Here is a 144179-nt window from a genome sequence, read left to right on the forward strand (position 1 = left end):
GCTCTTCTCTGACCTCGCCCTCTACTTCGGTCTCACGCACTCCGTCAAGTAATCACACGATCACCACGTCGACCTTACCTACGATCATGCCCTCGCCGCCGGGCCCTTCGCTGGTCCCTTCAACCTCTCCCCCTTCGCCTGCCTCGCTCTGTCGAGGTTTCTCACCCCCTCCCCCCCTGAACATGCCCTCGCTCGAGGTGTTTGTGCCTGTTCCCCCGGACATAATCCACGACATCTCTATAATACTATGTGATAATACACTGTTCGTTGTGTGTTTCCTTCATCCGATGCTCATGACACAGCATCCGCCATTCCCTGCCACCTAGTGAAATGTGTTCCCCTCTCGCCCGACATCGACTTGGACATGCTTCATGTGTTTGCCACTCCTACTGGAAAAATCTTCGTTGTCACTCCATTCCTCCCATAAACCACCAGCCTACCTGTTGCTGCTCGACCAGCACACCCAGTACGATGCCCGGCATGTTTCAACGACTTCCAGGTTTGGTGACCGGACCTTCCGGCACGACACCTACCCACTCAGCTACCCAACGACGCTGTTGAGCTGACCCTGGTCCGGCTCCCGTGGACCACTCCCCTGCGACACCATAGCCACCCCCCCCCCCCTCCCCCGGCCTCTCAAGAGTACTCCGTTCTGGAGGGGTGGCTCTATGTGGCGCCAATGAGGTCGACACCAGTATCGATCTAAGTATTGTCTTTGAACTAAGCTAAACATTATCTTTGTGCAGTTCCGCCATTCTGTTCTGTGTAAGCCTTGTTTGTGTAAAGAGGTGAATAAATGAACTACTGTAAAATGGGTGTGTTATTTGGTGCAAGGTTCGCAGGAGAGCTTCTGTAAAGTTTGATACTGGCAGAAGTGAAGCTGTGAGGCCGGGCGTGAGTCATGCTTCGGTAGCTGAGATGGTAGAGCACTTGCCCACGAAAGGCAAAGGTCCCGAGTTCGAGTCTCAGTCGGGCACACAGTTTTAATCTGCCAGGAAGTTTCACATGAGATCACCTTAATCAAACCTTAATCTTAAATATAATTTGTCTCAAATGATTCTCTCCCCATTCATATTTGTTTCTTTGCCTAATAGCGTATCCTTCGCTAAAATTTCAGTTTCACTATTTTAAAATGAAAATTGCTGCTCACTTACAAAAGACTGATTTGTATTCTTGAATTCCTTTAATAGTATGTTCACAAAATATTTACATATTGTGGCCTACTGCAAACACATACACAACATTGAAGAGGGTTCTACATACACAATTTCAGAATTTTATTTCTCAGCTTAGCAATACAACAGGAGAAATTTTTTTACTCATGGATAAAATCCCACTCTGCCAGTCACTTCAAGTACTAAACAGATCAAAAATTACATATGTTGGAAGTGTGAATAAAAAACGCACCTTCAGTCACAACTTTTTGTGTTTTATTAAGTGCACAATTCATTTTGGACCCTGTGGGTCCATCATCAGGTGTAATTTGACTTAATACATGCTTTATTTTTTTCTTTTGAATGAGGTGAAATGCATACTCCTGTCATGAAAATGTTTGATGTTAGTTTACGAATTTCATTAGTAAAACATGGAAAATATTTTCTAATTCATGCCTCCAGTGCATTGAATACAGTCATGTTTGAAGCTGCGAAATAAGGATATAATTTTTTTTTATATGTGTATGTGGTTAGGGTGATCTGGATTCTGTAGCTGAAAAGGTTCCACTGTTGTAGGACCAAAGCCTTATACATGGGAAAATCAATCTAATGAGGATTCTCGACTCAAATTAAAGCAAATAAGAATGAAGAAAATGGAAGGAAACACTGCACACCAGGAAGAGTCAAGATACTAATGCCACAGCCCCCAGAAACCAATGATGCTGGAAAAAAACCAGTATGGAACACCTGTTGAAAATTCCTCTGTATCAATAGAAACACCAGCAAAAAAACGTACTGATCAAAGTACCATACAGAACACCCATATTTTAGTATCACTTTGTTAGTCATCAGTTTGAACATCACATTTTACATGTTTATATTTTCAAAATATTGCTGTATGTTTTTCAGCACAAGTACATGTTCACTAAAGAAACCATCAAAGTTGGGGGGAGGGGGAGGAATTTTCCTGATTAGTACATCAACAACCAAGGTAGTGACATACAGAAATTAAAACAGTCTTAACTTAAATCAGGGCCAAATTTGTTAAAATTCTGTTCATAGTGGAATATGAATGCAATTCTAAAGTGGGATTCTAAAACTTTTTGCATTGTATTGAACTCTGCACTTCATTATCAGACCAGAAACTGAGCAACAATTTTCACCACATGTGGTATCAGTAAGTTCGATTGACAGTTTCTCAATATGATCTGCAATGATGACATGTGCTTAGTGATGTAGTAGACAAATTAGTCTTTTCCAGTTAATGACAAGCCTACCTTGACTGAAACTACATAATAAAACAATACCACTCAACAGCAAAGCATAATGATCCTCAATCTAGTAATGAAAAAAAGAGGGATCTGGTGCAGGGAGGGGGAGGGATTGCAGGGTAGAGGTGGGGTACGGTAAAGTGCTGGTTGTGGGAGCATACAGGGACATCGTGCGGACAGGGTAGTAAAGCCAGATGCAGTTGTGAGGTTAGATGGTGGATGAGGGAGGAGGGAGAAGGGAGAAGCGAGCAGAAAAAGGACAGAAGTAAAAAGACTGTGGGTGCACTGTTTAAGTACAAGGCTGTGTAGTGCTGGAATGGGAACAGGAAGGGAATAGGTGGGTGGAGGACAATGACTACAGAAGGCTGAGGCCAACGGTTATGAGAACATTGGATGATGTCGGCAGGATGGATCTAGATGGCACGGGCTGCAAAGCAGTCATTGAAATGAGGAATGTTGTATTGGGCAGCATGCTCAGCAACTGACTGACTCAGCTGTTTCTCGGCCACAGTTTACTGGTGGCCATTATGACAGTCAGCTTGTTTGTCATGCCCATATAGGTGATAGCACAGTGTTTGTAGCTTAGCTTTTAGATTACATGCCTCCTTTCAGAGGCAGACCTGCCTATGATGGGATGGGTGATGATTGAGACTGGATTGAAGTAGTGATGGTGGAAGAATGTATGGGACAGTTCTTGCATACAGGTCTATTACAGGGACATGAGACATAAGGCAAGGTTTTGGGAACAGGGAAGGAGTAGGAATGGATGAGGGTATTGTTTAGGTTCGGTGGGCAGTGGACTATGACTGTGGGATGAGTCGGAAGGATGTTGGGTAGGACATTCCTCATTACAGGGCACAATGAGAAGTAGTTGAAACCTTGGTTTATTTATTTATTTATTGTCCCGTGGGACCAAATTAAGGAGAAGTCTCCATGGTCATGGAACGACTCAATACATGAAATTATAACACAATATTAGAAACAGATAAAATGAAATATAAAAAAAACATATTCAGGTGACAAGTCGTAAGTTTAAATAAAGAAAATCAACAATGTAACACTGGAATTTGCTTAATTTTTTAGTTCTTCCAGGAGCTCCTCGACAGAAGAGAAGGAGTGGGCCATGAGGAAACTCTTCACTTTAGACTTAAAAGAGTTTGGGCTACTGCTAAGAATTTTGAGTTCTTATGGTAGCTTATTGAAAATGGATGCAGCAGAATACTGCACTCCTTTCTGCACAAGAGTCAAGGAAGTGCATTCCACATGCAGATTGGATTTCTGCATAGTATTAACTGAGTGAAAGCTGCTAACTCTTGGGAATAGGCCAATATTGCTAACAACAAATGACATTAAAGAAAATATATACTGTGAGGGCAATGTCAGAATTCCCAGACTATTGAACAGGGGTTGACAAGAGGTTCTCGAACTTACACCACATATAGCTCGAACAGCCCATTTTTGAGCCAAAAATACCCTTTTTGAATCAGAATAATTACCCCAAAAAATAATGCCATACAACATAAGCGTATGAAAATATGCCAAGTAGACTGCTTTTCGTGTTGAAGTGTCACTTATTTCAGATACTGCTCTAATGGTAAATAAAGCAGCATTTAGTTTCTGAACAAGATCCTGGACATGGGCTTTCCACAGCAGCTTACTATCTATCCGAACGCCTAGGAACTTGAACTGTTCCGTCTTGCTTATAATATGCCCATTCTGTCTGATAAAAATATCGGTTCTTGTTGAATTGTGAGTTAGAATCTGTAAAAACTGAGTCTTACTGTGATTTAGCATCAAATTATTTTCCACAAGCCACGAACTTATTTCATGAACTACATTATTTGATACTGTTTCAATATTACACACAAGATCCTTCACTATCAAACTGGTGTCATCAGCAAACAGAAATATTTTTGAATCACCTGTAGTACTAGAAGGCATATCATTTATATAAATAAGAAACAGCAGTGGCCCTAGCACCGACCCTTGGGGAACGCCCCACTTAACAGTGCCCCATTGGGACTGAACATCACTACCACTCTCAATATTTCAGAGAATTATCTTCTGCTTTCTGTTTTTAAAGTAAGAGGTGAACCAGTTGTAAGCTACTCCCTTTACTCCATAATGGTCCAACTTCTGCAGCAATATTTTGTGGTCAACACAGTCAAAAGCCTTTGTTAAATCAAAGAAAACACCTAACGTTCACAACCTGTTATTTAATCCATCCAAAACCTCACAGAGAAAAGAGAATATAGCATTTTCAGTTGTTAAACCATTTCTAAAACCAAACTGAACATTTGACAGCAAATTATGTGAATTTAAATGCTCCAGTAACCTTGTATATACAACCTTCTCGATAACTTTAGCAAACACCAATGGCATAGAAATAGGTCTAAAATTGTCAACATTTCAATGTCTCCCTTTTTATAAAGTGGCTTCACTACCGAGTACTTTAAACGGTCAGGAAACCGACCACTCCTACAGGAAAAGTTACAGATGTGGCTAAGTACTGGGCTAACATACATAGAACAATACTTCAGTATTCTGCTAGATACCCCGTCATATCCATGAGAGTTATTGGTCTTTAGTGATTTAGTTATTAACTCAATCTCCCTCTTGTCAGTATCATGGAGGAGCATTTCATGTAACAGTCTCGAAACACTTTTTTCTAAGAGCGCTATATGATTCCCTGTTGGGACTAGGTTTCTATTTAGTTCACCTGCTATATTCAGAAAGTGATTATTAAATACTCTACATATATGCGACTTATCAGTAACATGGACATTCCCACTACGCACTGATTCTATATCCTCGACCTGTCTCTGCAGACCAGCCACTTCCTTTACGACTGACCATATGGTTTTAATTTTATCCTGAGACTTAGCTATTCTATCTGCATACCACATACTTTTTGCCTTCCTAATAACATTTTTAAGCACCTTACAATACTGTTTGCAATGGGCTGCCGCATTTAGATTTTGACTGTTTCTAACGTTTTGATATAATTGCCACTTTGTTCTACAAGATATTCTTATCCCTCTAGTCAGCCACCCAGGCTGCCTGTTTGTGCTAGTACCCTGTTTTGAACGTTCTAACGGAAACCAACTTTCAAAGAGCACGAGAAAAGTCTTGAGAAAAGCATTATATTTATCGTCTACTGTATCAGCGCTATAAACATCTTGCCACTCTTGTTCCTTGATAAGGTTTACAAAGGTCTCTATAGCAACTGGATCAGCTTTCCTAAACAGCTGATTACTATATTTAACACGTGTTGCAGCACAAAAATCTTTTAGAGTTAAAATTTGTGCATCATGATCTGAAACGCCATTCACCTTTTTGCTAACAGAATGCCCTTCTAGTAATGAGGAATGAATAAAAATGTTGTCTATGATTGTTCTACTGTTCCCTTGCACTCTCGTTGGAAAGAATACGGTTTGCATAAGATTATATGAATTAAGGTGGTCTACCAGCATCCTCTTCCTTGCACAATCACTTATACAATTAATATTGAAGTCACCACATATAACTAACTTTTTGTATTTCCTATAAAGTGAACCAAGAACCTCCTCTAGCCTTAGCAAAAATGTTGTGTAATGTGAGTCTGGGGATCTATAAATAACAACAGTTAGAAGTTTAGCTCCATTAAATTTAACCACACCTGCACAACATTCAAACACCTTTTCAGTGCAGTACTTTGAAACATCAATTGACTCAAATGGGATGCCGTTTTTCACATACATGGCTACTCCCCCACACCGCAAAGAGCTCCTCGAAAAGCAGCCAGCCAACCTGTATCCTGGTAAAGGAAGCCTCTGAATTATCTCCTTACTTAAGAAGTGTTCAGATATACCAATAATTTCAGAGTCAACATCTATAAGCAGTTCACTAACTTTATCTCTAATACCTTGTATATTTTGATGAAATATACTAATTCCCTCATTACGCAGATACATAAGCTTGGTCAAAAGTGGTTCCTTTGTTAGAGAGACTTCCCTTAAGCAGGACTACCTATCAGCTGACTTCAATCTAAAAAAGGTGCAGCTCTAACACCCACTACTGCAGGAATTTTCCCATGAGTGATCCCACCAACCCCACCTATGCTGTCAGCTATAAGCTTTGCCAACCTCCCCTTCCAATACCTGTTGAGGTGCAGGCCATGTATAGTGAAACGCGTCCTGCTGATAGACTCCACCGACACCACTGAAATGTGACCCATGCTTTCTGTCATCAGCGCACCCCCAAGTCTCATGTTATTACGCCTGACAGCTGTACTAAGATGAAGCCGATCGCGACGCTGAAACAGTTCCACGAAATGCACATTTGTGTTGCCAGTCTGAGTGTCTATCTTTTCCAGGTCACCATCTATGTCATACTCCCCATCCCTATCAATACTATTACCAGCCCCACCCACAATCACTACCTGATCTCCTTTAGTAAAATCCCTACATAACCCCCCTATGTTAACAGTCACCAATGCTGGTGACCTGGTGAGGAACTTGATTCAGTTGCTCCAGTCCTGGATGGTAGCGAGTTATGAGGAGAATGCTCCTTTGAGACCACACAGTGTGGGCAGGTGGCGGGAGACTGGAGAGATGAGGCACGGGAGATCTGTCCCTGTACAAGGTTGGGAGGGTAATTTTGGTCTTTGAATGCCTCAGTAAGAACCATGACTGCCTACCACAAGTGGCTAGGCTGTATGGAAGAGTGCTTTTGGCATGTAACGGATGGCAGCTATCGAAGTGGAGATATTGCTGGTGGTTGGTGGGTTTGACATGGACAAAGGTACTGATTTAGTCATCTTTGAGATGGAAGTCAGCATCGAAGAAGGTAGGTGAAGTGAATGGGGGAGAAGGTTGTGACAAATAAGCTCTTTACTTCCTCCCATTTTGCCATCTGCCTCCTCAAATTCATTTTACTTTCATTTTTGCTTAATTACCATTAACATGCATGAGTATAATCTGCATTTCCATAAAAAGAGAGAGATTCACCCTCAGTCTTAAGGAATATAGCACCAAGTCTAATTTTGTGCTTTGTTTTGTGTATATAATTAATTTCCTAATTTATTTTGACCATTCCTAGTTAATAAATTTTGTTATACAGTGGAATTCTTTCGTGACTTACAATATATTGTTGACTTATGAACAAATATAAATGATGACTAATTATAAACATTTGGAAGAAGAACTACCAGGATTCTTAAAGAATTTATTTGGCTGTATTCAAAAACATATTAGCAAAGCCAACCCTTAATTAATTCAAAAAATTATTTTTTTTTTTTTTTTTTTTTGGGTTTAAGGGCGCTCAACTGCTGAGGTCATTAGCGCCCAGTCACTGTTGTTAGAGCACATGGAATCTGGTAAAAATTAGGGGATGGAGGGGACACCAGAAGGACCTGACAAGGATGCAGATAAAATAAGTAAAAAGATTAAATGTCTTTGGACAAGCCAGTTAAAGTTATAAAACGCAGAATACTAGCAGCTCCTCGAGCGTCATCAGCTAAAACATCCGGTAAAGTAGATGGCAGGGACAGGACAACACGAAATTGACTAAAACGGGGACACGACAATAAAACATGGCGCACTGTTAATGCCTGACCACAAGGGCACTGCGGGGCTGGGTCACCGGAGAGCAGGTAGCGGTGGCTAAACCGGCAATGCCCAATCCGCAACCTGGTCAGAAGGACCTCCTCGCGCCGAGATGGTTGGGAGGATGTTGTCCAAGCAGTTGGGAGCGGTTTTACTGCCCGGAGCTTGTTTCCTTGGAGGGATGACCAAGTATCCCACCACAACGACACAAGCCTCTTACATACATCCCCACGAACGTCAGATGACGGGACACAATGGGAGGCTGGCCGAGGCAGGAGGACTGCAGCCTTGGCTGCAGCATCCGCAGCCTCATTCCCAGGCACTCCTACATGTCTGGGAACCCACAGAAAGCTGACAGAACCACCATTATCAGCGAAAGAATGGAGGGACTGCTGTATCCGTTGAATCAAGGGATGGACCGGATAGGGAGCTCCAAGGCTCTGAAGAGCACTGAGTGAGTCAGAGCAGAGTACATATGATGAATGGCGGTGGTGGCGGGCATACTGAACGGCCTGATGGAGAGCAAAAAGCTCGGCCGTAAAGCTGGAACATTGGTCGAGGAGCCGGTATTTAAAGGTGGCGGCCCCGACGACAAAGGCACAGCCGACACCATCATCAGTTTTGGAGCCATCGGTGTAAATAAAGGCGTGACCGGCAAGTCGAGCACGAAGTTCGACAAACCGTGAGCAACACACTGCAGCCGGAGTACCCTCCTTCGGGAGTGAGCTGAGGTCGAGATAAATATGAACCAGAGCCTGGAGCCAAGGTGGTGTCGGGCTCTCACCCTCTCTGAAGGTGGTAGGGAGGGCAAAATCCAATTGTCGAAGCAGGCGACGGAAGCGGACTCCGGGGGGCAGCAGGGCAGACACATACAACCTGTACTGACGGTCGAGAGAATCGGCGAAGAAGGACTTGTAAGAGGGGTGGTCGGGCATAGACGACAGCCGGCAGGCATACCGACACAGCAGTACGTCGCGCCAGTAGGTCAATGGTAACTCGGCAGCTTCAGCATAAAGACTCTCGACAGGACTAGTGTAGAAGGCTCCGGTCGCAAGACGTATCCCCCGATGGTGGATGGAGTTCAGCCGGCGTAAGAGGGACGGCTGAGCGGACGAGTAGACGGAGCTCCCATAATCCAGCTTCGATCGGACTATGGACTGATACAAGTGAAGCAGGACAGTGCGATCTGCTCCCCAAGATGAACCGCTAAGAACTCTGAGGACATTAAGGGAACGTGATTCAAAAATAATTACCAGGTTTGTCAGATGCATTGTTTTACAACTATATCTGTTAATTTCATTATTTAAACAAATAATTCGGCTTAACCTTTGTAGTAGAAGTAACTGTTTAAAAGGAGGAAATTTTTGATGTATTCAGTTAATTGAATGAATTATGCTTTAATTGTTATTTCTGTAATGTAAACATTGAACAATATGTAGTTTCAGTGTCATATTATTGTAAGGATATATAAAGGATGGAATTTTGGTCCTGAGAGAGTCAGTCCAGTGCCTATTTCCAGAGGGGAATTACTGTATGTACTGTTTCAAGTAGCAACAATGCATCAAGTTAACAGTGGTACTGGTGTAACACAAATAGGTCACGTGGTAGATCAAGTAATGAGGATGTCTGTTCAATTTATTTTAGAAGTAGTGTCACACATACTTTATGATTCTGCAAGAACTACGAACTGTGTGGTTAGGTTTTTACTGCTCATAGATATCCAAGAGCAAACTATTGTAGCAGTATGTTGATGTTTGCCTGCAACCTATTAATGAGGCTTATCAATATTTACCAATAGTGAACTCGCCATATAACTGTGTAGAGGGTTGTGAACAGTGAAATTAAAGAACTGTGAAATGCAACTGAGCAACTGTCAGCTACATCATTTACAGTAGTCAGTATTGAACTTCCACTCCACATCCGGTATAATAATGCAGTACATCAACACCGAGGACTATCACTGAAGAATTAAAACAGGCGAATGTCACGAGATGTTGAGGTTCTGGAGGAATGCAGACAGGGTGTAATCACCCTCAGTCCAGATCATAAAGATGTAATTAGTGAATCTCTACCAGGTGAGGGGTTTGGGATTCTGGGTGGTTAGGAAGGATACTTCTACATGGTCCATGAATAGATTGGCATAGGACAGTGCCATGCAGGTGCCCTGTACCATACCACATATTTGTTTGTAGGTGATGTCTTTGAATGTAAAATAATTGTGGATAAGGATGTAGTTGATCAACAAGGAAGGAGGTTGTAGGTTTGCAATCTGACAGGCATTGGGAAAGGTAGTGTTCAATAGCAACAAGGCCATGGGTGTTAGGGATGTTGGTGTAAACCGAAGTGGCATCAATAGTAATGGGCAGGGCAATACATGGTAAAGGAACAGGAACTGATCGGGTCAGTGGAGGAAATGGTTGGTATCTTTTTTGTAGGAGAGTGGGTTGTGGGTAACAGGCTGAAAGTGTTGGTCTACAAGAGAAGAGATTCTTTCAGTGGGGGCACAGTAAACTGCCACAATTGCATGTCCTGGGTGGTTGGGTTCATGGGCTTCAGGAAGCATGCAGAAGGCAGGAGAGCAGGGAGTGGTAGGGGTCACATGAGGTACAGACTCAGGGTAGTGGTTCTGGAGTGAGACTAAGGATTTGCAGAGTGACAAGAGATCCTATTGGATTTCCAGAATGGGGTCACTTTGGCTGGGTTTGTAGGTGGACGAGTATGATAGCTGGCAGAGTCCTTTCGCCACGTTATCTTTGTGGTTCAAAACCACAGTGGTGTAGCCCTTGTCGAGTTAGGATTTTAAGATCGGGATCAGTTTTTAGGTGGTGGATTGCAATTCTTTCTGCAGATGTAATGTTATCATGCATGTTGACAGATGTGGGGAGAGCTAGTGAGGTAAGGTTCAAGGTTAATAAATTCTGGAAAGTTAACAGGGACTGATTTGGGGCAGTGGGAATGGATTACGGTTGGATGGATGAGTGAAATGAGTCATATAGAGTTCAACATTGGTTTTGGGTAGAGGCTGATTGGTAGGGTTGGTGGCAGAAAAGTGTTTTTACTGCAGTGACCCACACCAGCTCTACACAGCCTTCTATTCTGTGAATACACCCACAGTTCTTTTACATCTCTCCTTTCCTGCTCCTTCCACAGCCCACTGTGTAACCCCCCATCTGCACCTAGCTGCCCTGCACTCTCCCCACCACGTCTCTGTATGCTTCCGCCAGCAGCACTTTGCCGTCCCCCACCCCTACCCCACTAACCCTCCCCCTCCCCACCCCAGTCGCCTCCTTACCGCCACCACTTAAACGCTTCTCCCATCTTGCACAGTTGTTCACAGTCTGGCCTCAGTGGCCAGAGATATTGGTCGTGTGTGTGTGTGTGTGTGTGTGTGTGTGTGTGTGTGTGTGTGTGTGTGTGGAGGGCCGGAGGTGGAGTGGGGGGGGGGGGGGGGCGAGTCTACTTAAAGAAGGCCTTCTGGCTGCAAGCTTAGTTCTTTAGCAGTCTTTTTGTTCACCTATCTGCAACTCAGCATCTCCCCTGTATGGCAAGTAACAATCTACCCTTTTCATAATGTTGTCATTATTGCATCATGGATTTTGTATTGTTTGGTTTTGCCTATTGACTTTTCTTCCATCTCATAAACCAGTGCTGTTTTTGTTTATTACTATTTTCTAATACATTACTTTGTTCAGTATCCGCACACTTCTTTTTCTTCTTTCCTGTAGTTTTCAAATTGCTCTGACTTACAAGCTACACTGTATCAGCCATCTCATCCGCGCACAGCACATGGCTACATGATCACACTCATTGTTGATGCAGCATTTTATGTCACACATTACTCCTACCGATTACATTAATCTTAGGCCTTCAAGTTTGATCAGTCTTCCTGCAACACTCTTATACACAGGGTGTTATTCAAAAGTTTCAAGACTTAACTCAGAACTAGAAATTTATTGGACTTTTAAGTACAGCAGACTAAAATTCTTTAATATATGATCCTTCAGCAACAACACAGTGCTGCCAGTGCACCTTCCACTGTTCGTAGCCCTTCTGGTATGCCTCGGGCATCATGCTGTCAAGGGCTCTCGTCAAAGCCTGTTGGATGGTGCCAATGGAGATGAATCGCTTCCCTTTTACGCCTGTCTCGAGTCGTCGGAAGAAGAAAAAGTCACTTGGAGCCAAGTTGGGGCCATAGGGTGGCTGCGGCAGTGTTGTCACGTTGAACTAGACCAAAACTTCAGCGGCATCTCGCAACATGTGAGAGGGCGCGTTGTCGTGGTGGAGAATCCAATCACCCTTCATCGCTGGGCGGATGCAGCGAACTCGATCCCTCAAGCAGCAGAGCACTCCAGTGTAAAAGTCACCTGTGACAGTCTGTCCATGAGCAAAAAACTCCTTGTGAATCACTCCTTTACCGGTTAAAAAAACGATCAGTGTGCACTTCACACACAACTTGGCTCATGCGAGCTTTCTTGGGCTTCAGCGAGGAAGCAGTGTGCCATTCTGAGCTCAGGATCGTACTTGTAGACCCAGGTCTCATCAGCAGTAACCAATTTCTCCAGAAGGTTTGAATCAACACTGAACTGTTGGATCATTTCCTGGCAAACAGTCATGCGCCGTTTCTTCTGATCCACTGACAAAACTTTTGGCACCAGTTTGGCACACACTTTTCGCATCATCAAATTCTCCATCACAATCCTCCACACCATACTCTGATGGAGTCCCAGTTTATCTGCAATTAATCTAGTACTAAGACGATGGTCACTGTTTAAAAGTTCCTGCACTCTCTCCACATTTTGATCCGTTCGGCTTGATTATGGCCTCCCAGAGCGGTCGTCGTCTTCAACATTCCTGCAGCCATCTTTGAAACATTTGTGCCACATGAAAACCATTGCAAAGGACATGGCTTCTTCCTTAAAGACCTCTTGAATCATACCAAGAGTCTCCGTGGCAGTTTTGTTCAGTCGCACGCAAAACTTAATTGCATAATGCTGTTCCAAGTGCTACTCTATTTTCGCCTCTCCCACTTTTCAACCAAGGTCAATGGACACACACTCATGCTGCAAGCAATGCGCACTTTCCAGGGTTCCAGAGGCAACTGCTGCAGCGTCAGTTCGTTCCCTGAGATCCCCCCACTTGGCAGAACCGGCCAGCACGCACTCCCCTACTCAGAAATGAATCAGTCTTGAAACTTCTGAATTGCACCTTGTATTTTTGTGTGTTATTTTCTGTGCTACATGCACTTATACCTCATCCTACCAACCCCGCCCCCACCTCCACTCTTATTCCAGTTTGCACAAACTAAAGTCACCTAATCTAGTCATATCTGCTGATTTATTTTTATCTACAATCTCAATGTGTTTTCTCATCAATTTCAGTTTGTTTCTGCCTTTCATTTCTACTCCCTCAGGTTTCATCTTGTTTCCCCATACTTCATCTTTTCTGGCCTTTTTATTATTTTTCCCCACATATTTTGGTGTATTTCAGCAAATTTTTTTGCACATATTTTTACATAATTTATGGATTTTACACGTGTTTATCCTTCACTGTGGACGCTTGCTCCTTCCATCTGCACCAATACTGGAAAATTTCTTAACCTCAAACTAGAACCCAGTCCCACATAGTTGCCTGGCGTACGGAATCCACCCCAAATGGTCTTACAATTAAATTACCTTGTCTCCAGCTGCAACCCCTCCTTCCAAAATGACCTCCATCTGTTTGCATTCTGCCAGCCCTTAACCCTCACCAACCTAGTCCTGCAAAACCATGTAAATCAGGACCAGACCTCCTTGCAGTACTTTCTCTCCATCCATAAAATTCTCCTACTGTCCAGTTCCAAATTCCTGTATCCAGTATCTCTCACTGAAACTCTTACCCTCCAGGAAGTAGAGCAGTATGCTCAATGTCACCTCAAAAAACTCTCCAATCTGTTCCTCTCCCACTCTTGCTTTGACAACCACTATCCACCACCTCTACAACAGCCTCCAAACCTCCACCACATCCCCTCATAACTGACAAACCCTGCCTAACATACTTAGCAAATTTACCACACCCTCAAACTCACTCCCACCACCGTACAGATTCCAGAACCTAAACAGACGTGAAATACTATCATAAACCTTTCCTCCAAAAGTCTTAGTCCCACAGAAATATCAGTCCTTTCCAAATGCCTTACCTTTTGTCCTGCTCCCAAATTCAATCATACTGGACTTGTTCAAGATCTTCTCTCCTTCTCCCAGTTCCTACAGAGGAAACACATTTTCACCACCAACCTTACCAATGAGATTCAACCCAAAACCAATGTGGAACCCTGCCTGACACAGTTAACCCCTCCATCCAACCATGATATTCCCCCACTGCTACCAAATCAGTCCTCGTTAACTTTCCAGTTTCTTAACCTTGAACCTTGCCTCACCATCATTCCCCATATCCCTCAACACATAAGCCAACATTGTGTCTGTAGAAAGAATCGCAATCTACCGTCTAAAAATTGATCCTGACCTTATAATCCTACATGCTGACAAAGGCTATGGTTTTGTACCACAAAGATTACTTGGTGCTCTCAGATTCGTCCACCTACAAACTCACCCACAGTGACACCTTTCCAGAAATCCAACAGGATCTCCTGTCTCTCTCTGAAAAGTCTTAGGCCCACCCCAGAACCATTCCCCAAAATCTCTCTCTCTCTCTCTCTCTCATGACCCCTATCACTCTCCGCACTTCCACCTTCTGTGTGCTTCTTGTAGTCCATAAATCCAAAAACCCAGGATACCTCATTGTGGCTAGTTAGTGTGCCTCCTCTGAAAGAATCTCTGCTTTTGTAGATGCACATCTTCAGCCTGTTACCCACAACCCGCTCTCCTGTACGAAAGATACCAACCATTTCCTCCACTGACTCTCCCAGTTCCTGGTCCTTGAACATGTGTTGCCCTGCTCATCAGTATTGATGCCACCTCCCTTTACACTAGCATCCCTAATGCCCATGGCCTTGTTGCTACTGAACTCTACCAATGCCGTAAGGATTCCAGACCACAACCTCTTTCCTAGTCACCATGACCTCATCCACAATAATTACTTCACCTTTAGAGGCATCTCCTACATACTAATCTATGGTAGGACATAGGGCACCATCCTGTACCAGCCCATTCATGGGCCATCTGGAGAAATCCTTTCTAACCACCAAAAATCCCAAATCCTCATATGCTTCAGATTCACTGATTACATATTCCTGATGTGAATCGAGGGTGAGGACAACTCATCCATGTTCCTCCAGAACCTCAACACCTTCTCCCCCATTTTCTTCATCTTGTCTTGCTCAACCCAACAAGGCATCTTCCTCAATGTTGACCTCTACCTCAAAAATGGCTAGATCAGTACCTCTGTCAATATCAAACCTACCAACCACCAACAGTACCTCCACTTAAAACGGCTGCCATCCGTTTCATACCAAGAAGTCTCTTCCACAAAGTCTTGCCACCCACAGTCATCACATCTGTAGTGACAAACAGTCCCTCTTGACATATACCAGGGGTCTCAATGAGACCCTTGAGCCGATTTTTCAGTCCACCACGGTGATTTGAACTCCCCCCCCTCCCGTCAACTCTTAGCGCACTGTACTGGGGCTTGGCCTGCTTGAGGAGACGGCAGTTCTGGTTAGTGGACAGGCACAGGGACTATGCTGGTACATGGGGGTAATGTGTGCATTGTGGACTTTGATTACAGAATCACATGGAGACCTGTTGCTGTGACTCTGACCTTTCACCAGCACTATATACTTCTGATAGCTTATTGTGGAATTGTGTCGACTCAGTAGCGAATGTTCCACTATTAGGAGTTGCGATCAGCCAATGTAAGTTTGATAGTTCATTGCAGAATTTGTGTCTGCTGTATAAAGAGTGTTCCATTATTATATGTTCACCAAAGTTTTGTGGTTGCTGGCAGCTCATTATTACGAGTTGGGATCAGCCTATACGATTTGTAGTTTTGGTCTGTGGCATCCAGCAGTGCTGAGCTTAGTGGAAGCACTGGCCACTGGTATTCAGGTGATGTTGATTGTTGCCTGATCCATGTAAGACGTGAGGTTGTTGGAGCAGCCTTTCAACCATGGCTAGTTTGCTGGCTCAAGGCATTAGTGTTCCTGGCATTTGGTGTCCATCAGCACATTGCTGGGCCTAGATGCAAGGCTCAGAGTTTATGTGGAGTTGGAATTTGAAAAGACTACATGTAAGGGAGCAAAATTAAACTATATTTGAATCAGCACGACCTATACTGTATTAAAAACCCAGTGCTCCACTCTCCAATTTCCTTGGTACTAAGTGGCGGCACACCTTCAAAGACCAAAATTACCCTCCCAATCTTGCACAGAAACAGTTCTCCCATGCCTTCTCTCTCTGTCATCCACGACCTCCTAAAGTTCCACCATCTGTCTGTCGACCTGCCAGCACTTTCATTTGGTAAGTCACATCATCTTTGTTTTTAATACACACACGTGTGTGTGTTTTCTACAATTTCAGAAGAAGGCCTTTTGCTGGAAAGCTTCCTTGTTTAGCGTTCTTTTTGTTGTGCCAGTCTTCAGCTCAAAATCTCCACATGTGGTGAGTAGCAATCTGTCCTTTTCATAATATTCATACTCAATCTAGTTATTATAAATCACATATAGTAAATGACATTCAAACTCTCCAAAACATGGAAGCAACATTGAATTTCAAGTAACACAAAATTTACAAAAATTCATACATCAATAACTGTTTATCTGTTCCAAAATTTATACCTCACTAGAAAACTCAGGTGATGGAGAACCCAGTAAAACTCCCACTTTTCATCAAGCTTACTAGATTGAGGATCTTTTGACATATGTAATCAATACATACTGCACCATATATAACTTATACAAAATACAACTTATCCATTTTGTTGAAATGTTCAAAACTCCACTTGTAATTTTATACTGTCAAATGAATTACCTAACACAAGAAACACCATAGGTTTATGGAATATATTATAAAATCATAATGTCCACAAGATCACTCAAAGTGTCTTATGCTATTCAATTTACATTTACTATTTAGAAAGAAATTGTAAAATCATATTTCCATATTTAAACATTGATATTACAACTGTTTTATGTAAAAGGAACCTCAACATATGTACTAATTTTTATGCTAATACTGAGTTTTAGTCAACACGTATATCTGAGATTAATACTGTAATTGGTCCTTTGAATCAGACAGGTTCCGGAGACCTCAAGCATTTTTCAAGCAGAAGACACTTACAATATGGTTATATTAGGAAGCAAATGTTTGTATACTTGGCTCTTAAAAGTTATTATTGTGCAACACAGATAAAAGTGATGCGATGTATAAGCTGGGTAGTTACCTCGCTGCCAGCTAATAAACTTCATTATATACCCGCAAAAAGGCAATTTTACTTTATGAAACTATGACACAGAAAATTACTATAAGGAAACTTCACGGGAGTAGAGGAAAAAAAAATTGAAACGGCAAAAGATATGTATAAACATTACCTACATACATATAGCCATCTTGCAACATCGGGATTTTATCATGCATAACTTGTGCCTTACAAGAGCACACACGATCTTCAGATAATAACACTGAGTGCAGCTTACAATGTGCACAGCTGAGGAGAGAAATAGTAGGAGAAGAGCTTGAACAGAGAGAGGGTCGGATGAGGAAATGGACTGAGCAAGGTGGGAGGAGGAGATGTGCAGAGAGAGGGGAGAGGAAGGAAGATTAGGGTTTCATGTACTGTTGACATGGAAGTCCTTAGAGAATGAGCACAAGCTAGGAATGTTTCAAGCAAATCAGCCATGCTCTATCAAAGGAACCATCCCAGCATTTGCCTGAAGCTGCTTAGAGAAATCACAGAAATCAGTTGGATGCAGGTTTGAGCCTTTGTCACCATGAATGCGAGTTCGGTGTGCTAACCACTGTGCAACCTCATTTGGTGGGGGAGAAGAAAATGAGCAGAGAGAGAGGGGAGGAAGACTGGAATAAATAAATACCCAGGCAACACCGGGTATCCAGCTAGTACAAAGCTATACAGGGCTATTACAAATGACTGAAGCGATTTCATAAATTCACTGTAGCTCCATTCATTGACATATGGTCACGACACACTACAGATACGTAGAAAAACTCGTAAAGTTTTGTTCGGCTGAAGCCGCACTTCAGGTTTCTGCCGCCAGAGCGCTCGAGAGTGCAGTGAGACAAAATGGCGACAGGAGCCGAGAAAGCGTATGTCGTGCTTGAAATGCACTCACATCAGTCAGTCATAACAGTGCAACGACACTTCAGGATGAAGTTCAACAAAGATCCACAACTGCTAACTCCATTCGGCGATGGTATGCGCAGTTTAAAGCTTCTGGATGCCTCTGTAAGGGGAAATCAATGGGTCGGCCTGCAGTGAGCGAAGAAACGGTTGAACGCGTGCGGGCAAGTTTCACGCGTAGCCCGCGGAAAATTGGCTCATGCCACAACTGGAGACCGACAGCGCCGACTTCATCTTTCAACAGGATGGTGCTCCACCGCACTTCCATCATGATGTTCAGCATTTCTTAAACAGGAGATTGGAAAACTGATGGATCGGTCGTGGTGGAGATCATGATCAGCAATTCATGTCATGGCCTCCACACTCTCCCGACTTAACCCCATGCAATTTCTTTCTGTGGGGTTATGTGAAAGATTCAGTGTTTAAACCTCCTCTACCAAGAAACGTGCCAGAACTGCGAGCTCGCATCAACGGTGCTTTCAAACTCATTGATGGGGACATGCTGCGCCGAGTGTGGGAGGAACTTGATTATAGGCTTGATGTCTGCCGAATCACTACAGGGGCACATATCAAACATTTGTGAATGCCTAAAAAAACTTTTTGAGTTTTTGTATGTGTGTGCAAAGCATTTTCAAAATATCTCAAATAATAAAGATATTGCAGAGCTGTGAAATCACTTCAATCATTTGTAATAACCCTGTAAAAAGGGGAAAAAGTAAATTTTAGAAATAAGGTGAGGTGAGGTAAACAACCGCAAAATGACAGTAGGCTAAGCCGAGACAGTGTGCTAGTTATACAAAAAGACATTGTGGAACATGTTTTTAAATAAAGTGTTGGGAGGAACTTGGGTGCAAATTGTTTTCGCCCATCAGTCCAGCTGATCCCCACGAGTCAAGGAAAAATTAATTTTGTACTATTGGATGAGCAGGCTATAATAATAGTATGGAGAATATTTTTTCTTGAGTACATTTTGTGTGTCCAAGTTTAATACAGTAATGTGAACAATCTCAATTTCTAGTACAGTTCTGGACTATGTTTCTTTACCTACAGATGAAAAACAGTTCCATTTATCATGGTAAGCGCAAAGACAAAATTCACATTTGTGCATGCCAACAACTCTTGTGCAACCAATGAAATTCATCTGTCAGAAAATTGGAGTGTTCACTGCCACATCCAATACACAAATAGTCACCCAATATTCCTCAGAAATAACAAATTACAAACAACTTTTTACCCATTCTACACCAGTTCATCAGAGAACTAAATGTTGATAAATTAAGAATGCTTGGAATCAGAAAGAAATTTTAACCATGCCCACAGCAAGCAGCCCATGGAAATAATGCATGAGGTAGGGCATTTCCTGGTGGAGGTGGTCGAAGGGAGGAGTATGCATTACAAAGCATTGTGGCTCCCTCAGTCTCAAGATTTAGCCCAGACGAATTCCCATACGCTCAGAAATTCCCACACACTAAAAGTTTTCAAAAAAACTTATCAAAATCTCGCAAGGAACATTCCACATGGAAACCAAATGAGAGTTTTTTGAGAATCAGAAGATAGATGAAGCTTCTCGGAAAACATCTTACACGAATACAATGATGAATCAATGTTTTGCCTTCCTGCACCTGACTATAACAGGTATTTACAGTATACTCCCAAATATCTGGGGTAATTTAGGGAAAAAGATGCATGAATAATTGAAAAATATTAATACCCGAGATATTTTCAAATATTTATTCGGGATGATGTCTACTGGGTGGGTACTAGTGTCAGTGTCGGCACCCGACGTCTGCGCGCACTCAGGCATGATTCGGCCTAGTCGTTTTCTGCTCCAAGTCTGGCTTAGCATCTATCACTGCCCCTAGTAGCCAGAAACATGAGCTGTTGGTCCCAATTTGCATAATGAGTATTATTCTTCTTTTAAGGTGCACAAATACTCTGCAAACTGAATAATCTGGACAAGAATAATCTGGGAGAACACTGTAGTTCCTTTAAGCCCATGTTGTATAATGTCAACATGAACTACAACACACTATTTACAGTGGAAAATATGCAGTTAAGGGAACAGTGTCATTTGTAAAAGCCATAAACTGCAATTACAAGGCAAGAATGTAGATAATGAAAGAAATTTCTAACCTAAAAAAGAAATTAAATCAAACATTATTAACAATATAGCATTTTATTTTTCTGTAACTTAAGTTTCACAGTCTGTTATATCACAAATCAAGACTGAAGTAACCAGTCATGGGTTACAGAACACACAAGGAACTGATAAAACACATTGTCCATATATACATAACAGTACTAGTGTAATAATTTACCGAAGATCATTCTTCAAGCCACAATGTGGGCATACATTTCACGGATTAAAAACACACACGCAGACACACATTGCAGTTTACCTGTAGTCACATACACACACGTAACACAATAAGTCGAGTAATATGACACACATTCAACACGGACACCCATTCTCAATGTTCAATAAAAAAAAGTTTCCCATGCTGACAAAGGAAATAAGCTTTCCTTCACCAATGTTATGACTATTGGCAGAACATCTACGACGTCTGTTTTGTATATGCCTTATAGGCCACTCAGTTATGACAGTACAGATGTGCGGCAGCCATATGCAGTTACACAATATTTAAAACTAAAATATTGAAGCACATGTCAAATAAAACTGTTCATTTGTTACAGACAAATGATATGTCGTATATGTTTCTCCATTCAACTGTTTCACAGAAGTAGCACAGTCATTAATGAATTGACTGTTAATGTATAATAAATCACGATTCCACACTCTGATAAACACTCATGTATATATAGTTTCATATTAAAATTGCTCAAGCCGGACTTCGAACACTTTTTTAGATAATGCACTGATGAATTTCCTTTATTCCTAGCGACTAATACCATGTTAAGTTATGGAATAATGTGAAGAAACCAAATTTATAAGACATGGTAATGGTGATGGACTCGAGTATTTAAAATAGTCTAATCACTTCCAACAATTAACGACTGTAAATAATCTTTAATCAAAAACACGTAGAGAAGCAGCAACGTTTCAGTCTCACTTTGCAGAGCAGGCATAACACTGCGGGAAACTAAACTCATTTGTTAATTCAACTAGGAGTACAGCAGACAACTTATTAAATTCATTTTACAAATACAATTTTATAATTAAAGAAAGTAATATAGTCTTGTTAAAAATTTCCTGTGTTTCTAATTAATACAATACCTCTGGCAGCAATACCTACTGTCAACATTACTTGGACTCAGAATTTTTAATAATGTCGTGACACTTTTTCACATTGCAACATTTATTATAATAAAACAAAACAAAAAACAAATGTTTAACAGAAGTCACAGGATTATGGTAACTATTTTATTGCATTATTCACAGTTTCATGACTAACAGAATTACATAAACATGTATTGCCTGCACAATTCTGGGTACACAGTATCTTAAAGCTATGCCTCCTCTGCATATTTTATTTCCAGTAACATAAATTACACATATTACATTAGTATTTAAGTAGGGCATAACGAAAAAATGGCAACATGCAACAATATTTTACTTTGCAAAACAACATACCAAGTGTGGAAAATGCATTTATAAAAATGAATCACTTAACTGCAGTCTGCACACTGTCAAAAATTATTTTGATTTCATTTTGGCAATGAACACAGTACAACAAATGACTGCAGTGCAAAAACCAAAAGTTGGCACACAATTATTACAAGCACTTGTCTGCACTAAAGTGCACAAGTGCGCACACACATGAGCGCGCGTGCAAAAACACACACACACACACACACACACACAAAGGGAAATTTTACAAATATTTCCACACATAGTGTCAGTCACATTTACAACTGAACATGTTGTAACAGATGAAAGCTGACATTCATATATTCGTGAACCAAGGCACATTACTTTAGCCATAACACATAGCAATATGACCATTTCAAAACATTGTTTGGTGTCAAAAAATACACCAGTAGTTCTGTGTATCAAACACTGCAAAAATAAAATAATTTCTGAAGTGAGGAAAAAGTAGGATTTTTGAAACTGAAAATTAAATATATTTTTCATAGTTCAGTAATTAATTTGCTGGAAAACCACTCAAAGTACAGAAAATAAGTGAAAAGTTGGATTAATTTAAAACTGATATTGCACACACACACATGCAGCAGCTGCTGGTTGAAATAATACACCACATTTCAAGCAGTGTGTTGTGAATTTGTTTTTCTCCAACTGTGTGTGTAGGACCAGCCTCGCATCATTCAGTTGAAGTGGAACTTGAACTGAAATGGACTGCCGTGGAAATGGTGCTGAAATGGATTAAATCCATGTTGATTTGGAGCCTCTGGGTCTAATGGATCTTCGCCCATATCAAATTTGCTACGCTTATCTGAAATGAGAAGCAGAAAGGAAAACTAAACAAATTATATCAGTGGCAATAAATGTCTTTATAAACACGTCATACCAGTAGCCACAAATGTTTCACAGAAATGCAAACACAAACAAAATAAATTGATTCTGCTACTAAAACGAAATAGTGTCCCTCATTAATAGCCTATGCAAGTCAGCGGAGGAATTTAATTTTGTGGCAATCATCCATTGGATAGCTGAATGGCTTAGTGTGCTCACATGCTAGTTGGCACCAAGCTGTTCACTTACGACAGTTTACAGTATTACTAAATCAGTTCACTTTGCTTTACTATGAAGTAAACAGTGTTGCATCACTCTCCATATGAGTCAAAGAAGAAAAGCGTTCAGTAATCTGTTTTTTTATGGTCCAGGATAGTAGCAACCAAAAGTCATGGACGACTTTCAGCATTATGAGGAGACAATGTTTTACAGTGCTGGAAATGTAGCACGGTAGAATAACTTTACTTGCTGTGATACCACTCCTGGCATGAATATATTTTTTTTTTCCTTTTTGCACTCTTTATTCTATGTGTAATATATGTACCATTCGTCTATGAAATCTCTTAATTTCTATTCAAGGAGTATTTTTCAAATATTTCATAATTAGGTAGTGATGACAACTGTGTAAGTAGTTCGTGTAGAAACATTTTCTTTACTGAAATATTAACAATTTAAGACTCACTGAAACAATGTCACCCCTGTTACTCAATCTGTACTCAAGAGTATTCACCTGGCAGTATGGAAAACGAAAAAAAGTTAATGGAATCTTCGTCAACAACATTTGCTATGCTGATGACGCAGTATGGATGCTGATAATTTAGATGATCTTCAACAATGTGTCAACATAGCAGGAGATTAAAGCAGTAATCTGGGTCTCATTATCAACACCAGAGAGAGACATTTTATGATTGCCACACAACAATCGGCCCCTTTACAAATGCAGAACTACAACTCAATGGCAGCTTAATAAAAACAGTAGAGCTCTATTTATAAGATTCTATACCTGGTCTGTACTTTAACATGGTTCTGAAGAATGGACGCTAAATATGGCGTCAGCACGCAATATTGAGGCCTCTCAAATGGGAATATACAGCAGAATGCTTAGAGTACTGTGACAGCAAGAATAACACTGAAGTACTGCGAAGAATACACTAACAGCAAGAAATTTTACCAATGTTTAACAATAAGAAAAACTGCATGTCTTAAGCTCAAATGCATATTTCTACACTTGATAGCAGAAGGGGACATCAAGCATAAAAGAAGTAAAGGGCAAAGAATATAACAAAGCAATGGACAGAATTAAAAAGTGCGACCAATTGCTACATACTGCAGTTCACAGAATGAAGATGCATTGTGTGGTTGCCAACATCCATTAATGGATAGCTAGAGGAAGAAGATATGATTGAGGACGATATGATGAGGAAGAAGATGGGATTGATGTACTTAAAAACAAAGATGATGTGACTTACCAAATGAAAGTGCTGGCAGGTCGACAGACACACAAACGAACACAAACATACACACAAAATTCAAGCTTTCGCAACAAACTGTTGCCTCATCAGGAAAGAGGGAAGGAGAGGGAAAGACGAAAGGATGTGGGTTTTAAGGGAGAGGGTAAGGAGTCATTCCAGTCCCGGGAGCGGAAAGACTTACCTTAGGGGGAAAAAAGGACGGGTATACACTCGCACACACACACATATCCATCCACACATATACAGACACCCGTCCTTTTTTCCCCCTAAGGTAAGTCTTTCCGCTCCCGGGACTGGAATGACTCCTTACCCTCTCCCTTAAAACCCACATCCTTTCGTCTTTCCCTCTCCTTCCCTCTTTCCTGATGAGGCAACAGTTTGTTGCGAAAGCTTGAATTTTGTGTGTATGTTTGTGTTCGTTTGTGTGTCTGTCGACCTGCCAGCACTTTCATTTGGTAAGTCACATCATCTTTGTTTTTAAGTATATTTTTCCTTCGTGGAATGTTTCCTTCTATTATAACCATATATATATATATATATATATATATATATATATATATATATATATATATATATATAACCCTCATCACATTTTTTGATAACATTTTAGCTACCTTTATTCAAAACTGTCAGCTAATAGGCTGTTCCACAGTCTTAAAATGCAATCGTTTCAAAATTTGTGTTACTGTCTTCTCGTATTTTTTCCAAAAAAGTATAATTTCGCCAGTTCAACACATTAGTTTATGAAAGATTGTAATTAAAATTTTGAGTTTTTAGAAAAATCTTAGTAGGCTTTGTAAATCACAGTTATGCCCAAGCTTTCACCTTATAATATACAACCATTATTTCTGCCAATTTAAGGACCTTCATGTAATTGTTAACCAGAATAACAAATTTGTCTGATGTGAATCTATATGCTATAAATTTTCTGTCTTGCGCTAACATCTAAAGTATAACAACTTCATACTGAAGCATTTCGTAGTACCTGTCCTATATGTGTCTTTAAATAGGTGTAGCAAACAAAGTCATAGTCAGCCTGTGTCCAGTAGTTAGCATGTAAAGTTATGTCACTCAGATGCTCAAGTGATCTGTTAGGATTACTTAAGATTGGCAGCTACAAAGGAAGTAGGGGAAAGGCATGGCACGCATTCAGCTAAACCAATGAGACATGTAGCTGCAGCAACTACCTGTGATAACCTCCCCATCACCCACACCATTACAACACTTCCCACTCCCACTACACTGCAACGTTTGCTGTTCTGTGCATTCTGTTTTGCTTGCTGAGATCTTGTTCATTTTCATATTTCTGCTACTACTATTGTTTGTTGTGTGATACTGAACAATGTTAGAAACACATATGTCGAGTATTATTCAGTGGTAGCGTTTGATGTCATTCCCTTGACCAGGGAATATGAGGTCAGAAGAGGGAAACTTTTTCAACTTCTTTGTGTAGCTCCTGCTTATAAGATGAGACGGGAAAGCAGATTGCTGCCTGTTTCAGAAATACTGTTATCAATTTTAAAACCATCATCATCAATTCTGGAACCAGATTGTTCTTGATCAATCAAACTGCCCCGAATTTTATGAGAATCTTTTGTAACCAGATAAGTACAGAAACCCACTGCAGCAATGAATGTGCAGGAACTGATCTTTCCTGTAATATGTTGTTTCAAGCCACATAGCACTTTGTGAAAGCAGGAACATCCATTTAGCACCTCTCCAAAGTACTAAAAGAGTTAACAACTGACTTCAAGCTGTCATTGCTTGAAAATAATGCATCATTTAGTAACAACTGGGAAAGCCACATTCAGAGATTCTTCCAGTACTGACTGTCTGACTGTTACGGAAATCACAACACACATGTAATTCCTATGGATAGCAAAGGGAATGTGTTAATCACACAAAAGAAATCCCTCCCACTCTTTGCATTAAAACTGTTAAAATACTGAGTTAGTGTATTTTTTTATCACTATTCTTGTTTTGCACGCCATTAAGAAAAGGTTCCTTGATCCAATCAGGAGGTGAAAAAATTTATTTATGTTACAAATAAGTAAAAAGTTTTATCAGAAAACACAACAACATGTTAATCATAAACCTAGTGCTCTGTTTCTCACAATAAAATTAAACCAGCAACTATAATGTGTTTCGCACGGGAGTACATCACCATGTCCCGTCTTTAACTAAAATTGTCTCATGTTACAGATCTTTAACAGAGCACCGATGGAGCAAATGAAAATATGATGTATTCTTAAGATTTTGTTCACATAATGTGTTCACCTAAATTCAAATTGACAAGTTTCCTGCTCACCGAAAATTCAATAACATCATCAAGAAATGCATTTTTGTACGCTTTTTATATGGCGTCTTAAAAATTTGAGACCACAAATGAAACTATAATAAGAACATAGTGCAAATCTTCCAGAAAACACGAGTTCCATCTTTATATATCAAATAGTTTGCAAGTTTGAGTGAGTTCAAGGAAATGTAAGATTCCACATGTGTCCGCAAGTATTCTTGCAAAACGTAAATCCTAAAGTAATTCTGAACTTACTATAGTAGTGCTATATTAACTGTCAATTGTTGCCACTTGTATGAGAGTTTGCTGACCTGTTAAATGAAACACAAACACTAATTGCAGTTGATCACAACTGTATGAGACAATGTTAACAAACAAACATAGGTGTTTAATTCTAACCCCACAGTCATGTGCACGCAACTTAAAACCACCTCAAAATCTTTATCAACTGACTATTGAACTTTGAAAAGAAAACATCTGCCAAAGAAGAAACCTATCAAGCACCACAACTGGCAGGTCAATAAGCTTACATACTGAAATGTTTACTGGTGGAGTGAACAGTTCAAATGTGGTCAAACTAGTGTGACAAAGAAGAACAGAATGTAAAACCACATCCACTGCTGATACTAACATTGAGCTTGTTTGTGTCCACTTCTGCTTATTGACAAAATGGCAAACAATATGCACAGCAGTCTTGGTTGAGTTATGTAGAATGGACTCAACTTTCATAAAGATTGTGCAAGATACAGCCCAAAACAAATCGGTGAAGAGCACAAAAGCAACTGACAGAGAATCTGTCAGTGCTTGTTGGACTTTCATCTAATGAAAGCAGCAGTTTCCTGAAATGTATCTCTGGAGATGAAAAATGGATCCATCACTTTGACCCAGAGACCAAATACCAGAGCACTCAAAGAAAACAACCCTAATCTCTAGACAGAAATAAATTCATGTGTCCACCACCTACATGACAACTGATGGTCATAATTTCTTAAAACTCAATGGGGCTAAGCCTGAAACGTGGTCCAGTTACACACTATGCAGCCTGCAATTTGAACCAAACTCCAATGTCAACTGTTGGAAGTTAGTTTTTTTATGCCTGAAAGTATGCAACCCCATGCTGCCACAATCTGCTTTTTGAGGTGTTGGAACATCCTGGATACAGTTTTCATTCTTGCTGAATTACCTTTTATTTGTCCAGCTTTTTCATGCCTGAAAGTATGCAACCCCATGCTGCAACAATCTGCTTTTTGAGGTGTTGGAACAACCTGGATACAGTTTTCATTCTTGTTGAATACCTTTTATTTGGCCGATTCACAACTGCATAAAGGGGGCCATCAATTCACCTCTGACAGAAAGTTGAAGAAGAGTGGATATATGTCTGCTGCTCAATCAAAAACCTTTTTTTTATTCTATCAGGTTATTAGAGGGTTTGTGTAATGAAAGAACAAGTGCACTGAAAACCAGATGACTGCCAAAACTGGTGACATTGTAAATTTTGCACTGTTATTCTACTAAATAACAAAAATTGAATGTAGATATTTATTTCTACTCTGGTATTTACACATCTAATGTAAGAAATAATTAACTGCATCCTACACAGCTCCCCCCTCCTCTTTGTCCATCTCCTTCTCCTTACCTGTCTCTTTGTCCATCATCTCTTCTCTCTCTTTTCTGTCCATCTTCTCCTCCTGCCCCCCCCCCCTCTCCCTCACTGTCTGTTCACCACCTCCTTTCCACTCTCTATGTTCATTCCCTTCCAATCCTCTGTTCCATCTCCCCCCCCCCCCCCCCAAATCCCTCCTTGAACCTTATTTCTTGTTATTGCAAATTCACATTTTGTAGTAGTATTGTAATCATAAGCTGATATACCAGAAATACAACTTTCCTGTTTTCTGTGAAAGGAAGGAAGAAAACAAAAGAGCACATTGTTGTGTTTACAATTTTTATGTTTGTGAGGAAGAATTTGTCTTGTGATTCAAATGCTCCACTTCATAGTTGAAACTGGCTGCGACAAAGGAAACAGAATGTCACATTTTTACAGCAGAGCATTTTCCTTCTCACAGTCTATATTAACAGAAAACTAGTACATTGTTTTTCAAATAATTTACAGTCTATACTCATCTGAATGTTTAATGGACAGGCATTTAAAATTTGAAGTAAATTGCTCAAGAACTTTGAGATTTTTGATAGCTACTTTTCCCCTTTATGTATTACATGTTTATTGATATATTAAATACATTTAAAAATATGTATAAAAGAACACATGCATATTTGCCTGCAACACTGTGTCAGAATTTCAACACTATCGATGAAAAACTTCCAGAGATTTACAATTTTGTACACAAGAACATTTACTTTTTTTATACAGACTTCCTCTGCCTCTTTGAAACTTTTTGTACTGCTTATCTAGTTTAGCTAGTAAACACAAGGATATCCAAGACAACTGCCTTTAAAACAAGCATTCAGTTATCACATGCTAAAAATGCTATTTCTGTGTCACATGGTTTTACTGAACCAGGTAAAACCCTTGTCAGTCCTCTAATCACACGTTTTGAGGCCACACAATTGAGCACATTAGAAACCTTTTCCTATTACAATGCTATCTTTAACATGGGCTCCACAGTCCTCTAAAATGCAAAAGGTGCAAACTACTGGATAGCTGCTTTGCTAAAGGCAAATACTGCAGTCATATTAAGTAAAAAATTATGTTTCTTTATTCTTGAAAATGCACCATTATTTCATTTATAAGATGTACACTATGTTGTACAAGCAATGAAAAAAATGAAGATCTTGAGTATAAAAAATTTTAATTACCTGGATCTGTCAATACTTCTTTAGCAGCTGCAATGTCAATGAATTTCTTTTCTGCTATTTTCTTCTCATCCCCTTGGAAATTATCTGGATGCCACTTCTGTGCCATTTTTCTGTAATGAAATACAACAAAGCTACAGATTCTGCAAAGGATTCACGATACAGAACCCAAAGACTAATAACAATAAATACCGGTAAGCCTTTATAATTTCTTGCTTGCTTGCTGTTCTCTTCACACCAAGGATTTTATAGTAATCTCTTTTTTCCGCTTGCTTCTGGAGTTTTCTTGCTCTCTGTAGGCCCTCCTTAGCACGTTGCAAGTTTTCATCCATTTCAAGAGCATCCTGGTAATCGTGAATAGCTGAAAAAGTTAATAAACTATTAAATTCAAAGGTTAATTCAATTAATCGATCTCTCTCTCTCTCTCTCTCTCTCTCTCTCTCTCTCTCTCTCTCTCTCTCTCTCTCACACACACACACACACACACACACACACACACACACACACACACACAAAAAAAAGAACATTAGCTCAAAGTCAATGAAAATCCTAAAGTGTCCTAAACATAAGAACCCACAACAAAATCAGCTTTGTTAGGTGAGTGGTTATTCTGAAAGAAACTAAGAAAATGGTTATAATTTATTTACGTATAAGCACCAGCAGCTTCATGTTACAGTCTACAGATGTAACAATATATCACAGAAAATGTGCTTTAATTTTAATTCTAGAATCTAAAATAACCCTGCAAGGGAAGCCTTTTAGCAGCAATTATGGCTGAACTGACACTGGTGTTTTTAATTCTTGTTCCATATGATTATATGTAGTATACTGATGCTATTATTCACAAGAAAAAGTTGCTCCGTACTTCAACTGATAAAATAGTTACTGTTCTTCTAAGCACACAATGAGATGCCAATTGCAGGGAAAACATACATATATGAACTTAATAATACACATTTCTGCATTTGAATGTCATCAATAACATGTGATAAGTTATTTTGCCAACATTACTTCAATAAGCCATTCCATTCCAAAAATACAGTTTTCTGTAAGTATCAGATGAAGCAAGTATGGGCGGCACAGCAACAAAGGAGTAATGAGCTAACTAGAGCCAGCACCACTCCCCTTTACCCTCCCACTCCAATTCGCAATCTACTCTATTCCTTCATCTTGTCACAGCACTTTTAACAAGTTACAAATTAATAAATGCTGACAATGGGCTATTAAGCAACTGATAGAACATAGGGGCTTAAAAAACAAAAAGACAGTAATAACCTTCATGGACTTCACAAAGGCATATGACTCCATTGACGGACAGACTCTTGTTAGGATCCTGAAGAACAGAGGACTTGATGGAACCACATAAGAACTCGTAAAAGAAATTCTGACGGACACAAAAGCAAGGGTGAAATTCAGAGGAGCACGGTCAGAAGAATTTGAGATCAAGACTGGTGTTAAACAGCGAGATGGATGGTCACCATTGTTCAATATAGCACTGGACGAAGTGATCAGGCAGTGGAGAGCAATAAACAAGGAAATTGGAATACCAAAGACCCATGTGGGGGACAAAGAGGACAACAGGGCTCAAGTGGACTGCCTAGCCTTTGCAGATGAGATAGCAATAGTAAGTGAGACAGAAGAAGATGCAAAGACAACTCGACAACTTAAGTAAGGTGGCCAGAAAGGTAGGACTGAGGATCGCCTATAACAAGACAAAGACATTAAATACCACTGCAGATTGGGAAACACCGGAAGGCACTGTGCAAATGGTGGACAAATTTAAATACCTGGGAGAATTTATAACAGGAAGGAACAGGAGCAAGGAGGGAATAACAGAGTATAAAGAAGATGCGGTCAGCCTTCTGCATGACGAGAGAGATATACAATAAAAATAATATATCCACAGAGGCAAAGACAAGCCACTACAAGACAACGGTGAGGAATGCAGTATTATATGCTGCGGAGATGATGACACTAGGAAGAAATGGGGCAGAACAACTAGAGAAAGAAGAGAGAAAAGAAGAGAGAAAAATACTGAGAAAAATACTAGGTCCCAGAAGAGGTGGAGAGAGGTGGATGCGAAGACCTAGGGAAGAATTGTACCCGAAAATGAGAACAATATCTGGGGAAATCAGACTCAAAAGGGCAAGGTTTGCTGGACATGTAGTTAGGATGAGTATGGACAGAATGACGAAGAGAGTGTGGGAAACAACAGGGAGGACTGGTTGGAATTGGGGATCAAAGTCGAAGGAAAGGAAAATTGGAGGAATGGGCTATTAAATGTGTTCAGGTGCAATACAACAATACAATATAACCATACCTTTGAACATCTCCTGATACCAAAACAAAGCTTCTGTGAATGGAAGAATGACTTTATAAATTGTTCCAAGTATGTAACTGGTGAACAATACCAAAACTAATTACAAGCAGCTTAAAAATTATTGAAAACCTAAAGGCATATTAAGTATTCGAGAACTGCAGTTGTATGATCAATTATTGCAACACATTTGTCCGATACGATTTTTATTATGTATGTAGATTTTTGGAACACACAGATACTACCTCAAATGTTTAATCCAACTCACCATCATCATACATTTCGCTGTTGATGTAGGCTTCAGCACGGTCACAAAGTACATATGGGTCTTTCTGAAGTTCTAGAGCCTCTCTACAACTCTGAATACTCAGGGACAATTGATCTGATTTCAAGTAACAATGGCACAATTTCTGTTTTGCAAGAAAAGAAATCATCTGAATGGTGGGCTCCTCTTTCAGCACCTGTAAGCCGAAAGTCATCAGCCATTGGAATTTATATATATTAAATGCAATTCACAAATTTGGTTATCAATGTACCACTAAAACTGGTAACAGAAGCACATTTTAAGTGTTTACCTTTTTAGCTTGTTCAACACATTTTGTATAATCTTTGTTATTTGCTGCTGTTTCCATATCCTGAAGAAATTTGTCCACTTTCTTTACTTTTTTGTAGAATGGGAAGCACTCTTTATGTTCAGGGTCTAACCTGAGACATTCTCTGATCTCTCTACAAAGGAAAACATTTATAAAATATTTCAATATTCTTTTCATTATAATAATTGAAATAAAAATGGACAGTATGATTTTCTATCTGCATTGTTCATACAAGTGTGACTGTCAAAGCTGAAATATGATTGAAACTGATCTACATATGTACTGCAAGTGTTGAAAATAGTCCTTACACACAAATATCAAATTTTGAATTACATTACATCAATCTCAAAACATACAGAACAGTAATAACAGGTGTCACTAGCCTTTTCTTTCTTTTCACTGTTTAAATTAAAACTTACAAATATCTGCTTCATGAACAAAACTGCAGATTGAAAACACCATCTGTGTTAAAAGTTGACCTAAATAATTTCAAAAGATTAACCACTACTTAACAATTACTAAATAATGTGACAAGCAAATTGAAAAAATGAAACACGCAAATGAAAAAACGGCAACTGCAACATAGTCAGAGCACATAATATTATCAGAATCATTTGCAGTTCATAAAGAATTTTCCAACTCAGTGTCTCTTACACATAGAAACAGAAAACATGCCCCATGACAAAGCCCCTGAAACAATGTGTATATGGAGAGATTGGAGAGAATTTGGCAGCTGATACAACTTTGACAACACACCACAGCAAGAACTTTACACAGAACTGGTCTAATGTGGCAGGTGTCATTTGGTGCATGAATGTTTACCTGTATGTTTGGAAGAATTAACGCCTCAAGTAATATCATGCAGCTTCAAAATGTTCATCTGTTCAAGCATGCAACAGAACCAATACACATCTTTACAGATAGACACATGCATACAGCTTGGCCATTGAGGCTTAATAACTAAAAACAAATGATATCACATGCAAGAAATGAATGGATGAATCTCCTCTGATTCAAATTCTATTGAGCACTCATAGTATGTACTTTGACAGCATACTGAAAGATATCTACTGTCTCCATAGACACTTCCATGTGCTTAGGATGGAAATGGTGGAAACAGCAATGATACAACACAAGAACTGGCCAAACTGCAGAACAAAAGTAGTGAAAACATTGCAATTACGGAAGAGGGACCAATCACGTACATTGACCCACTTGGCAGCACCAGTATACATCAATCTGAGTGCAATGTTTTTTTGCAGTGTTTCCACCAGTAGTATCAGAACAACATGATGAATGGGTGTATAAAAATCTGTATGTGACTTCCTATTCAGCTGCAACAAATGGGCTGCACACAGGTCTAGAAGAGTTTGAGTGTGTACAACAGTCTCCAGTTGAAACTGCCAAGTTTTTGGGACAGGTTTCCTAAAAGAGAGAACATGATCACACAGCAAACAGCTGACTCAGGCCTGGGTGCTAATAATCATCATTACATGTGTGACAATATCACAACACACAAGGTTTACACACTTTCTACTCAGCTTCTACTGAATCATGCAAGAAACAGCTGCACCCAATACATCTCTCATTTGTAAATCTTGCTACATTGAGTTACACAGCTTAACTTACAGACATGGGAAAAACAACTGCACAAAGAAATTTCTCTCACTCATAACTCACCCTAATCACAAGAAAATGTTTCACTTAGATGAAGTAAATAGCTCACATGAAATGTCACTTCAAGCTTTTCCTGTAACAGACAATTTGGAAGTTCTCTCTCTGCAACTTTCATACATTACCAAATAAAATTGTATGCTTCTTCACATTCACATTCAAATATCTGTCACCCTTTATACACAGATCTCAGTCATACTTACTTCAAAGATTCCTGGGCTTGTCCAAGCTGGTACAGAAGACGAGACAATTTGAGGAAACCAACTATGTTGTCAGACTCCAATTTCGTTGTTGATCTGATGTCTGAAATAGCAGACATTGTGTCACCAAGTGCAACATGGCAGTCGGCTCGCAACTCTCGCAAATGGGATGCCCATGGGCAAACCTGAAACACAAAAGACTATTTAATGATTTTGTTTGACAACAGAAGCTTGAAAGTCAACAGCAATGTACATACCAAAGTGGTATCATGAAAATATAACCTGAAAATATTGTTATAATACAATATTTTATGACATATTAAAAAATACCTCTCCCTCAAAATAATACACTTATACTGCATTAATTTTTCACAAAAGAGTATCGAACAATTTAAATAAGCACACAGAATGAATCCTACTCAGAGTGAGATGTTAATAGAACAATCTTACTACTTAAATCACAAATAAAGAAGAAGAGAAGCTTAGGTTTTAATATATCAACAACAAGGCCATTAGAGATGGAATACAAACTTGAACTGGGAATGGATGAGGGATGAAATCAGCCATGTCCTTTTCAGAGGACCCACTTTGGCATTCATCTTAATTGATTTAGGTAAACTACAAAGAACCTAAATTTAGATGAGTGTATGGAGGCTCCTCCCAAATGTTAGTCTAGAGTACTAAGTCTTACTCAATGATACAACAAAAACCTAATAATACAACTGAATATCAGCAGTGTTTCCAAACAATATATATACTGACCAAATCCCAAAGTGGTATTTACCACCTATTTTCATCTGCATGGAAAGTATTAAATGTTTCTCACTTTCCCTATCACACTTAAGACATCAATGTATAGAATCCCATTTCTAATTAAACACTGTACAACAGAAGTAGTATTATCGAAGGATATAAGACATTTCAGCAAAGCAGACTGTTTTATGTAGAGACAATTCCATTCTTTTGTTACATTACTGCTCAATGTTTTCACGTGCAGGTATGTGTAGAGCGGGTGGGAGGGGAAGGCACGCAATGAGAACAGTTTCTCACTAGTGTATCCAATTTTGTCCCAATACTAAATTTGCTGAAATAAAACCATCTTTTTTAACATATACTGATTTAATTTTCAATTTAGTTCGTAAAACACAACCAGGAATGAAAAGGAGGTAGTTGTAAAATACAGCGTATTGAGACCCGCAGGCTGGGGCACAGTAGCTTATATACTGAGGCACATAAGCTGCTTTTAGCACTGCTGGGTATGTAACATAATCAGGAGCGTAAACAGAAGATTAAATGAAAATATGTATTCTAATGTAATGTCTTCTCAAGCTTCTCTTTTATCAGATGGCACTTCATGTGCAAAGGGAAGGCACCTAAAAATAATCAGATAGGCTGTAAGGAGGAGGAATATGCAAAGTTGAGTGTTTGGTAACGAACAGCAAGTAATTGAGTGGTAAGAAGGATTGAATAAAGAGTAGCCTTAGACAGAAACAGGAGTAGGCAACAGATATTTGTTTGGGTCATTACTTGAAGAAAGCCTACAACAGTAATGAAATTTAGAAAAAAAAAAAAAGTAATAATCCTTCTGTTAAGAAAAATTAATAAGGTGCAGCACTTATTCATGTAAGACCATAGGAGCTGTATAACCAGCACAATGCTTGTCAAGTCTAGTGCAGAGTTGCCAAGTGATAGAAATGGCTATCCTTGCTGTAAGGATTTGACACAAAATAATTATTACTATCATGGGTGAAGCAGCAGACAAAGTTGACAGTGGCAGCCCTAATGGCTTTGAAACAATACAGTGATTTCAATTTGTGAAACCATTTTAGTAACAGGTTCAGCCTCGAGCTCATAAAACTCTGAAGTCACTCATTGTAAGGTTGGCACAGGCTATCATGGCAGCTGATACAGCACTCTTAAGTTCTGGTTCCAATAAATACTATAGATAAATAGTGTTACATCAAAACTAAAAACAATTGAATACAACAGGAAAAATGGAACATTGAGTTTTAATGTCCCATCATTCACCTTGAGGTGATTTCAGAGAACCAAAATAGGCCGAAATAAGGATGAGCAGATGCTGAAACATCTCCTCCCAATTACAATTCAGTGTCTTAACTACTGCAACACGGTAGGCTTAGGAAGAAAAGATGGATTTAAATATTAAGTGAGAACATTTGAAATAGTCTCCAACAAATCATTCACCCATCTTTGTTGTGATGAAAACTAGGACCATTTATTTTAGAGTATGAATTTACAATTGTGTCTGCTTCAGAAATATCTCCATCACGATGAAACCACCTTCTTCTCTTTTCTCCATCATTAATGTAGGCCAGAGCTGGCCAAAAGCTGCACAGTGTGCAGATGTGCGGAAGTGCTGCACCGCGACATCTATTATTAGACATGTGTCTTAAATGAACGGCGGCGGCTCCACTTCCCTGTGGTACAAGCAAGAGCGCAACATATCCAGTCTCGTTTATCCCTGGTGACCGTAACCTTAACAGAGAAGTACTGAGAAATGGCAAGTACTGTGAAAAAGCAAAGGACGGGAGATCTAAGTTCTCAGTCGTTTAAAAATGACTGGGAACAGCAATTCCTTTTTGTAGCCGTTGTGAAACCTCACAGTGTTTGCCGTGCCGCTGAATAATAGGCGTCCAGCGTAAGTTTTCAATTGAAAGATATTACAATACATATCACAAAGACAAGTGTAGTGTACTCAACAGTGAAGAACGGCAAGCAAAATTAAATGTCCTTCAGAAAATGGATGAGACACGTCAACTCGATTTTACTGTACATCAAAGTAACTGATACTTCTTGAACTCTTAGTTTCTTGTGTTACATTTATGTCTGTTTTACTGTACGCTGTACAATGTACTGTTTTCAATTTTCCAGAATGACAACCACACAGTAAATCTTCACTGGGAGCAAGTTTTAAAATCGCATTAAGAATTGCACAATCTGGGAAACCCTTTTCCGAAGGGGAGTTTGTGAAAGGATGTCTGATTGATGCGGCAGAACTTTTGTGTCCCACGAACGTTAGCAGGTTTCAAGAAATCAGTCTATCCAAACAAACAGTGACAAGACGTATCAGTGCTATGGCCGGCGATCTGCACAGGCAGCTAATAAATAAGGCTAAATACTTTGTTGCTTTCTCTGTTGCGCTCGATGAAGCAACAGATCTTACAGTTACAGCTCAGGTTATGATATACATAAGAGGTGTCAATAATGCACTTTGTGTAACAGAGGAGCGACATCAGTGCATAGAAACATTCACTACATGAACACTGACGGCTGTGGCGTGCACGCTGTCACCCGGAAGTTGCACATGTGCAAGAGCACCGCACGCATGCAGAATTTCTGGCCAGCCCTGATGCAGGTGTATGTTCTTCCAAGATTCGCAGGAAGTGTTTCGGGTACATCCAGCAAAAGTTAAAAGACTACTTGCTATTAATGAGGAAGGGAGTTAAAAAGGACAAGGATGACCAAAAGAGGCAAGAAGGAATGGAACAGAGGGAGCACTGCAAGTGGGCGTAGTCAGGCAGAGGCAGTAACAGTAATTGCAAGCAGGAAAAAGAGATAGAGAATTGTTGTATGAAGACCAGATTAGACAATGATAAAGAACCTGAGTGGCTGCACAACCAATGTATTAAACTGTGCTCCCAGAGTTTTCATCATTTGATGAAGCCCACAAGATTGGAGACTCCTGCAGTCATCATCTCCAACGCCATTATTAAGTGTTTCAGGTAACTGACTGCCCGTTACCTGAAACACTCAAAAGTCAGAAAGCTTTTCCATTTCTTACTAAGATCAAGATGATCAATGTAAATCAAAACTAGTTGTAACAAAAAATTATTCAACAGGCAACAGGCAGAAAAAATACCTACATTTGTGTTTTCAACATATATGTAGAGAGTGTGGAAATATAAACCTACAACAATATTTTTTGTTCTTTACACTCCTGGTAATATCTGCTCTTCTCTTGTGAAACTACAGTCTTTCCACTACCATTCACCTATAAATGGTGGTGACACTATACCTCAAGCCAATCAACTCCATTTCCATTATTACATTTATTCCAATTATTAACGAAAGCAGAGGATATTTTATTTATTGAGAGGATGAATTATGATATGCATATATTCCAAATACTACTAACACACTCCCCTGCAGTCTTTAAACGATGAAACTCCCACATATGAAACAGCTTCAAACATTTGAACAAGTATAGTCTGTGTAACCTGCACTCTGCTTTAACCAATAGCAGCTTTTTCACACATCTCAATGTCTGTGATGTCATATCTCCTGAATTATCTGTATTACTAAGACATAATTTTGCAAGTAAATTGAGTAGTATATGTGGATATCTGCAAAATGTGTTGGGTACAGAGTTAGAAGTAATAAATAAAAATGTCATGCCTTACTGCATGAACAGCAAAAATGTAGTAAGTGATAACATTTCCTTTCACCTTTTTGTGGAAGATGTTAGCAAGAAAAAGTTTCATAAAGGTTTGTAATTATTTGTAAAGTTTGTTGCAGGTCAATAAGCGCTCTCATTCTCAAATACTGGATGAACGTAGTCTGGGTACTTGCAGGCAGTTAGTTATGCCGCCTTAAAACATATACACAGTTTCTAACTGTAATACCTGTACTACTCTGGTAAACCTTTAACTCTTGAGCAGGTTGTTGTTGTTGTTGTTGTTGTTTTGTTGTTGTTGTTGTCTTCAGTCCAAAGACTGGCTTGATGCAGCTCTCCATGCTACTCTATCCTGTGCAAGCCTCTTCATCTCTGAGTAACTGCTGCAACCTACATCCCTCTGATTCTGCCTACTGTATTCATCTCTTGGTCTCCCTCTATGATTTTTACCCCTCCCCCAAACACACACTTCCCTCCAGTTCTATATTGGCAATCCCTTGATGCCTCAGAATGTGTCCTACCAACAGATTCCTTTTGCTAGTCAAGTTGTGCCACAAATTCCTTCTCTTCCCAATTCTATTCAGTACCTCCCTCCTCATTAGTTACATGGTCTACCCATCTAATCTTCAGCATTCTTCTGTTGCACCACATTTCAAAAGCTGCTTTTCTCTTCTTGTCTAAACTCTTGATTGTCTATGTTTCACTTCCATACATGGCTACACTCCATACAAATACTTTCAAGAAAGGACTTACTGACACTTCAATTTCTACTGTATGTCAACAAATTTCTCTTCTTCCGAAACACTTTTCTTGGCATTGCCAACCTACATTTTATATCCTCCGTACTTCAACCATCATCAGCTATTTTGCTTCCCAAATAGCAAAAACTCATTTACTACTTTAAGTGTCATTTCCTAATCTGATTCCTTGAGCATAATCTGATTTAATTCAACTATATCCCATTATCCTCATTTTGTTTTTGTTGATGTTCATCTTATATCCTCCATTCAAGATATTGTCCATTCCGTTCAACTGCTCTTCCAAGTCCTTTGCTGTCTCTAGCAGAATTGCAATGTCATCAGCAAACAACAGAGCTTTTATTTCTTCTCCCTGGACTTTAATTCCTACTCCAAATTTTTCTTTGGTTTCCTTCATAGCTTGCTCAATACACAGACTGAATAACATCGGGGATAGGCTATAACCCTGTCTCACTCCCTTCTCAACCACTGCTTCCCTTTCGTGCCCCTTGACTCTTATAACTGCCATCTGGTATCTGTACAAATTGCAAATACCCTTTCACTCTGTATTTTACCACTGCCACCTTTAGAATTTACATTATAAATGTTTAAATTCAGCCAATAATTATATGAAATATTTAAAATCAAATTTTTGTTGCCTCTGGTGTCATTAGATAGGCAACCTGCAACTGGGATATGCGAACACGAACCAAGTTAGCGATTTTGTAATATAGATATAGCAGCTATCAGTAACTATATTGAGCCAATTAATGACGGCCTTTTACCTCTGGAGGCCATCATTAGTATTGTTGCATGTGTTGTTGGACAAACCACTTGCCAGTGTCTTTTGCCATTAAATATTGCCTCAACATAATACACTGCTGAACACAGCAATGTATGTTAAAACCACATACTTCCCTATACAACTGCCAAACATTGTACATGTGTATCTACCAGCCGGTTGCTTGAGAACTGAAGTCACCATATGAGCGTAACAAATACTTTGCTTCTGTTGCTTCATCATCTTTAGCATACACACTGTTCACATCATCACAGGAAAAATCTATGTAATAAATTATCTTTCCCTGTCCACTCATTCCATGAAGAAGTGAACACGTGAAATGAATTCGCAGTAGTGAACATTGACAATCTTCAGCTGTATAATGAAATAACAACATCGAAAATTTGTGCTGGACACAGGCTTCACTCTGGATTTCCTGCTTGTCATGAGTGATCACCTTAGCAACTGCAGCTATCCCAGCATGCTTCATGACCAGACCAAAACTTCCATTTGTCATCATTCATGTGTCTAGAACCTGCACTTGTTCCTTCATTATGTATATTCCAATGCACGGGACAGAGGTCACCAGGGTACAGAGTCAATGCAATAAAATGTAATGGCAACTCACAACCTAGACAACAATGTCTTAAATTCAAATCAATTTGTGCACTGTAAATCCTTCCAGTAACCCAGCGATTACAATTTCCTTACTAGCACATTGGTTTATTATTTCAAAATAGGCACGTTGGTTTATCTGAAATCGCCAATACTCATATCTAAAGATTAATACAGTTTATATCTAAAAAGAAAGATTATGAGACTTACCAAACAAAAGCGCTGGCAGGTCGATAGACACACAAACAAACAAACACAAACATACACACAAAATTCTAGCTTTCGCAACCAACGGTTGCCTCATCAGGAAAGAGGGAAGGAGAGGGAAAGAGAAAAGGATTTGGGTTTTAAGGGAGAGGGTAAGGAGTCATTCCAATCCCGGAAGCGGAAAGACTTACCTTAGGGGGAAAAAAGGACAGGTATACACTCGCGCGCACACACACACATATCCATCCGCATATACACAGACACAAGCAGACATTTGTCAAATGTCAGACATTTGACAAATGTCTGCTTGTGTCTGTGTATATGCGGATGGATGTGTGTGTGTGTGCGAGTGTATACCTGTCCTTTTTTCCCCCTAAGGTAAGTCTTTCCGCTTCCGGGATTGGAATGACTCCTTACCCTCTCCCTTAAAACCCAAATCCTTTTCTCTTTCCCTCTCCTTCCCTCTTTCCTGACGAGGCAACCGTTGGTTGCGAAAGCTAGAATTTTGTGTGTATGTTTGTGTGTCTATCGACCTGCCAGCGCTTTTGTTTGGTAAGTCTCATAATCTTTCTTTTTAGATATATTTTTCCCACGTGGAATGTTTCCCTCTATTATATTCATATGATTAATACAGTTTCCTATTTTAAATAGTTACACAACCTAGCTTCTGACAGTCTGCTGCAGCAGCTCACTTTAAGCCACTTACGACTATTTTCAATCAGCACATTTTCCACTTCTACATTGCAATTACAGGCAATCTAACAATTTTCCTGACAGAAATCATAGCTCTTGTATTACAATGTATGTGAAGTCTTGCAAGCCAGTTCCATGGGATGCACCTTCAGCTGAGAATCTGCCCACTTCTTTCTTTACACAGTATACTACACTTAATTATATTATATCAATGCAGAATAACTGTGTGCCAAACGTTTTTAGAATTATGCTACAGCTTCACCTTAAGTATTTAGAAATCTGCCACAACTTCACCTTTTTTCTATAATTAAATTTTACTGAAAATAAGAAAATTGTAAAAAATTAATATGTACAATTTCACCAAGTCAGGCAAAAGGAATGTCCATTTAATGGCTATTGAGACATGAACAACTACAACAGTCAATGTGTGCACTGTAGCTGCTGTAGTTGCTCACATCAGGACATATGCATACTTAAATTCACTGGGCGTTTGCCTAGATTCAGATTCACCGTGTCACTTTCTGAGGTTGGTTCTTCTTCACAATAAATCCACACATTAACAACAATACTATTCAATAGCTGCTTCTGCCTTGAAGTCAAATATTCTCCCACAACAACATTAGTGGGAAACGAATATGTTCTCAGAAACAATCTCGACAACAACCATCAAAAATCCTCTGGACCAATTTATTCTTTTTCACCATCACCATCACCATCACCACCACCACCACCACCACCACCACCACAATCACAATCACCATCACAATCACCACCACTATTATTATTATTATTATTATTATTATTATTATTACATCATCCAGATGTGATCTGAGCATTATTCCTACAGCTAAGATTGTCCAAGACTTTTTTCACTCATTTTCTGAACAGACTTCCACTCACAAGGGGAAGGCCTCAGACACGGCCAACCGATTCGGTTCAAATTTGGCGGCTCACTTGTGTACAACCTGAAACGAAGGACTCCCAAGATATTTTGGGTCAACAATTTTGAGAAAATCACCCCTAAAGGTTATGACGAGCAATCGACTCAAAATTGGAGGGAGCGATAGATAATTGTAAATAGAGCATTTTTCCATCATCAGGTATGGGGTCCGCAAATGCAAACTTTTCCAGAAATCAAGGAAAGAAACTTACAACTGCTGCTTCTGTTCCCACATGGCAAACGCTTAGCGCCGATAGCGCACCGGCCAAGGTAAATGGCTGAGAATCGGAAAACCCAGGTTCAAATCTCGAAGAAACCTAACAGATGTTATTCTTTTCGTTTGTATTTTTCCATATTTTCCATATTCAGGGTTAATAAGGTAAGTAAATCAATAAGGAATGATGATAATAATAAGGTAGGTAAACTAATTTCCCAAACGCCACGAGTTAGTAAAGCATTAAACTTTCAAGCCTTGTCACATGAAAAGAACTCCGAGTAAGAGTGCTGCGAATTCCTCACGGGGGTTCACAGATAGCCAACCGTGAGACACTTGTTTACAGCATCAAAATTAATTCCCGACAAAGACATATTTTTAAATGTAAACAAAGTTTGTTTTCCGCAGACTCCTCGGAAGGAACAGTGTAGCTGTCGAAAGATAGCATTCATTAGATGTTCTTGGTGCCATGCGTATATTTGTTTTGAATGTTTACATGGCAAGTACCATCCATCTAGTTGTTAGAAGAAAAGTGAGGATGCATAACAGTGACTGGAAGAGCCATTGTAAAGTGACCTGGAGTAACATTTTAGTTGTTTATTATCCCAAGAGGTTTGAGAAATTTATTTGCCTGCCTACTTATTATCATTACTTATTGATTTCCTTACCTTATTAACCCTCCTATCCCTATTAATTGAGATATGGAAACATACAAACGAAAAGAAGAACATTCACTAGGTTTCTTCGAGATTCGAACCTGGGTTCTCTAATTCTCAGTCAGTTACCTTGGCTGTTGTGCTATCAGTGCTGTTGGCAAAAAGCGTTTAGCATGTGGGTACAGAAGGGGCAGTTGTAAAAGTTTGTTACCTCGATTTCTGGAGAAGTATGCATTTGCGGACCCCATACCTGATGATGAAAAAAATGCTCTATTTACAATTATCTATCGATCCCTCCAATTTTGAGTCGATTGCTCGTCATAACCTTTAGGGGTGATTTTCTCAAAAATGCAGGGGTTTTTACCCGAAATATCTTAGATTCCTTTGTTTTAGGTTGTACACAAGCGACCTGCCAAATTTGAGCCGAATCAGTTGGATGTGTCTGAGGCCTTCCCCTTGTCAGTCTAACACTTCATTATTTCACTGAGCAGTTATCTTCCAGATTTTAATAAGCTGCTCATAAAATGTTTCCCTACCTAGTAACTTGTATCAATATGATCAATATCACTGCTGTCTAGACTTCATATATAATGCTCATAAAAATATTTTGCAAGACAGTTGCAAAAGCATGTATGATCATTATGTACAACATTATGGTGTATTTAAATTATTTATATGCTCATCCACATTTTTTAAAAAATCCTTTACTTCTACAATCATCACATAACTTTAGAAAAATTGTCAAACAATTCTAGAACTGAACAGCACTAAAGTGTATCTTCATTCATTCTCAACAAATCTCTGGGCATTTTCAAACTAGCAACAGCAACTGTTGAGGTATAGATATAAACTCATATTAAAAAAAGATCCTCCCTCCATCAACACTTATTAGTTTGATGTCCCCCATCCCCCTCCCTCTTTTTCTCTCGCCCATTTCCTTAAATGCGGTTCTCTCCAATCTGACTATGTCTTTAATCTGTTCTCTTATTACCATCTCCACTTGCTGTTTTACTTCCTGTAACATTTCAATTTCTAATAATCCATTACAATTAATTAATTTATTTATTTATTGTTACCACATGCTCTCTTGTAATTTTATGTGTATTGGTCTTAAATTACATCATCACTCAGCTTCTGACTTACCTCTATTACTTTAGTGATGATGTCAATCGCAGCACTACATTCACCCATTTCAACATGTCTCTCTGCTAACTGTATGTCATACATTGCAGGTTCCACTCTACTCTGTCCAAGAAGGGCTTCTTCATTAAATGGATTCTCCTGGAGCTGAAACAAACTGTCATTTAACAACAAGCATGATTTTTCATCTCCAACAAAAGAAGTTACGAAATATACGATCATTGCCTTTCATCACCTTAACACTTTAAAAAAAATGTTTTAAACATTACCTCTTTATAAAAAATAATATATCTTATTTGATGTTATCAATATTTGAAAAACGTCTTTTTGGAATGCGCACTTAGAAAAATAAATAGAAAATGTGGCTGTGGAATGTCATTAAGTCATCTAACAAATGCCCTTTAATTAAAAATTGTTATATAATCAATAAGAATAATGAGTACAATGAAAGCAGAAACTCTGATGTCATATCTGAAACAGCAGCAGGTGAATAATGGACCTTAAATGCCAAGAACCTAAATGGAAAGAAATACGATTAAGATGCAGCAAATAATGGTCACCAATGTAATCACATCGTATTCCTTAATCAAGAGGTGAAAGTAATCTGCAGAGAAGCAATACAATACAAACATTACAATTACGGAAATTCAAACTGAAATCCAAATGCTGAAGGTTAGAGTGTGCTCAAGCAGCTAAAGATGAATACAAAGCCTGCACGTATACCCAATTTGTCATTCATACGCACCAAAAATGGCACAATAACAATTAACGGTCACTGACAAGCAGCTAACACCATGGAATGTGATGTTCTATAAAATAACCATTTTATAGATGATTATTTGACAAACAAAAATTCTCTCTCTCTTCCACCCACCCATTCCCCACAATTCTCATCATATCTACAGTGATTGAAATTATTCATGCAGAATGGCGCATCACAAGTTGACAACTGGCTCTGCAGCTGCTCACAACAGACCACAAGATTCAAAGAAAAACCATTTCATACGACCTGTTGGAGAATTCTGAGGCCACTGGAGAGATCATTCTGTCATGGATGAAACCTGGGTGTATCACTTTGAGCCAGAAATAAAAAGTCAGCCACTAGAGTAGCACCACTCCCAATAACAAAAAAAGGAAAAATTTCAAGCCAGCTCCCTCTGCTGGCAAGTCATGATGATATCTTTTGGGATAATGATGAAGTAAATCTCATTCGTGTGTTGTCAAAAGGATCGACCAATACATAAGCATATGTGAAGACTCTGAACAAACTTGAAACCATTTCTGATGTGTCTGGTCTGAAAAAGAATCTAAAAGAAATCTTGGTTCAACACAACTATGCATGCCAACACACAAGTATCAGGGGCCAAGAACATGTTGCCAATTTTGGTTGGCCATCACTGCCTCATCCACCCTTATAGTCCACTCCTGGCATCCTCCAGCTTTCATCTGTTTGGGCCATTTAATGATTCTCAATGTGGGGCACATTTTGAAGATGATTATAGCATAATTAAATGCAGTCAAAACATGGCAATGACCACAGGACGAGAGCTATCACCAACAAAATATGCACTGTTACACAACACTGATGTGAGGTTATAGAAACTGATGGAGACTATATAGGAAAGTAGTACTTGTAAAAGAAGGGTTGACTGATAGTGTCATCAAATTCTAACTCTTAAGAAAATTGAGGTGCATTATTTAGTGAACAGGCACTGTAATTTGTTGCTGCTCATGCTGTAAACATAAATGTGTATGTTGCTAGGGCCTCCCGCCAGGTAGACCAGTCAGCTGGTGCAAGTCTTTTTAGTTGACACAACTTCAGTGACTTCCGCGTCAATGCGAAACTGTGTACATCAGATATTATGTTAATTGGAAAACTTAATTATGAAGTCTGTCCATTGTGTTTTCAATATCATTTCTACTATGCCACCACATATTTCAAAGCACAACATCATGAGGGTGTCATTTAGTTATGGAAGGGCATTCGTTGCAATGTGGCGTTTAGACTTTGCGACAAACATCCTTTAGCAACCAAATAAGACCACAAGGGGTGAGTGTGTGTGTGTGTGTGTGTGTGTGTGTGTGTGTGTGTGTGTGTGAGTGTGTGTGTGTGTGAGCGCGCGCTTTTGAATGCACATTTGTGAAACAAACACAATATTGAAAAGATAGTGATGAATTTTATTCAGGTTTCCATTTATTTTATTATCTCAGTTTTGCTGCCCTGAAATAATGCTAGTATCTGTTTTATTACAAGAGATTATCAATACAAAATGGTAATGACGATATGACACAAACTTCTCTTGTTATAAAGCACAAAGTGGTCTGCTTGTCTAATAACCCAATCCCTCAACTGTCTAACAGTATCAACAAATGGTATGTCTGAATGTCCTGGTAGATCAAAACTATGCGCCAGACTGGGACTTGAACACAGGATATTTGCCTTTTGCAGACAAGTGCCCACAGCTAAGCCATTTCTCCACAACATCCTTTCTGTGAGGAGTGCTTGTCCAACAGGAGGTGCACAACTTCTGTGATTTTTTAAAGGTAGGGGAAGTAGTACTGGCAGAAATAAAGTTGAGAGGTAATAGTCATAAGTCATGCTTAAACAGCTGTCTGCAGAGCACTTGCCAGCAAAAGGTGAAGATCCCAGGTTCAAGTCCAGGTCTGGTACACAGTTATAATCTGGCAGGAAGTTCTCCCTTAATTTTGAAACAAACTCGCTATATCCAGTTCTGTACACCGAATAGAGTCATACTGATAATTGAAGTAGCGAATGAACAGGGCTCAATTTACAGGGTAGATTTCTCCAAATTTTTGGGTGTTCACATTGACGACAACTTGAACTGGAAGAAGCATATTACTGAGCTTCTCAAACAATTAAGCTCTTCGTATAATCACTAAAGTGCGCGTCATTTATGTTGGCGGCCGAGTTTAGGTTCGTTCTGCGCATCTGACGTCACAAAACACAGTCAGCCAATGAACAGAGAACAACGTTGTCACACCTCGACTGCAGTGCAGAGCATGGACGAGTGTATTCAGTTTTAGAAACGTTCAGTCATAAATAAAGTAATAGAACAAAAGCAATGTCTTGATAGCAGACATTCTTTTATAGAAAGTTTGGAAAAAGCATTCTTTATACCAATTGCTTCATATTCTATTAATTAATTAAACCAAACAAGCAAAAAGACTCCTAATTCAGGCAATAGCAAGGAAAGGTGTTTGTATCACTCTCACGAACCGCTTTTTCGCAATAAAGAACAGTGGTAATTGTTTATTTCCTATTGTACTTCGACAAAGCGTGAGTAATTTGTAGTCATACCAACAGTGTTTGTCAGTATTTTGCGTGAGGTGTTATAGTCCTCATAGCATTTTGTAGTCAGACGAGGTGCGTTAGCGTATTGGTTAAGGTGTTGGGCTGCTACGCGAAAGGTTATGAGTTCAAACCTTGTGCGGTGCTTAATATTTTCATTATTTAAAAACAATATCGAAGTGCCTTACTTCACGAATTATATTCGTTTGAATCTAATTTTTTGAAATTTCTAGTGCTTTGTCTCTTTATTAACCCTTTCGCTGCTGCAGACACGTGCTCCCCGCATTCCGCGCTGTGCACGATTTTGTCATCACTGCACTGCTCGCCTGTGCAGACACATGGTGTTCCCACTGGTTTGACACACTTATCATTCGATTTCATAAAAACTATTTGGCCCAAAAATTTGATTTTTACACGTCTTCTTGACTGATACCTTCCCCCCATAAATGACTTAATTTTGTTTCGATGTTCAACGCAGTTATTATGCAGCATTAAATTTAGTAAACCATGGCATGAAATTTTGAAGAGTTTGCAGAGGTAGAAGTCCATAGCGTATACTTTCCGTATGGTCGATTTTAGTTGCCACAATGTTGAGAATGAAATGTGGACAAGACACCTAAATTTCATATAAAATTTACTGTATAACAATATCTCATTTAATTTAAGTACCACATAGGTGTCATATGTAATATTGAGAAATATTCCGTCTTTCGCGACTGTAATAAAGGTATTATTTACACCGGACACGTTTGGCTTTATTTTAAAGCACTTCAATCGAGGAAAGGTATGGCACATACACAATGGTACTCATGTTCTCTTTCTCATTTTTGTTCCACCGTCGCAGTTTTACCAATGGTACTGAAATATATTCCTCTTCTGCAACTGTAATAAGGGACTTATTTAGACCAGACGCATTTCTCTCTTTTGACGCATCTTCAGTGGACAGTATTTTGTCTCCTCCATTGCCAAGTCACCTTTCGTAGTTTTGTGCTGCGGTAACACAATATTCAACATTTGTGTTGGCAGATCAGTGTTTTAGCAGATAAATGATGTTTGTGTGTGCCACACAGAAAAATTATATTTGACATAGCTCAGAGCACTTCTCTGATAGACGGTATATTCAAGTCCTAATGTTTTTGTAATTCCACAGTTTTGTTTAATGTATTTTGTCTACTTCCTTTTGATTGATTGAAGTGCTTTAAAATAGAGCCAAACGTGCTCAGTGTAAATAAAACTTTTGTTACAGTCGTGAAAGACGGAATATTTTTCAATATTACATACGACACCTATGTGGTACTTAAATGAGCTATTGTTATACAGTAAATTTTATATGCAATTTAGGTATCTTGTCCACATTTCATTCTCAACATTGTGGCAACTAAAATCGACCATACGGAAAGTATACTCTATGGACTTTTACCTCTGCAAACTCTTCAAAATTTCGTGCAATGGTTTACTATATTTAATGCTGCATAATAACTGCGTTGAACATCGAAACAAAATTAAGTCATTTATGGCGGGGGAGGTATCAGTCAAGAAGATGTGTAAAAATCTAATTTTTGGGCCAAATAGTTTTTGTGGAATCGATTGATAAGTGTGTCAAAGCAGTCGGAACACGATGTGTCTGCACAGGCAAGCAGTGCAGTGACAAAATCGCGCACAGCGCGGAATGCAGGGAGCACGTCTTTGTAGCAGCGAAAGGGTTAATGCGGCCGTGGTGGCTTTACTTCATGAACTGCGCGCTCCCCCCTACACGTAAGCTTGCGAACTATGCTATACTATGGCGCTGCTTCTATTGGCGCGTGCGTCGTGTGCAACTGGCAACGCAGCAATCTCCCGCGTCTGGGCGGGCATGCGCGAGCCGCCAAGATAAAAGAATTGAACTATAGTCTTTGTAATAAACAGATCAGCCTCCTTACGTACTTTACATATTTCCACTCAATAATGTCTTATGGAATAGTTTTCTGGGTAACTCACCACTTAGACAAAGTATTCATTGCACAAAGGAGAGCAGTGAGAATAATTAGTGGTGTTCACCCAAGGATGTCATGTAGGCACCTATTCAAGGAGTTAGGTATTTTAACTGCACCATCAGAGTATACATATTCGCTAATGAAATTCGTTATAAATAATCCATCTCAATTCGTGAAGAACAGTGATGTTCGTACATACAACACTCTAGGGAAAAATGACCTTTACTATCCATTATTGCAGCTGTCAGTTGCTCAAAAAGGAGTACATTATTCAGCAACAAAAATCTTTGATCATTTGCCCAACAACATAAAGTGTCTGGCAGGTAGTTTTAAATCTCGCTTAAAATCATTTCTTTTGGACAGCTCCTCCTATTCCATGGACAAATTTGTGTTTTAAAACTGGTAAAAATATTGTACCTCTAAATGTAGTTGCACATGTAGACCTAAAAATTTCAGTAATATTAATATTAGCACTATTCGTGTGTGTGTGTGTGTGTGTGTGTGTGTGTGTGTGTGTGTGTGTGTGTGTGTGTCATCTGATTTGTTCCACATCATATCGATAAAATAATCATGAAAATGATCTACAGAACATGATATAACTAAACTAAACTAAACGATTGCACATTCCACTTCAGACTAAAATTTATTTCATGAAATCGCCTATTACTTACTCACTCCAAAAAACTGCAAAGTTCTATTTATGGTTTCATTAATAATCAAGTAAATAATCTCACTGTTTCTTAACTGCCAGGCACAGATTGATTTTGATAAACTTCCCACCAACAATATTTAATTCTTTTGAGTGGCAAATACCATTAATAGGGATGCAACATTTTCACAAAATGTGCTACTCATAAACTGATCATGATGTCATATTCATGATGCACTCCTTCCCTATCTCTTTATCTATATCCTCAACCATATGCGAATCTCACAAAGCAGCAGTGAAGATGGTGCACTCCAACAGGAAATGTGCAATTATCAGTGAAGTGCCACAATTACAAAAGAGTGGGGCAGCTTCTTGTAGGGTGTATCCATTAGTCATACTGATGTGATCAAAAGTGAGAGGGCAGAGAACTGTGAATACACACTGAGGTGGTCAAAAACAACTCTACCACACACTTTTAGACTCTTTTATAGTCTAACTTATTGGTTATCGCCGTGACATCCAATCTTTTTCCACACTGCTAGGAGTAAGTGAGACAATGTCGTCTGAATGTCAGGCCCTGGTATCCTTATTTCTAGCACATACTCCCCAGTAGCCTCCTTGAATGCCAATCCATGAGTTCATTTCCTAGGACAAGGGGGATCAGGAGGATACTATCATCTTCCCATTATCATGGAGGTCTAACAGGGGATTTTGCAATGATGTGACCAGTGGATGCTGGAAATAATGATGGATTACAACATGTTAGCTCATAGAATCCCTGCAGATTAGGACAGACTCACTTGACTTCCTATCAGATCATATCTCCCGACAAAAGCAACAATAAGACACCTCTATTCAGAGGCAACAACAAATGTTGGAGCTAAATATCATTTCATAATTGTTCTAAATTTTACTTTACTTCCGTTTTCATAGCTACGTCATTGTGCAGGTTAGCTAGTACGATTCCGAAATTCAGTGTTCCTTTATGCAGTAAACTGAAAGATCACAGTAACACTTTCAGAACCCTTGTATTTTCTACTAATGGTAAAATACTTATGTGCAAAATATGTGAGGAGCCAGTGAACTACAAAAAGAAATATTTCATTTCCTCTACATATGAGTACAACCAAACATAAAAATGCACGTTCCAATGCTCCAGGGAAGAGGATTTCTTTGCCTTCTATAACAACTGCAGCATCAAGTCAAAAAAAACAAAGATTTTATTTGATTTATGAAAAGCATTTATTGATGCTGGAATTCCTTTGTGGAAACTACAGAGTCCTACATTAAGACAATTTTTCGAGAGGTGTACAGATGAATTTGGGGGGGGGGGGGGGGGGGGTTGAATTTAATAAAAATACAAGACTGGGTAATAAAAAGCAGAGACCAGAGGTATGGCTTGTTCGACATCAAATCGGGCATTTGTTGCAAGTTAAGCGTAATGGAAAGAAATTCTCTAAGAATAGCAGAAAGCCGCCAGTTGGAACCTGTCATAAGACAGATACACTAGTGAAGGGGAGGTGTGTGTGTGTGTGTGTGTGTGTGTGTGTGTGTGTGTGTGTGTGTGTTTGTGTGTGTGTTCGACAAAGGCCTTCTTGATCAAAAGCTCATTTTTTGATAGTCTTTTTGTTGTGCCTAGCTGCGACAGAAAATCTCCGCTATATGGTGAGTAGCAACTATCCTTTTTATAACATTGTTACATTCCACCCTGGATTTTTTTATGTCTGTAAAGTAACAAGTTGTTTAAATTGTAAATTGCACTGTATGTAATTGAACATATGAGTTAGCAAAGTATGTTATTTGACGATGACCGTAGGTGATAATAACCCAAAGAAGTTTTGCCCTAATGCCTAAAATTTCCACAAATGTTAACACAATCAAATTCTTAATTATGAAGTTTCATTCACTTCTGTTTCAAACACTGACAAAGAGAGTAACTTATTAATAATCCATTAGCTGAAAAGCAAAATTTTAGGTAGATCAGTCGCGTGAGTAACTTATTTTCTTGTTTCAGCTATGTTCTTTAGCAGTTCATGCACAACTGAAGAAAACAAGACAGGATAAGACAGGGGCGGGCAAACGTTACACGCAGCTCATGAGCGCACAGCGCTGCACGTGTGCTGCTCGCGTGCAATTGTCGACCGGGGAAGTGGCAGGTTGCGGTAGTGTAGTACCAGGCTAAGCTGCGGACGTTGATGCGAAGCGGCCACTACTTAGTGAACATTGTATTTCAAGAACCCAAAAATGCAGAGTGAATCAAGGAAACAGAAAAGTGGAGATTCACTATCTTTTAAAAAGGAGTGGGAGAATCATTTTTTCTTTGTGCAAGAACGTGAAAATTCGAAATGTTTAATATGTGGCAGTATTCTCGCTGGACAGCAGAAGTTTAGTATTGAACGCCATAATAATAAATTTCAGAAGGACGAGTACAATTTATTGTCGGATTCTGAGAGGATGGGGAAATTGAGCTTAAGAAGAGCGATCTGACGATACTAGATGAATGTGACGTAAGTTGCTGTTGTCACGAGAGATCTGCGACTTTCTTTCATCATGTCTCTCATCTAACTGATTTAACATTTTATGGATCACTGTTTTCAATTTTTCAGGACAACAACAATGAAAGCCCAATGGTACGTGCAAGTTATAAGATTGCGCTTAATATAGTGAGAGCTGGAAAAACATTTGCTGAAGGTGAGTTTATGAAGGAGTGCATCAATGACGCTGCTGATTTACTTTGTCCACTGAATGCAAATCAGTTTCGAGCTATCACTCTTTCTCGGCGGGCTGTAAGTCATCGTATAAGTGCCATGGCAGGTGACATTTACCGTCAATTAAGGAGTGCAGTGCAGGAGTTTATTGCATTTTCCATCGTACTTGATGAGCCCACAGATATTTCAGACACTACGCAATTAATGATTTATGTCCGCGGTGTGGACACTGCTCTGGGCATAAAAGAGGATTTTTTAGATATGATATCTTTAAAAAGCACGACCACCAGTGCAAACATCCTAAAAGCTGTTGAAGAAGTTGTCGATTCAGCTGGCTTAAACTGGGAACATTTGGTGTCAGTGACAACAGACAGAGCACCTGCAGTGAAAGGGGAACAAATGGGATTTGTTGGATTACTAAGAAAAAAGCTACAGCATACAGAAGATTCATTGTACAGCATCCACTGCATTTTGCACCAAGAAGTACTCTGTGCAAAAGCAGCAAAACTGGGGGACGTCATGCAAGTGGTTATTCAGGCAGTTGATTATTTGAGATCCCACGGGCCTACACATAGACAGTTTCACACATATTTAGCTGAAATTGGGGACGAGTACGGTGACATACCATACCACAGTGAAGGGCGCTGGCGTAGCCGCGGTAATGTACTCAAAAGATTTTTTTAGCTGAGAATAACAATAAATCAGTTTTTAAAGGATAAAGGAAGGTACGATCCCAAGTTAGAAGATCCAGAGAGGGTTGCCGACCTTGCATTTTTAGTGGACATTACCGGACACATGAATGCATTGAACACAAGTTTGCAAGGAGAAAATCAGCTAATTTGTAAAATGGCTGTAAAGGTGAAAGCTTTCACTAGCAAGCTTGAGCTGTGGGAACAACAGCCTTCGTCAGGGAACGCAGTGTGTTTCCCCACTCTGTCTACTGTGCGAGAATAGAATTGCAAAGAATATGTTTCCGTTCTTAGTGCAATAAAAGCGATTTGGGGATATATCATATTTATCCCAAGCTTTTGAATGGTTCTCGAGACCATTTGCTGTTTCTGTAGATGATATTCATCCCAGTTTGCAAAAGGAATTAATATATCTACAGTGTAACTCTCACCTGAGAGACAAGTTCCTTTTGGCAAGACATGTAATAGACTTTTATCATGACTTTCCACAGCAAGAGTTTCCTCGTCTCTATCGTGAAGTCGTGAAGATAATGTCAACGTTAGGCTCGACATAGGTTTGAGAGAGATTTTTTTCTGTTATGAAAATTAATAAGCCTCGGTTAAGAGCAAACACCAGTGATGAAAATTTACGTAACTGTTTGCATTTGTCTGTATGTAGAAATTTTGTTCCGTTAACTGCACACGGGCAAATGCACCGCACATGTGCAGGATTCCTGCCCGCCCCTCGGATAAGAGTTGAAAATTACTGTACAAACTGTCTCTGCCACATGCTCCAAAAATACTAACTAGCATACTTTATCAAAGAATAGCATAGAAAATTTAAAGTAGATTATGTGAGGGACAGTTTGGGATACTCTAGAAGCACTGTGGTTAATAACAGAAGACGGATATAGGAAAAGCAAGGAAACATCATTGCATTGCATTCATAGATCTGAAGAAGGCTGTTGACAATGTAGAATGGCAGTGTCCTATCAGTTAGAGATAGAGAAGGGTAAGCCACACTCTATGTGAAGCAGAGTGGAATAGTCAGCACGGATGGAATGATATAGGAAGCAGAAAATCAGGAAAAGTTAAAAGGCAAGGTTGGTCACTGTCACCACTGCTATTTGTGCATAGATGAAGCAATGAGGAGAGTTAGGTTGTTTGCCGTGGATAGAAAAATTAGCAATAACATAGTTTATTGATGTCATAGGAATGTCCATCAAAAGTCAGATGGGGGCTTGATGAAATTTGGTGTATGCCAGCTGATAGTAATAACATGCATATACCCAAAAATAAATCTAATTCAACGCTGTGAAGCAGGTAGACACGTTCGATGACTAAATGAGAAGAGGTGGACAAACTTTGCTATCTCAGAAGCAAATCACATAAACAAGAAAGTTGCAAAAAAGACACAGTAGAAAGAATAGCATGACACAAAAGAGCATCACATAAGAAGAAACGGTTACTACAATGTCCAAAAATATACATGATAAAGCCATAAGAAGAATCAAGAAAAGTTCTGTAAGAGTGTGTGACAAAGAGACAATGGAAAAGATCGATTTGAAATGATTATGTACTGGTACTTACGTTCTTGATGATTCTTGTGGTATGGGGATTACATTTGAAGTGAAGTGTTGAGGCTGCTGTGTATGCAGACAATAGCAACACAGCAAAATCACCAGAGGCCATCACCAAGAACACACTATTCATGCTAGGTGCCTCAAAGTTCTAAGCTACTTCCACTTCAATGGTACTCTCATACCAGAACTAATTTATGCTTGCACTATAGGCCTTAGGAAGCACCAGATTCCTCCACCATTAGTTCCATCAGCCAACAAGGGGACACCGAAACCTACAACTATCTTTCTGCTTTCGCCAACAAGATTGCAGTTGCAAGATTATTCGATCGGTAACAGAAATTTTTTTAACACACCACTGCACTCAACAAGTTCCTGCAGATACAGTTGTGGTTCTTCCATACAACAGTTCCAGTATACAGTTATTGCCAAAGATGCAGATCAACAGATGCCACCATAATAACAAGGTGCTATTTACAAGTGACTGTTGGACAGTTAAACACTGAATTTCTAGTGAAATTCAAATGTGTGTGTGTGTGTGTGTGTGTTTGTTTTATTTTATTTTAATAAATGTTTATTACTTGTTTCATATTGTGTTGCCAATACTAACTGTTTTAGAGGTTATACATTGTGACCATGTATGTTGCAAAGTGAGCAAGCCAGCTACCTAGTACTCCAATGAATATTCCATGGTAGAAGGTTCGCATCCTGCTACCCTGAAAATTGGGTGCTAAACTCGCTTTAGTGAATACAACAAAATGGCCTGTTGAAGATCAGATGAATTAACTCAGTAAGGAATGAAGAAATGTCTTGCAACAAATCAATGAGAAAAACTATCTAATAAACAACATAATGAAACAAAGAGACAGAATGGTCGGGCACATATTGTGACTTAAGTTGTTGCTTAAAACAGTAAATGAAGGGATGCCAGGGGGCAAAAATTGCAGGGATATGCCTAAATATGAGTACTAAAGTCAGATTGTTAATGATTTGGGATCCATCAGTTATGCTGAAATGTACAGGATGGCATGAATGGAGAGCTACATCAAACCAACCTTTGTGTTGCTGATCTTAGAAACACTGCATCTTAATTGGAAATTTCGACACAGCAGTCTTCTCTACAGCACGCAACAGCTCAGTGACAACAGGTATTTTTTTATGCCCGCCAAATGTCCCATTTTCTCTTGTATAATTTCAATACCACACACAACTGATACATTGAGTTTATAAGTAACAACTGTTGTACTTTCAGTGATAAAAATGATAAAAGACTGTCTTAATTTTGTCCAACTTCTATTAGACAGTGTTACAAATGTTTTTCACTTACAACTGAAACTTGCGTTAAACCATGATTTTTCTTCACATGTCACAAACTCAATTAAAAAGCAGTTAGGACAAAGTAACTCACCACATCTGTATAATCTCTTAAAGCTTCTTGCAGCTGGGCTTGTTTCAAGTGGACATTACCTCGCTGCAAACGGGCCTAGAACAAAATTGTTAAATAAGTTACAATTACTCATGTTAAATTTTTCCCTAAACCACATTAGCATTATCAAATATTCATTTTTTAATGGAGCAATGTCACAACAATGTCAAAATTTGGTGAAAAACTTGAAATTTATACTTCACTGTGAAGACTGTGCGCAGCAATAAAATAACTACAAAAATAATAATTTAAAAAAGCATAAATGACAATACCGATTTTCTACGAACATTTTTGGCAAAGCATAACTTTTTTAATACAAATACCCTGACATGTTTTGCTAGTCCTGACTTAAAATTAGGCAAGTAATTATTTCGTTGATGTAAATGCATTAAAATACATATAAGCACTACCATAAATAACAGAAAGAGACCAATTTTTACTGACTATTGACAGTACAAAGATGTCAAAACCGTTCATGATATTAGATAAAAATAAATGATCTTAAAACGGTCAAAGTCACTCTTATGTATATTTGGTTACCAGTTTCAGTTAAATAATCATCTCTCACATTAAAATGATCATTTTCAGGTGGCCAGTGTTGCTTAAGTAATTCCTTATATTAGACACCAATCCACTGTGACAAGTTGATTACTTTAAACAACTGACTGGAATATACAGTATTATTTCATCAGTGCTACCAATGCCTCTACCTCCCACTGCAAATAAATAACGAGTAAAGAAGACCACTCACCGGATAGCAGAAACACTGAAATACCGACAAGTGCAGAATGAAAACTTGATAGCTTTTGGAAGAACTCATGACGAGCTAGAAAGTGCAAGCAGGCACAAGTGTATATGTGTTTGTTTGTTTGTATGTGTTTTTAGCTCATCACCTAGTCAGTTTTGTAGACCGATTATTCCTGATTCAGAGAAAATAAATTTATGTTAAAATTCCATAGTTCAAAAGTTATTAATCAATTAAGATTCAATTTCAAGACATCATCCATTTTCATATCAGGTCATATTTCTAAAAATTTTTTTGGTTATACTGTAGTCAGAAATTTTCGGAACATGTTGATGTTCTTTGATTTCTCATATTTTGGATTTTAATGCAACTATTCAAAATATACACTTTTATTAAATATATTATAAATTGCAGCTCTAATGGAAGCAGGGGAAATTTATTGCATCACAATATCAAAAAGCTTTTGCTAAACCCAAGGATACAAATCATTTGATACATGAAATAATTAGTCATAAAAATTAAGTCTGGTTAACTATACAATAGTCACTCTTACGTGTTATTTAATTTAACATTATCTCATGCCAAAAGATGAGGCTCGGCATAGAACTGAGGATGGACGAGGCAGTTGGCCAACGTATTCAGAAGGGTATGAACTATGTTACCCTTAATGGTGAAACCAAATTTCAACACTGTAAACTGTGTTGCTTATTGATAACACAGAAAGAATTGATGACAGTATTAATATAAAGACAATGGCGAAGCATCAACTACTGAACTATCATCACTGTGTGTGTGTGTGTGTGTGTGTGTGTGTGTGTGTGTGTGTGTGTGTGTGTGTGTAATCAAGTGTTTAACATTTAACACTGTTTGTATATTCTGAGGTTATTTTTTATTCTTATCTGGCATCATCACTATCATATTTGCTTTGCGGGAATAAACTGTCCAGAAGTAGTAATTTCGATGTCAGTGTTCTCGATTAACATAAATACAAATCCATTTTCCGATGTATCACTGCTGTTGAGGTTTTTGACTTTCAGTCTGTAGTGATAATGGACAAAGAAGCTCAATGCGATAAGGAAAAAGGAAAAGGCAAATATTGGAAGTGAAAGGCAAATATTACAAGTGAAAAATTAGGGTATATAATAGTGACAAAAATACATTAGAAATGAAAAGAACTGCAGTTAAAAAATAATATTACAACTAAATTTCTTATTAAAAACCCATATGATTAAAAACAACACACACTTGAACCCTGCATGGTATTTAAAAATGAAATCTTGAAAATAACTGTCTGAAAGAACAATGAAACTATAACACTAGTAACCATGACAGTCTGATGGGACACACAACATAGCACAATATAATCAAATTATACTTAGAAATTTGACTAACTGGTTACTACAGTCTGATTTAAACAAGTTGTCACTTGATAGGTAGTGGGCTGCACAGCCCTGGCCACCATTAAAACTATGGAAGCCTGGCAATGTCAGCTCCCACTGTGTCACCACTTCCGGTGCACTGCACTGCCTGAATCATTGTGCCAACCATTCCTCAGCGATCCGTTGTAGTGAGAGATTTGAGTGACTGTCCGCTTCACATATCTTATTTTTAATGTATGGTGAAAGCAGTCGAAAGAGAGGCAGACAGGATGCACATCCCTAGGAAAGTTTCAAAAAGTATCGAGCCTGGCATGATTACACACTCAGTTGCTTGAATTTGTATGTTCCATGAGGGAGTATTTTACGGGAGAGGGGAGAGCACCTCTCCTTCCTTTAGTTAAAGTGGTTGGGCGAACTGCAGTTGCTCTACAAATCAGCGAGTGATAAGAGTCTGCAAGGAGAAATTCATGAAAAAATAATCAGGTGAGGCACCTAAATTCCAGACACCTGGGACGAAGATGCACCTTGAGAAGTGTGTCACAATCAGGAATAAAATCAGATATATTCAAAGAAGGAGTATCTGATACTCAGAAAGCTACATGCTACCCTCACAGCAGCAGACCTGTTTCAGGGTAGTAAATCATCCTTATTACGAATCATGAGAAAGCTGGGATTTCCCTGTAAATCCCTTTCTGGCTGCAAGTTAGTAATGGCTCTCCAATATATTGCAGCCTAATGATGCTATTTTCTTAGAAAATTACTAGGTACAAATTTTGATGATATCATATGACTTGATGAAACATGGCGGAATGCAGGACACAGTTTGAAAAAGGGCTGGACAGACAATAACACCAGCAGTAATAAGGCAGCTCCAATCAGCAGAGGAGAAAAAATACAGGGTGTACATAAAGTCCAAGAACACTTTTAATTATTTATTGCACAAGAACTAAACATTTTACAGATGTCACACATATTGCATTTTGAAGAGAAACTTTGAAAGTTTTTTTACAAACATTTCGAGTTAATGGGATAGATGATGCACCAATTTCTTTGGACTCCTTATGAGTGTCTCTCATACATGCTCCACATTCACTTCACTCACATTGGGACATCCGCTTCTCTTTGCCGGGCACAAGCAACCCACCATAACAAATTTGTTGTGTCAGTGGTAAATGGCCTTCCTTGTTGGCTTCTTACCATACTTGGTTCTAAACATCCATTGAACAGCTGTAGCACACTTGTTTCTGCCGAACAACAACTTGCCATGTTTGCGACTAGCACTGACTATTGGCAAATTACCTAACTATGCTGTGGCAGTATACATAAAAAAAGCTTTCAGGATTTCTCTTCAAAATGGCATATGTATGATATCTGTACAATGTTTGGTTCTTGTGCAATAAATAATTGAAAGTGTTCCACAACTTTATGTACACCCTGTATTTGCAGCACACGCTAGGAATTCAAAAGATTTTATTTTATTCATTTCAAACAAGAGCTCTGACCACTACAGTGAGATGAACCACACCGCTTGTGACATTGTCAGAAGACACTGTGCTTCAAAATTTAACAAAAAACACTATAATTGTCACGGATGACGCCCCACATCATTCAGTTGTACAAGACAAGGCACCCACAATGGCAATGAAGAGAAACAACATTGTTTGCTGGCTAGAGAAATATAAAATACAGTTTGACAGTAACTTGACTTGGGCAGAATTATTAGAACTTCTATCACAACACATGCCAAAGAAACCAGTTTAAACCGTGAACGAAACAGCAAATAATATGGGAATAAAGTGCTCAAATTGCCTCCCTACAACTGCCACTTCAATGCAACAGAAGTGATTTGGGCTCAGGTTGAACACCATATTACTGCAGAAAATAAAAAAAAATTACATTGACCTAACTGTAATGGATTCTGAAGAAGGCAGTTGAGAAAGTGATACGAGAAGACTGGCAAAACATAGTGATGAGTGACATAGGAAGCATGAAACAGTGAAGGTATGTTACAACAGTGTCGAAGACTTTATAATATCTGTAACACTGGTACTTCCACTGACTCTGAATTAAGCGATGTCTGTCTGGTTAGTATGTAGTGTACAGTCCACTTTAATGAAGGTCTTCCTGCCATTAAATCTTGTGTTTGTGGCTATATTAATTTTTATTTTTAATGTTGTGAGACTAAGGAATGTTGTTCAGCCACCCCCCTTCACCTCCTTACCAAAAGACAGACTGCATTTTAAACACATTTCATTTTGTGTAGATACCAAGATGTCATTTCATGAGTGTAATATGAAGGAAACTTCCCAGGATGCAAAAATTTCTCCTGTTGCAATAATAATCAATTTTGCACCGGACCTACTTAAAATTAAGAAAAGAATTTTGACACACTTTGGGATACCACTGAAAGTGATACTATACATACACTTCAGAATTTTCACTTTACTTTTGTAAGAGATAAAAATTTTAAACTTCATACTTATAATGAGTTAAATACCAACACAACTGCATAAAAATGCCATTTTCAGCAGTATATATACAGGGTGAAGCGAAATACGCGCACTCAGGCTTCGCAGTGCGGCTCCTCACATGCCAGAAATTAAAAAATGTCTCTCACAAAATTTCATACGATGAGTACATTAGGCAGAAAAAAAGGACATGAAAGAGTGGCAATCTGGCAACACTGTAACCACAATTACGGTAACTACCTCTGTCAGTACACATTAACAGTGCTGTATAGTTGGTGCAGTGGATACAGTTTCGGGTTACCATGCAGGAGGTCTAAGGTTCGATCCTTAGTTGGGGCGCATTTTTTTTATTTGCTAATTTCATTCTGACATTTCATACTGTAATATACATCACTTCTTAGGTGACATGTATACTAAATTTACAACATTTTGTGACACTGAACATAACAAATATGTGATTAGACAAATAAAAAATAGACAGTTGAAACAAATGACCTGTCATAGGATAGAATAGCTACAAAAACGATATCAATTTCGAGATGCTACAAATGATAGCTCAGTACAAGAACACAACACCTACTTATCATTTATACCATATGTAATATGAGTGCTCAGATGTCGCACATTAACACCCAGTGACAATAATAATAACCATATTAATGACCGCAAGACCTTCACAACAGAATATCTTGTCCCAGAACAACAGATGCTCAAAGCGCCTTTCCTGCATGTCCAAACATTGCAAAACCCACCAGATAAACAGCTCTGGACCCTACAACAACAAGATCAGCATGAACACGCGCTACCAATTCTTCCACATTTGTCAGCAGAGTAGAGTACACGTGCTTCTTCAGGTGTAGCCATAGGAAGAAATCCAGGGGATTTATGTCAGGTGAACGTGGTGGCAATACAACTGGACCTCCACGTCCGAACCATTTCCTTGGGAATGTTCTGTCCAAATACTGTTGCACATTAATTTCAGCATGTGGAGGTGTACCATCATGTTGGAACCATATCCTCTGCTGAACATGTAGCGCAAAATCTTATAGCGCATCAGGCAGATAGTTTGAGAGGAATGCATGATACCTTTGTGCAGCCAACCAGTCAGGCAACATGTAGGGGCCCAAACACCTGCCGCCCAATATTCTGGCATGGACGTTGAAACCAAAGCAAACTTGATTGCCACAGTACTGGGTCATGTGCAGGTTAACCTCACACCAAAGGCGGGCATTGTGCTTATTGAAGACACCCTCATGAGTGAATGCTGCTTCATCTGACCATATTATGGTGTTCACAAAGTCATCATTGGTTTCTTGTAGTTGTTGGAACCATTTACAGAATTGCATCCTCTGATGGTGATCTGCAGGATGCAGGTGTTGTGTGAAAGCATAATGATAGTGGTGCAGCCCATGCTCGCACATCACATTAACGACCGTGCACTGTGATACACGCAGCTGCCTTGCTACGCTACGTGTTCTTCGCTGAGGTTCTTGGTGTATGACCTCCAGAATAACTTCCTTAATAGACGACCTCTGTCATGTGATGGTGGAAGGAGAGAATCTGTCTCCAAAAGGCATGGCTCCACATGACGAAACACATTTTTATCTAGATTAATTTGACCAGGATATTTAGCAGTAGCATCAACCCATCTATCAGATTCGCCATGAACCAGAAGCATATACACATATTCATCGTTTGTGTACAAATGTACATGGAGTCTGTCACGGGCGCTTTACTCCGCTAGCAACTAGTCCCTGTCTGGTGGACAGCACATACAGTATAAGCATGTCATCAGCCCTGCGCACTGTTCCACCTAACGCCCATTACCCGTCTGACAGACATTGTTCTGCATGGTTCATCCTGATACCACTAACTGTGAACTGTTTGGTTTCAAATTACACAGTTTCCCTAACGGCAATGGACATGATGCTTCCACAATCCCAGCGACAGAATAATAACAACAACAACAACAACAATAATAATAATAACAATGCATTGAGATACATACTAAACAGCATGCAATTACCAGACTCAATGTTGAAAGGCATAATTGGTGGGACCATGGTGATAACAAAAACAAATAGTAACCGAGTTTGGGCATTATTCGCAAAGCACGTTGCTAGTCCTACCGGTAATGTAAGGCCCCAACGAAATGTTGGTTGGTTGGTTGGTTGGTTGGTTGGTTGGTTGGTTGAGGTTTAAGGGACCAAACAGCAAGGTCATCAGTCCCTTGTTTCAAATAGGCTCCATTCCGCTAATGGGACATCTCAGTAAAGTCAGAAAAATAAAACGGAAAAAGGTAAAAACATAAAAGGGCAGTCATGTTGTCATTGGTAAAAAACAAAATGAGGGAAGTCGGCAAGAGAACGAACCCAACAATATGCTGAAGCAGTGTAGTCAAGACCACCTGTGACGTAAAAGGTACAACTGCTAGAATGTAGAAAGTACGTATGGGAATAGAAAGACTAACCAAGCCTTAAAAAAAAGGGTAAAAACAGAGTAAAAGGGGAAGAAAAGAGGGTGTCAGTCAGGGAGGGGAATCGGGAATCTCCGAACACTGCTTACAGTGAGAGACACCCAAACACTCACTGCCCTGCCCCAACAGCAGAGAGAGATTAAAAACCTTAAAACTGAGAATAAAAACCACTTTCCTGGAGGAAACCGAGAACCAGAGAGACCATCCGGGAATCGTCAGCCAACATCAAAGGTAAAGTGCGGGGGAGTCTGTACTTAGCATGCAGAGCCAAAAGAAGGGGGGCATTCAACCAAAATGTGGGCTACTGACTGGACGGCTCCACAACCACATAGTGGGGGTGGCTCATCACGCAAAAGAAAACCATGGGTCAGCCTAGTATGGCCAATGCGGAGACGACACAGTGTGGTCGAGTCCTTTCGGGAGAGGCGAAAGGAAGAACTCCACGGGCCTGGTGTCACCTTAATTGCACGAAGTTTATTAGACAGGGGAGTAGCCTCCCAAGAATTGGCCCATGACCGTGCGAAGCGGGATTTGATGTGAAGCCGTAAATCCGCTGCAGGAGGGGTTACAGAAAACGGGGGGTAAGTAACTGCTCCCCCAGCCAAACGATCAGCGAGCTCATTACCCAGGATTCCCACATGGCCAGGGACCCAAAGGAAGTCAATGGAACAAGCAGCACGGTGAATATCAGCGAGATGGTCATGGATGGCAGAGACCAAGGGATGGCGCGAAAAACACCGGTCAATAGCAAGAAGGCCACTCATCGAGTCCGTACATAACAAAACGCGGTTGTGTTGGGACTGTTTAATAAAGGTAAGGGCCTGGGAAATTGCCATCAATTCCGCAGTAAACACCCCACATGCAGGTGGCAGCAGATGACTTTCCGTTCCAATAGAGGACGTGAAGGCATACCCAACATGATCAGCAGATTTAGAGCCATCAGTGTAAAAAACAACAGCATCCCGAAACTCCCATAAAATTTGGCGGAAAAAGGAACGGAACACCACCGGGGGGACGGAATCTTTCGGACCTCGGTGGAGATCTATCCGAATTCGAGGCCGAGGAACTAACCAAGGAGGGGTAGAGGGGAGGGAGCGAGGAAGACAGGACAAAGAAGGAAGCTGAAAATCACGGCAAAGAGACACGAGGCGCAGCCCAACCGGTAAACCCGCCCGAGGGAGGGAGTCGGGTGAGTGACGTCCATGGTCTGGGAACAGGATAGAATAGGAAGGATGAGTGGGAGAGGAACGGATAGTGAGTGCATAAGACACCAGAAGCTGGGACCGCCAAACAGAAAGGGGGGGATCCCAGCTTCAACCAGGAGACTATCAACAGGGCTAGTAGGGAAGGCACCGGTGGCCAAACGGATACCACGATGGTGGACTGGATCCAGCACGTGCAGTGTGGAAGGAGCAGCTGAACCATAAACTTGACAACCATAGTCCAAGCGAGACAGAACTAGAGCACGATAAAGACGGAGGAGGAGGGAACGGTCCGCACCCCAAGAGGAGTGGGCAAGGAAGCGAAGGACATTGAGTTTACGGAAACATCCTACCTTCAGGAGTCTGATATGGGGCAGCCAAGTGAGCTTGTTGTCGAAAAGAAGACCCAAGAAACGAAACTGTGGGACCACAGGCAATATTTGTGCAGCGAGATAGAGCTCTGGATCAGGGTGGATCGTAGTACGGCGACAGAAGTGGACCACTCGCAATTTTAAAGGAGAGAATTGAAACCCGTGTGAGAGGGTCCGTGCAGAGGCACGCCGTATAGTTACCTGGAGCTGCCGTTCTGCAGATGCCATCGAGGAGGAACTAACCCAAATGCAGAAATCATCCACATACAGGGCAGGGGCAACCAAGGGACCGACAGAGGCCACAAGTCCATCGATAGCAATGAGGAAAAGAAGGACACTCAAGACAGAACCCTGTGGGATGCCCATCTCCTGGGTCCGTGGAGAACTAAAAGCAGTACCAACTCGGACTCTGAATGACCGATGGATCAGGAACTGGCGGATAAAAATCGGGAGTGGGCCCCGAAGACCCCACTGATGAAGGGTAAGTAAGATGTGATGGCGCCAGGCCGTGTCATAGGCCTTGCGAAGGTCAAAAAACACTGCAACCAAATGGCGGCACTGGGAAAAAGCCTGCCGGACTGCGGATTCCAAGCGAAGTAAATGATCGATTGGAGACCGTCGCTCTCGAAAGCCACACTGGTAAGGGGACAATAGATCCCGAGATTCGAGGACCCAATTGAGCCGACGGGCTACCATCCTTTCAAGTAATTTACAAACAACATTGGTCAAACTAATTGGCCGATAGCTGTCAACAGATAGGGGGTTCTTACCAGGCTTAAGGACAGGAACCACAATGCTATCCCTCCACTGAGAAGGGAAGTCACCCTGGAGCCAGATACGGTTAAACACCCGAAGAAGATGTTGCTGTTGTGGAGCACTGAGATGTTGAAGCAGTTGGTTATGAATGGAATCTGGGCCAGGGGCCATATCATGAGAAGAAGATAGAGCAGAAAGAAATTCCCATTCAGTAAAAGGTTCATTGTAAGATTCTGACTCACAAAGGGTGAAACATAAGGTGGAAGCTTCAGCCCGCTGTTTTTGATGAAGGAAAGCAGCTGGATAGGAGGCTGACGCTGATGCCACTGCAAAATGGGTCGCTAGATGTTCTGCAAGAACTAATGGGTCCGTACAAATGCCATCTGGGAGGTGAAGGCCTGCAAGGGTGGACTGCCAATGGCAACCTTGGAGAGAGCGAAGTGTAGCCCATATCCGTGACAGAGGGACAGTAGAACCAAGGGAAGAAACGAATCTTGCCCAACATATCCGCTTGCTCTGTTTGATTAAATAACGGGCTTTAGCGCGAAGGCGTTTAAAGGTAGTAAGGCTGGCTACAAATGGGTGCCTCTTAAAGTGTTGCAAAGCTCGACGGCGATCACGGATGGCAATGGCAATAGCCCTACTCCACCACGGGACTTGCCGGCGACGAAATGGTCCAGATGAGCGCGGGACAGCAAGGCTAGCAGCGCAAACAATCGCGTCAGACACGTCACATAGGACATCATCAATACAACCTGACAAAGAGGGAGAAAACGCGACCTGTGCAGTGTATAGAGGCCAATCGACGCGTTGGAAAGACCAACGAGGCAACCTGTCCATCGGGGGGCGGGAAGGGAGCGTGATAATCAACGGGAAATGGTCACTATCACAAAGGTCGTCGTGTGGCGACCAGTGTAATGAAGGGAGGAGAGAGGGAAAAGAAAGAGAAGATCAATGGCAGAAAAGGTACCATGACCGGCACTGAAATGAGTAGGGGAGCCATCATTAAGAAGGCACAGGTCGTCGTCTGCAATAAATTGGTCTATACGAAGACCTCGCCTAGATGTAAAGGCACTGCCCCACAAAGGATGATGAGCATTAAAATCCCCAAGGAGGAGGAAGAGAGGAGGAAGTTGCTGAAGAAGGGAGGTTAAGGTAGCAGTTGTAAGAGTCCTGTCAGGAGGGAGATAAAGATTGCAAACTGTGATTGCAGAGTCGAAGTGGACCCTAACAGCAACCGCTTCCAATGTAGTTTGAAGAGGAATCCACGTGCTAGCAATGTCTGTACGGACCAATGTACAAACGCCACCAGAAGCCCGCAGGGGTCCGACCCGATTTCGACACAAAACACGGAACCCACGGAGGGTCGGTGAGTGAGCATCAGTAAAATGAGATTCCTGGAGAACCACACAAGCTGCAGAGTAGGACGAAAGAAGGAATTCCGGAAGGTGACGATAGTATCCATTACAATTCCATTGGAGAACCACAGAACGATGGTTTAAATGGGGGCTGAACACTTTAAATCCAGTCATACCGCCGGGTCCCCACCCGTCACCGACAAGGAGGGGGCGACATCCATGAACGACAGGTCAGAATCCGATTGTGAAGTCGGGGAAGGGACCTCCGGTGACACCAGAGGCTCCTTGTCCCGGGACTTATGTTTCTTCTTCCATTCAGGCTGAGATCGAGGAGGGCTGTGTGGCATGAAGTAGCCAGCTGCAGCAGGATCAGGAACAGAAAGAGACCGGGCGACCTGGGGGCCGACAGACCGCGGCTCTCGCGGTCGTCGCGCGGCAGCAGACCTTTGGCCTGGAAGGTGCCGGGAAGGGACATCCCGGGAGAGGCGCCCTCGACAGGCAGACGCCGAAGGAGTGGGACACTTCTCCGGCTGGCGAGGGGGAGCAGCGCCCAAAGGAGAAGGTGTGGGAGCCGCAGGGGAGAGGGGGAGGAGAGGGGTCCGGGATGGGGGTAAGGAAGGGGGAGGAAGGGGTGAAGATGTAACCAAGGCGTAACTATATGTCATGGACACAGGGTGGAGTCGTGCATATTTCTTACAGGCCTCTGTGTAGGTTAAACGATCGAGGGACTTATACTCCTGTATCTTTTTTTCCTTCTTATATACTGGGCAATCTGGTGAACGTGGAGAATGACTACCATGACAATTTACACAGACACGAGGGGGAACACAGGGACTCCCCTCATGGAGTGGACGTCCACAGTCACCACAGAGAGGGGCCTGTGAACAGCGGGAAGACATGTGTCCAAACCGCAAGCACTTAAAACACCTCATAGAAGGTGGGATGTACGGCTTCACATCACAGCGATAGACCATAATCTTAACTTTCTCAGGGAGGGTATCCCCTTCAAAGGCCAGGATAAAGGCACCAGTATCAATACGATTGTCTTTAGGACCCTTCTGAACACGCCGAACAAAGTGGACACCCCGCCGTCCAAGATTGTCCCGAAGTTCCTCATCAGTTTGAAGGATGAGGTCCCTGTGAAAAATCACACCTTGTACCATATTTAGAGACTGGTGGGGGGTAAGGGACACAGGTATTGTGCCAAGATGGGTACAGGCATGAAGGGCCGCAGATTGGGCAGCTGAAGCAGTTTTTATCAGCAACGAACCCGACCGCATCTTGCTCAGGGAGTCCACTTCGCCAAACTTGTCTTCAATGTGTTCCACAAAGAATAAAGGTTTGGTATTGGTGAAAGTATCTCCATCAGTCCTGGTGCAAACTAGATAACGGGGGAAAGGTTTTGCCCCTAGCCGACGAGCCTGACCCTCTTCCCAGGGGGTAGCCATGGAAGGGAAGGCCGAAGGGGCAAGAGAAGCAGCACTTGAGGAATCAGTTCCACGCAGAGAGACGGCCGCAGAAGAACAGCCAGAGTTCTGGACCCGTATGCGTTTCATTTGCATAGCGTCCGCCCTGATACCACCCACTCCGATCAGGGGCTCTCCTCACGGGCGCAACCCAGCCACAGCAAGGGCTGTCTGGCTCGGCGGCCATTGCTGGGAGTTCCGATGCTCCAGGATGACGAGCAACCACTCCAAGGCATGCATGAGGAGGTCACAGCTCAGGTATCAGAAGTGTGATCCCTGTGTGTTCAGGGGGCTCAACCAAAAGGGTACATAGCAACCCCACCACACGGGCTGACTACCGTGCTGGCTATGCACCCTAGTATCAGACAACGACGTGAAAGAAAAGGTGGAATGGACTACGAGGGCGCACGTCGGAGACACTAGGTAAGGTGCTCTTCCCCAAATGGCTCACACTACGGAGGAGAAATTTTGTAATGGAGGTCAAACCCCAGAGGGGGACCAAGGAATGCCAAAAGGAGGAGATGATTATGCAACAAAGCCGAATTGGAAAACCAACAGAACCAGGAGGATAGCGGGGGCCAACATGAGCAAGGACACCAAGAGAGGGAGAGGAGAGGGCGAGGGGAAAGGAGCATGGAGGGGAAAGGAGGGGAAGGGAAAGGAAATGCAGCCCTGGAGAGAAAGGAGGCTGCAATGGCTCGGGGCCCCGTGCTTGCCACGCACGTATCCACAAAAGAGTTGTGGACCCCCTGGGGGACCAACGAAATGTAATGGCCCTGAACGAGGAGAGAATAATAGTGGGTACTAATCTATGGGACCACTGGAGGGTACAAAGAAAACAGGTTTTGAATCTGGCAGATGAAGTGGTGCGAATAAATTCTCGCCCACGATGTGGAAAGGGCTTCTTTCAAAGCTGACAATCTTCCTTTTCTACGATTGTAGTGTGGAAGTGCAAATGTTTACTAGAGGACCCGCCGCAATCACTGTTGATGATTAAGATGCCAGATACCGTACCACCTGGACTACATTTACCAAATAAAAAATGTACACCTCAACACGGGATCGAACCATCGAGCTCTTGCATTCTAACCCAAGAGACTCGCCCTGCGCCAATTGTACAGCACATGTAATATGTGCTGACAGAGGTAGTTACCCTACACGTTTTTACAGTGTTGCCAGATTGCCACTCTTTAATGTCCTTTTTCTGCCGGATGTACTAGCCAGATGAAATTATCACTGGCATGTGAGGCATCATGCTGCGAAGCTCGAGTGCATGAATTTCACTTCAACCTCTATAGGAAACTTAATGCAGCACAAAAATTTTAGAAGATTTGTTGCTGAGCAAGATATTTTAGTAGTGAACAAAACAAGTATTGTTCTGAGAGCATTAATTTTTGCGATAAGTGGTAAGTCTGAAGCTGTTTATGAATGGAAAAATTTAATCTGTTAAAAAAAGTAATGTAACTGTTTCCTCAGTTAAAATGTACAAAAGATATCTGACATACTGAGAGATACTAAAGAGCTCTACATCATATGTGAATCTGAAATTTCTTATTTGATTTTTTTTATGTAGAGGTTATAAAGCAATTTTCTATCACAGCGGAGAGTGATGCGCTATGGTGCAGACTGTACTTGATATCACATCATCACAACTTTCGAGCTTGAACATCAATTAACAATTAGTTTAAATCAGACTATGCAGGAATAACATTGCTGTTGTATAGGGATTATTCACAAATGTCTCAATGATTTCAATTTGGTTCAACTATTGTACACATATATAATTGTCCACATTACGTTTGTGTACAATGTTAATGCAAAAGTTAAAGATAAGGTACAAGACCATTCAAAACTGTTAACAATTTGAGTATGAACGTATCTACCACAAATAAAGAAAAAAACATGTTTCTATTAGCAGACTGCAGTTACCAATAGTACAACAAAAAACTTCTCAGAGACAGAAAAATTAGAGACTGTGGCTGGAATCTTCAACAGATGAGAGTTTCTTCACGAAGCATACAAGACAGCACAGGATGAAGCCTCAAACAGGGACATGACATTTTAGGAATTGACGGTTTGATTGAGCTGCATCACATTCAAATGTATTTGTAATACTGAAATGAAATTCTCTTTTGGGGTCCTACAGTGGCAAATGCTGCTAGTTCACTGTATATGAAGTGCAGCCACTGTATTGTTTATTTCTAAGCTGACATGAATAGGAGAGCATAGCACTCACTTTAACCCTCAGCAATGGCTCTTGTTGCTCCTAATTCTCATTTAAGCTCTGCTGATGATTAGAGCCACAGGAAGAACAGATGACAGAGATGCAGCAACAAGCACGGACAGCTTTTGCTCAAGATAACAGTGTGCAAAGTTGTAATGCAGTATGTGCACTGGTCTGCACCTGTAGGGCACAAAGGTGTCTGATAAGTCTCTGATTTTCCCTTCTAACATACAATAAGTGTATTAAATGGAAGTTCATAGCATAAAATACATAATTTTAAATAATGTAATCAGATTACCTATCTTTTATAGCAATAGAACATAAATGGCTAATGGGAGAATAGGAATTTAAAGCAGACCTAAACTTTTTTTGCAATCCAAATTTACAGTAATATGATGATATGAGAAATGACATTTCTACACTTAAGATCTCTCTCTCTCTCTCTCTCTCTCTCTCTCTCTCTCTCTCCCCCTCCCCCCTCTCTCCACACTTTCGCCATACACTCCAAGAAAGAGAGACTATTTTGAAGCACATCATGGGGGGAGAGGGGAGGCTTGTTTCTTAATTGGAATAATATGATAAGTGGTTTCCACAACAATATAAAGGAAATAATAAACATTTTTATGAAAAAGGAAATTTATTTCAGTCGTACTTATATACAGTCCAACTTAATAGCAATGAAGTCACTGCTACTGTTGATCATCCAGTATTGAAATATAACATTTGTGAAAGATACTGTCTTTGGAGTAACATGATGAATCTCACAAAGCAGAAAAATTGTCAGCCATTTGCTTATAAGTTCTAAAACTTTTCAAATTAATATCTTGCTTACTTGACCACAGGTATGTTATTCAGTGTTCAGAATCTTAACAACAAGAAAACACTTCCATGCAAATGTAAAGCTACATCAAATGCATAAACAGCATACGAAAACACACATGCAACAATCATAATTTGACACACAGAGAGGGAGAGAGAAATAAAGAGAGAGAGACTATTTTCAGCATCTATCACATAATTGCATAGTGTAGTTCTTTAGTTATTAACTGTACCATAGCACAAAAGCGTGTGGACTATAGTGTCTACTACACTCGCTGATCTGAGAGGTGGTGACAGTTTCTTTGATTTGGTTCCAAAGGGAAAGACGTAGTTAATTTCTAATGTTCCTGAGGCCAATATTATGAAGTTCACAAAGTGATGAACATAATCAAATATACTGATATCATGAAGCTTGCCTATTTTGCACTCTACTGTCACACTGGCTACCAGTACACAATCCATGGCATCCTAGACACACTATCAGAGTGTATACACGAATAAGAAAAAAAAAAAAATCCTGGATTTTCCAATTAAAAATACACCTTTCCCCAGGTTAAAAATCACTTTTCCTCAGGTGAAAAACACTATCTTTGGCGAAAGTACATTTTTCCAAGTTAAGTGACAATATACTTTCCCTTAGAGCTGTAAACTTACCAGTTCTTTGAATAGTATAAATATTTATACACTGCCGTGGAGCTTCCGCGCACTTTAGGCATTTTGGAAAGATCTATGCACTGCATATTTTCTATTACAAAATTGCAAACACAAATTCCATGAAAAACAGCATGGTAAACTTTTCAAATAGAATATTGGTTGTATTCCTCCCCCCTCCCCCCCAACCCTCCCTTCATGAAGATGGTGCTAGGCAGAATCCTAAGAACATAGCTTATATTGCAGCAGTTGAATATTTCTGATTATTACAATTATAAATTTCACTGCTGTGCACTGAACATTTCATGGGTTGCCTGGCTAAATAAACATTCTGTCGAGCACTGCAACTTTTCCATAGAAAAGCCAATTACAAGTGAAACTACTCAAGAACTTTCCTCACACTTTTTTTTAAAGAATTATTACTCTTTTTGCCATTGTTATACGTAATTTGTAATACATAAAATAACTAAACTAAATATGAAAAAACCTAACCTTGAAGCCTGGTCTTTTTTAGCCTGCATTACACTTTAAGAAACACCAATGCACTAGTAAAATTTTAAATAACGGCATAAGTGGCTCCTTTTCAAGGTCCAAAATTTTTCTAAGTAGCTGTTCCTCCAAGTGTTAAGTTTTGAATGAGATTCAAATGCTCCATTATTTAAGAAACTCATTGGCTGTTCTCCCATGCAATATAGTTCATCTTGTTATTACAAAGTATTGCACTGTCTTCATTCTACAGTCTTTGACACATTTTACTTTTGGCACAAGCTTGTGTGTGGACTGTGTTTTGTTATTGTAAATGGCGTATTTTCTCTGCAACTTAAGTTTTATTTAGGTGTTATTCTTTTGTTTGTTTATATTTTATTGCTGCAGTATTATTCTGCAGTAGCAGGTTAAAGTGCAATTCTTTGTTATGAGTATCAGTTCCTGCCAGTCAAAAATTTTACTGAAAACTAAAACAATGAAAAATTTCTGAAATTCTAAAAAATCCCCAGGTTTTTTTTTTTTACAGATGAAAAAATTCCTCCAGGTTTCCCGGTTGTCCCGAAGTATATACACCAAACTATTGTATTGTCTTTGGAAATAGAAAGACTCAATGTTCCCAATACAGCAACTACCTGTAATTTAATTTCTCTAGAGAGTATTCACTGTATCAACACCACCAAGTGACAGACTATTTGGCTCGCAGAGCAAGTGCTTCCAGCAGACGCCTAGCAGTAGCTGCCTTTCCGCTGATAACTGGCTAAAGACAGACTGACCACAACCTAAAGCCTAAATACTTCCATTCTTCCCAGTCATTCCTAAAGGGATAATTTCTGCCAAACATTATATACCCTAGTGTCATTTACCACCATAAATATCTTCTTCAAAGGTCAAGCTCACTTAATTTCCCATCAAGGGCAAAACCTCTGTAGTGTTCTGCTGTTTGAAATGCAAATGCCAAAGAGCAGTGCAGTTCTTTGCTTTTGTTAGGGCTACTGAATGTAGAAAATATCATTAGAAGTAAACATCATGTTTCAAATGAAGACACATACATACACAATCTCACAGTCCAAATATAGAAACATACATTCTCTCTCTTTCCAAAAGTGATGTATCATTTGTGTGTATTGTTTTGACAGAGAAGATATGTCTAATTGAATAACCTTTTAAAAGGTGAATATTTTGATGCATTCAGCGAGTGGATGTGGACATTGTTCATACAATATTAATAACATTGAGTTTTTGACAAGGAATTTCTTTCAGAACTCTTCACATGACCCTCAGATTTAAAAGGATATTTCAATTTTCTAAACACATATGGAGGAAGAAGAACAAAACATTTAACATATGTATTTCCTCAGTTTAAATTACCACTCAACAACTCTAATTAGTAACCTTAAAATTATAGGTCTGCTGGATACTTACAGCTGTAAAATCTGGCTTCAGTTCAAGTACCCTGTCCAGATCCATAAGGGCAAATTTTGACTTCCCAAGTGCTAAGTAGACAGTAGCTCGTTTGAAGTAAGTCAGATAGTTGGCTGGATCTCCCTCTGAAAAGCAAATATTTTGTAAACAATATATCACGTTTCCCTACCACCCTGCAAAATTTACATATATCATTACATACACAGCCAACACTGGTCTAAATTACTTCTTTGTAAAGTAACCAAACTGTAACTCACTTCCCTTTTAATCTAGAATAAAAATACAGTTTGCATTTTGCAATAATGTGCCATCTTCACAAACTGATTTTTTTTTTTTTTCTAATGGCCTGTTACGAAATGCCCCAGTTTAATTTAATTCAATATACACTGAAGAGCCACAGAAACTGGTACACCTGCCCAATATCATGTAGGGCCCCCGAGAGGACGCAACATGACATGACATGGACTCGACAAAGGTCTGAAGTAGTGCTGGAGGGAATTGACACCCTGAATCACGCAGGGCTATCCACAAATCCATAAGAGTACATGGTACAAGGCATCCCAGACATGCTCAAAAATGTTCATGTCTGTGGAGTTTGGTGACCAGTGGAAGTGTTAAAACTTGGAATAGTGTTCCTGGAGCAATTCTGGATGTGTGGGATGTCACATCGTCCTTGCACATGTCCCACACCATTACAGAGCCTCCACCAGCCTGAAAAGTTCCCTGCTGACACGGAAGGTCCACAGTTTCATGAAGCTGTCTCCATACACGTACACATCCATCCACTAGATACAATATGAAACAAGACTCATCCGACCAGGCAACTTGTTTTCAGTGATCAATAGTCTTTGTCACGCAGACATCAAGGATATACGAGTAGGCGTTCAGCTCCAAAAGCCCTTATCAATGATGTTTCACTGAATGGTTCACACGCTGACACTTGTTGGTGGCCCACCATTAAAATCTGCAGCAATTTGCAGAAGTGTTGCACTTCTGTCAGATTGGAACAATTCACTTCTGTTGTTATCGTACTGTTCTTGCAGGATCTTTTCTCAGCTACAGCAATGTCAGAGATTTGATGTTTTACTGGATTCCTGATATTCACGGTACACTCGTGAAATGGTAGTATGGGAAAGTCCCCACTTCATCGCTGCCTCGGAGATACTGTGTCCCATCGCTCGTGTGCCGGCTATAACACCATGTTCAGTCTCACTTAAATCTTGCTAACCTGCCATTGTAGCAACAGTAACCGATCTGACAACTGAGCCAGACACTTGATGTCTTATATAAGCGCTGTCAACCCCAACGCCATATTCTGCCTGTTTACATATCTTTGTATTTGAATACGCGTGCCTGTACCAGTTTCTTTGATGCTTCAGTGTACAATGGAGAAAAGCAAATACTGTGTTACAATAAAATGCATGATACCAGCACTTTTTAATCTTTTTCCTGCTAGGTGACAGCAGAAAGCATGATTCTCCATTTGTACCATTTTCCTGGACATACATAAAGTATCATTCAACTGAGAGCTATTTCTATTTAATTAATGTTTCAGTAATCCTCAAACACGCAAACTACAGATGAAGTATCTAAATGCCCTTTCCATAACAGGCCTGTTATACTCCGAGGAGAATACACAGTACAAGATCATTAAGATGTAATTATAAATGACAATCTTGTCTGACTTTCACAACAACGAGGAGGTTAATGAACAATATAACAAGTTGACAAGGTCTCTGTACGTCAGCTTTACAAGATTTTTTTTTATGATTTTAGCTTGACTGAACTTGCTAAAACAATGACCTGAGCTTTCGAACATCAGAGTCAATTTATGATATATGTATCACAATAACGTAAAGAATGTTGTTGTATTACTTATTTCTGGATTTTTATGAACTCTGTTCACCAATGAAAAGGTGTACATTTTTGCAACAACACCTATTAATGTGGGAGCTTTTGAGTATCCGTACAGAAATCATTTGCAGCGACTTCGAATCTATTAAAAGTTAAATTTGTATGTTGCACAAAAATAATTCACAGTGCATCCCAACCATGAGGCACTAGTCAATACAATGAAGTCCTATCAAAAGAGAGAGTAATAATACTGAAATGTCTAATAAGGATTCTACATAACTGCATAGTCTGCATATTTACTACTTTCAGTTTTTGTATGTTCTGATTTAAGGGACATTACGGGTAAGCACAGGAAACAGCCTAAACGTAGAGTTCTTATTTCTGGACAAAACTGAAGCATATATTATTAATGGACCCTTGACACACACCACAATGGATTTTGAAAAATAACATTTACTGAAAATATTAATTAAGTAATCTCTGAACTAATATATTTAAAATCTGAATTTCTGAAAGTTAGTTATGAGTAATTGATAGAAGAAAGTTTTGTAATGTCATATACAATATCATTATTGAACAATGAGCAACCTACAAAAGTGTGGAATCAGGCTTTGGCCACACTGTCAAATTAACTGGAAAAAAACACACTGGTAGTCATGTAAAATACAGCCATCTATTATAAAATTTTTTTTATGAAAACAGCACAAAATTATTAAAATGTAGAAATGATTGTATTCCTTCTGAGACTTTCTGCATGGTGCAAAGAGACACTGTCATCCCCATCCCCTTTTTTACATCCAACCTCTTTTTTTGATCTTTGGCAGGAAGCTGATAAGTCACTATTGATTAAATAGCTGAGAGAGACTGTTTCATTTACATAACAGTATATAACTATCAGCAGTAAAGAGTAAAGACAATCTGCCAAGACAGCTCCTGAAGTCAGTCATGTTTACTTCTTACCGATTCTTAAACTTAGTGGGAGGTGGACTGTTCAGGGGATGGTGGTGAAGCACAGAACTATAAGAGAAATTTAGAGAACCGGCATTTGCTATTCTACTGCCACCAATGTACATTTCATTTAAGGACCATCACAATGAAATAAGAGAAATTAATGCTAATACAGTGGCATAAAGACAGCTTTTTACTTTCTCTCCATTTGCAACTGGAATAGGAAAAGAAATGACTAGTAGTGGTACAGAGTTCCTTTCTACATCTGTTAGTGGTAATTTTGCTAACACAAATCACTAAACAGGGGTTGTGTGTGAAATGGGGAGGTGGGGAGTTGGGAGGAGGCAACCTTACATGATGGACTTCCCTTTGCTGGACGTCACAAATATAAACTATCTGTAAATAAGTGTAAATGCTAAAAGAAGTCATGGTTCAGATAATTATAATTCTTCCAACACATGTGACTATCTGCTTTCATCAGAAAAGTATTTCAGTACATTCACACAACTCTCCCAATCATAATGGACCAATTATCATCAGCACTGTCAATATATACTCTACATTTCATAAAAACCTAAAAATCTATGGAATACGCAGATTTCTGTTGGACGACACTTATATTGTGACAGGATCACTGACCACTACTTACCTTCACGATGTGAAGTGTGTAGCCCTAACAATAACCCCATATAATAGTGGTACCCTCTCACCTGCAAGTCTGAGTGAGCTACTGTTTCGTATTAGTCCTCTTGTCCAATCATCAAAGGAGGAACTATTAGTTCTCAAAGACAGGGAGTGTGTCACTTCTACTTTTACACATGTGTATCAGTTGTATACACCTACATTTTTCGCCCGTTGAGGGGGGGGGGGGGGGGGGGGGGGGAAATGCAAAGCCAAGAGTTTGGGCTCAGTTGGTCCAATCAGGACCAACCTATTGACTGCTATGTCATCCGCTGCTAATGGCATCACTTCGATATGGTATGGAGGGGCACGGGATCAGCACACCACTCTCCCAGGTGTTGCCCAATTGCCGTCACGAGGCATAGTGTACCCTGTTCCAGTCCTCCCATCAAGGAAAAAATCCCTGGCAGTACCAGGAATTGAACCTGGGTCCTCGGCATACCAGCCAGACACACTGACAACTGAGTTACAGAGGCGAATCCTGAAGGTAATCAATAGCCAGCAATTCTGTCTCAAAATTTGTTTGTTATCTCAATCTAATATCCCTTTGACACACTTTTAACATTTATTCTCGGATAACAAAAGTGTCTGAAGTCAGAGAAATCTAAACAAGCTTGAAAAATTTTACCTTCATGATGGCAAAATTGTTTTACCAGAGCTGAGGCAAAGACATAGAAAAGAAACAGAATCAAAAAGCTAAACAAGAGTGGGAAATACAGTATACGCAAAATATCTTATGCTTCTCATATCTCTCTAAACCTATGATGATGTCACCACCTTTGGACTTCACTTTTTCCACGCTCCTTAGATTCCAAAGCAAAAATGATATATATTGCTTCCGCCGTTTGCCAAATCATAAATTTGAAAAAAAAAAAAAAAAAAAAAGCAGCAAGTTCAATCACTATATCTCCCTGGCACATATTTTTAAATTCCACTAACAATCTTCAGTTCCAGAAATACAGCATCACATCAGAACAGTATAGATGACTTTGATCGTGTGCAACGCCAAACTGCCATTTTTGAAAGGCTGCCTCTCAGTCTAAAATATTGAGCATGTTCATTGAGGGGAAACAGAGAAGACAGTTCCTATCCACAGTATCTGATAATAGCTGACAACAGTATTTCCTCACCTACAGCTGCATGGTAATGCGATAAGGCATCCTGTAGCTGTCCACGTCCCAGGAAGTCTCTCCCCATCTCCAAATGCTTGTTTATTTCAGCCTGTGTTGTGCCATCACAGTCTGCAACAATATAAGGCACAACTGAGTAACAACAGTTAAAATAATTTGGATAATAAGATACAAATTGAACTCTCTTCCAAAATAACACTTATTCCAGGTCATTAATTATTTTATTTGGATTCCAAGTTGAACTGACAACAGATTCATACAAATTCTTTAAAGTTTCTAACAATGACAGGGAGAAAAATATTTTGAGCTTTGATACCAGTCACTCAGCTACCTAGAGTATTTACGAAAATACATATTTACAACTGTAGGCACCATTTTTTTTGCTTCCGCCGTTTGCCAATAGTTAGCGACAACGATAAGTAGCGGTTGAAAGAAACAGATCACAAACGTCAGGCAGTTAGCTTTAACCTTGGTCAACATAACCTCATTCAAACATTGACCGATTTGTGTCTGCATCATAAAGTTGCTCTTGATTGAAAATGTCAGTTTACGAGGCTAATTCTCGTCACTTGTGGGAGGTGTTACTGTTTTGTATCAATATGAAGAAAACAGCAGCTGAGTCTCACTGAATGAATGCTCTCAGGTATGTATGGTAAGGATGATATTAGTGAAAGAACATGTCTTGAGTGTTTCAACGCTTCAAGAACAGTGATTTTAACGCCGTAGACCGGCATAGTGGTGGAAGAGAGAATGTTTTCGAAGATGCAGAATTGGAGACATTGCTGAGTGAAGGCTCGCATCAAACTCAAGAAGAATTGACACGATTAGTGGGAACGACACAGCAAGCCATTTCAAAACATGTCAAGGCTATGGGCATGATTCAGACGGAAGGAACTTGGGTCCCGTGTGAGCTGAAACCAAGAGATGCTGAACGGCGTGTGTGTGTTTCTGAACAGTTGCTTCAGAGGCAAAAACTGAAGGGATTTATGCATAGCATTGTAACCAGGGACGAAAAATGGGTTCATTACAATAATCCTAAATGCAAAATAATATGGGGATATCCCGACCATGCTTCCACGTCGACGGCCAAACCGAATACTCACGGCTCCGGCTCGGTGTTAAAACCAAGTGAAACAATCACAGGTGCTAATTATCAAACGCAATTAATGTGTTTGAGAAGAGCATTAAAACGGCCGTAATACAGCGAGAGGCACGATAAAGTGATTTTGCAGCACGACAACACTCAACCCCATGTTGCAAAAGAGGCCAAAACATACTTGGAAACAAAATTGTTCAGGCTTTCATGGCCAGCTGTTGACAAACCGCCTATTTGCTTCTGTCTCGGGTTCTTCAGCCGACATTCGTCTGATGATTTTACTGATGTTTTGCCAACACGAGTGGCTGGCATTGTCAAAGCTTCACCCTCCATTGCCGAGCTCGCGGCCGCAGACTATATGTACCTGGCACGCCAACGTCCGAGGGCTACTCCGCGGTCATTTCCGGTGTGGTTCTCCTATTGCTACCTACGACGGTCATTCGCTGCAGTACGGGAAGCTAGGATCCGTTTACCTTTAGGCTTTCCTCTTTCCTGTTGAAGCTATTCCCATGTTTGTGTATTTCTACAGCTTCTCTAAACAAGCGGGTGTGATAGTGTGAAATGCAACATCTGGAAAGTGTTCTGAGGAAGAATGGGTATTCCACAAATTATATTAGAAGTGTAACAGAGCCGAACACTCGGTGAAGTAAGAAATCGGGAAAAGAAATATCGGGTACGGCCTTTCTGCCATACATTCCCAGAGTGACTGACAGAATCGGCCGTATATCGCACAAACACGGCGTAAAGACAATTTTCAAACCAACAAGGAAGATCAAAGAATGTCTTAGATTGGCAAAGGATAAAAGGGACCCACTTGCAATGTCGGGAATATACCGCTTACCATGCACAAGCAGAAAAGTTTGTCAGAATGACTGGACGATCAATTGACACCAGGATCAAGGAACATAAGCGACATTGCATGTTGGGGCACATGGAGAAATCAGCCGTGGCAGAGCACACACTAAGTGACACCGACCATGTAATAAAATTTACTTACACGGAAGTTCTGGCTGTAGAGAAGCACTATCACACCCGCTTGTTTGGAGAAGCTGTAGAAATACACAAACATGGGAATAGCTTCAACAGGAAAGAGGAAAGCCTTAAGGTAAACGGATCCTGGCTTCCCATACTGCAGCGAACAACCGTTGCAGGTAGCAAGAGGAGAACCGCACTGGAAATGAGCACGGAGAAGCCCTCGGACGTTGGCTTGCCAGGTACATATAGTATGCGGCCGCAAGCTCGACTCCAGTTCACCACCAGCATTGGAGAGTGAAGCTTTGACAATACCAGCCACTCGTTCTGGCAAAACGTCAGTAAAATCATCAGACGAACGTTGGCCAAAGAACCCCAGACAGAAGCAAATAGCCAGGACTTGCAAACGTTAAAATGGGAAGTCCTACCCCACCCGCCGTATTCTCCAGACATTGCTCCCTCTGACTACCACCTGTTTAGATCAATGGCGAATGGCCTGGCTGGTCAACACTTCCGATCTCATGAAGAAGTCACAAATTGGATCGATTCGTGGATAGCTTCGAAAGATTATCAAGTTTTTCGACGCGGGATTCATACACTGTCAGAAAGATGAGAGAAAGGGAGGCCAGCAATGGAAAATACTTTGAATGATACATGTGTAACAAATTTGTTTCATTAAAGCCTCAACTATTGGGGAAAAAACGGCGGAAGCAAAATTATACACCTTGTATGTAAAATAACAAATTTCTTATCCACACTCATCTTGCGAAACTTCCGTTATTCACAATATATTTTACTGACGCTGATGACAACAATATAAATTGGTCATGTAGAAACATTTTGTTTAAAGAAATAATATAAATTTACGATACCTGTAAACCATGTGCAACTGAAAATTCAACCCCGCTAAAAATTATGTTTTTCGACTGACATAATTTATTTGAAAGTCCTTAATCACCTCCTTCATACCCATTTTTTCTTAAAACTTATTATTACAAAAGTTTTTCATACTCCAGGATGTTTCTACCTTAAGATGTGATTCTGTCACAATGCTATTGCATTAATTTGTAGCTCAAATTCTTCTAATTTCAAAAATGTATAATTTTCTGAAAATAACATGTTTGTTAAGAAAATACACTAGCTAGAAAATTTAAATTTCCAGAAAATTCATGGCAGGCTTTGTAAAGTCTCAAGCATATGAAAATAATAGAGCACCTTTCATCTGGCTACTTTCAATTATTTAATTTTCGGTTCAGTTTACTCCATTGCTTATAGTATGTTCACGTCTTTTACTTTTTCTGTCTTTATATTAATAACCGAAATGCAATTGCTTTATTTTTTAATCAATGGTAATTTCTGTAATAGCGCATCTATAAATAGCTGTCCAACAAAAAGGAGCAGTCAGTCAGTGCCTGGTATTCAAAAGGTCTTCTATAGTAAACATCATCCACAACTCTTTACATACATTTTATGTTTGTCAGTCGGTGGTTTGCATTCAACTAGCACAGTCACAATGCTTGTTCTATGTCTGTCAGTCGGTCTGCAAAGTTCTGTTCAAAACAATTTGTTTATTTCTGATTCTACTTAATAACTTTCACTCTCTAGGTAGCTTTCTGACCATCGATGTTAAACAGAAATAGTTCACAACAAAAAAGATGATCATTTAAAGTGTTTGTTGTTGTTCTTGTCTTTAATCCACAGTCTGACACAGCTCTTCATGCCAGTGTATCCATGGAAGCCACTTCATCTCTGCATAGTTACTATAACCTACAGCCATTTGAACCTGCTTCTGTATCCAAGCCTAGATCACTGTCCAAAAATTTTTTCTGCCACACTTCTTTCCATCAGCAAACTGACAAATTTTTAATGTCTCGGTATGTGTCCTATCAACCAGTCCAACCTGCATAATGTATTGAAAACTTGCGTCACCTCCTACAATTTTTTATCCCTCAACCTTCCTTCCATTACCAAGTTGGCAATTCCTAGGTGTCTCAGGATGTGTCCTGTCAGTATTATCTGATTTAATCTGACTAAATTCCATTAACTTGTTTTACTTTTTTCTCACTTTCCAAGACACTATCCATTCAGTTCAACTGCCAAGTTATCTGCCATCTCTAATAGAATTACAATGGCACTGACAAACCTCAAGCATGAACTTTAAATCTCTTTTCAGATTTCTCCTCTGATTCCTTCACAGCTTGGTCAATGTACAGGCTGAATAATATCAGTGACAGGCAACAACACTGCTTCACTTCCTTCTCAACTACAACTTCCCTTTTATATCTTTCAACTCCTACCATTGCAGTCTGGTTTTGGTGAAATTCATAAATAACCTTCTACTACGGTTTTGGTGAAAGTTGTAAGTAACCCTCCACCTTAAGTACCTTATCTCTGCTATCTACAGAATTTCAAAGTGAGCAATCCAAAGCTTTCTATAAATGTAGGTTTACCTTTGTTAAACCTATCTTCTAGAACAAGCCACAGGGTCCGTACTGCTGTATGTGTTCCTCATTCCTCCAGAACCCCAACTCATTTCCCCCAAGATCAGCTTCTTCTAGTTTTTTTATTCTTCTGTAAACAATGTGTGTCAATATTTTGCAACCATGACTTATCAAACTGATAGTTCAGTAATATTCACATGTCAGCACCAGCCTTATTGCGATTCTTGAAATCTTAGGGTATTTCACCTGCCTGATATATCTTGCACACCTGAAAAAATAATTTTGTCATGTCTGGCTCTCCAAAGTATCTCAGTAATTCTGAGGGAATGTTGTTTACTATAGGGGTCTTGTTTTCACTTTGGTCTTTTCATATACTGTCAAATTTTTCTCACAGTATCATATCTCCCATCTCGTCTTCATCTACTTCCTTCTCTCTTTCTCAAATATAATCCTCAAGTTTGTTTCATTTATACAGACCCTCCATATGTACCTTCCACCTTTCAGTCTTCTATTCTTTGCTTCTTTCACTGGTTGGCACCTGAACTCTTGATACTCCCTTTCCTCAAAATGTCTCATTAATTTACGTATAGGTGGCACATACCTTTCCGTTAGTCATGCTTACTTCTACAGCCTTGCATTTGTCCTCTAGCCACTTCTGCTTACCCATTTTGCATTTTCTGCCAATCTCAGTTTCTGGGCATTTGTATTCATCTTTGCATGCAGCACTGCTGCATTTTTATACTATCTCCTTTCATCAATTAATTCAATATCTTCTCAGTTATCTAGGGATTTCTGCAATGTGATGCTCTGCTACATCCACTATTTCATCTTTCTTTCCATTTCGTTTCAGCCCAACAATGCATAACACTCCCTCAAACTCCCAAAAACCTCCAGTTCTTTCAATTTATCCAGGTCCCATCTTTTAATTTACTACCTTTTTATAATCTCTTTAGTTTTAACCTGCAGTTCATAAAAAATAAATTATGGTGACAGTCCACATCAGTCCCTCGAAGTGTCTTACTGTGTAAAATATGGTTTCAAAATCTGTCTTAGCATTTTGTAATCTTTCTGAAACCTTACAGAGTCCTGAAGTCTCTTCCAAATATACAGTGATCTTTCACAATTCCTACAGAGTCCTGAAGTCTCTTCCAAATATACAGCGATCTTTCACAATTTTTAAATTAAGTTTTAACGATAACTACGTTATGCCCTGTGCAAAATTCTACCAGGCAGCTTCCTCTTTCATTCCTTTTCCCCAATCTATTTGCTCCTCCTACTTTTCCAACTCTTCCTACTACTGACTTCTTCTCAGCCATCAAATTAAACTTTTGTCTAAGGCTATCCGAATAATTTCCTTCATGTCATCAAACATCTGTTCAATCTCTCCACCTCTTCCACCACTGAAACTTTTCCATTAATTCACCAGGTCTTTGGGAGTGACTGACTGTCCAAATCACAAGTTCTCAGATGACACAAGTCATTCAAGGAGGGCCAAGAGGACGTCACCAACGAACCCCCGCAACGGGCACATATCAAAATCCCAAATCAACAAGAATGTGACATGTGAGCAAGATTGTTTGAATTCTTACTTTCTGACTGACAGTTGAATCATCAAATTGATTGTAAAAACTTTAAACATAATGAAAACAATTGTTTAACGCATTGCAGCTGAGGATTTGGACATGAAAAGGGTATGCATCAAACTGGTCCAAAAGTGTTGACTGATGAATAAATGGTCATACAAATGCTCTGGTACCAAGAACACTTGGAATGTGTGTGTAAATTATCCTAATTTTTTTAAACTCAATTATCATAGTCATGAACTTTTGAGTACAACCTGGAGAAAAAAGGCAGAGTTCAAGTCAGCACATCCCCCTGCTCCAAGAAGACATATGAGCAAGTCAAGGATCAAAACTGTGCTCATTGTCTTCTCTGACATCGGAGGCATTGTTCATCATAAATTCTTACTCACCAGGACAACAGTGAACACAGCTTTCTACTCAAAAGTGCTCAACAAACTGAATAGGAGGATGAGTGGAAATGGCATCATGACAGTGCACTAAGCCACAGCACCTTCACTGTCAGCGAGTTTCTGACCTGGACCCACACCATATTGCTTCCCCATCCTTCCTACAGTCCCAGCTGGCTCCCCCAAGACATTTTTCAGTTCCTCACTTAAAAGAAGGTCTAGAAAGGAAACATTGGGGACACAATTGAAAACATCTAAGCTCGTGTTACAGCTCAGAGAAGGCCTTCCAAGCCTGAAAAAACTGACAAGTTTTATTTTTTATTTTTTTTGTATCATCAGTCTTCTGACTTGTCTGATGCAGCCCACCAGGAATTCCCAGGAATTCCTCTGCAGTGCCAACCTCTTCATCTCAGAATAGCACTTACAACCTATGTCGTCAATTATTTGTTGGATGTATTCCAATCTCTGTCTTCCTGTACAGTTTTTACCTTTCAGAGCTCACTCTAGTGCCAAGAAAGTTATTTTGTGATGTCTTAACAGATGCCCTACCATTCTGTTCCTTCTTCTTCTCCTCTGTCTTTTCCTCACGTTCCTTTCCACACCGATTCTTCGGAGAACCTCGTCATTCCTTACCTTATCAGTCCATATAATTTTCAACATTCTTCTGTAGCACCATATCACAAATGCTTTGGTTTTCTTCTGTTTCAGTTTTCCCACAGTCCATCTTTCACTACCATAACATGCTATGCTCTAAATGTACATTCTCAGAAATTTCTTCCTCAAATTAAGATCTAATTGACACCAGTACTCTTTTCTTGGACAGAAATGCCCTTTTTGACAATACTAATCTGCTTTTGCTGTCCTTGCTCCATCCATATTGGGTTATTTTGCTGCCTAGGTGGCAGAATTCCTTAATTTCATCTACTTGATCACTAATCCTGATAAGTTTCTTGCTGTTCTCATTTCTGCTACTTCTCAGTAGCTTCGCCTTTCTTTGATTTATTCTCAACCCATATTCCATACTCATTACACCGTTCATTCCCTTCAGCATATCCTGTAATTCTTCTTCACTTTCAATGAGGATAGCAAGGTCATCAGTAAATCATATCATTGATATCCTTTCACCTTGAATTTTAATTCCACTCTCGAAGCTTTCTTTTCCTTCTTTCACTGCTTCTTTGATGTACAGATCGAACAGGTTGGATGAAAGACTGCATCTCTGCCTTACACTCTTTTTAACCGTATTTCCCCTATAGCTTACCCTAATTTTCTCATACTTTTGAACATCTTGCACCACTTGACATTGTCGAATGCTTTATTTTTCTTTAGTCTTGCTTCCATTATCAGTCACATGTCATAACTGCTTCTATGGTGCCTTCACTTTCCTAAAGCCAAATTGTCTGTCATCAACACGTCCTCAATTTTTTCCCTTTCTTCTGCATATTATCCATGTCAGAAACTTGAATGCATGGGCTGAAGAGCTGATTGTGTGATAATTCTGACACCTGTCAGCTATTGAATTTTCAGAGTTGTGTGGATGATGTTATTTCCGGAAGTCAGACAGTAAATCGCCAGACTCGTTTGTATCATGTATCTCTCTATAGGTGCAGAATTTCACGCATAAAAATATTTATTGTACTTCTGGCTGTAAGATACGAAATCAGGACAACAAAGGGCACCATGCAAATGCTGTAGTGTGCGTACATTCAACCTCAACGCATGGATAAAAGGAAATCATGACAGCTGATCACGTGGAGCAAACCCTTCAACCTCACCCCAACTTACTTTTGTACAATTTCCCCACTAAACAATGGAATCTCTGTGAGAGGGGTGAAAACAATTGTATACCCAATTATACATTCTGCAAATCTATCTTGGATCCCACAGCAAAGAACTTTCTATTTGTAAACCTCTAGCAAAGGTTTTTGTAACCACTAATAAATTCAATTTACAAGATAACAAGGCAAGCCCAATGAATTCTTAAGGGCTCTAGAACTTCCTAAAAGGGAGAGAGAACTTTCAGCATCATGGGTAAAACAGTGGAGCTACCTGAATGACTATATGAAAGTATCTACATTCCACATTGTAACTAAAGAACTGCAATCGTTATTAAAACAGGCTGCATCCTCAGATAATACAGACATAGACACAATTAAATTTGACGCACAGAATGTGATGCTTAGTGTAGCTCAATGATGACCTTCACTGACACTTCAATGAAATGACAAAGTTGCACTTTTACCCAACAATAACAAGTTTGCTTTCATTCTGGAGGCATATGCTAGCATTACAAAAGAAGCATATCAATATATGAGAAATCTGCTGATAGGAGTAGACTATATTAAGTATTGGTTGGAGACTGCCGGTGATGTTTAAGTTATTTGTCATATTATTTGAACTGTAATCCAACTTCACTAAGTATGTTATTTCTTGCAGGTGTGATATCCATTCTAAGGACAAACAATGTTCGAGCAATAAAAAGTTGTTTCACAAAACAGTCAATAATTCTTGGAATCAAAATCTGCATGAATCACTGATGGAGCCAAACAAAGTTTTGCTTTGTCATTACATACAGATTTACACTTATGGAGAATTTTACAAAAACTTGAGCTGGAAATAGCCTGCATTCACTTACATCAAAACTTCCACATTCTCAGTACTGAAAAAATGAAGGCAAGTGTTTTTACTGATCCAAATATCTGATTTTTTTTAAATACACACACTCAGTATGAACTGGTGCTAACTAACAACAGTAAAACAGTGCAGATACGGTTCTGAATGGTTTCCACAGGAGACTTTGAAAAAGAGTTTTGACTTTTGCTCAATGTCAAGCTTTCAGAAACGTCTGTAAAGTAACACATCATTAAAAATGCACACTTTGCAATTGCACATGTACATTGATTGCATCTTCTCACCAAAATATGGCAGTGTAGAATGAGAAGATAGCAATTACTTCCACCGTGGTATTTCACTGATGGAGCACAAGTACAAAAGGATAGGGAGCACTGTTATTTTAAGTAATTATTGCTGAATGGTAAAAAAATGAGATACCTTCAATAAAGCCACAAGCAGGCTGAGGAGAAATGTTCTTAAGGCAACTGACTTTTTTTCCATTTTTTCCTTGTTGGACACCTACAATAAATGTATCTCAAGCACAAGCCTTTTTCGGGGCCTGTAGCCTGAAAAATACAAATAAATTATATTCTCTTCACTGCGACATTCAATTTTTTTCAATATTGGGCATTATAGACACTTCCGATTTCACCCATCTGCTTTGACCCATGAGATCATCAACATGGCAGAAACGGCTACTTCCAGCATATATAAAATGACAGCAAAGACATCACTACATACACATGCCAACAATGTGAACAAAAATAAAAATTACACAATAACATCTCACTCAAAATGAAATTTACGACAATTGCGGGGAACTGGTGGTTTAGGGCGCACAACAAACTAAATACACAATTTTAAAAAAAATATATCCCTTGGCCTATATAGCTAAACCGCAGCTACCGATACAAAAAAAAAACAACATCTACAACCTCGAAAAGAGAAACTGGATATTTCCCTTGACATATGTAGCTCAACTGCAGCTTTTGAAACCAAAAAGAACGAATGTCTACAACCCCCAAAAGTGGAATCGGACATTTCCATTGACCTGTATAGCTCAACCGCAGCTATAAATACCAAAAAACCAACACCTACAACTCCGAAAAGTGGAAACAACACCCAACAACTCAAAAACGCAAATATTCCATATTCAATACATCAATTAAGACATAACTGCACTATATCAATATTAAAAAAGCCGACATCCCATAAATATATAATATTTGCAAAACATCAGAATTACTGTAGAATAAAAGCAAAATAAAAATCATCCCTAGTCCAAGCTGCCAGAATCCTTGTCAACCTCATGTTGTTGCCTCAAACATGACACCTAACATTCAGCAATAAGATCGAACATCTGCAGAAACCATATGACAGCCATCATGTCATCCCCCATCTCAGAATGTAGTGATACACCCCTGAATTTCACTGTCATATCCATCTGTCATAGCCACACCTAACACAAAAGCAATTAAAAAAAGATTAGACTTCTTTCTGCATAACAAACACCAAACTAATCAGACTAACAACAATACCAAACACATACAAAAAAACCCTTACTAACTCACTGAAAATACAGTATTACTGAAGAATGGGATACAGCCCGTCAGCTGTGACCAATGGCATCAGAAGTTACCAGAGATGATGTATTGCACATATTTTACAGCAAAGATGAATGTTGAGAAACAAAGGAATGCAAGAGAGAGAAAACAGATGGTAGACATATATCATGTACTTCGATATTTCAAACATTATGTTAGGCTTATCGCTTCTTTGAGTCCTACAGAGCTCAACCGAAGAATGGGATACTAGTGGAAAAACAGAAGAAAAAGGGAGTGAAGTAATGTTAGTGTGGACTACCTCAGTTGACAAATATGAGTTGTACCACGAACTTCAGTTGATCTGTATAGGTCATCTGAAGTACAGGATACAAATTTTACAGTTGTTGCTTTTTTCTCCTCCGCTACTATTAGCGTCCTAATGTGCAGTTGATACTAGTACAATCAAATGCGAAAAGACTGACATACGAAAAATTTGTATCCCGTTCACGAGCTGACCTATATAGGTCAACTGAAGAATAGGATACTAATACTAACAAAGATAAAAAAATCGATGCATGTAACAATGGCATCCTGTACCTCAGTTGAACTATGCAAAGGTGACAACAAGCGACATACATAACACTGGTATCACATACTTCAGTTGACCTATACATTCTTTTTTCACCTTCGATACTAAAAGTATTGACTGAAAAGTATCACAGTATTACCAGTAACAGTGAAAAAACTGACAACTGTAAAATATGTCCCATACTTCAGTTCATCTAGTTAGGCCAACTGAAGAACGAGATACTACTGCAAGCAAAAATGAAAAAACCAACATACGTAACACTCCCATCTTGTAACTCAGTTGAACTGCAAAGATAGAATCCTGTTCTTCAGTTGGGATATTTAAGGCAACCAAAGAACAGGATACTAGTGCTAGCGAAGTCAAAGAAAAGCAACATTCAAAAAATTTGTATCCTAAATAACATTTGTATCCCGCAATAGCACTAGTATACTATGTGATACAAATTTTTCATTATGTCGGTCTTTTTGCCTTAGGTAGTACTAGTATCAACTGAAAATATCCTAGTAATACTAGTGCTAGCGAGGCGAAAAAAAGTGACAACTGTAAAATTTGTGCCCTGTACTGCAGTTATGATAGAAAAATCCAAACCTATAAACGAAAATCAAAAAGCACAAATTGTCCAGAATGAAAAACAATTCTTCCAAAAGATCTCAAACTCACTAAGAATGAAAATAAGAACAGAATATTTCAACACAGTCATATATATGGGTAAAATATTCCAGAGGTAAAATAGTCCCCCATTCGAATCTCCAGGTGGGGACTACTGAAGAGGACATCGTTATCAGGAGAAAGAAAACTGGCGTTCTACGGATTGGAGCATGGAATGTCAGATCCCTTAATTGGGCAGGTAGGTTAGAAAATTTAAAAAGGGAAATAGATTGGTTAAAGTTAGATATAGTGGGAATTAGTGAAGTTCGGTGGCAGGAGGAACACGACTTTTGGTCAGGTGAATACAGGGTTATAAATACAAAATCAAATAGGGGTAATGCAGGAATAGGTTTAATAATGAATAAAAAAAGTAGGAGTGCTGGTAAGCTACTACAAACAGCATAGGGAACGCATTATTGTGGCCAAGATAGACACAAAGCCCACGCCTACTACAGTAGTACAAGTTTATATGCCAACTAGCTCTGCAGATGTAGAAGAAATTGATGAAATGTATGATGACATAAAAGAAATTATTCAGGTAGTGAAGAGAGACAAAAATTTAATAGTCATGGGTGACTGGAATTCGAGTGTAGGAAAAGGGAGAGAAGGAAACGTAGTAGATGAATATGGATTGGGGCTAAGAAATGAAAGAGGAAGCCGCCTGCTAGAATTTTACACAGAGCATAACTTAATCATAGCTAACACTTGGTTCAAGAATCATGAAAGAAGGTTGTATACATGGAAGAAGCCTGGAGATACTAGAAGGTTTCAGATAGATTATATAATGGTAAGACAGAGATTTAGGAATAAGGTTTTAAATTTTAAGACATTTCCAGGGGCAAATGTGGACTCTGACCACAATCTATTGGTTATGAACTGTAGATTAAAACTGAAGAAACAGCAAAAAGGTGGGAATTTAAGGAGATGGGACCTGAATAAACTGAAAGAGGTTGTACAGAGTTTCAGGGAGAGCATAGGGGAACAATTGACAGGAATGGGGGGAAAGAAATACAGTAGAAGAAGAATGGGTAGCTTTGAGGAATGAAATAGTGAAGGCAGCAGAGGATCAAGTAGGTAAAAAGACGAGGGCTAGTAGAAATCCTTGGGCAACAGAAAAGATACTGAATTTAATTGACGAAAGGAGAAAATACAAACATGCAGTAAGTGAAGCAGGCAAAAAGAATACAAACGTCTCAAAGAGAGATCGACAGGAAGTGCAAAATAGCTAATCAGGGAAGGTTAGAGGACAAATGCAAGGATGTAGAGGCATATCTCACTAGGAGTAAGACAGATACTGCCTACAGGAAAATTAAAGAGACCTTTGGAGAAAAGAGAAACACTTGCATGAATATCAAGAGCTCAGATGGAAACCCAGTTCTAAGCAAAGAAGGGAAAGCAGAAAGGTGGAAGGAGTATATAGAGGGTCTATACAGGGACGATGTTCTTGAGGACAATATTATGGAAATCGAAGAGGAGGTAGATGAAGATGAAATGGGAGATATGATACTGCGTGAAGAGTTTGACAGAGCACTGAAAGACCTAAATCGAAACAAGGCCCTGGGAGTAGACAACATTCCATTAGAACTACTGACAGCCTTGGGAGAGCCACTCCTGACAAAACTCTACCATCTGGTGAGCAAGACGTATGAGACAGGCAAAATTCCCTCAGACTTAAAGAAGAATATAATAATTCCAATCCCAAAGAAAGCAGGTGTTGACAGATGTGAAAATTACTGAACTACCAGTTTAATAAGTCACAGCTGCAAAATACTAACGCGAAATCTTTACAGACGAATGGAAGAACTGGTAGAAGCCGACCTCGGGGAAGATCAGTTTGGATTCCGTAGAAATGTTGGAACACGTGAGGCAATACTGACCTTACTACTTATCTTAGAAGAAAGATTAAGGAAAGGCAAACCTACATTTCTAGCATTTGTAGACTTAGAGAAAGCTTTTGACAATGCTGACTGGAATACTCTCTTTCAAATTCTGAAGGTGGCAGGGGTAAAATACAAGGAGCGAAAGGCTATTTACAATTTGTACAGAAACCAGATGGCAGTTATAAGAGTTGAGAGACATGAAAGGGAAGCAGTGGTTGGGAAGGGAGGGAGACAGGGTTGTAGCCTCTCCCCGATGCTATTCAATCTGTATATTGAGCAAGCAGTAAAGGAAGCAAAAGAAAAGTTCAGAGTAGGAATTAAAATCCATGGAGAAGAAATAAAAAATTTGAGGTTCGCCGATGACATTGTAATTCTGTCAGATTCAGCAAAGGATTTGGAAGAGCAATTGAACGGAATGGATAGTGTCTTGGAAGGAGGGTATAAGATGAACATCAACAAAAGCAAAACGAGGATAATGGAATGTAGTTGAATTAAGTTGGGTGATGCTGAGGGAATTAGATTAGGAAATGAGACACTTAAAGTAGTAAAGGAGTTTTGCTATTTGGGAAGCAAAATAACTGATGACGTTCGAAGTAGAGAAGGTATAAAATGTAGACTGGCAATAGCAAGGAAAGTGTTTCCGAAGAAGAGAAATTTGTTAACATCGAGTATTGATTTAAGTGTCAGGAAGTCGTTTCTGAAAGTATCTGTATGTAATGTAGCCATGTATGGAAATGAAACATGGACGATAAATAGTTTAGACAAGAAGAGAATACAAGCTTATGAAATGTGGTGCTACAGAAGAATGCTGAAGATCAGATGGGTAGATCACATAACTAATGAGGAGGTATTGAATAGAATTGGGGAGAAGAGGAGTTTGTGGCACAACTTGACTAGAAGAAGGGATCGGTTGGTAGGATATGTTCTGAGGCATCAAGGGATCACCAATTTGGTACTGGAGGGCAGCGTGGAGGGTAAAAATCGTAGAGGGGGACCAAGAGATGAATACACTAAGCAGATTCAGAAGGATGTAGGCTGCAGTAGGTACTGGGCGATGAAGAAGCTTGCACAGCATAGAGTAGCATGGAGAGCTGCATCAAACCAGTCTCGGGAATGAAGACCACAACAACAACAATATATATTTCAATTTACGATGATGCCGCTTCACCACAAAAGATAACCAATATATTACCTATCACTCAAAAATAAAGACATTAATACTTACGAATAAACTATGAAGTCATTGGTCAAAGCTGACGGGTTGTATCCCATTCTTCAGTTGACACAAAAATACTTCCACAACTCACGTAACCACACCAACTACCTAAATTCATAACCATGTTAGCATGATGACAACCAAAACCTAAATGAACTCAGTACCACATATCACCTCCCCATGAACCATGGACCTTGCCGTTGGTGGGGAGGCTTGCGTGCCTCAGCGACACAGATAGCCGTACCGTAGGTACAACCACAACGGAGGGGTATCTGTTGAGAGGCCAGACAAACGTGTGGTTCCTGAAGAGGGGCAGCAGCCTTTTCAGTAGTTGCAAGGGCAACAGTCTGGATGATTGACTGATCTGGCCTTGTAACAATAACCAAAACGGCCTTGCTGTGCTGGTACTGCAAACGGCTGAAAGCAAGGGGAAACTACGGCCGTAATTTTTCCCGAGGGCATGCAGCTTTACTGTATGATTAAATGATGATGGCGTCCTCTTGGGTAAAATATTCCAGAGGTAAAATAGTCCCCCATTCGGATCTCCGGGCGGGGACTACTCAAGAGGATGTCGTTATCAGGAGAAAGAAAACTGTTGTTCTACGGATCGGAGCGTGGAATGTCAGATCCCTTAATCGGGCAGGTAGGTTAGAAAATTTAAAAAGGGAAATGGATAGGTTAAAATTAGATATAGTGGGAATTAGTGAAGTTCGGTGGCAGGAGGAACAAGACTTCTGGTCAGGTGAATACAGGGTTAGAAACACAAAGTCAAATAGGGGTAATGCAGGAGTAGGCTTAATAATGAATAGGAAAATAGGAATGCGGGTAAGCTACTACAAACAGCATAGTGAACGCATTATTGTGGCCAAGATAGATACGAAGCCCACACCTACTACAGTAGTACAAGTTTATATGCCAACTAGCTCTGCAGATGACGAAGAAATTGAAGAAATGTATGATGAAATAAAAGAAATTATTCAGATAGTGAAGGGAGACGAAAATTTAATAGTCATGGGTGACTGGAATTCGAGTGTAGGAAAAGGGAGAGAAGGAAACGTAGTAGGTGAATATGGATTGGGGCTAAGAAATGAAAGAGGGAGCCGCCTGGTAGAATTCTGCACAGAGCACAACTTAATCATAGCTAACACTTGGTTTAAGAATCATGATAGAAGGTTGTATACATGGAAGAAGCCTGGAGATACTAGAAGGTTTCAGATAGATTATATAATGGTAAGACAGAGATTTAGGAACCAGGTTTTAAATTGTAAGACATTTCCAGGGGCAAATGTGGACTCTGACCACAATCTATTGGTTATGACCTGTAGATTAAAACTGAAGAAACTGCAAAAAGGTGGGAATTTAAGGAGATGGGACCTGGATAAACTGAAAGAACCAGAGGTTGTACAGAGTTTCAGGGAGAGCATAAGGGAACAATTGACAGGAATGGGGGAAAGAAATACAGTAGAAGATGAATGGGTAGCTTTGACGGATGAAGTAGTGAAGGCAGCAGAGGATCAAGTAGGTAAAAAGACGAGGGCTAGTAGAAATCCTTGGGTAACAGAAGAAATATTGAATTTAATTGATGAAAGGAGAAGATATAAAAATGCAGTAAATGAAGCAGGCAAAAAAGAATACAAACGTCTCAAAAATGAGATCGACAGGAAGTGCAAAATGGCTAAGCAGGGACGGCTAGAGGACAAATGTAAGGATGTAGAGGCTTATCTCACTAGGGGTAAGATAGATACTGCCTACAGGAAAATTAAAGAGACCTTTGGAGATAAGAGAACCACTTGTATGAACATCAAGAGCTCAGATGGAAACCCAGTTCTAAGCAAAGAAGGGAAAGCAGAAAGGTGGAAGGAGTATATAGAGGGTCTATACAAGGGCGATGCACTTGAGGACAATATTATGGAAATGGAAGAGGATGTAGATGAAGATGAAATGGGAGATACGATACTCCGTGAAGAGTTTGACAGAGCACTGAAAGACCTGAGTCGAAACAAGGCCCCCGGAGTAGACAACATTCCACTGGAACTACTGACGGCCGTGGGAGAGCCAGTCCTGACAAAACTCTACCATCTGGTGAGCAAGATGTATGAAACAGGCGAAATACCCTCAGACTTCAAGAAGAATATAATAATTCCAATCCCAAAGAAAGCAGGTGTTGACAGATGTGAAAATTACCGGACAATCAACTTAATAAGCCACAGCTGCAAAGTACTAACACGAATTCTTTACAGACGAATGGAAAAACTAGTAGAAGCCGACCTCGGGGAAGATCAGTTTGGATTCCGTAGAAATACTGGAACACGTGAGGCAATACTGACCTTACGACTAATCTTAGAAGAAAGATTAAGGAAAGGCAAACCTACGTTTCTAGCATTTGTAGACTTAGAGAAAGCTTTTGACAATGTTGACTGGAATACTCTATTTCAAATTCTGAAGGTGGCAGGGGTAAAATACAGGGAGCAAAAGGCTATATACAATTTGTACAGAAACCAGATGGCAGTTATAAGAGTCGAGGGACATGAAAGGGAAGCAGTGGTTGGGAAGGGAGTAAGACAGGGTTGTAGCCTCTCCCCGATGTTATTCAATCTGTATATTGAGCAAGCAGTAAGGGAAACAAAAGAAAAATTTGGAGTAGGTATTAAAATCCATGGAGAAGAAATAAAAACTTTGAGGTTCGCCGACGACATTGTAATTCTGTCTGAGACAGCAAAGGACTTGGAAGAGCAGTTGAACGGAATGGATGGTGTCTTGAAGGGAGGATATAAGATGAACATAAACAAAAGCAAAACTAGGATAATGGAATGTAGTCGAATTAAGTCGGGTGATGCTGAGGGAATTAGATTAGAAAATGAGACACTTAAAGTAGTAAAGGAGTTTTGCTATTTGGGGAGCAAAATAACTGATGATGGTCGAATTAGAGAGGATATTAAATGTAGACTGGCAATGGCAAGGAAAGCGTTTCTGAAGAAGAGAAATTTGTTAACATCGAGTATAGATTTAAGTGTCAGGAAGTCATTTCTGAAAGTATTTGTATGGAGTGTAGCCATGTATGGAAGTGAAACATGGACGGTAAATAGTTTGGACAAGAAGAGAATAGAAGCTTTTGAAATGTGGTGCTACAGAAGAATGCTGAAGATTAGATGGGTAGATCACGTAACTAATGAGGAGGTATTGAATAGGATTGGGGAGAAGAGAAGTTTGTGGCACAACTTGACCAGAAGAAGGGATCGGTCGGTAGGACATGTTTTGAGGCATCAAGGGATCACCAATTTAGCATTGGAGGGCAGTGTGGAGGGTAAAAATCGTAGAGGGAGACCAAGAGATGAATACACTAAGCAGATTAAGAAGGATGTAGGTTGCAGTAGGTACTGGGAGATGAAGAAGCTTGCACAGGATAGAGTAGCATGGAGAGCTGCATCAAACCAGCCTCAGGACTGAGGACCACAACAACAACAACAACAACAACAACCACATATCAAACTCAGCACGTCCACATCTACCACCAGAGGACACCATGAAATACAACACAATGTCTACAATCAAAACAAACTCAAAAACTCTGCTCTGCAGTGATGTCACACACCACAACACGATTCAATCACGGATCAAAGCAGACCGATGGAATTTGATGTTCCCTTGACAAATGTTATATAATGAAGATGTCCTCAGTATCTACACAAAAAGTGGAATGCTGAATTGTGATTGTAAATGCATGGCTGACAAACTACTTCTAGTAACAATGCACAACATAGCACATGTAAATATTTGTTTATGTTTACTGTAACACAGACATCATAACAATCTGATGACAGAAAGTGCATCCCTAGCGAAATGAGACCAAAACTGTGTCATTTTAAATCACCACAGCGTAGTTGCCCTTATCTACCTTTCTTCCCCCCTTTCTACACTCAGTTTGTCATATAAAAACATTGCTGCACTGCTACTGACAAAAGTTTTCTCAGTCAGTACTATATATGTACATTCATGATAATAAATATGGTAAATACTTTTAAGACTTAAGGTGAAGGTGAAACACTGAAAAGCTTTTCACAACATCAACGAAATGACACTGTATTGCTTTGGCACGCCACAATAAATAAGATGATTTTTGCTGTATTTTTATATTAACTGATTCCAAAAAATTCAATCCAAAGTGTTTACCAGCAGAATCACTTTTGATTGGCAATGCATTAATCTTATACAAAAACAGCCACAATATTTCCATTAATAACACCAAGTGGATTAATCTCTGTTACACAGGAGGGGGATATAAAATGAATGAGTTTTCTTTAATGCACCACATAATGCTACTCAGAAAGAACGTGTTATGTCCCATTAACAACAAATGGTCTTTAGTATATATATAGTTTCGTAGCATGATTAGTAACTTTACACAAAACAAGTTCAAGACATCTGCGTTTTATATCTGATGAAATGTTCTGCATTATTCTTGAAGGCTTCTCTCACAGCTAATGGTGTATACATTTTGTTCATACAGCAGTACAAAAGTTGTCAACATAGTCTTGAACTGCACCTACATGGGATGTTTTTCTTTTGATTCATCTTCGCAATGATATCAGTTTTTCATCGCCTATCGTCTTTTTAAAACTATCAAATCCATACGACTGCCAGGGCCCAATCACCACTGTACAAACTTAAGAATTTTCAATTTTTAATACACAACATTCAATGTTGAATACTTTGTGCAAGTAAGTAAGTCTGTGCTGATTCAAGAATTTCATGCTTTGCAACAGACAGTAATTTTACAATAAAAATAAAGAACGCGTATCAACTGTTGTCAGTCATTTTCACAATTGCAAAATTAGAGGTTATGATATTAACACAAACCTTTGTACATAGAACTTAGCACCAAAACCGATAACCATGCAGGCCAGATTTTGATCGAAGACGGTTGTAGAGCTTCCATTCCTTCAATCCTCAAGCAATAGCTTGACGCTCAGGATACACTCCACCACCTCTTCACGTATTTGCCATTCTTACAAACGTAAGCTCAGGACGGTTCCATGACGATCGTGGTCTTTGCCCATTGGCGGAGGTAGCGAATATTCAAGGTCGACCCACGAGTCGATGGATCGTGATTCGAACGACTCCACCTGTCACGTATGTTTTGACGCTCCACAACAATCGCGATAACACATTGTTAAACTTTGTTAATGCACCGCAATCATACGTGTCTCCAAGCTCCAAGGTCTAACATAAAGTCGGAGAGAAGTTGTTCTATTAAACAGATGTTAATCTTAGAAAGAGCTACCTGCTAGCTCTTTTACGGGTGCACATGTTCACACACCCAGTGTCATGCCGCAAGCGTTTCGCTAGAACTTGACGAAAATAAGAAAAAGAACAGGCCTGTCTTTTCTTACGCCATTATCAAGTTCAATAGTAAAAGTCGTCAGTGCCTCTATTATTCGTGAGAAAGGGTTAATAACTTTTTTCCGTTGGGATGTAATACGATTTTTCACATCAAAGATATTGTCTCTGAAGCAGAGCTGACTAAACCACAGAAGTGTCAAAACAAAAGATTCGAAAGCACTCAAGATGCCTAAAGAGATTTGGTGACAAACGTTTAGTTCAGAATAATAATAAAAGCTCTCAGTTGCCAAAATCTAAGATCACGTTGTGTTTTCTCAGTGTGTGCAGTCATCTCGAGATGTACTAAGAGTGTCTTCTCGGAGTCCCCTTCTGCCTCTGTGACTGGTGGAATGTTAGAACTCTGAAGACCTTTTCTACGCATGCTTGGTGATCGGTTACAGATTCTCGTTGTGGCTGCTCCATGTGGTCCTTTTTCAGTTGTTGGTCTTCTGGCGCAGACATGGTGGCGTGGTGGTGGTGCGTCAATTGCTTCGTCACGAGATCGAATCTTTATGCTTCAATTTTCGTCCTGGTCAAGTATTCTTTTTATCTATGGATGACAAAGCACGTGTGCTGTAGGGTATTACGGCAGCAAACGCTCAAGCACTAATATTAATGCATCTTGACTACTGTATAAAATTATTGTACCATGATTTCGTGGTCGCTGAAAAACAAACTTATTCCCTCTGTTTATGGTGGTATTGTAACAAAGAAAGATGATGAAGGGAAACCCGAAGCTATGACACACTCTCGGCTTTCGTAGGGGAACGCATCCTTCGAACACAGAGTCTCGTGCCGTAGACGTACGTAGACTTCGTGTAATTACCAACTTTCAAAAAGCTAATGAGAACTAGAGGTTTTGTAAAAACTGTGTTTATTTTCACTTGCGATGATGGTCCCAACGAAAATCCACCATACGTGCGAGCTATAGCTTCAACTGTACTACATTTTACAGATTTTGACTTAGATACTATCGACATCGGCACGAAGAAGCGCATTTAACAGAATGGAGCAACGAATAGCATCTCTTTCTCGTGAAATTATAGGTGTTGTGTTAAAACATGAAAGTTTTGCCTCACATCTCGATTCCATTAATCGACTTCGAGCTACAAAAGCCGAACATTGAAGTGCAAGCGTCGTGCTAGCTAATATTTGGAGACAACTGGTCATTGACGATTTTCCTGTGGTTTCCAAATATTGTGCCAACAGAAACCAGACTGGATATCGTACAGGCTTAGACACTGGAAAATGATGCTACTTGGTACGCAAATCACATATGTGAATCGCAATGGTTTTGACAAATTATAAAAAACGACGTTGTCGCGCTTTCCGGTGTGCGACGATCTAGTCTGTGGTGATTACTACGAGAGGAATTTTTACCACCACCTGTTTTGGTTAAACAGACCTCAGATGAGTACCCATTATAAATTATGAGTCGGAAGGTAAATTTGCTTCGTTGTTACTAGAGCTATCTTTGGATCATCACATTTGAAACAAGTTCGTATGATGGCTATTGTCTCAGTGTCGATGAATACTTATTTAACCAAATCGTGTGGCATCTGTGGCCTGCATTTTTCATCATACAAAGCCACTAACCAACACAAGCATAAGAGCTACTAACAAGAGGTTTTGCCCATAGCGAAGATTCATCCTCAAAGAACTGCAGCTAGACGTGCCAGGAGAGCTCTTTGATACACGATAACAATGCTGTATGGTTGAATGTCCTTAATATTACCCGAATTGAGAATGAAGTGACTGCTGTGCCAATCACAAACAATAAAAGGCAATGGGTTCAAAATCCTTGAACACAAGATGATAAAATTTTTGTATCGTTCATTTGCTTTGTTGTTTTGTAAATTTTCAAAAACAGTTGACTTATTCTTGAATTTATGAAAAAAAGGATCTTTACATAGAAATACATAAATAATCTTGTAAGTTCTTTTAATTTCATAATTTCTAAATTTGAAACTATACAATGTGTTACATCCCACCAGTGGAAGAGGTCACACAAATGTGGCCACCTGTGACAAGGAGAGTGGGTCCAAAAAAAACATGAAATTGGAGTGACGTAATTTATGGATGGACACTTATTGAGGCACGGAGTACTGGTGGCATCGTTTCCACTCTCCGCACTGCTGCATATTCTCCCCTTGTAGCGGCTCAGCATGCTGTTAGGTGTGTGCCGCGCTTCCTCACTGAGGCCTGGTCATAGAATAGTGTGTATACAGAAAGGAATGCGGAGGGCAGCTTCTTTGATTTGTATGAAGCCAAGCGTTGTGCAAATGTGAAATGATAGCTGCTTACTACCACATCTACATCTATACCCTTCAAACTACTATAAAACACATGGCAGAGAGTACGTCTCATTGTACCATTTACTAGCATTTATTCCTGTTCCATTCACGTTTGCAGTACCAAAAGTATGAGTGATTGAATGCATGTGTGTGTGTGTGTGTGTGTGTGTGTGTGCAGTAATTCTTATAATCACGATCCCTATGTAAGTGATACATAAAGGGTTGTAGTGTGTGTTGTTATAGTCATCTTTTAAAGCCAGTACTTGAAACTATGTTAATAAAGATTCTCAGGATAGTTTACATCTATCTTCAAGAGTCTTCCAGTTCAGTTCCTTCGTCTCTGTGACACTCACTTGCATATTAAGCAAACATATCACTATTCGTGCAGCCCTTCTCTGTATATGTTCAATATTCCCAGTTAGTCCTACTTGGTACGGCTCCCACGCGCTTTAGCAATATTCTAGGACTGGCTGCACAGGTGATTTGTAAGCAGTCTCCTTTGTAGATTGATTGCACCTGTATTCTACCAATACCCCGAGGTCTGTCAACTGCTTTACCAACAATTGAACCTATGTGATCATTCCATTTCATATCCCTACAAAGTGTTACACTCAGGTATTTGTACGAGTTCGCCAACTCCAATACTGATTGACTGATTTAGGACACTTTTTTTTATTTTCCTTTTTCTTCATTGTGGAAAGTGCAGAGTTTTACATTTCTGGACATTTAAAGCAAATTGCCAATCTTCTTTATACCACTTTGAAATCTTATTAGGATCTGATCGAATATTTATGCAGCTTCTTTCAGATATTATATTATTATAGATAACTGCATCATCTACAAAAAGCCTGATGTTACCATTAATATTGTCTGCAAGGTTATTAATATACATGAACAGTAAGGGGCCCACTACACTTCCTGGGGCACATCCGAAGTTACTTCTGCATCTGACGATGACTCTCCATCTAAGATAACATGCTGCGTCCTCCCTACCAGAAAGCCCCAATCCAGTCACAAATTTCACTTGATAGCCCATATGATCGTACTTTTGACAATAAGTGCAGGTGTGGTACACAGAGTCAAATGCTTTTCAGAAATCAAGATTTACTGCATCTACCTGATTGCCTAAATCCAAAGCTTTCAGCATGTCATGATCGATGTTTTCGGAATTCATGCTGACTGGCACTAAGGAGGTCATTCTGTTCGAGATACCTCATTATGTTCAGGCTCAGAATATGTTTTAAGATTCTACACTAAATCAATATCAAAGATATTGGACAGTGGTTCTGTGGATCACTTCTACTACCCTTCTTGTAGACAAGTGTGACCTGCACCTTTTTTCAACAACTGGACAAGGTTTCTCGTTAGAGGGACCTACGATAGATATAGTTAATTCAGCTGCTAATTCAGTATAAAGTCTGGCAGGAATTCCATCAGGCTCTATAGTTTTGTTCAACTTTAACGATTTCAGCCGTTTGTCAACCCCACTGACGCTAATACTTTTCTCATTCATCTTTTCAGTGGTACGAAACTAAACTGGAACAATTCTCCTGGGTTTTCCTTTTAAAGGAACATTTGAAAACGAGGTTGAGCACTTCACCTTTTGCTTTGCTACCCTCAATCTCAGTTGCTGTCTCATTCACTATGAACTGGACACTTAACTTTGGTGCCACTAACAGCATTTACATACACTACGTGATCGAAAGTATTCGGACACCTGACTGAAAATGACTTACAAATTCATGGCGCCCTCCATCGGTAATGCTGGAATTCAGCATGATGTTGGCCCACCCTTAGCCTTGATGACAGCTTCCACTCTCACAGACATACGTTCAATCAGGTGCTGGAAGTTTTCTTGGGCAATGCAGCCCATTCTTCACGGAGTGCTGCATTGAGGAGAGGTATCAACGTTGGCCGGTGAGGCCTGGCACAAAGTCGGCGTTCCAAAACATCCTAAAGGCGTTCTATGGGATCCACGTCAGGACTCTGTGCAGGTCATTCCATTACAGGGATGTTAGTGTCATGTACATACTCCGCCACAAGCCGTGCATTATGAACAGGTCCTCGATCATGTTGAAAGACGCAATCGCCATCCCCGAATTGCTCTTCAACAGTGGGAAGCAAGAAGGTGCTTAAAACATCAATTTAGGCCAGTGCTATGATAGCGATACGCAAAACAGTAAGGGGTGCAAGAACACTACCACACCATATCACCACCAGCTCCGAATTTTACTGTTGGCACTACGCACGCTGGCAGATGTTCACCGAACATTCGCCATACTCGCATCCTGCCATCGGATCGCCACATTGTGTACCGTGACTCGTCACTCCATACAACGTTTTTTCACTGTTCAATCGTCCAATGCTTACGCTTCTTAACCAGGCAAGGCATCGTTTGGCATTTACCGGCGTGATGTGAGGCTTATGAGCAGCCGCTCGACCATGAAATCCAAGTTTTCTCACCTCCCATCTGTCATAATACTTGCAATGGATCCTGATGCAGAGTCCCATAGTGCTCAGAGCCAGCCTGATGCAGACTGGAATTCCTGTGTGATGGTCTGGATAGATGTCTGCATATAACATATTACGACACTCTTCAAGCGTTGGTGGTTTGTCAGTCAACAGATGGCCTATACACTTTTGTGCTGTACGCGTCCCTTCACGTTTCCGCTTCACTATGACATCGGAAACAGTGGACCTACAGATGCTTAAAAGTGTGGAAATCTCGCGCAAGAGGTATGACATAAGTGACACCCAGTCACCTAACAAAGTTCGAAGCCCGTGAGTTCCGCAGAACGCCTCTTTCTGCTCTCTCAACATGACTAATGACTAAAGAGGTCGCTGATATTTAGTACCTGGCAGTAGGTGGCAGCACAATGCACCTAATATGAAAAATTTATATTTTTGGGGTTGTCCGGATACTTTTTATCACATAATGTATGACCAAACTTTCTTTGGGTTTTGTGAAATATCACTTAATATTCCGCTACAGTAGTCGCTGAAGGTCTCACGCCATTGCTCTGTTGATAGCAAAATGCAGTTTATTCAGCATCTCCCTACCTGTACCCCTACACTTTGTTTTACCCTATTCTGCAGTAATCTCTATTTCCTTAGAAGTTTCTATACAGTGACTGTATACCATGGAGGCCCCTCCCAGTATGAAATTTTCTACTTGGTACATGACTGTCCAGTGCATGGTCAATTATTCTCTTAAACTTGGGGAATAGTTCCTCTACATGCTCCTGCACTGTGCTCAAAATATCAAGTTCCTCAGAGATATGACACTACTGATTTATCTAGTTTACTGAACACACACATCTTTCTGCTAGTTTTAGTTGTCATTTGTACTTTGGTAATGATTGTTGCCACAACTGCGTCATGGTTACTGATACCAGTTTCTGTGTGGACATCCCCAGTGAGGTCAGGTCTATTTGTTGCCATTAGTCCAATATATTATCATGAGTGGGGTTCGTAACTACCTGCTCTAGGTAGTTAGCATGAGCCATTCACGTTTACGTAGTTTCTAGACAGTGGTTGGCGCAGTGGAAGGAGTGCGAAACGGTAATCAGAAGGACGAGACACTACCCGAAAACTATTTTTTATTTTCAGTTTTTACATTAGTTACATAGAAAATAATCCTAACTAATGCTCAGCATATCACATTTATCAGTATTTTCATAAAAGGCATGAAAATGAAAGGCGAAAACAAAATATAGCAATATCCATCAAATTCTGTGAAAGTTATAACAACCCTATACAACAAAATTAGTTTGACAAGTTGAAGCCCAACGTGCAGGAGAACTAATTTCTTCTGTTAACTGACTCTTGAGGACAAACAAATCCATTTTTCAAGACAAAGGACTGCCATTGTGCAGTGTGAAAGGGATTTCCCCAAATGCACTATGCTCGCAAACACTACGATGTCTTTTTTTATCGGCGGGTAAAGAATTTGATCAGAAACCTTCAAAATTTCTCTTACCTCACTGAGACAAGAAAGGAAATCATATTTCAAGTAATCTACATCAAAATACATTCTACTGTACATCACCAGCAACCTTCGCCAATGTTTTTTGGCATTATGCGTGGTGTACTGCCAAACTGTGCGCTGACAGAACATTTTATGACTAAGCCAAGGTTTTGGTGTGTCTTTTTTAGACACTTATGTAATTCTAAAAATGCTACATTTATAATGTGTGCAAATGCTGACAAAATTACTGCCTTCCCTGTTTCTATTGTAAGTATCACACCATAAATTGTAAATCAGCTGTAAAATAATGAAAGCATATCATTTTATATACTGAGTTCATGCGTACAGCTTACAGTCACTTCCCAGAAAATTATGTGCAACACCAAATTTTGTTTGTTTTTCTTTTCATGCCTTTTATGTATTAATAAATGCAATATATTTAACATTTTTTTATTTCGCAATATAAGTAATGTAAAAGTTGAAAATTAAAAGACGAAAAAGTTTTCTCAGATGGCTTCAGCTTCCTGTTTTCCTCTCTCCACTGTGCCACCCACTACTTACGAGGTTTGCCGCCATAAATGGTTCATCCCTTCGCCGAGCGCACCAAAAATGCTGTTTTCTTTTCGGCGCCTGGAACTCCTACTTCTGTCACTTTCATTTCGGATCAAGCCTGGCTTATATGGTAAATCTGGACGAAATCTGTGAAGATGAGTAGGCACGATTCTCTTGTGAGCTGCAGGCTACATGCGCGCGGCACACTCAAAATAATTTCAATTTTTTCCATACTGTAGGGAGATATGGTGTTCCAGCTTTAAAAGTAATTATATGTTAGCTACATTTAGTACACAGCAACGAATCACCTAAAGTGAACGAAACGAAGTTGCTATGGACCACATCTTACATTGCAAACCGTTCAAGTTTTATGCTAAAGAGTACCTGGAAATTATCATACTATGATTCATAACGAAAAGATAGACACTGCATCATCAAGCTGTGGTATGAAACTACAGGAGATATCAGTTTTATACGGATGCCAATTATTTTCTTCAGGTTCTAATGGGAGACGATATAAACAGCAGTGAAGCACACACACAAATGCGAGTGAAGTCAATTTTTTTTCAGGGAAAAGGAAGACCTCTACTGAAAAAACTTACTACAGGTGTGCATGTAGCTTTGTTGCGTTTTAAATATAGAACTTTTTTTACAATTTAACTTTTATCGTTTACAGCAAGAAAATAGGAAAACTTTTCCTCATGTACTATCATCTGCTTCATGGAAATCGCTCGTTACTTTCCTGTGTAGTCTTTTCTCTTACTACTGTACAGTACATCAAACAGCTGTTTACTTATAGGTAAGCCCACCAGCTAAAACGAATAATAAATAAAACCCCGTATCCGTTCGCCTTTGGCATCGAACGCAGCTGTTTACTCGGTATGAATATGGCAGACTACGCGCAAGCACACTAATGAGTTTTCGTTCTGAGGCCGGGTGGTCGGCTGTTCATGTTGCTCTATCCGTTGTCGAGCATCTGCTTACTCCGCCATGATAGTGGCTGTTTACTCCGCTGGCAAACTTTTCGGTGTGCCCTCTGGTCCGTTGGTGCTGGTAGCTGCGGGAAGCGTTGACTATGCCACACAATTCCAAGTCCTCCGGGTTGTTAGCTATCATCGCTAGGGACAGCGTCATCGTTGGGGGTGCCGGACGATGCCGGAGGCAGAGCAGGCTCAGCTGGACTGCGATCTGCCACACCCGTTGGTTTGTTAAGCACCCTGCTATATCAGTGGTAGCCAAACTGCTACGTTCGGTTCTCGGTCGTATTTTATATTAATATGCATCAAACAATTAACAGCCAATCCGAAGACCTCCGCTAACGTTAAGAGCTTAATAGTGTCTTTCATGCTCAATAAAAAAACAAAAATACTTAAGAGGTAATATTTTAAGATGTGGTTAATTGTAATTAACGCTCGTTAATTTCGCCACGGGCTATGTTTGCTGCTTACCTCAGTGGCAGAGTGATATGTAGCGTGGACACTGCGCGGTTAATAGCAGTGGGAGAAGAAGTATTTTATTGTTTGTCGTCCAACGACTAGTACCGTTTAGCCGCTTAGTACAAGTGTCAAACGGTAATAATATGGATTCGTGAAAGCGCATCATAGAGACGGTCATCTTTAAATGTGGTACATGTTTGTAGTAAGTACCATGAAATCAAATTAAAGGTGTTTAACACAGTTTAATGAGTGAAAGGAAAATGATATTCAAAACATTTAGAAAACGTGATCGTGTCTCATATTGCTGTTAATGTATAAACATACTAATTTGTGTAGGTTATCGATTAATAGGATCGATAGAGGAAGGTATGGTAAATTGGCCAGAACAGCGAAAGTGGCCATTGCATAATTTTTACCCTGAACAGAGCTGTTGCTTGAGCGTTAGTGGTCACACTAGTTTTAATATATAGTGTGGTTTTCGCAACTTCCAAGAGCCCCACAGGAAACGGTTGATAATGGAACAATGATACTTTGTGGAAACGTTCCTAAGGACATGGAAGACAATGATAAACCATTGAAAGGACATTTTAATTTCCAAATGAGAAAGCATTTATTAACTGCATACCATGTTTACATTCCAGGTTTCGAACACTGCACCTTTGTGACGATCACATGTATCCGTGACAGTCTGGAATTGCACTGGAGATACCATTTCACAACTGTTCACAGCATTTTTTGAACGGTGGACCATGGAATGTTTAGCTGTCATGATAAAACTCGTGCACTGCTTGGAAATCAGTGTGTCGAGCATTCTCAGCCGTGGCAAAAGTAACTTCAATGTGTGACGCAATTGGCCATCAGCCTCTCCCAGAGACAATTCCCAAGTCGTCAATTAAGAATTCTAACTTCCGAATCATATTCAACCGCAGTGCGGAAGGAGAGCCTACCTGTTTTCATCTAATACGTCAATATTAGTTAACAGCAGCTGCACTATTGCTGTTTCGACGAAACCGTATGAGTGAGTCCTGCTCACCTTGTCCAGACCATGTAGACAGACTATTATCGGCGCCTATCAGCTAGTCCTAACAACCCTCAAACGTGACTGGAACGAAATAAATGGTACTGTCGGGTCGGATCCGATCTGATCTGCTCTGCTCTGCTCCCTCTTCGATGAGGTTTGTGTGCATATAGGTACACAGTAAGTATTATTGAATATAGTTTATTGATAGTATGCTACAAGACAAAAATCCTTTTTGTAGACATAACAGATTACCATTAGCTCTTAGTGGTTGTCAATTGCGTCACACATCCAAATCAAATAACCTACACGAAATGAAATAATTGCTGTCTTTTTAGACGAAACAATGTAATATAAAGTGAAATGAAATTCTTCCAGATATAGAAAGGCATATCCTGTAACTGTTTCCTCAATAGAATCATCAGTCACACACCTAACGCATGCTTATGCTGACCACATACGCATGAGTTGCATTTGACACAAGATTCATTTCCCTTTCTGTCTTTCGAAGGATCATCGTTTTGTCGGCAAATTCTGATTGTGTGTGTGGTAATGGCTTGATCCCCTTCTTTTCCGAACACCTTGGCAATTGTCATACGAAGAGCTCTTTAAAAAGGTGGGCCGAGCATTCTTTTTTCCATCAGGAGTGTGGTCAAACCCTACGCAAGATTTTTTAGAAACGTGGCCCCTGCACGTACTGGGAATAAATCTTGGTTCGTATTAAATTTGAATATTACGAAAACTGTTCACAGCTGCTATGTCTCGCATTCCGAAAAAGTATATGTCCACCTTCGGGTTTTTCGTTTGGTAGTCTTGCCTTTGCAAAGTTTGTCCAGAACGTACACTCCACCTTTTGTTAGGTTCTAGAATTTAACAATCTGTGGCTTGCTTCATACATTGTTCCACTGTGGAGCATGGTTGACATTAGGTAACTTTTTTTAATCTTTGCAGGTGCGAAAAATCAAAATTTTGCCATCTTGATAGACGAACTTCACGGTTACAGCTGGGGCCGGTGACAACATGGGTAGTGGTATCTCACGCTTATTTTTATGTAGTGTACCTACTAATGTAAGTTTTCGGTCAGACAATTTCTCTGCCAGCTCATACGAAGTCGACCAGTTATCAGTTGTCACATTACAAATGCTCTCTGTCACTGAGTCCGTTTTCCAATATACGGGATGACTTAAATGAAAATGAAATAGGACGCTGGCGTCACACAATTAAACTATTTTCAGACCGTACTTACTAGATTTCGACGGTATAGACATTCTAAAAGGACACTGACCACAGAAACTTAGTAATGTTTCATCTACCGTCAAATACTCTGACGGGCTATAATACTGAAATGACTTACAAATGTATCTAATATCTCCCTAAATGCTGCAGATTTGTCTTTAGCCTTTTCGACTCGTTGGTACCTTTATCACCAAATCTCAAATTTGGAAAGAGAAATGTAAATTGTTTCTGCGACATTAGCACAGCGAAAGATCGGTGATCAATACATCTCAAAGCATATCACCTAATAAGCTAGAATCTTTCCAAGATACCGCTCATAAACAAGAGACCAATAAAAGCTTTTGTCTGTTACGTCTGTCGGATGTAAAAATGAATTGCAAGGGTCACTGTACTTCATCGGTGATAAAGTGAAAATGTTTTTGCATCTGAAATCCCTCGCGCCTTCCCTTTACATACAGGCAGGTGTGTAATCACATTTGAAGAAGGGGTTCATGAATATTTTGAACGTTAAGGCTTGTCAGTTCAGATTGTTTGCTCGTCCCTAACTCAAAATTTCTATCGTCTGTTCCTTCTCTCCTGTACTTCTTACCCACATGATCAGTCGAAAACATCCTTTTCTGTATCACTGTTGAGAAGACTTCCATCGTCAGATTGAGACACACTTCCAGGTGTCACCGTCCTCTTGGTCTGAAGGATCCTCCTGGCAGCGTTAACAGAGCAAGAACTGCCTTAGAAGAGTGTGAGTTGTTTTCAAATGTTTGTATAACAACTGTGAAAAATATGCACAGTAAAATTAGTAACATTACTGGTACGGTCGGGTTGGATACGACCAGGAATACACGTAGCAAGCCAAGGTCACTAACGCAATAAATGCAGTCAGTCCAATACACAGAACACGACTGGCCAGCAGGGTTCCTGGCCAGCTCTACTTCCTGCACTGAGTGGCTACAACAGTGTAGGTGAAAACTTTACGGCTGGGTCGGATCCGAAACTCACAGTTTTTGGGTTAACACTTAACACAGTCTGAGCATCTCAAGTAGCGAACGTTTAGTCATAGCTGCCCTTTAGAACGCCATTGTTGTCAGTGAGATTGACAGATGAAGCTTGTTTTGATATTATTAGTAATTTTTTCCGTCTGGGTCGTCTGATTTAATTCAAGTCATTTACATTGTCCTTGTGGATATAGTGTGGTGCTTAGCTGATGCTAGTACTGGGTTCATCATAAATTTCGACATCTACACTGGAAAAGGAGATACAAATGATACATCCGAATTTACTTTGGGTGAAGGAAGTTGTGCTTACTCTAACAAAGGCAATGGATGGCAGCAAAAGGCTGGTAGCTTTCGACAATTATTTTACAACAGTATGGATAATGGAAGAGTTACAGTCTCATGGACTTTATGGCATCGGAACTATTCGTCCAAACAGGAAAGATTTGCCTGATATGCTGAAAAAAAAAATTCCAAGCTTAGCAGGGGAGAACTCGAATTTGCTGTCAGGTCATGTGTTGCAGCAGTGAAGTGGCAGGATAGTAAACCTGTTTGTATATTATCAAATTACTACAATCCCAAACACGTTAAAATTGTTTTGAGAAGAAACAAAGATGGAAGCAGAAGTGAAGTATTCTGCCCATTGGCTGTGGCAGAGTATAATAAAATAATGGGAGGAGTGGATAGATTTGATCAGCTGCGTGAACGGCACGCTGTAGGCCGTCGTTCATGGAAGTGGCGGCACAGACTGTTTTCCTTTCTTGTAGATTTGGCAATTGTCAATTCCTACATTATGTGGAAGCTACAGAAGACAGAAGCAGACCAGCTAACATTTAGATTACATTTGGGAAGGCAGCTTATCTCTGGCTTCTCAAGTCGTAAGAGAAGAGGAAGGCCCGTTCATTTTCAAACACCAAAAAGAGGTGCGTCTGGAGTACCAGATGAAGTTCGTCTGGAGAAAGTTGGAACTCACTTCCCTACAAAAGGTACAACTAACAGAAGATGCCGCCAATGTAGCACCAAGAACAAAAGAGAACAAAGATAATGTTTAACAACTGCCGTGTACCTTTGTGTGTAGCACCATGCTTCTCTAAGTTCTATAGTACATCACCTTAGTGAACTCAAAGGACCATATGAACTAATACAAATATAAATGTAATGTTTAACACGTTTTTGCACTAAAAAATAAAGGAAATACATTTTTTTAAATTAGCAAGTGAAGTTACTCCAGAGTTAATATTACCATGCTCTGTCAAGCACTAGCAAAATTGGGTTAATGTTAATCATGTCAGATAAAACACCAATTCAGCAAGGATTCATCCATCATTGGCTTGAGATGCTTGTGTTAATAGTTCCCACTAATTTTTTTATACTCGTAGGCTAAACTCTCACTTTAAAGATTTAAACTATGATTTTATGAACAGTTTCTTAGCCCAATAAAGTGTTCATAAAAACTCTACAACTTCCGGAAATAATTTGGTCACTAAAGGGTTTGCCCTACAAATGTAGTTATTTATTCTTTACTTCAGTTTGACAATTTCTTCCGTGGATCACTAATGCTAACAGGGCACCCAATTGGGAAACGTGGCCACACTTCAAGTGGCCAAGGTGTTCACCCCAATAAGAGTTAGTTACTTGGAGAGAAACGCAGATAAAACAGACATGCCTAGGAAACATACTCAGCAGCCAGAAAAATAAACATGAGCTCCTGTTGCGATGGTACTGGCCAAAGTACCTACATAGGTATGGAAAATTTTCACTGCAAAAGCCTTCAGAAAAATGCATTAATTTTCAATACATTTTCACCTAAAAATATTTGGTGTGATACCTTATAACATGCAGATCCAAAATGTGTAAGGAGTAAGCCATCAATAACAGTGGCTTGGTGAAAATTTAATTTCTCTTCTATGGGTGGCCACTTACCACCACCCTCTTTTTGTGCATCCCAAGCAGTTGCCCTAAAATATCAGTATCAGCTCTTGTGCAAAAAGAATTGACAAACATTGGTCTACATCCATTTTAACATCTGTCTAAACCCATTTCACACCTACAGCGTCACAATGGGCGCCAACAACGACCAAGTGTGCAAGCAATATCTTGGGTAGTATGCTGTAGAGGAGCAACAGTATTCCTAGTGAGAGAAGCACTCAGTGGTTCAATCTATAGTAGGCTTCAATTGCCTTACCAACTATCACTACAATAAGGACTACAGTTCATTTAAAATTACTTGATAGTTGACGTCTGTCATTCACTACTACAGGGTTGCTGCATCTGCTGCCTGCCACCACTCAGTAGTAGGCAGAAGATGAGCACAGCAGGCCACTTCCCAAATGCTGTTAATGTGTAATGGAAGCAACCGCCATGAGGTATGATGGAAATAGCGGATGCTCTCTTAACATCTTGATTTTGAGTGACCAATGACTGACCTTCATAAGATGACAGGTATTGTAGCACTGAATTTCAACTTATGTCCTAACCTAACCACAACCTTGCAATTTTCCCACATATACGATAAAATGGGGTCGACAATCTACGGCAGAACTAAAATCACCATCACTATGTTCACAGCTTTTAAGGCTAACATCTAAAAGCATGTTCATGGCATTTACGGCTAACATCTACAGACAAACTCAAGTCAGAAAAATTTTACATATTCATTTGCATCTTCCGCAGAAAAGTTTCAGTTTTAGCAGTAAAAGCAAACTGATTTCTCACTGTCATTGGTTACCTGAAACTATTCTGACATTGGTTACAAAGGATGTTGCATTACCAATTTATGAGGAGTCCTGGTTGGCACTTGGCTGCAGATCATATTCGACACAAGCGCATTCCAAACTCAAAAAGAATAACATGAGGGAAAGTAAAAGCAAATAAAAAATCAATACAATCACGAAAATAACATGGCAAATTATTCTATATAAAAAACTGCATTTAAACCAATAAATTTAACAAAAATGACACTACATATTTTGATTGGTATTTCAAAAAATAAATATGTTTGCACTTTACGAGATTCGAACCTTCATCCTCCTCCACATCAAGTTTCTATGCTAGCCACTTCACTATACCCTTACACTCCCAAGGTTAGTAGAATTTATAAATGTGGTGCACAAACCCCTTTATTGAAAGCTTTAAGAAATTTGGCTTCATGTAATGCCATGCAAAGCTTCTCTAAAACACATCAATCTGAGTGGTTATTGCAACTGTATAAACGATGCTGTATTCTGTCTTGTGCAGATGGAGCCAGTGTTGTGTGGTTAGTGCTGATTGTGTGCGTTTTGAAATACGAAATAAAAAGGGTGAGACCCAGGATTCGGGATCCAAACACATCAAGAAAAGATAGCAAGCAGGACAAGGCATTGGAAGTTATGATATCTATTAACACAAGCAGCTCAAGCCAATGATGGATGAATCCTTGCTGAATTGGTGTTTTACCTGACATAATTAACGTTAACCCAATTTTGCTAGTGCTTGACAGAGCATGGTAATAATTATGAAATATGTCCTACTGAATATCTTAGGCCGTCAACCAACTTTCAGCATCTTAGGCAACAGTCATCTTAATTGTTACCACCCCTAAACACACACATTTTCAGCAACAAAACCACACTATCACTCCTGAATTGTGTGAATGGAGTGAGGAAAAAACTGTGCTTATGTGGTCCCTTATGTGGCATTTTACTGAGATAAGTTAGGACTTGTGTATTTCTAATCAAGCTCTATAGATAAGTATAGTGCCACGTTTGTCCTCGGTACGCAGAACAAAAGAATCAACTAAGTGAGTTCATAACTCACGTGTCATGAATGTATTCTCACTTTTTAAGTTTCACAATTCTTGACTCAAATTTGAAACTTGGTAGCAAATGTCCCGTGGCACAAGAATCTGAACAATAGACCCTGCAAGAAAATGTCTACAGCACACCATGCACTGCAAAAACCTACAAAAGAACTCATGAAGGACTCTTGTTTAGGAAGGACTTGGGGAGCTAGCTGACACTAGAAACTAGTCTAATGAACACCTACTGTTTATCTCAACCTCCAGATGCCCACACACTTGCTGTGGTGTAGCTCCTAGGCAATGCTTCTTCCAAGTTCAGGTCTTGTCAACACATGCAGTGCAATTTGCAGACATTTATGCATGCACTTACTTGCACCCTGGCAAGAACTCTGTTGCACCAACAGGTCATGATCACTAACCTTTTCACAGCCCTCTTGTTTTACAGAAGCATCACCAAAACCTTTTAGTTTTTCTTACCACAATTAGATTTAGAATATTTATTTTACCTAAAAACTTAATTTAGACAAAATATTGTTTGTAAGAACTGTACAACCATGTACACAATTCAAAAATTATCTTTTACTATGCAGAGAAACAGCTTACCTGCATAGAATTGTAAAAGCTGGCAAAATTGTAATGTTAAAATGGCACCAGAAGCATAAAGATAACATAACCTCCATTCAGCTCACCTTTGCAGTGTTCACATACCTCCCATGTTCTTGTTGCACCACTCAGAAATGGTGTGGTTGCAGTTATTGCCAATATAGGTAGGCAGGAAAATGGCAACAGTGTTGAATATTTCAAGGAACCAGTGTAGCAGAAAGGTATGCGTGCAATCACATGATGAGTAAGAGGTTGTGATTTCCACAATGTTTTGTCCCAAGATCTGGACATGAACAGTAACGGGCTTGGATAGTGCCAATCTAAAATACCATTTCAAACTAACACATTAGAAAAAAGATCATTAACTGAAACATTTTAGTGTACTTCTGACATTTATATACACTCACCAATTAAATTCGTGTATCGGTATTCTTAATAAATCTCTCTTGATACATGTAGTGTCAATTTTAATAGAGGTTATTAAAAGTGAGTCAAAACTTGTGCTTTTGCAATAATATGGTAAAGGAATAAAAACAATGATGATGATGGGCTTAGCGTCATTGGCCGGGAGGCCCCTTACGGGGCAGGTCCGGCCGCCTTGATGCAGGTCTCACTACATTCAACACCACACTGGGCGACCTGCACACTGGATGGGGATGAAATAATGAAGACAACACAACACAGTCCCCGAGCGGAAAAAAATCCCTGACCCAGCCGGTAATCGAACCCGGGCCCCTTAGGTCAGCAGTCCATCATGCTGACCATTCAGCTATCAGGGTGCGAAAGTAATGAAACATTTGCACTTCTGTAATTCTGGTTTTACCTTCCACCTGATTACATAAATTAAGAACTCATATTTTATAACTTTCACATATTCACATCCTCTTACCATTTCATGTTAAAATGGATGAGTTTATTGATTTATTTGTCACTACACTTTTTAAATGTGCGCGCGCTGGGTCAGGGATTTTTTCCGCTCAGGGGCCCGGGTTCGATTCCCGGCTGGGTCGGATTTTTTCCGCTCAGGGGCCCGGGTTCGATTCCCGGCTGGGTCGGATTTTTTCCGCTCAGGGGCACGGGTTCAATTCCCGGCTGGATGGGATTTTTTCCGCTCAGGGACTGGGTGTTGTTTTGTCTTCATCATTTCATCCCCATCCGGTGCGCAGTTCGCCCAGTGTGAGTGTGGTGTTGAATGTAGTAAGACCTGCGCACGCACACACACACACACACACACACACACACACACACACACACACACACACACACACACACACACAATAAATAAATTTCTTGGGACAAATTACACAAAAGTGTCTTTATTGAGTCACAACATTAAATATAAACATTCAAATCCGTGAGGGATACAGCATCTGCAAAAGAAGAAAAACAAAATAAATAATTACAAACATTAGACAATATTTCGAACAGCTTTCCATTTTACAGTGAGTTACATAGCATTACTTGGTAACAGGCAACTGTCCGCAGCAAGGTACACTAATGACATACTATTAGTCATGAAACAATATACATGTGATAAAACCAGCCTGCAACCAGAAAGGATTCATTGAATTACTTTTAAGGGATCCAAGGAAACCTAAGTACTGGCACAGTGGAATTTGAACCAAATTATCCTCAAGTGATAATACAATGTAAGTGATATTTCACTCAGGGGAACAGAACTTGTTGCTAGTATCAGATTTTTCACGAAGTTCCAAAAGTTTCCCTGAACTAATGACACCATAGCACTCAAAATGCACCTGCAACCTCACACCAACAAATTTTTAAATTTCACTGTCAAGGAATAAAAATCCACCTGCACAAACAAAAAATTAATGTTAATTTCTCAAACCATGGAAGAGCAATGGGTGCATTGAAAACTTCTCTAAACACACATATGACGTTACTGTTACAATTGTTTGAAACTTTACATTCACCTGTTATAAGGTATCCATGTCCAAAGTAGTAGACTACCAACTGTAAGCACTGTTACAACCAACTCTGAAAACAAGACTGTTACGCAACACGTTTAACAAATTAAAGACCAGCTGTATACAAGTGCATCCACAGAGGACCACACACTACGTACCAAAACAAATTACAAGAACCAATAATTCAAAATTACAAATGTTAAATCACTGTCATTCAAGATTTGAAAAAACGCTATGACATTGCAAATCCAACATTTTACAACACCACACACAAAATATCTTCACAAAACAATTAGATTTTAATAAGATCTCTAAAAAATCAGGACATTCCAAAATTCCACTGATAATCAGGAAGTCAGACAGCCTCATGAAAATTGGTAAGACCAAATGAGATCACCACAAACTGGCCTTCCTGTTAGCTCAGTCTTCTTTACTGTGCAATGAATGAGTGCAGTTCCACAACACTGCCCATGTCTGGTCTGTTTCCTACATTTTCCTCCAAACCTCCTGACTGACACTTTCCTGAGAGCATCTCTATCGTGTAGCTTTTGCAATCCTAATTCCTTGAGGCCTTTGTATTTGCACCATTTAAGTCTAGTACCATTTTTTTGGTAATGTATGAATCTGACTGGTTTGCCTGTCCTAGTACATTGTGTGCCCCACTATTTGAATTTTTCACAATCTCAACTGTGATGTTTCGGCGATATTCAAGATTTCCCTGCAAATTTCTACATTACGTTGTGATTGACACATTCATGTTTTGTTCCTGGTCATAAAATTTTACTCACGATTTTAAATGTTTTCCTTCTAGTATTCTGTATTAAACAGTAGGTGTGTATGATGAAAATAGTGCTTCTGGTTTGATCACTGTAGTATAACATTTTACAGGGAATGCATTTTTGTTAAACGGAAACTATTTTCTCAATTTTGAATTTTTTTTACTTATGTATTACTTTGTTATAGCCAGTCCTGAGCTCATTTGTTGCTATCTTTATATAAATTGTGAATTTAGTTCCTTTTCCCCAGATGAAATTAAATTCAATTTTCCCTGGCTGCCTGTGTAATATTTCACTGTCTTGGGCATCAGTGATGCCATCCGCACAAGGTTGGACAATCTAAGTTCCAGCCAGTGTATTGGTGCTGTTTCTGCTTCAAGTTCCTTAGTTTTTACAACTGTAATGAGGATAAATAGCTTTTCATTTAATCACAGACAATCTGCAATTTAAGATAACTCAATCACAATTCAAGACAAATGGAAAAAAATCACTAATATTTCAGGTGAAAATGCAGTGCAATTTGGCTCATTCCACATCAATAAACGTACACTAATGTACAAGCACCTGCCTTTGTATACTTACAACTTTTTGTACTGAGTAAGAATATATTACTGATTAGATTTTTGAATAAACATGCTACTTGAAAAATGATATAAAATTCGACGTGCGACTGAAAACCCATCTTAAACCAGACATAAATCATAATTTTATGCGCAGATTCAGCTGAGAATAGGTTTAGGACACACAGCCATGCTATATTCTGATTTTAGTACAATATAGATTTTTAATTTCAGATCCATGCCTGCTTATGGATGAAATACATGACTTAAAAGTTAGAACTTTTCATACACAGTACAATTTGGCAATTGGTAAAGTAAAATCAGTGAAAACTGCTTTCCCATAAAATAGAAGTACAGTTACGTAGCAATCAACTTAAACCAAAAAGCAGCAATTAAACAATCGAAAATGAGAAGTCTGTAGTTTTAGCACACTATAAAACTGGAATAATTTTTTTCCACTTCAGACTGTATACTTATCTAATACTGTATTGTTCAGACAGAGTAAATTTATTGCCTTCCTGATGTGATGGTGCTTTTATGATTTTAAACGTGTTGGTCTGGAATTAGCAAGTATATTTAGTAGACTGGCAACATAAGGAGAAGCATGGAATGCATGAAGCTGATTAAGGGATCTTTTTTTCTAAAGAAACTTCACATATTTATCACATGCCTGGCACTGTCACACGTACAAGCAACATACTGCCCTGACTGTAACATTGCAGTTGAAACAACTGGAATTTATTCATCTGCTTCAAATGTATTAACTGAATGCTGCAGCATCATTAGAAACTGCTTACTTTGTTTCTATTGAAACCAATGGGCTAACTTTTGAAACCCGGAAAATATCCATCTGAATCCGGGGCCGAGGAACTAACCAATAGGAAGTGGTCAGGACAGAATATGGGGAAGAGGACAAGATCAGGAGATGGAAGTCATGGCATGTAGAAGCGAGGCAGAGCTGTGGCCCACACAAGCGTGGGCCACAGCTCTAAGCCACAAAGACAATAGAACAGGAGGGGCAAGCAGTCAGAGTAGATAGTGATGGCATAGGAAACCAGGAGCAGGGACTTTCAAATTTAAAGGGGAGGGATCCCAGATTGAACCAGAATACTATCAACGCAGTTAGTGCAAAAAGCACCACTGGCTAAACGGATACCATGATGGCGAACCGGGTCCAAAAGGAGCAGTGTGGAAGAGGCAGCTGATCCATAAATTTGACAACCATAGTCCAGACAAGATAAGTAATACCCTGTACAGGCAGAGAAGGATCACATGATCCGCATCCCAACAGGTGTGGGCAAGAAAGGAGGACACTGAGTTTACATGAACAGCCAACCTTCAGACGATGCAAGTAAGCTTGTTAAGACAAAGGCCAAGACACTGAACGGGGGTCCATGGTCAGGCACTGGGTGTCCAAGGTAGCATTCCAGATCAAGATGGACTGTAGTACAATGACAAATTCATCACTCTCGACTTAAGGGGGCAGAATTGAAAACCATGCCAGTGTCTATGTGAAAGTGCATTGGACAGCACACCAGAGCTGTCGTCCCGCAGAGGCCATCAATTGGAATCTAGCCCAAATACAGAACTCTTCCACAAACAGAGCAGGGGTGGCCAACAGTCTGGCAGATGCCACAAGTCCACTAATAGCAATGAGAAAATTAATACAGAGCCCTGTTCTCTGAACACCATTCCCCTGGGTCTGCAGATAGCAGAGAACAATGCCAACCCGGCCTGGAAACGATCGGTGGGATAGCAATTAAACAATAAAAATCAGGAGGGGCCCCGAAGACCCCATTCCTGCAGCATAAGGAAGGTGTGATGGCGCCAAGCTGTCGTAGGTCTTACGTAGATCAAAGAAAACTACGAGATGCTGCCACTGAGAAAAGGTGTGCCGAACTGCGGTTTTCAATCAAAGCAGATGATCAATCTGACCATCTCTCCTGAAAGCTGCACTCAGGGTATATACACGGACAAAGAAAAAATTCCTTGATTTCCCAAATAAAAATACACTTTTCCCTTGGTGAACACACACTTTTTCCATGTTAAGTGACAATATACTTTCCCTCGGAACTGTGAAACTTATCAATCCTTTGAATAGTTTAGGTTTTGTACACCAGCATAGAACTTCCAGACACTTTAGAACACAAAATATGGAATAAAAGTGCATTTTGGATGATTTTTGATGTGCAGCAACATGTCCATTGCATATTTTCATATTACATAAGTATAAATTCGAATTCCACTAAATACAGTATGTACCAAAGCATTGAAATCTTTGGTTGTGATGCATTTTTCTAAGTCAGCCATAGGTCTTGTCACGTAATCTCGCCAGCCAATGAGCGCAGATATTCAGAGCACAGGACACGTGATGTAGTCAGCCAATAGCAACATCACTTTTAAGTAAAGCAAACAAACAGAAAAAGTTAAGGTTTGAATTAATAAACACAATGTAGCTACAAGATGAGCTAAACTTTCACATACAATATTCATCCTGAACATTGATAATCTGCCACTCAAGCTAAGCTTTTACGTATATTGGTCTTTTTGTATCTAATACAGTAAGACACATCACACAAATGTGCCAGTAAAATTTTAAATAATGACAAATTTCTTGTCTTCTGGGCAAGAAATTCTTCTAAGATGCTGGCCCCCAAAGAGTTAAGCTTTAAATGAGAGTCAAAAACTCTGATTTAAGAAATTCATGGCCCATTTTACAAATAACAAATCATTTTGCGTAAAAGGAAATTACGTTGAAAGTAACGGGTTTCAAACCAAGATTCGCAATATTTTTCCATGACCTACTAGAAATAACAGTTGCCATAGAGTGCCAGAAAACCAGCATTACTGCGCATGCGCAGCTACGATGACATAGGAAGCCACATGTTCACACATATATATCATTAAGAGGTCTCACAGTATGTCATAAAAGAAACAGGACATCAGAAGATACCCCAAGAACGCTGGAATTTTGCAAACCATACCAAAATGTGCCAATACTGTGTTATCACGTTTGGTTCTTTATTATTGCAAAACGCCATACATGCCAGAAGCTGAAAACGAGCACTTTAAATTCAGCAAACAGTTGTAGGTGCCAGTAGTTTGGAATGTAACAATTTCATTTCAAATAAATTGACAGCCTCTGCAGGAAAGATCAATAAAAGCAAAATTTCTTTAGCAAAGCGACAAAAATAACTTCATCGTTCTGCAAGGTGATTAATGTTTCGACTGCCAAAAATGTGGAAATAAAATCAGAAAACTGAACATAACAACACAGTTTAGCTTTCCGTAATTATGTGAATGTATTTTAATTCACTTCATAGCTCCCGGCCACAGAAATTCATTTTGTTTTCATTTGTAAGCTAAGAAGAAACAGTGAAATCACCAAACAAACATGGGTCATGTGCAGACTACCCCCTTCCTCACTCCAATTCAGACTGCCCCACGCATGTGCGAATCTGGCAGCTTTGGTGCACCGGACAAATTCTTCAAGTAGCCAGAAGCAGGAAAAGATATTGCTCATTTAAGTGCTCGTTTTTCTTGCGCGCCGTTTGAGAGTGGCAGTAGAGAGACGGCTTTAAGGTGGTTCACTGAACCTTCTGCCAGGCACTTTATTGTGAATTGCAGAGTAACCATGTAGATGTAGGTACGTGATTCAAGTGCACATGCACACGAGTCCACTGGCAACTGCTCAGACAAACCTAATGTCACTGAAAACCAAAACAAAATTCCTGGAATCTTAAAAATCTCAGGTTTTTCCCAGTTTTCTCCCAAATGAAAAAGTTCCCAGGTTTTTCCCAGAGTATATACACCCTGCCCACTGGTAAGAAGTTGAAAAGTTGACATCCATTTTAGTAAACAGGGGACACTGGTCAGACTGAATGGTCAGTAAAAATCAAGGGATGACAGAGCTTTGCCAGGTTAAGGACAGGAACCACAATACTCCCTCTCTATTGAGAAGAGGAAACACCTTTAAGCTAAATGCAGTTGAACACCTGCAGAAGATACTGTCATGGGGGGATTGAGGTATTGAAGCAATTGGAGCTGAATCATGGGAAGAATCAAGCGCCACAAGACACTCCCATTCAGTAAATCTTTCACTGTAGGATTCCGCCCGACGAGGGGTAAAATATAAGTGGGGCACTTCAGTCCACTATTTCCAGACAAGGAAGGCTGTCACCAAAGCTGCCACAAAATGGGTCACAAGGTGTTTCACAAAAACTGATGGATCTATATACAAAGGCCAAGGCCCGGAATGGAAGACTGTCACTGACAACCTCGAAGGATGCGGAATGTAGCTCACTACCGTGACGAAGGGACAGAAGAACCTAGAGAGACAAAACATTTCGAACACATCCGTTTGCTGGTTTGATTAAGTGACAGGCTTTGATGCAAAGACATTTACATATAGTAAGAAATGCAGAGGACATGTGCAATGATGATCACAGATAGCGGTGCCAAATGCCGTGCTCCACCATCGAACTGTCCAATGGCAAATGGGGGCCGTCAAGCAGGGAACAGCAATGCCAGCTGAGTGGGATTATCAGACACATCACAGACAACTTCATCAGAACAACTGAGGTATATAGAGGCCAACTGGCACAACAGAAGGCCCACTCTAGTAACCTAGACATCAGGAGGTAGGAAGGGAATGAAGCAACATGAAGGTGACACTATCAAAGGGATCATGTGGTGACCAGTGTAAGGAAGGAAGAAGGGGAGGGGAAAGAGCAAAAGATCAATGGCAGAGAAAGTGCTATATGTGGCACTAAAATGAGTAGGGGAACCATCATTAAGAAGGTACAGTCATGGTCCACAAGAAATTGGTCAATGAAGTGCCCATGACTACATGAATAAGCACACCCCAGAAAGGGTGATGGGCATTAAAATCCTAGAGGAGGAGAAATGGAGGGTGCAGTTGCTGAAGAAGCCGATGTAGGTGGCCTGCTAAGAGATTGCTAACGATGAACACAAAGTCCAAATGGACCTGGATGGCAACTGCTTCCAATGCGGTACAAAATGGGTTGCATGTACTAACAATATCCATACAGAACAATGTGCAGATGTCACCAGAAGCCCTCAACAGCCAACCCAGTTTTGACAAAGGATCGACAAAGGGTCAGTGAGTGAGCATCAGAAAAATGTGTTTCCTGAAGAACAACAAGCTCCTAATTAAAAGGCAATACAGAACTGTAGTTCTGGGAAGTTGACAGCAGTATCCATTCCAACTCCACTGAATAAGCACTGGGTAGATATCCAAATTGCAGGCAAATAGGCTGGAGCCAATCACACTCCCTGATCATATGTAGCCAATGAGAACAAGGTGAAACCCATGAATAAGAGGTCAGACTCAGGTCGCAAAGTGGAAGTCGGTACCGAGTTGATGTGTTGGGAGGGCCTAATCTCTTTCAAAGGTTGAGAATAGGAGGACACAGCCGGAGAGCAGGCTTCTACAAGATCCGGAACTGAAAGACAGTAGGCGACCTTGAGGCACACAGACTGTGTCCTGTGGCCAAGATGTTGGGAGCGGGCCTCTGGCCAGAGATGCCAGGATAATCCCGCACAGAGGATCTGTCCCAAGAGGTAGCACCATCACCAGCAGGTACCAAAGGGGTGGAGGTGAGGGGTGGAGCGACACTCAGTGGGGAAGGTGTGGGTACCACAGGGGAGGTATGGGACTGGGGTAAGAAAGAGGGAGGAGGGAGAAAGGTAGTAACAGAGGAAACAGTAGAACTCTGTCAAATTTCTGATGAGTCTCAGTGTAAAAAAACAATCCAGGAACTTTTGTGTCTTCTTTTCTTTCTTTCAGGCTGGGCAATCCGGTGTGTGAAGAGCGACGGTTGTAAAAATTAACACACACAGCTGACAGTGGAAGAACACAGGGCCCCCTAATGAAGTGGGTGTTCACAGTCACAACATAGAGGGTCTGTCGAAAATTGGGAAGACGTGTTCCCAAAGCACTTCATGGGTGCGGGATATAGTTTCACGTCTTACTGGTAACATGAAACCTTGACCTTCTCTGGTAGAGTATCTCCGTCAAATGCCAGAATGAAAGTGCCAGCATCGGTGCGATTGTCCTTTCTGCACATGCTGAACAAAATGAATGCCCTGTCATTCCAGATGGGCCTGAAGCTCATCAGTTTGAAGGATGAGGTTTGTATGAAAAATGACTCCCCAGACCATATTCAAAGAATGGTGAAGTGTAACTGACACTGACACTGCAACAACGCGAAGAGGATCACAAGCATGAAGAGCTGCAGATTGGATGCCAGAAGAATTTCTGACGAACAGGGAACTGGACAACATTTTACTGAGACTCCACTTCGAACTTTTCTTCGACATTTTCCACAAAAAGTAATGGCTTTGTGGCAGTGAATGTGTACCGTCCATCCTAGCAGACCGGGTAGCGGGCAAAGAGTTTCACCCCAAGCTGGCATGCCTGGTCCCCCTAATCAGGGCAGGGAAGGTACCAGGGGCATAAGCAGCATAATTCAATGATCCGTTACAACTCAAAGAAATGGCCAGATTTTTGGAGCTTAATACATCATTTCATACACACAGCATCTGCCCCCATACCACCCACTCTGATCCGAGGTTCACGCCATGGCATCACCCAGCCACAGCAAGGGCCATCTGGCACGGTAGATGTTGCCGAGAGTTCTCATGCTCCAGAATGACATGCAACCAATCCTAGGCATACATGGGCAGGCAACAGCTCAGGTATCAGAATTGCGATCCCTGTGTTGTCAGGGGCATCAGTCAGATGAGTACATGCTAGCTCCACCAAATGGATAGACTAGATGTGCTGATGACAGAAGGGCAAAGGGGGACTACAGTGGGGGAGGAAGCGGGGAAGAACAAGGGGAGAAGAACCCACACTGTAGACACTAAGGAGGGAATTCCTCCCCAAATTCCTCACACTACAGACAGAAAATTTAGAAGTGGAGGACAAAACCTGAAGAGGGGCCAAAAATGTGAAAAAGGGAAGATGGAAGAGAAAATGCACAGGGAACAAAACTGCAAAGAATACAGGGAACCTGGTGGATAGCCACGTCAATGTAAGTAAAAACACCAAGAGGGGAAAGAGAGGGCAGTAGGGAAGGGGAGGGAGGGAGGGAGAAGGCGCACAAGAAATACACCCCAGGAGGGAAGAATGGGCCACAACAGCTCAGGGACCCATGGGTGCCATGCACAAACTAATGAAAAAACCGAGAGCCCTGAGAGATAAAGTCTCGTGGAGCAGCTACATCTTTAAATTAGCAAATTAGCTCAGTTTCTCCTACTGTTATCCTCAAATATTAATCAACCTCATTATGAAAGCATGAACAAATGGTATCATAGCAAAGGCACTCACTAATAATACAGATGCTGGTGTTCTGTAGTTCTTTACCATCATCAAAGTAAACCACAAAGGAGTTATGTTGCTTTGCTGTCCCCCTAATGAAAACCTTACCCAACATCAATGACTCTTCGTTCTCTGTGAAATATATCAAAATGATGTCGCCAAACTTCAAGATTTTCTTGCAGGAAATGGTGTCTTGTCATACCATAACTTCTTAGAACCAGTTCCTCTATAAACATTTCCGTAATTGCATGACATATCTAGTGTATCCCCATCTTTGAGAAGATGCACCAAATACTCTTCCACTTCAAGTTTCCCAGGACACTTCACGGCATTGCAGTCTTCTGATACCAAACAGCACACATTTTCTTGATCAGTTCCTTCTAGTCATCTTTCATGGGTATTGCAGCAAACATGAATGGCATTTGGATGCATTACAGAACACGGAAAGTGAGTGTGTAGCAGCAGGACAACGCACAACTCTGACGCAAGTTCACAAAATTTTGAATGCTCAATTCACTGCCACATTACTTAAAATAGGTTCAATACCTTCAAAGAACCTGAGGACTTTACGTTTGATCTTATCAAGCATTCCTCCCCCTCTTGTTTTGCAGGGAATGCTCAGATGCCAGCCTCCATCTTTAGTTTCCTTTCCTGCTTCAACCACCACCACAGAAGCACCAAATTTTTTTGCAGTTTGCTCTATACTCCTGCTGCTATGAGCTGGGATCAAAATTTGAACTTTGCTGGAATGACTTCAATGATGCACTGTTATTTTTTATTCAGTAATTGAAACGTCTAACGATATAAATTTCTAGCATTACTTCACAATTCGCGTTTCCACAACATCAGTGGAGTTCACACCAGCAGTTACTGCTATAGCCTTGGTGATGGAACTTCGTGCTTGCTGAACTTCCCACTTTATGTCACCCATTGAACCCTTTCATTAATTTGTTTAATCTTACCAGCTGAACCTCTAAGAGAGGCTTGTGAAGTATTCTACAGAGTAACAAGCATCAACTGCATATATGCAATCCTTAGTGAAATTCTTGCTCACCCTAAGGTAACATAGTTGCTTATGAGAAAATTCTTACAAGCATCTGGGACATAGCTTCTGGCTAGGCTTCAAAACTATTATGCTCTGATTAAAATGATTAACAAATTGTAGTAGCAGGCAGGTGGCGGGGAGGGGGGCAGTGTCGCCACCATGGATCTACCCACATTTTAAGTACTGCGGTTCCCATGAAACAGGCAACACAGCGAGCATGTGGCGCTCAAAACAAACTATGATTGGATGGCAGCTGGCACTCTACTTGCTGAAACGTAAATCATAAAGTAATTTTAAACTGAGTATAATAAAGTTTCAAAGTGTCAACATCAGAAATATCAATTGACTGTAAATCCTTTCTAACTTCACATTTGTTTTTCCAAAATGTGATTACAGCAGGTATTGCAAACAAACTGAAATTTCAAGATCAGCAGATGTTACAATACAGAAACTCTGAAATATTTGTAAAAAAATATCCAGATCTAAGCTCTATGTCCAGTGACATTTCTTTCACTGGATTAAGATTTCTTACCACAATTAAGTTACAGATGCTTTTGACAATCAGTGCCATCTCAACCACAAAAAAATTACCAAGCATTTCTTGATTCATTTCATAACATACACATTACCGTATTTTACGGACTAAGACACTTTTTTCTTTGAAAAATTGCCTCCAAAATTCAGGTGCATCTTATACTTTAAATTAGCACCAAAACGGTATTCATATGATACAGGCTATGAACTGAAAGAAACAACACGTGCAAAAGACCATGAAAGCAGAGTAGCATTTCAGCCCTCCACCAACACAGAGAGAGAGAGAGAGAGAGAGAGAGAGAGAGAGAGAGAGAGAGAGAGAGAGACTAAATGTGCAAATAGGGGACAGGATGAAAGCTGACCAAAACTAGATGACGTATTGAAATGGATTTAAGGACCCCCCCCCCCCCAAATTGGCACGGGAATTAATACAAAAATGATTCAAATACACACTCTTAAGCTAGTGTTACAGTGAAACTTAAGGGCGGAGTTAGTTTAAACTTAATACAACAATCATTTTCAAGTGCAGAACAATGAGAAAACCACCTGAAATACCACCAGGTGTTGTTCACATACATGACAAAGGTTAGATGGATGAGGCTGGAATGAAATTATGGATTAATGAGACAAGGGAAAGTGCTTTATTGAAGAAGATTTCTGTTCTTGTGCTAGATCAGTTTAGTCATCTTTAAAACTCTGTGAAAGAAACAGACAGGGAAATACATAGTTTGCTATTATTCCGGGAGGACTCACTTCACAACTACATCCTCTTGTTTAATAAATAAACCATTTAAAGTGTGTATGAGAGAATAGAACATATGGACGACTGAAGAAACCAAACACAAATTCACACCAAAGGGAGCTTTACAACAACCTACAATCAAACAAGTGTGACAATGGATTAAACAGTTGTGGTCTAGAGACACCGAAGACACTGTTAATCCTTTCAAGATGTGCGGCATACATAACACTATCTTATATATTCAGTTTTATGAAATAAGAAATTTTTAGCCTGGCTTTGCGATAATAAAGGGTAAAAGTGTTATTTTTAGTAAAATTGCGTATTTTATTCCGCAGTCACTTCAAGTGCATAAAATATGTTTCTTCAACCACAAAAAAATTTCTAGGAGTAAGCTGATCACTAAACACCAGAGAGGAACGGGCAGTTCAAATAAACTTTCTTTAACAATGGTGGAAAACATTCTGACAATGTTTTCAACAGCTGCTTAAATACTGTTGTTAATGTAAGTAATGAATTTTCAAAACTTTTCACAGGTCATTTCATCCATGAGTAGGTATCAGTCTAAAATTAAGCTATATAGCTCCTTAAGCTTAAACAATACTCTCTAGACATAACATGACAGTGATTGGAGAACATACAGTGAAGACATTGCTGCCAAAGATATCCAAAATTTAGCAACAAAACATTTTCATCAATTTTGTAGGTGTGTATATATTGACTGAGGGCAGCAGCTATTGTACAACAATCACAAATAACATTTCCAAGTGTCATATTACCAATTCTTGAATGAACAGATACATAAAAATTTAAGGTTTAATACTGGTTAAATATAGTTGCAATATAGCACACATGTAGGTGGTGTATATTTGGGGCACCGATCTACGGGAGGCCGTGGAAATGGAATGAAAGGAAATATCGAGCTGAAACTTTGTATCTATCCATGACAACTTGAAAATTGCCAAACAGGGATACTTTGTCTACCTGTATGTGAGACATCAATAACTTACTGAATGTATGATGCGAAGTGAACAGCATTTGACTGATGTACTTTCTAAAGATAAGCCTAATGCAAATTCTAGCCCTAAGAATATATCAACTCTTAAAGCTTAATATAATTCCTTGTTTCCAATTTCTATATGTAAATAAATATGAACTATGGTCTTCCACACAATCACATGAACAAAAACAATATTATGACGAATGCCAATTATTAAATCAGACAACAGTGTACTATTTACCAGTAAACTCATCAATATGTACATTAAACTACAATGAAATAGCAAATAACTCACAATTCTTATGCGATGACCCATTGCCTTCGAAGGAAGATTTGTTTTGAACTTTGCTCTCACTGCTCCAGAACATCCATGTGGCCTCGTCACTTTGCCCCACACAGCCCTAACTTTCGTCTTCTTTGTTGATCTACCAGGCACTGGTGTCTTGTTCTTTGCCTTAAAAACAAAACTATCCTTGTTAAAACAAGTAAGCACAGTTCAGCTTTAAAGCTGTTTATTTTGTAGTTACTATCCTACAGGAACAATTTTTTAACATACACAAATATATTTTTAAAACGACTCAAAAATCTAACAAATTCATGCAAAGACATTGTGCAAGAACCTTTCCACATTTAACTCACTAAAATATGCAAAAGGTCTGAAGTTTCATTTCAGACAGAAAGAACTGATTCAACACTTAGTTACTTATATTGCAGCAGCCATAGTAGATATTAGAATAAAATTAACCACCCCCATCCATTAATTAATCATTGTCAAATTGGGAAATACGGAAGCGTCCGATCCCGCCCGTCTGCTTTGACCCATGACGTCACAAATATGGTGGAAACAAAAACAAACACACACACTTTCCACAAGAAGCCTAATGACACTAACGGGACAAGCGCAGGAAATGGGGTGTTTTGGGTGGGGGGGGGGGGGGGGGCAAACTAAATATAAACAAATTTAGACGCCTTGCGTAGCTACAACGTGTAAGTGAAGACAGCCTTGCATGAATACCCACCCACCTCCCCAGGGGTCGTAACCCCTGCAACCCATAGAAGATAAAGATGCTTCAGAAGCTGATTAGTGTTTTTTGTCTTAAAAAAAAAAAATCTCACGAGATAGAACGAACAGATCAGAAAAGTAAATAAAATAAAACAGAACTAGAGACAGCCACACTCAAACCAAACTCCGCGCCGTCATGACGTCACACACGACAACACCCTTACGTCACGGGTCAAAGCCGATGCGTGGGATCGGACGCTTCTGTTGACCCTCAAATTGCCAGTACCATTGCTTCATGTGGCATCTGCACCTGGTACCTTAACTTCAGATATGGTAGGGCCCTATCTCTGTGGCACATCCATTAACCCTTTCGCTGTTACAGTAGCAAGTTCTCTTTACTTTCCACACTGAGGTGGCTTTTATTATGGCTGTGCGGATTGCCAAATGTTGGTGCCTGTTCTGAGAGGTGGCATTCTGGTCAATATGATATACAATTTTCTGAAAACTAACAAGCGAAACAAATTTATTTTAGCACATATATGTGCATCAGTTTGACATCTTCGCACAGTAAAGGACTGCCACAGTTACTGTGTTACATCAAATGTAAATGTAACACCACATGAAACTCAGGATTTTGCAGAGGCAGAAACGCATTGCATAAACTTTGCATTCAGACACCCATAAGCACTGAAGGAAAATCCAAGCGATGCATGCACTCATGTTCACAATAGCCGGGGAACAGTGTAGCACATGTTTACATTCACAGCAACAAAACTATTAGTGAGGCCATTGTGACAATACAAAGCAAACTTTACAGCATGTTAATTGTGATTACATAATATTATGCTGCACACAACTTGCAGCGGTTGTAGCTAGTCACAATGTTAAGTGTTGCCTTTCCTCTATTGTGCTTGGATGCCAGTCTACCCTGTTCCAGGTAGGCCCCATTGAATTTTCTGATCTATTAAACATATCTGTGTGTCACCCACCGTTCATCACGTGTGAGTCATGGTTTTTGCTAATTTTATTGCCATCATCCTTGCATACATGTAATAGTCTTTCCTGATTACATTAATCTTCAAACAATAGCTTCATCTTTAAACAAAGCTGCCATCTGCAGCCATCTCCAACTTTTTTGTGCAAAAAATTTTTAAACATTTATGGCAGTCAGAATCCATGAAATTGAAATATGGCCTGGCCCCAAGGAAATATCCTTAGTAGTACCGGGAACTGAACCTGCATCACTTGCACAGCAATCATTAAACGCCAATAAATTACAGTTACTGCCCAACAATACCATATGATACTTCCTCTCTCTCTCTCTCTCTCTCTCTCTCTCTCTCTCTCTGTGTGTAAAAATTAACACTGGGAAGTACATAGTCACAACAATATACACAAACTTTCGCAATAGCACAGAAATATCAAATACTTAAGACACATCTAAAGAACCAATTTTTTTAAAAATACATCATCTAACTAAAGGTGAATAAACAGATGACAGCTCAGGTGAGCAGCTATCCATAATGAAAATGTTTTTCCGAGGAGGGGTACACTGAATGGGAAAAATTGTCATACGTATGCCTACATATACTATGCTCTTTACCACACTACTCTCTAAATTTCATGAATGAATTTAGTCCACCATTTGTCCGTCGGCCATATAGTATAACATTTCGAAATCATTTACAGTCCTAACACACCATTGGCAAAGTCACTTTATTGTAACCACAAACAGTACTCGGCATTTCCACAAAATAGGGAAACATCCTTACAGTGTGCATGCACACTCTTTACCACCACATGACAACGGTCAAATGCTATTACAGTTTAATGCGATTCATCAATGAATATCCTTACTTAGACCCACTAAAGTTTTTGTTTTATTTCTTACAATACAGAAACCACAGGCATTACAGCAAGAGTAGTAAATTTCATTAACATTATACAATGACAATGTTGTCAGTTGGCTTTAAAGAACTTTAAATTTAGAAAATTTCTTTCCTACAACTAAATGTATATAAAATTAAGATGTGACAATAATTAAAATTAGCTGTACTCAATAATTAAATTATCACAGACAAGATGAAACTCTCCTCCCAACCCAACTTGAGGAGTGTCTGGAGTTGGGTAGTGTGCACGTACCACTGCACATACACAGCATACTGCCACCAACGTAAATTCAGCACTGAGTAAAATCTAGCACAGGACGTATGTTCGAAGTAGGGATACACTGTTTAATTAGTTTGACAATTTTTTGACCAGTTATTGTGACCCTTGAATATACCTGTAACTGTTCTTTAGTCGAGTGTGTTATATGAAAATAGCATGTAGGAATGACATTTTACTGACTAAAGATGCTATGCAAGAAGCACTGCTAGAAGAACTCAACTGTGGAAATGACTTCTGTGATTCTGAAGCTGACACTCTTACAGCAGTTATGGACAATGAAATGTCTACCATGTCTTCATTTAGCAATGAAGAAAATAGTCATTCACAGCAAGAATGTTCATTATTGGAACACAGCTGTCCCTAATTGATCAGCCCTGCCAGCTGCCAACAACGTTAAGTCCGTATTCAAAGAGTGAGGAAATAAACAGACTTATTAATTGAGAACACATTCACATAACATGCGGATTTGTTTACATCAACAGTGCTAGCTTCATCTAAGTGAACTGTAAATAGAAACACACAATGCTATAATTAACAACTTGCCAAAGTTCGGAAAGCTTATGTAGAAAACTCCCTGTGCACGAAACAATTTCCCAAACAGACGTCAGCCCCTACCTGTAAATTTATCTTCCAAAACATTTCTATCACACAACTAAGCGATTTTTAATCTAAGTGCTATCCGGCGGATGTCCTCCCACCCGTATTTAATATAATGACTTACTTAGAAATAGTAAGAACTTCGGGGCAAGAATGGTTTCGTTAAATGAAGTTTCTTGATACAGCATTACAGCAGTTTTAACTCACCTTATAAACATAAACACAGCGTTTACCAACGTAGAACCAGCTGTCTGCTTTTTGACTGCAACCTTCGATTTTCAAAAGGGCGGTGTTCTCGTGCTGATTTCGTAAACCACGCTTGTAGCCTGTGAATATCGCTTTAGCGTACAGTCGACCATGGCGTTTCTTTGGTCGCTTCTTCAGTTTAGGTTTCTCTACCTCCACTTTCTCCTTAGCAGGCTTAACTTTCTTATCCTTTGGTTTCTCCGCACTCTTCGTCTTTGCTGGCTTCTCTACATCAGCCATTTTACGAAGTCAACAAATCCTAAACAGAAAATTAATCAAATATATTTCACACACCTTATAAAACAACGTTACACAAACTTTAAATCTACGACCATCATAATAATTACTATCCCACAATAGAAATTGCTTATTACGGACGTAACTATAAACTATGTGGTAAAGATTCATACGGTATTTAACGACATTACATAGCCCCAATTATTATTTCACACAACTGAAAAATATACGCTCCCTTACCACTTCACCAACCGGAAATATACCTCTACTGCTCTAAAGGAAGAACCATGTGGAACATCAAAGATATTGTTAACTGTATAGCTGTCCCACTCAAAGATAATCGTAATAACACCAGAGTCCATAGCTTCATAATAATTCAATATAGAAATAATTCAAAATTAACCTATACTAGTCATTCATATTTATTTTCGTTTTTATCAGTGTCTCTATTATTAATTTAAATGAAAAATAATGTTTTTGACTTGACAGAGAGTCAAGAGCGATTAACACTCGACAGAACGGAAAACAAAATTCCATATGCAACAAAAACTTGCACATAACCTCCTCTCCCCTCCAAATCTCATCGGACAGTCAACTGGCCTATAGTAGCAACCTACTGTATCGCCCAGGTGGCAAACAAGTCAGGAGATAAGTGTCCCAACGTGTTTCACTATTCTCTGCTGAGATATATACCAGTATTTTTCAAGCTATGGCAGCAACACAAAGACGTTCAGAAACATTTCGGCTCTTCTACACAGAATGAATGAATAAATGAATGAATGAAATTTTATTGTCGTTTAGCTATTACAGCAATTGACAAAGTCAAGTTACATATATACAAGTTATACAGCATATATACATGGGTTAAAGATCAATATGTGACATAGGTTTTACATAAAATACAATATTTAAAATGAAATAATATGAAAACATTGCATCATAACTGATTCAGTTAAAGAAATTATGCTGCACTCTCCAAATCGGTACCACTATGATATTTTACAGTCGTAAAATTCCTGAAGTGAGTAGTATGGATTTGCAGCCAATCAACTGAACAATTTGTCTTTAAATACATCAAATGGAGCTTCTACCCATTCTAGTGGCAAATTATTAAACATCTTCATACCCACCACTTCGTAGCTGTTCAATGACTTGGATAATCTGTAGTAAGGTATGTCAAGATTGCTACTATTCCTGGTTCCATGAAAGTGTACATCTCTTCTACGCTGGTATTCTGATAAGTTGCTCTTTATGTGCAGTAGGGCAGTGTAAATATACATGTTTATCACAGTTAATATTTTTAAGTTGATAAACAGTGGTTTGCAGTGGGCCAGTTTATCACTGTTTGTGATAATTCGAATTACTTTCTTCTGAAGTACCAAAAGTCCTGAAGGTGTGAGCTATTGCCCCATATTAAAAGCCCATAAGATATAATACTTTGAAAAAAAGCAAATTAGGCTGATCTTACATAGGCCGCAGGTACATGGTTTATTAAATTCTTTAACAAATACACCACTCTAGACAGCCTTGCACTAATGTATTTAATATGTGGCTCCCAAGTCAGTTTAGTATCTATAACAATACCTACGAACTTAACACTATTCTTGAAGACTTCTGCTGGCGGATCTCTCAAACTAAATACAATCTTTTGAGTTTTACTCTCATTAAGCAGGAACCCATTAGCTCGGAACCAGACTGATGCCTGTGATATTGTGTCATTTGCCACAGTTTGGAGCATATCAATGTCTGAGCTGATATTGAAAAAAGTGGTATCATCTGCATAGAGAATGGAGTGAGTATTTATGTAGGATGGTAGATGGTTTGTCATTAGGATAAATAGCAGAGCTCCTAATACTGAGCCTTGTGGCACACCGCACTTAACTTCAGCTAGCTGTGATCTCTGTTTACCAATACAAACAATTTGTGTACGGTTGCTGAGGAAAGATTCAAAAATGTTGTCGACTTCACTGTCTGTGATTCCGTAATAAACTAGTTTGTTGAGGAGTGAAATATGTTCCACAGAATCGAAGGCTTTGCTAAGATCACAAAAGGTAGCCTGAGCAAAATTTTTTCTTTCATAAGCATTAAGCACTTTTTTAATCAGGGAGTCAATGGCATGGACTGTGGATTTGCCCTTCCTAAAGCCAAATTGTACCAAAGTAATAATGTTATTACACGTCAGATAATCACACAACTGGGAGTTGATAATGGATTCCAAAACTTTAGATAAAATAGGTGTCAGGGATATTTGGCGATAGCTAGATGGGCAATTTTTGTCTCCTTTCTTGTAAATGGGCACTACCCTGGATAATTTTAATACTTCTGGGAATACTCCTTCAATTAGACATCTATTTATACATTTAGTAAGAGGATATACTATGTAGCCAATTATATTTTTAACATATTACAAGAAATACCATATATATCTTCACTATCAGAGGGTCTAAAGTTATTTACAAGAGTTAAAACAACATCTGGTGTGACCTCTGTTAAAAGGAATTTATCGTTCAGGGTGTAGTCTACAGTATGATATTTAATGAGATCAGCAACAGTCTCTTGTGGCCTCACAATGCTTTCCCTAATTTGGTTAACAGATTTTATACAGTAGTTATTAAATTCGTCTGCTGAAATTACTACCTCAACTTTCTACTTGCTTTTGGCCACTGAATTTATTATAGTCCATGCTTTTCTGCATTTATTTTTTGATGACTCAATACTGACTAGGTTATGTTGTTTTTTGGCCTCATTTAAAGCATACTTATATTCCTTTTGTGCTCTTGAGTACCTTTGTTTAGCCATATCAGTTTTCTGAAGTCTGTAAGAATCTCTATACAACAACAACCTTCTTTTCATATTGGCTAGTTGAGTGGTATACCATGGACTCTTATCCCTATGTCTATTACTGTTACTTTTAGGGTTAACTTTACATTTGTATTGAGGGCAGTTGGTCTCGAATATACACTCCTGGAAATGGTAAAAAGAACACATTGACACCGGTGTGTCAGACCCACCATACTTGCTCCGGACACTGCGAGAGGGCTGTACAAGCAATGATCACACGCACGGCACAGCGGACACACCAGGAACCGCTGTGTTGGCCGTCGAATGGCGCTAGCTGCGCAGCATTTGTGCACCGCCGCCGTCAGTGTCAGCCAGTTTGCCGTGGCATACGGAGCTCCATCGCAGTCTTTAACACTGGTAGCATGCCGCGACAGCGTGGACGTGAACCGTATGTGCAGTTGACGGACTTTGAGCGAGGGCGTATAGTGGGCATGTGGGAGGCCGGGTGGATGTACCACCAAATTGCTCAACACGTGGGGCGTGAGGTCTCCACAGTACATCGATGTTGTCGCCAGTGGTCGGCGGAAGGTGCACGTGCCCGTCGACCTGGGACCGGACCGCAGCGACGCACGGATGCACGCCAAGACCGTAGGATCCTACACAGTGCCGTAGGGGACCGCACCGCCACTTCCCAGCAAATTAGGGACACTGTTGCTCCTGGGGTATCGGCGAGGACCATTCGCAACCGTCTCCATGAAGCTGGGCTACGGTCCCGCACACCGTTAGGCCGTCTTCCGCTCACGCCCCAACATCGTGCAGCCCGCCTCCAGTGGTGTCGCGACAGGCGTGAATGGAGGGACGAATGGAGACGTGTCGTCTTCAGCGATGAGAGTCGCTTCTCCCTTGGTGCCAATGATGGTCGTATGCGTGTTTGGCGCCGTGCAGGTGAGCGCCACAATCAGGACTGCATATGACCGAGGCACACAGGGCCAACACCCGGCATCATGGTGTGGGGAGCGATCTCCTACACTGGTCGTACACCACTGGTGATCGTCGAGGGGACACTGAATAGTGCACGGTACATCCAAACCGTCATCGAACCCATCGTTCTACCATTCCTAGACCGGCAAGGGAACTTGCTGTTCCAACAGGACAGTGCACGTCCGCATGTATCCCGTGCCACCCAACGTGCTCTAGAAGGTGTAAGTCAACTACCCTGGCCACCAAGATCTCCGGATCTGTCCCCCATTGAGCATGTTTGGGACTGGATGAAGCGTCGTCTCACGCGGTCTGCACGTCCAGCACGAACGCTGGTCCAACTGAGGCGCCAGGTGGAAATGGCATGGCAAGCCGTTCCACAGGACTACGTCCAGCATCTCTACGATCGTCTCCATGGGAGAATAGCAGCCTGCATTGCTGCGAAAGGTGGATATACACTGTACTAGTGCCGACATTGTGCATGCTCTGTTGCCTGTGTCTATGTGCCTGTAGTTCTGTCAGTGTGATCATGTGATGTATCTGACCCCAGGAATGTGTCAATAAAGTTTCCCGTTCCTGGGACAATGAATTCACGGTGTTCTTATTTCAATTTCCAGGAGTGTATTTAAGAAATAATGAAAAAATCTATCAAACAATGTATTGGCAGAGCCCTAGCATTATTGTGTGACCAGTCATAATTACTGAGTGAGACCATGAAATTAGACAATTTTTCTTGCGTTATTGGTCTTGTGATGACTATTTTAGGCTCTTTAAACTCCTTATACTCCATGTTAGGCCTATCTGTACCTATTTTTACCCAAACTGAGTCATGGTCTGAGAAATCGAAGACAGCTACATCTGAAGACAGTAACTCTCTATTGACATTTGTAAGTATGTTGTCGAGACAAGCGGACTGTCTTGTGGGTTTGCAGTTCGTAAAAATGAAGTTGAATTGTCGTAACAGGTTTTTAAATTCATTTACAGTGTGCACATCTTTGTTTACATCAAATTTGGCATTGATGTCACCACCAATCACAATACTATATTTCTTCCACTGAGGACTAAGAAAGAAATTTAGTAAAGTCTCAAGTTTTTCTAATAATATTAATGGACTTCCATCTGGTGTTCTATAAAAAGATACAATAGCAATTTTTAAATGATCCAGATATACGCCTGTGGCTTCAAAATGTATCACACTGCACAAAAATCTTAGATCTAGTTCATTACTACAATTTATTAATCCTTTCTTAATGTAAATTGATACACCCCCATGAATATGTTGCTCTCTGCTAAAACTGTTTGCTAAGTGGAAATCATCTAGTACATGGAAAGATATTTCATTTCCTTTACACCAGTGCTCACTTAAGCATAATGCATCAAATAAGTTCTCATTTGGAAATTCATTTAAAATTATGTGTTTTCCACTTATACTTTCAATTTTGAGATAACCTATCTTGAAAGACAAAGTTGGTGAGTGGTTTTTGTTAATGGGGCATTCATCATTACTGCTATATTTCTCTCTAGTGTTACTGACATTTATTATATTATTCTTATCTTTAATCTGGTCATCCAGTGTGAATCTGGGCAAAGCTGTTGGTCTCAGCCCTTCTTTGCTACCTCTAAAAAAGAGTTTTCCTTAAATCTAAGTGGTATTGACTTAGAGCTCTCGATTTTTGTTATGCCTAACTCATTGGCTAGTTTTATGATTTCATTACTCACATACTTCTTTCCGAGTTGATTCAGATGGAGACCATGAACAGTGTGAAATCTTGAACCTAAGTTAGTTATGTTTACAAAACAGACATTTTTAAAGTATTTACAAATTTTCTTCATTTCTTCATTTACTCTTGTCACTTCAACATTCACACACGACCAGGATGGAAGATCATGCCGAAATGGTATTGAAAAGATGAGGATTTTTGTATTTTGTAGTTCCTGCAGTTTCTTCTTTAATGAGGACAAGAAATCTTTTCCTTCATTTCTCGCTATGTCTTTTGATCCAGCCAGAAAAACTGCCAGTTCCATGGCTTCTGCTGGTGAAGATCCTGCTACATCTTTAAATTTTGCACTAGGTTTTATTGTGGCTGAGATATGGTGGCTTGAATTGTTCTCAACTATATCCCTTAATTTCCTTCCTTGACTGCCTGCATATAAATGTATTTTCATAGGCCTAGGTCTGCAATTGCGGTTTGCTTTCTTGTGGTTTTCAGTTTCATTACTTCTACTGACAGTTGACGTAATATTTTTACTGCACCCATTATTCTCTTTACTTCTATTGACAGTTTCATTACTTCTATTGACAGTTAACTTAATATTTTTACTGCGCCCATTATTCACTTCACTTCTATTGACAGTTGATGTAATATTGTTGCTACACCTATTACTCACTTCACTTTCATTAACCTTACTTGTGTTAACCACATTGACTTGTGAGTCTACTTTAATGTTTTTTTCTGTAGCAAGAACACTAAATCTGTTTTCCAAGGGTGGAAAGTTTACACAGACTCTACCGCTGCAGTTGGAGCAGCAGGAATTACAAATGCCGACACTATGGTGCTCTCTAATTAGTACAGATTAATGATTTGCACATTTAATTGATTGAGAGACTGATTTTTATTCGATCCCATTTGATTATATTATGTACAAGGTGTGTAACTCTAACATGGGACAGGTCAACCAAACCTAATATCTCAAAATATTTAGCCTATATATTACAATATAGAGCATCATACTACAAGTTATTTACAGACAAGGATAGGTCAATTATTATCCGCAAAGTAGCTATAAAATTTTATTGTAATAAAATGGGAAACTTACGACAACATCATTTTTCGCCACAATCTCCTTTCGTTTCAACACACTTGGTCCATCGTTGTACAAGCTTCCTGATGCCCTCATAAAAGAAGTTGCTAGGTTGAGCTGCGAGCCAGGAATGCACCGCTTCTTTCACTGCTTCGTGCAAGACAAATCGACGGCCCCTTAATGCTTCTTTGAGCGGACTAAACAAGTGATAAAAGAGGCTAGATGGAGGATGATCCAGTAATTCAAATTTGAGTTTCTGGAGCGTTTCAGCAGTATGCAGACGGGCATTGTCGTGCAACAACACAAACCCTTTTGACAGCAATACTCAGTCTTTGCTTTGAATTGCATGCTTTAGCCTGGCAGTAAGAATCTTACTGTAACGTACGCTGTTTATTGTTGTGCCCCTTTCCCCATAATGTTCCAGTACTGAAACTTGTGCGTCCCAAGAAACAGTAAGCATCAGTTTTCCTGCGGACGGTTGGTTCCTGAACGTTTTCTTGCATGGCGAATTTGGAATTTTCCTTTCCGTACTCTGCCGTTTACTCTCCGGCTCGTCATAGTGGATCCACGTTTCGTCACCAGTGATGATCCTGTCTAAGAAGTTGTCCCCTTCGTTATCATAGCGATCCAAATGTTTTTTGCAGATGTCCAAAAGTGTTTATTTCTGCAACTGTGTGAGTTGTTTTCGGACCCATCTTGCACAAACTTTATGAAACCCAAGTCTGTTGTGGATGATTTTGTAGGCAGGACCATGACTAATGTGCAGACGATATGCCACTTCATCGATAGTTAATCGTCTGTCTAAGAGAATCATTTCACGTGAGCGCTCAATGGTTTCTTCACTTCTGGCGGTAAACAGTCGTCCAGCTACTTCACTGTGCATAATACTTGTGCGACCCTTTCGGAATTTTTCAATCCATCCGTACACACTCCATTGTGGCAAAACACTGTTCCTGTATTGTACTGGAAGTCTTCGATGTATTTCGGCCCCTACGCCTTCCGACCACAAAAAGCGGATCACTGAACATTGCTCTTCTGTGATGCAAACAGACAGCACAGGAGCGATAACGAAACCAACCTAGCAGCTTGAAAATTGCAAAGATATAAAAACAAATAAACAAAGCATGTGTCATCAACGTAAAACGACAGTACTACCAAAATAAGCAAAAATATAACTAAATTGCGGATAATAATTGCCTTACCCTCGTACATTATATTGCAATATTCTTAGTTGATTACAATATGTACACATCAATAATAATAGCATCCCACATTCCTTACACATACACTCCTCTATATTATAAACTTCGTTTTTCATTAACCAATCCCTCAGAAGTTTCTTGAATATCCTATCCTTTCAGTCATCCTGTCCTGTAGACCTTTGCTTTACCAATTATACACCTCAGTATCGACAACCTTTTTCAGCAGCTCTCAGACTGTGAGGCATACTTTTTAGCTGCCATTTATTCCTTTTGCCATATGACTGAACATCCATATTCATATCTACTATAGTATTGTCTTTGTTTAGTGAAATTATTGTTTTGTATATATGTATGGACGGAAAAGTCAATATTTTTAGATTACAGAAGGCAGCTCTGTATGAGCGTGTTTGTCTTTTTTTTAAAAAAAATGGTCTTAATGACCTTTTTTTGCAATACAAAAATTCTGTTTGTATCATTTATGCTAGAGCTTCCCTAAAGAGTAATTCCATACTATAAGTATGGCTCAAGTAGAATGTGGTATTCTGTACAAAAAGGCTTTTGTTTTCATAACCTGCAAGCTATTTCATAATAAATATTATGGTGCTTAATTTGCAAAAGACATTGTGTATATTTTGTTTTCATTGGACCTTATTGTCAGTTGCAATTTCCCAAAAATGTATGGAGGCAACTTCTTCCAATCTTGTTTCATCTATGAATATATCTATATGATCCTCATTTTCCCTATTCATGAAGACCATGAACCTTGTCCTTTTACACTTATGAACCAGTCATTGTGAATGAGCCAAAGTACTGTATTATTTGCACTTCATTCTAGTGTTTCCAGATTTTGTTCTATGTTCACTAATGTCATGTCATCAGTATACAGTAGTTTTTGATCCTTCCGACTGACTTTGACACTGTTTACAAGTATATTGACTAGAAGTGGGTGAAGTACAGATCCTTGAGGTACACTGCAGTTAACATCCCAGATTTCAGGTGTGCATCCACATTCTGTTGTTACATACTGGTTACTGAGATATGATTTTATTCATTGCATTGAATATCCATGTATGCCATAGCTTTCAAGTTTTCAGTCAATGCTGTATGGTGATTGTCTCCAAAGCTTCACACAAATCCAGAACCATAGCAGAGATACAGAGTTTCTTTTGTCTGATACATCTATAACAGATTCTGTTAAGCTTGAGATAGCAGTGCCCATAGATTTCTCTTTTTGTGCTAAATCAGGATCCTATGTTTACCTATGAATGTGGTCTTCCTGCTACACATGAGCATCTCTAGTGTTTTTGAGAAATCATAGATTAAAGAGACTCATCTGTAGTTATCCAGATCATCTTTATCACATTACTTATGCACCAGTACTGCTTTGCTTTTTGTCATTTTGTGGAAATACTTCTCCTCTGAATGAGCAGTTATCTATATCCAAAGGAAGTTCTATCATTACTTCATTCGAATTCTTTATTGGATTATTTGATATTTCATCATCTCTTGCAGACTTCTTGGATTTTAATTTCTGAATTTCTTTTATGAGTTTTGTTTTTGTTACTCGTTCCAGGACACGGAGTGGGATAGTTGCCCAAGTATTGTAGGATGTTTTCACCTCTCATGATTCTTCCCCCCCCCCCTTTAAATTTTGCATGGCATCTATAAAATTGCTGTCTTGTATATTAGCAATTTTTGTTCCATTAGTAACTATATTGCTTTCAATGCTCGTTGGCTTAATCAAATTTCTGTTATTTATAGACTTTTTCACTACATCTTTCAGTGTTGATTACATCCCATGCTTTTCTTTTATGATTTGAATTTGGTTTGGCTCAATTTATTAACTGGCTTTTGATTCTCTTATTGATTGCCTGAATTTCTTTTGATACTGTTTATATGTCTCTACATTCCCTTTTTGTCTGAGTTCTTTCACTCTACTCCTGAGTTCAGTTATTTCTTTGGTAATCCATTGGCTCCTGTAACCTTCCTTCCTCTATTAATATATGACAAAAAAACCACAGCATAGGCACTCAGAGCTGAATCAGAGATAATGTATGCCAGTTGTGTGCAGTAGAACATGATGGTCTAATGGTAAAGTGTGTGACTGGAAACTGGGAAGTCACACAATCAAATTCTGGTCACACCATAGAATATTTAAGTCGAGATTTAACCTAGCCTTCATCTCTAAAAAATGTGAAAATCCATCAGGAATGACACATGATTCAAATTCCACATTAAACCGTATATCGCCTTTTCGAGCATGATTACTGGGGTAGTTTAGAGACAAGCAAGTCGCTGAACTAGCGTCCAATTGAAACATGTACACCAGGCTTTTGAGCAGTATGGAATCACTATTGTCAGCGAACATCATAAAAAGTAAATCGTACACAATAGTTTTAGAAAAGAAAATTCAATAGATTCTCTCACTTTTCACACACACACACACACACACACAGAGAGAGAGAGAGAGAGAGAGAGAGAGAGAGAGAGAGAGAGAGACAGAGAGAGTGAGCGAAAATGTAGACGAATTCAGTGAAATGTGTGACCAGGAATCAAATTCCATTTTCACAAATGAATTTTTAATTGTCATTGTGAGAGGTCAGTATCAATATCTACCTTATTACAATGGGAGAAGACCTGTCATGCTTTACGCAAGGTATCTACTTTTCCACGATGTAGGTATGCCACATAATCTTCCAGTCATCAGTCAACGATCGAACTGCCACATCTTCCATTCAGTGAATAGCAACTTTGTTGTCAGTAGATGGTGTAGTT

The 144179-nt window shown here is 39.8% G+C and overlaps 2 protein-coding genes across 2 annotated transcripts; both read right to left on the minus strand.

Annotated features, from left to right (window-relative positions):
* Positions 1-20455: 20455 nt before the first annotated feature.
* LOC126161927 (dnaJ homolog subfamily C member 3) lies at positions 20456-99266 on the minus strand. The gene is made up of 11 exons (XM_049918101.1): positions 99068-99266; positions 79243-79353; positions 74630-74754; positions 56789-56863; positions 44496-44639; positions 34099-34280; positions 32204-32354; positions 31897-32089; positions 29504-29672; positions 29315-29424; positions 20456-22712 (listed from the first exon to the last, which is right to left on the minus strand). Exons 1-11 carry the CDS (start codon positions 99144-99146, stop codon positions 22585-22587), a joined length of 1467 nt encoding a protein of 488 aa, XP_049774058.1. The 5' UTR covers positions 99147-99266; the 3' UTR covers positions 20456-22584.
* A 17496-nt stretch (positions 99267-116762) lies between these two features.
* LOC126161928 (60S ribosomal protein L35a) lies at positions 116763-134012 on the minus strand. The gene is made up of 4 exons (XM_049918102.1): positions 133882-134012; positions 133366-133663; positions 129685-129843; positions 116763-116832 (listed from the first exon to the last, which is right to left on the minus strand). Exons 2-4 carry the CDS (start codon positions 133642-133644, stop codon positions 116809-116811), a joined length of 462 nt encoding a protein of 153 aa, XP_049774059.1. The 5' UTR covers positions 133645-133663; positions 133882-134012; the 3' UTR covers positions 116763-116808.
* Positions 134013-144179: the final 10167 nt, after the last annotated feature.

This window comes from Schistocerca cancellata, chromosome 2, assembly GCF_023864275.1.
Source record: "Schistocerca cancellata isolate TAMUIC-IGC-003103 chromosome 2, iqSchCanc2.1, whole genome shotgun sequence".
NCBI lineage: Eukaryota > Metazoa > Arthropoda > Insecta > Orthoptera > Acrididae > Schistocerca > Schistocerca cancellata.

Coding starts and splice junctions, on each gene's coding strand:
- LOC126161927 (XM_049918101.1), bottom strand. CDS start 99,146: ATGGAAGCTCTACAACCGTCTTCGATCAAAATCTGGCCTGCATGGTTA. Junction 32,090..32,203: donor GTGTTGAACAAGCTAAAAAG/GTAAACACTTAA, acceptor TTCGGCTTACAG/GTGCTGAAAGAGGAGCCCAC. Junction 29,425..29,503: donor GAAATTATAAAGGCTTACCG/GTATTTATTGTT, acceptor ATTTCATTACAG/AAAAATGGCACAGAAGTGGC.
- LOC126161928 (XM_049918102.1), bottom strand. CDS start 133,644: ATGGCTGATGTAGAGAAGCCAGCAAAGACGAAGAGTGCGGAGAAACCA. Junction 129,844..133,365: donor GCTGTGTTTATGTTTATAAG/GTGAGTTAAAAC, acceptor TTTGTTTTTAAG/GCAAAGAACAAGACACCAGT. Junction 116,833..129,684: donor TGGGTCATCGCATAAGAATT/GTGAGTTATTTG, acceptor CTTCTTTTGCAG/ATGCTGTATCCCTCACGGAT.